The sequence below is a fragment of the Lepidochelys kempii genome, chromosome 13, assembly GCF_965140285.1.
Source record: "Lepidochelys kempii isolate rLepKem1 chromosome 13, rLepKem1.hap1, whole genome shotgun sequence".
NCBI lineage: Eukaryota > Metazoa > Chordata > Testudines > Cheloniidae > Lepidochelys > Lepidochelys kempii.
Genome location: NC_136392.1, coordinates 5,098,183 through 5,240,367, shown reverse-complemented (window position 1 = coordinate 5,240,367; position 142,185 = coordinate 5,098,183). Strand labels below are relative to the sequence as shown.

Below are 142,185 nucleotides of genomic sequence, written 5' to 3'. Positions count from 1 at the left end.
CGCTATGGCTGACTGTCTGGCTAAGCGTTCAAGAAGAAGAAGAGAAGCTTGTAACCCTGTACTGTTCTACTGACATTTTCCCTGTTTTCTTTTTCTCTTCTTTTCATGCTCTGTCAAGAGTAATTAAAAGTCCTAAACCAAACTAATTCTTCTGCTTAGTGTATTATCCACCTTGTGGTTCCTCTGCCTGCATCTTCTCAAGCTCATTTCATTAAAAATCCTTCTACCAATTAATGGATCCACATTTAGGATGTATGACCATTCCAGCGCTGTTGTTTGTACGGACCCATTCATGCATGCATCACACTGACACAGGAAATATGTTCAAAGCAGGAGAGATTCTCGGTGCTTCTAAATATAAACAGGGTCTCTGGTTCAAGATGTGTCATGTGTCCAATTTTGGGGGTTTATTTTTAGTAAAGTTATGACAGGACTGCGAAGAGTCTCAGAAACTTTAGGAGCACAGCTTCCCACCCAAAATCTGCACGTGTCATTCTAAGGTACTTACATAGACCCCATTACCATGACGTCTGAGCACCGGCACACCTAAACTGCACGCACAATCACTATGCTTGTGCAAGCTGATCAGGCAAGTGCTCTTATTCCTGCATTCACTTGCCTAGTGTAGGCCTGCAACCTCAGAACTTGCACTTCCCCATGCAATTGCAAGTCTTCCAATTTTCAAAAATCTGGCTCTTGGTTTTCAGGCAGCACGGTCTAGTGGGTAGGACACTGTAGTAGGAAGAGAGTCAGAGACATAAGGCCTTGTATCAGAGGCCTGGTATGAGGCCTGAGGCCTGGGCTAAAGTAGTGGTCAACGCTTTGCTAATATAAAGCAAGGTCAGGCTGTGAACGAGAGGTGGGCCCTGCCCACAGAACCTGGCAATAACAGGGTTGATATTGCAGAAACACGTATTCCTAAGCAGTGCTCGGCACAAGAGCACACATGCAAACACATTCCAGAAGGATGGTACCAGAACACCTTGATACCAACACATTCCCCAAAGGCAACGAGAACACACTGACCCTAAAGATAAGTTCATGGAGGGTAGATCCATCAATGGCTATTAGCCAGGATGGGCAGGAATGGTGTCCCTACCCTCTGTTTGCCAGAAGCTGGGAATTGGCGACAGGGGATGGATCGCTTGATGATAACCTGTTTTGTTCATTCCCTGTGGTCCTGGCCACTGTCGGAAGACAGGATACTGAGCTAGATGGACCTTTGGTCTGACCCAGTATCGCCGTTCTTATGTTCTTGTCTGTATGCATCTGTTGTCTCTTGTCTTGTAATTAGGTTGTAAGCTCTTTGGGACAGGAATAATCCTTTTGTTCTGTTTTTGTGCAGCACCTAGCAGAATGCGGGCCTGGTCCATGAGGGGGGTTTCTAGGAGCTACGGTGATACAAGTAAATAAAAAATAATAATAATTAATAAAAACAACAACCCTCTGAAAATGGACTGATGCCACAAAACTGATCTGATATAAAGATGATTAGATATAAAGTCACAGCACACAGCAAGCAGGCAATGGCAAAAATTTAACTTCTTAGTCTGACCTCTTATCGGTGATAAGTGTAGAGATAAGAAGGCTCCCTTAAAACTCTTTCCCACCCCCCACCCTGGAAATGGCATTTCATCTCAAGCACAGAGCACATTTGACATTCCCTTTTCTGATCTCTCAAGTGTCAGGCTGCAGGCTTTCCTCGGCACCTTTCTGTCTGTTGCATTCAGATCAAAGTTGGAGGGTGCGGAAGCGGGAGGCGTGTGTGCTTTCCTCAGGAGCATGAGGTGCTTCTCGAGGGAAGATGATGAACCCGCAGGAGCAGAAGCATATAGAAAGGTTGGTCAGAGAACAGTTTTCAATGGAGCGAATGCTTCAAAATAATGAGCAACCAGACAAGTCAGGGTGCCCCAGGGGCCTGGGACTGTGCTAAAGCGAATTTTGCCACAAGGTAACCAGTTCAGATCTGGCCTAGATCATCAGTGAGTGAAGGATGCTGCCAGCTGATGTCTCTTTGGTCCCCTGTATGAAATGGGACATTAGGCTTGGTCCAGTCGCCAGGACACTGTTCCCCCTGGATCTCCTTGCTGGCAGCCTCCACAGAGGCTGGAGTGAACGTGGAGACCTAGCTATCCTCTCGGCTCCAGGGTGGGCAAAGCAGGCGCTGCCCGGGCAGTACATAAAGAGGGAACGTCATGCTCCATGGACGTCAGACTGGGCAAACGTTAGGGCTATGCAAAGGAACGTGCAAGCCCTCGCACACCCCCTGGATGGGAGAGGGGCAATCACAGTCCCTGGGCTTAGAGAGCAACCAGCTGCTCGTGCCAGGTTTCCCAGCACCCACATGGTTCCCATTGCCACAGCAGCTGAGCACCTCACAACCTTTACTGCATTTATCCTCCCAGCACCCTCGTGAGGCAGGGCAGTGCTACTATCCCTAGTATACAGATGGGAAACTGAGGCACAGAGCGGCTAAGTGACTTGTCTGTGGGCACATCAGAAGTCTGGAGCAGAGCAGGGAACTAAACCCAGGATTCTGAAGTCCCAAGCTAGTTCCCTAACCACTGAACCATCCTTTTGCTCTGTCATCTCTAGACACCGAAAATCAAATCTGAATGAGATCACATGTGCTCTGACCATGGTGGTCTCAATTTAATCCCTTTCTCATTCAGAAGAGGCTCGGAAAACTGAGCTGGAAACCAAACTCACTTAGAAAGCGAAGATATTCTTTTCAGCGGGAGAGTTACTGGGACGTAACGAGGGAGGCTAACTGAGCAGTGGGGCCAGGGCATGCTGTCACTGGACCAGGAAGCAAACCCATCTTGTTGATCATTCTGAGCTGGGCTGATGGCTTCTGCAGGGTGGCCCATCCCATCTGCCTGAACTGGGAGCAGAGCAAGGCCCAAAGGAGGGCAGGACTTTAAAGTGGGGGCAGTTTGGTTCTGGGAGAGGCCCCTTGGGAGAGAGAAATCGCTGCTCTGTAGAAGTCTGAGATGCTGACACTTGCCCTGCAATTCTGGCTGCTCTTTTTAAATGCACTTGAGGGGCCGGGGCCCAGACTAAAGGAAGTAGGCAGCCTGCCCCCAGCTAGCCTGTGATAGATATCACAGCTGATTAAAATACAAACGCTGGAGAGCCAAATCAGATTGTGTGAACTGTGTGGGCTAGACTATGATCCTGCTTATCCTAGCGTTAATCCAGAGTAGCTATATTCACTTGTCTGGGGTTATTCTGGATTTACACCAGTGTCTCAAGGAGATCGAGATCTGGCCCTTTGCTCCAGGAACCTGCCACCCCTCCCTCCCTCTCTGTTGAAGCCCTTTGCCCTGAAGAAGAAGCAGCAGCATTCCTGACTTTGCAGCTTCTCTCCTCACTCAGAGGAGCCATCGCGGATCTGCAGCAGCGGAGAGCCGGCTTATGAAATGGGAACATGTTGCCTCCTGCAGACTCCCGGAGGCAGTGCAGGGAAGGGAGCACAGACACAGTCAAGACGCACTCTCTCTACAAATCTGACAATCCTTCTCCTCGTTGGAGCCACACAACAGCCAGAGGCCTGCCAGGAAGCCTCCTGAAGCCTGGTTTAACCCCAGCATCCTGCCCAGACTGGGTGATCCTTAATGGCAGGAATGCTCCCCAGTGCCAAGTGTTCACAGAAGACTGCCACCAGCATGGCAGAGAGCAGCTAATGAACGAGGGATGGTAAAAACCTGGACCCAGATGCCATCCAGTGAATGCTCAGAGAGTCGGGTTTATTCGTCCATCTGTCAGTCCCAATGGTATTTTAGCTAAAGCCCTTAAGGCAAAACACCTGGGGCTGCTTTCTTTACAGAAAACCAAATCTGACAAACAACGATCGATAGATAGATTGATAGATAGATAGATGATCGATAGATAAAACTGCAAGGGCTGACAGCCTGGGAGGCTGGAGTTTTCTATTTATAGAGTCATAGCACTGGAAGGGACCTTGAGAGGTCATCTAGTCCCCTGCACTCATGGCAGCACTAAGTATCATCTAGACCATCCCTGACAGGTGTTTGTCGAACCTGCTCTTAAAAATCCCCAGTGATGGAGATTCCACAACCTCCCTAGGCAATTTATTCCAGTGCTTAACCACCCTGACAGTTAGGAACTTTTTCCTAATGTCCAACCTAAACCGCCCTTGCTCCAATTTAAGCCTGTTGCTTCTTGTCCGATCCTCAGAGGTTAAGAAAAACAATTTTTCTACAGCTACAGAACAGCTAGATAGCTTTCCCCACAGCACACCACCGCTGTGCTCCCTGCAGTCCTAGGTCAGAGGGAAGGTACACTCCAAAAGTGTTTTGCAGAACTGAGCGAGTGACTGTGACTGGAACAGCAGGGATGCAGCAGTCTGCAGTTATTGCGGTGACATGTGTGAAACCTCTTGGGGACATAGATTCTGCTGCAGGTCAGGATTGCAGTCCATTGGCAACGTCGGGTGAGGGCTCAGGACTTAAACAGCAGGGGTGCAGCCAATGACGCTGGAACACTTTTACTAGTGGGGGTGCTGAAAGCCAGCCCCCCTTACCCCTGTCCACCCCCCTCACCCCCCAGAGCTGGGGCCGGGAGCAGGGTCGTGTCTCCGGGAGAGGGGGACCCAGACAAGGGTAAGGGGGCTGGGGGTGGGCACAGGGCCAGCAGCTGGGACCCTGCGTGCGGAGCCAGAAGCAAAGCCCTGGGCTCGGGGCTGGCAGCCGAGACCCCGCGTTGGGGGCCAGAAGTAGAGCCCCAGGCATGGGGCCAGGACCCCGCATGCGGGACTGGGAGCAGAGCCCCATGTAAAACCTGGTAAAGCCTCTAGTTCCCAAGCCAATGGGTGCAGCACCCCATTACAGGGTTGTAATGCCTGGGTAGAGGTGAGTGACAGAAAGATCGTACACTGCAAAAACCAAGCAAACCAAAGGCCAAAGCCGGGACATTGCAGCCTACTGTCTTCTCCTAAAAATCAGAGGAATAGAGTCTCCAGGGGCCAAGAGAGAAACACTCAAGTGCAGCAACTGCTCACTGTTCTCAGTGGATCTGGAGGAAGGCGTGGGAAAGGAGCAGAGGGGAACCAGGGCAGGGAAGGGGGAACCAAGCAATGAAATCTGAAGATTCACCTGTGTTACCTGCAGCTCTCCAAAAACTCACCTGCAGCTCTCCAAAAACACCCAGGCACCACCACTGGTCCATAAACACAAGCCAGCAGCTTTGCTCCATTTGAAGCCAGAAGAGCGTGGCTACCGAGCACATCTCCTTCTGATACACAGTCACGCTTGGTGCGTTGTAATAGCACCGTAGGACACAACCAGAGCAGCCACCAGGCCAGACAAATCTTGACTCCATTCCACCAATCCCCATCACCAGGCTGCGCCTTTCAGACCTCCCTGCTTGTGGACATGTGCACAGATTTGCACTCTGGATTCCTCGACTTTCAGCTGCCCTCGCTCTGCTGCAAGCCAGAAGCCAATGACGTGGCCTGGAAGCAAAGGGAAGATGCTACCCGAGGGACTGAATGAGAGAAACAGTAACTACTCCACGCTCAGCACGTTTTTGCCACACAGCCTTCCTCCTCCCTCAGTTCTGGACCCCTTCCTGGCTGTCCTGTTGCCACTCCTCAGAGTGACCCTGGATTTACAGGGAAATGAACCTATGCAGGCCTCTCTACCCTCACATTCCCCATCTGTCTTACAGCAAATTCCACTCACCCACCCCGCTGGGGAATCCCTGCAACTTGCAGCCATGCACGGTTCAGCCTTTGGCACTTGTCTGTATGAGCACATGGAAGGACACTTCTCTGACCTCCCAAGACCCTCCATATAGACCTGATCTGATGCCCCTCACCGGAGCACTACCATGCACCTTTAAGGAGAGGCTGGTTTGCCTACTTATAGCTCGCATGCTTCAGTAACTTGTTCTCTCTTGGGCCATTTGTTACTTGTTTCTCATCCCACACATTCCTTTCTATTTAGAGCTGTTGTCAGCTAAGCCTTGGCGATCAAATGTTTGTTATTTCTAGGGTATTCCGAGCCAAAATAGAAGGCAGTACTGTTTAGTCTTTTCTTTTTTTCCCTTTCTCGTCATCTCTGAAATATGACAGCTGATTCAGCATATTGCATTACAGAGTGTGTTGCATTCCCCAGGGACAGATGGTAAACTCTAACTCCTGCAGCTCCTAGATATTTTTGCTGTCTATTGAATTTCATTTCTGTTTATTTTTCAAGCAGCAGGAAAGAAGAAATCCTAAAATCTATCACGTTGGAGAATGGATTCCCACAAAAGCTCCCATGCGGAAAATTTTGGTGGAGACTGCAAGGCCTATACTTTCTGCCAGAGTAATATCAGCAGGATTTGAACATGAAAACTACAGTACCACAGCACAGATCCTGTGCTACTTAAGCTAAAGGAATAACTCCATCAGCTGCTATCAAAAGCAAGTTATTATCCTCTAGTAGACCAGCCATTAGGGGTAGACATGACACGCATTGTCATGTTTATTACACCAGCGTAATCTAAACTAGTAGATTCCAGGAGAAAGCATCTCATAAGTGTAGAGACACAGAAGTGGTCTATGTGGCGTGCACTAAAGGGGTTAGATGCAACTGGTGAAAAGCCTAATTTTTTCCTTAGTAATTTGGAATGTGAATTGTGGGAAGTTAATGCCATTGACAAGGAAAAAACTGAAGCTTTTGAAACGTGGTGCTGGTGAAGACTCTTGCATACCTTCTATACAGAAAAACAGATAAATGGCTATGTTAGAAATATTATTGGAGAGAAGCAGACCCTGATGGTGAAAATCAACAAGTGCAAAGTTATGTGCTCTGCTCACATTAGGCAAGAAATGGAAATACCCTTGGGAAAGTTATCATGGAAGGAATAGTAGAGAGTCATCATAGTACAGGATAACCAGAGAGGAGATAGATGATGGTGTGCAGCAGATCACTAGAAGATCAGCTGCTGTGTGCTTGAAGTTGGTGATGGATTGTAAAGGCTTCTAAAAATTTTGCTATGATGTAACTGAAATTTAGACAAGAATAATTGGATTTACTTACTTAATATCTTTCAGGATCTGCTAGATACAGTGTTGTGCCTTCAGTTTATGATGAGCTAGTGTTGGCCCTAAGCATACTTCTTGGGCGGAAGGAGGAGGTTGTACTATCCAACTCAACCCTTTCAACTACTGTGACAAAATTCCTGTTCTACCTTGGTGGGTGGGTCTTGCACATATTGGCGGATTTGCTCACCTTGGAGCTTCATGGCAGCCCTCAGCTTGGCCGTTTTTCTGAATTCACAGTCCAGGTCGACTCCTCCTGTATCTGACCAGGAGTTGGGAGGATTTGGGGGGAACCCGGGCCCACCCTCTACTCCGGGTTCCAGCCCAGGGCCCTGTGGAATGCAGCTGTCTAGAGTGCCTCCTGGAACAGCTGTGCGACAGCTACAACTCCCTGGGCTACTTCCCCATGGCCTCCTCCCAACACCTTCTTTATCCTCACCATAGGACCTTCCTCCTGGTGTCTGATAATGCTTGTACACCTCAGTCCTTCAACAGTCCGTGTTCTCACTCTCAGCTCCTAGTGCCTCTTGCTCCCAGCTCCTCACACGCACACCACAAACTGAAGTGAGCTCCTTTTTAAAACCGAGGTGCCCTGATTAACCTGCCTTAATTGATTCTAGCAGCTTCTTGATTGGCTGCAGGTGTTCTAATCAGCCTGTCTTAACTGTCTCCAGAAGGTTCCTGATTGTTCTGGAACTTTCCTGTTACCTTACCCAGGGAAAAGGGACCTACTTAGCCTGGGGCTAATATATCTGCCTTCTATTACTCTCCTACAGCCATCTAGCCTGACCCTATCATACTACCTATTTATTCTTAAATACCCAACAGTCCCTGTCTGATATGATGAGAAAGGAAGCTATCCTACTAAATGACTGAGTGATTAAACGAATGGCAAAGTTATCCCTTTCCTTTAATACAAGTTTATATTCATGAAAATTACAGAGAAAGATTCTGCTTATAGACTGCAGTATACTTATCTGGAAGATCATGAAATGTTTAATGAGGTACCTAGCATTTTGCTTTTATAAAATTAACTGTCTGTCAGAGCTGTAATGTGTTCTTTTAATAAAAACAGAGTAATAATAATACCTGGCTCTTATTATGATAGAATATGTCTTACACCATGTTTAATTTCTGTCAGTGAAGTGCTAAAGCTGAAAAATAATACCCTGGAGTATTTTGTACGTTAGACAGCATGACAGAACCTTCCTCACTGCCTTATTGGGAGACTAGAGGTCCTGAGAACGAGAAAGCCAGGAATACAACTATCGACTGAAATTGTTCCATACATTGGAATAGAGGTAGCAGGCCACTAAGCTATATCTCCCCATGCCCAAGAAGCCAGCAGGTCAGGGAGTCAGGCCTGCTAGAAAGAGCAGAAGGAGTAGATTATGGGGGGAAGAAACGGGGGGGGTCTAGCAAATTCAGATAATCATTCATACTTCAAGATGCTTTGATCCTCAGGGGAACAGCCAGAAAGCGGTCTCCAGCATAGGCGTCAGATAATTAAGAGAGTCCTATCAAAACCAGACTGGAATTTCCCAGAATGCAGAGCGGATTGTCCTTGGAAATGCTGGGAGCTTTGAAAAGGCAAAGGGTGATTTACTGGCTGGTGCTAAAACCCAGGTGCATTGTCCTTCAGCCTGGCCTCTGCAGCCACAGCCTCGTCCACCTCTGCAGCACAGCAGGGCCAACAAGGCAACGGTGGTTACAACGCTCACATTAACATGGCTAATCCACTGAGCATACTCCCACACCAGCAGGCTCTGGGAACCTCCCTGTAGTGGTGAGCTTAGTCTCTGAAGTGGCACAGATTCACGTGTGGCATAGATATAGAGAACTGGATTGTGGGTCACGGAGCTTTTAGGGGAGCCATTTGCCCTAGAGAATGAAAAATCAACAGCAAGAGTCACGAATGTCACACAGGTCTCCACGTGGAAGCTGATCCAAAGGAAGTGTGATGGGGCATATTGAGAGAGGTCCCCATGCTACTCTCTCTCTCTCTCTGTGTCACTCACACACACACACACACTGAGTTTGCAACAGCTATGGTTACAGAAGCCAGCGGGGATTTCCTGGCTGTCAATGTCAAGCCAGATGTTTACAACAACTGCTGGGGAGCAGCCATGTGACCCATAATCAATTTCTCTAAGATTCTGAATGCAGAATATTACATGTAACAAAGCTTACTGTCCAGCGCAGTTATTATTATTGACCATTATTATTATCCCGATGCGTAGAATGAATTACCAGGAGGGGCTGAGTGGGGACAAACACTTGTCTCTTGCTTTGCTAGCCTGTAGCTTAAAATCACTGAAATAAGTAGGAACCGGGACTACTCTGGAAGTAACAGAACACAAAGCCCTACTTCCAGGAGGACCCACAATCTGAATGGCAATGAAAGGCTGTGACATGAAAGGGTTAGGATTGCTTATTGTTTCCAGCAGAAAATCTGGCATTTAGCACACTGAAGACAAAGAGTGTCAGAGATACCAGATTCTAGAGTGCCGGCTCTTCTTGCTATTTACAGCGAGGTACAGCAATGTAATATCTCACGCACCCAGTGTAAGCCAAACTGGTAACCATCCTGGTGCCCACCAGTGGGATTCCTAGCAAGGGGGAAGCCAGCAATCTGTTGTTATCCTCTTTGTTAAGCTGAAATGCAAAGAGGTTAGGGTCAGTGTTTCCAAAAGCTGGTGAGGATACAAGTGGTCTGTGGCTCAGTGCGTGTTTGAGTACCCAAGCCTGTGTTTTCAGAAGCACAATTACTTTATCCCTAGCAGGAGGAGGATTATGGGGACAAACGAATGGGCGAGCCAGTGAGAGCAGTGTAAGTACCAAGCTGTTTGATTCGTGCTCTAGGGCTGAGTCTCCGCCTCCATGCTCTCTTTGATACGGCACCAGATAATAGTGTATATTTCCCACAGGGGCTCAGAGAGTGGTGATCTCCCAGACGAACTTATATCATTCCAAGGATACAGCATGCTGCAGTTAACCCTTCTCTAATCCACCTCCTTTTTCCGCAATGTGTCCTTTGCACCCAGCTAGAGCAGGCATAAAACTGGTGATGGGAGGATTTGCCATGGCCCATTCAAGTACCTTTGGCATTTCTGATGTCATGTATATTTCCTTGGTCTTTGTTGGTTCTTTCTGTTGCCTACCTCCCTTCTCAGTGACCAGAGCCCAGAGCAATAGAAGGGCACTTTTGCTTTTAACAACAGATTGGTATAGCAGTTACTGGGGATCGTGCACTACTGTGACCGCTGCCTTTGTAAATCCAAGTAGCCGAGAGCTCAGATGGAGTCAGGCTCCTCAGGCGGCTTGGATGACCACATGAGGGGCCACATTTTCAGAACTCCTGCAACAGCTGTCCTCTGCTTTGACAACATTCTAGAGCATCCAAAACCATTGCTCTGCACGAAATAATGCCACCTTTTGCAAAGGGCATTGAGACAGTTGGATGAAAGCTGCTCTGTGAGTGTCATTATTATCTGCAGACTGGATGAAATCCTACCCCATGGCTACCACTGCGTGGGGCTCAATCTGAGCAAATCCAAACAGGAAACTTTAAAATGAAAATATTGCAAGGTGTGCTTTTTATCCTCCATGTCCGGCTTGCCTATGGGATTTGTATAGACACATGAGGTGGGTGCACTGGAAATGTATCATTTAAACAGCTCTGAGAACATTTATTTGAGAACATTTCACCTCCTGCCTGAGCTGCGAACCATGCAGGCAATTCAGCATTGTGGCAGAAAGGCACGGTTGTTCTTTATATGCGAGAAGACACAAAACCAAGGCCGAGAGGATGTTGTAATGGGCGATCACAGAGCTGTCCCATCGCTTGCAGTCCCATTTCTAAGGAGGTATAACTGACCATTGGAAGAGACAGGTAACAGTTTGGCTCTCAGACAGCTGTATTACCTAGACCAAGATGGCTCCATAGCCTTTAAATTAAACTGATTTTTTCCCACTTGGACTAGATTTTCAAAAACTTTCCCAAAAAGGATGCTGTGAGGGCATCCCAACCATACAGGAGTGTTCCACATGAATGAACGAATGGGCAAGATCCAGAAGGGACTGTTGTGATCATCTGGTCTGACCTCCTGTATAACACAGGCCAAAGAACTGCTCCAAAATAATTCCTGAAGCAGATCTTTTAGAAAACAGCCTATCTTGATTTTAAAATGGTCAGTGATGGAGGATCTACCATGACCCTTGGTAAACTGTTCCAGTGGTTAATTACTCTCACCATTAAAAATGTATGCCTTGTTTCCTGTCTGAATTTGTCTAGCTTCGCCTTCAAGCCATTGGATTGTATTGTACCTTTCTCTGATGAAGGCGGTTGCTGGGTTCAGCTACGAATATCCCCATTGCAGATTCTGTCCTGTCACTTAACATAGAGCAGCTGATGAAGACAATGAGAACGCATCAAACCACTGCTCTTCAGCCTTCATCAGCACCCCTGTTTCATGGCCATACAGTAGAGTTGGCAGAACCATGATTCCATAGATCCCCAGCTTCGCCGCAAGGGCCTGATGTCAAGACATCTCCATAGAGGCCATTGAAAGTTCTTGAACACCATGTTCTGCACTGATGGTCTTCCAGGGTATCCTGAAGTAAAGTGCATTGCAATAACCCCACCCTGAGGTGACAGAGGTATGGCTGATGTTAACTCACTGTGCGTTTTTCTCCTAGGCGGACTTCTTGTACCACCACTTATATTGTTACCAGTTACTAATGCCCTGCAAAACTGTAGTCTATGGAAAAATATGAATGTAACAGGATGGAGCCATGGATACTCACCTCTAGTTCCTTGCCAGAGTCCCTATTCTGCATTGGTGCCATTCACTGAGAAAATGCCTTTTCCTCAGTTATCAGGAGCTTGGGAGAAGAACAGTCTATGCCAGACAACCTCTCAATGTAAAAACACTCTGCTGGGGTCAATGGTTTTCTGCTTTTGTTTACTTTGCCATTACAGAACTATTCATGCACCTATTTATATCACCTACTAATGAAATTTCTCCAGCAGGCATGTACTTGACTGCTCCCTAAGTGAATCACAGCCTTGTCTTTTGACGATTCAGGAAAGCACTTAGAGTACGTCTACACTGGAGCTGCAGGTGTCATTTCCAGCTCAGAAAAACGCTGCTTTGACTGCACCAACACGCTAAAAAATAGCAGTGTAGCTGGCGTGGCCCAGGTGGCAGGACAGGTTAGCCACTCTGGATATGCACCTTGGGTCCAGGACAGGATTGTGCTGCTGGGGCAGCGAGCCCAACCCACAGCCTGCCCTCCTATGGTCACACTGCTATTTTAAGCACACTAGCTGCATCAGAACTAGCGCGCCTACGTCTACCCAAGCTGGAAAGTCCATCTCCCAGATGCTGCGTGGAAGCAGCCTTAGGCACATGCTCGACTTTCAGCCCATGTTTAAGTCTCATGGAAACCCATGACACAAGTCCTTTTCTGAACTGGAGCCCTCTGGAGGCAGGGGACAGGCGCAGGAAGCTTGGATGTGATTATTTTTCATCCACACTAAAACCATCTCTTCCATTTCTTCAGCTTGAGGTGGAATCCCAGCTCTTGTGAGTGCCTCTCTAAGGTGTACAACCTTATGTGCACAAACTAAGCAGAGGTGCCACGAGGTAGCTGAGCACATTTTAAAACAATGGTATGTTTAATATGCCACTCACCTTCAGAAGAGTGGATAAATCAGTGTATTTGGTCAAAACAAGATCCTTTACATTTCTCTAAATAAAGCTCTCGTTGACTTTCTCCTGCCTTATTCATGTCAGAAGAGAGAAATGTGCTGCTTTTATCATTCTGGATGAAGGAAATGATGACTTAACATTAACAATAAATTAAAGGATAGAAACTTCTTTTGACTTTGATCAAATTTATTGTAGGTTCTCTCCCCACATCCCCAGATCAGAGCCCTTCATGATTACCAGAAAATAAATAAATCTACTTGGTTCAGAAAAAATTGCAGCAGGGACACTGTTGACTATTTTCCTAGAGCTTGGAAATAAAGCAGAAGCTACTTAACTGGGACATCCAAGTGTGTTTGTTTCTGTGCTGTCCCATTTTAAATTGGTTTATCTGAATGTTACTTTTCAGCACACTTCATTCGGATTGATTCCCCCTGTTATCACCTGTAATTGTAACTGAGGGGGACAATTTCCTGATTGCTCATTGTGTGAGACAAACAGAGCCTGAGCCATCTGTGACCTTTGATTGTTTTATTAACACCTATTGGTAATTAAGTCAAAAATCATCCCATCAAAGCCGCTTGAGCAATGACAATTATCCTGACAAAGTTATAAAATGCTCATTCAGTTCACTAGGGGAAGACTAGCGACCCTGAATCTCATTGAAGCACTGTCCCTCGTTGTTCGCATCCCATTTAGTGACCTTATTTTTCTTTTGTTACAACTTCTATGTGTAAACTGGATTTAGGAATTCAGGCTCTGAGATAGCTGCACCAATGCAAACTTCTAGCATAGGCTATAAATTGTTATCTGTGCGGGAGCAGTTTACCCCTGCTTGCAACCAGGGTATTATTTGTATTACCAGATTGCCAAAGAGAGCAAAAAGATGGTCCCTGCCCCAGAGATTTTATAATCTACGTATAAAACAAGAGATTACAGTTGGGAGTGCAAGGAAACAATGAGACAGTATGGGCCACCATGACAGGCAGTGATCCCAGCACACCAGCCACCTGATGTCAAGTTTTTTGGAGGCATGACAGCAAATGAGAGTTTTAAGGAGGGATTTGAAGGAGGATAATGAGGGAGCTTTGTAGATGTTTACGGGGAGCTCCTCCCAAGCATGAGGGCGCAATGGCATTTGTTTGAAAATTTAACAAGAGGGTGAGGGAAGCTGACAGGCAACAAAAATGATGAGGGGTGTAGAACGGCTTCCCGATGAGGAGAGATTAATAAAACTGGGACTTTTCCGCTTGGAAAAGAGATGACTAAAGGGGGACAGGATAGAGGTCTATAAAATCATGACTGGTGTGGAGAAAGTAAATAAGGAAGTGTTATTTACTCCTTCTCATAACACAAGAACTAGGGGTCACCAAATGAAATTAATAGGCAGCAGGTTTAAAACAAACCAAAGGCAGTATTTCTTCACACAATGCACTGTCAACCTGTGGAACTCTTTGCCAGAGGATGTTGTGAACGCCAAGACTGTAACAGGGTTCAAAAAAGAACTAGATAATATCATGGAGGATAGGTCCATGAATGGCTATTAGCCAGGATGGGCAGGGATGGTGTCCCTAGCCTCTGTTTGCCAGGAGCTGGGAATGAGCGACAGGGGATGGATCACTTGATGATTATCTGTTCTGTTCATTCCCTCTGGGGCACCTGACATTGGCCACTGTCGGAAGACAGGATACTGGGCTAGATGGACCTTTGGTCTGACCCAGTATGGCCATTTTTATGTTCTTATGACATCATGGGCAGATCAGAGGCAGGAGTCAACATCTCAGTGGCGAGTGAGAGATGATAGGTAGTGTGGTTATGCCAGGAGGAAGGGCCTTGAAAGTGAAGACAAAAAACAAACGTTTGATGCAACAGAGAAGGGAAAGCCAGTGAAAGGATCCAAAAAGAGGGGTGACATGGTCAAAGTGACAGGCTAGGAATATGATCTTGAAAGCAGCATTGTGCATGGATTTGAGTGGAGCAAGTTTGTAGTTTTCAAGCCCAGAGAGAGGGATGTTGCAGTGATTGAGATGTGAGATGATGAGAACCTGGACGAGAGTTTTAACTGTGTGGATGGACAGGAAAATCCCTAACTTAGAGATGTGATGCAGAGAGAATCACCAAGGTGTAGACATAGCCTATATCTGCAGACCTAGAGAGAAGTCAGAGCCTAAGAGGACACCCAAGTTCAGAGCCTCACTGACAGGCAGGATGAAATCAATCAAATCCACAGTGATTGAGAAACGAAGTAACAGAAACAGGCCGGGGAAGAAGATTCAGAGCTTTGTTTTAGTCATATTGAGTTTGAGTTGATGACTAGACATCCATGAGGAGATGTCAAAGAGACAGGCTGAGATTTTAGTTTGTACAGGAGGAGACAGGTGATCTGTGACTCATTGGCACAGAGAGAATAGTTGAATTTGTGTTTGCAGGTGAGACTACCCAGAGACAAGGGAGGGAGGGAGACAAGAGTGGGACCAAGCACAGAGCCCTGTGGAACAAACCCCTACATAAAGTTGGAGGTGGATGATGAGGATCCACTGAAAGAGCAATTAGAGAGGTAGAAGGAGAACCAGGAGAGGACCGAATCATGGAAGCCAATGGAGAACAAGATTTCAAGAAGAGAATGATCGACTGTGTTGAAGGTAGCAGACAGGTCACGGAGGATGAGGATGGAGAACAGGTTCAAAGCTTTAGCTTCGAAGAGGTCATTAGAGACTTTGGTGAGAGTGGTTTCAGTGGAGTGCAAGGGGCAGAAGCCAGATTAGAGAGAGTTGAGGATGGAATTGGAGGAGAGGGAACTCCAGCCAGTGATTATAAACAGACCTAAAATGAATTTAGAGATGAAAGGGAGGAGGGAGATGGGGCAGTAGTTGGAGAGGCAAGTGGAGTCAAGGTTGGTTTTTTTTTAAGATGGGGGAGACTGGCACATGTTTGTACTGTGTGGGGAAGGACCCAAAGGAGAGTGAGAGGTTACAGAGAAGAGTAAGGGAGGAGATAAGAGCGGGCACAAGGGAGATCAAAAGATGGCATCACTGTGGCAAGTGGAGGGGTGAGGGAAGGAGAACAGCCAAGAAACTTCTGCATCTGTGATAGAGGGAAGGAGGAAAGAGCTGTAGGAGGGCAAGGGGAGATGCACTGATACAAATGATGGCTTTCAGAAACTCACACTGTCTACACTAGAGGTCTTCATCAGTGCAGCTATACCAGTGGGCCACTGTTGGCTGAAACCAGGGCAAACCTGCAGTGAGGACAAGGCCTTAGACACTAGGAAATAGCAACGTGACTGACGTGTTTGCTTTCCTTGCCAGTGTGCCATGATCAATGAGGAGGGAAGATTCAATGGTTGAGCAGGGTTCAATCCCTTGCTTCACCACAGACTCCCTGGTGGGTCCTGGGCAACTTACTTAGGCCAGATTTTTAAAGGTATTTCAACACCTACCGCTGCAGAAAGATGTCTAAACACCTATAAAGATCTGGCCCTTGGCCTCTCTGTGCTTCAGTTCCCCATCTGTAAAATGGGGATAATAGCACGGCCCTACCCGTGAGGAGAAATACACTGAAGACTGTGAGGTGCTCAGCTACTACAGTGATGCGGTCCAGATAAGAATGAAAGCTCAATAGATCTCAGAGCAGCACTGAGGAGGAGGCAGGGCGGGGAGAGTGGATGTTGGCTAACTGCCTCAGCAGGTGTCGCTTTTGCGTTGCTTTTCAGTGTACCCCTCACAAACAGCAGCTCTGTTTCTCCTTTAATTTTCACCAGTGATGAGGATGGGGAGGGATGGGAAGAGTGGGGAAGGCTCCTCATTGGCCCAGCACTGGTTTATTTTGGCGTACCTGACCACCAGGTGGCACTCGAGACTCATTTATAAATGGCTCTTTCCTTTGAGTGTCTGGCATGGTGAATAAATTCCTGGTACCCTGAATGCTAACCTATCACCTCAAAAGAAAGCCTCTGGAGGACAAAGAGATAATTTGTGCTTCTCTGAAATGCAACCACCATCTTGGAGAGCTGTTTCTGCAACCCAGACCAATGTGTGTCACACACCGGCACACCTGACTCATTGGTTGTGGATGACAGGGCTAGCCTATTTAGAACACTTTTTCACCCAGCTAACCTTCTGAATAAGTAGCAGTGAAGAGAATATACAGAGAGGCACGTACATCTGCATTTTAAATCATCCACTGCGGTGTTCCAGACCCTGAGAGATAGCATTTGCAATTTCCAAAACTACCATTGGAAGTAACGTTTACTTTCCAATAGAGAACTATGCAAAAGGTAAATAAATTGGTTAGTCTCTAAGGTGCCACAAGTACTCCTTTTCTTTATGCAAAAGGTTGACTTCCTATTTAATAATATTTTGCCCCACTTAGTTATATATTTTTAACTCTGCCATGGGAGGCACAGATCAGCATTCACATCGCACTCTCAGTCAGTACCCGGCCCAAGCCGGGGAAGCTAATGATCCAACCAGCGGACCAAACGTGGTGATGAATCCTTGTCATGAGACCGCTGAGATATGTTGCACATACACTAAGAAGAAGAATAACTCTGTCACAGGGCTTTAGTTGTGCAACACCTAATAGGAACGATGAGATTTCTCCTGCTTCAGTGGGAGTTGAAGGTACATGCTACCCTTTAGGATTAGCCCTTATGTATGTATATCCCCAGACACTGAGACGCTCACCTGCTGGATGAAGTGATCCCTGTGTATGAATATTTAGTACAGACAGGATGAAATACTGCACCCGCTTGTGTCAATGGCAAAACTCACATTGATTTCAGGGGGGCCTGGATTTCACCCATATTCTATATAGCTCCTGAGGGGCCTAGTGCTTCTGGATGAAAGGCACTATATAAATGTAAGCTATTATAATTACTATAAACAGAGGCACTAATGGGTGTGTCTAAAGAGTTGGTGGCCATGACCTGGGACCTCCAAGCTGGACAGGGGTGGAAATGGAAATGATTCTTCATATCCCAGGAGCAGGGGGAGGGAGTGGGTGTGGAAACTGGGCAAGCTGGAATGGTCAATCCATTTATGATGGGATGAGGAAGTTCCTACCAACATTGTGCAGATTCTGTGTGGCTTGAATTTCAGTCAGATAGGGAATCGAGTTATGTTCATTATAGACTGTAATAAATGTTTGTCAGTCTTAGACAACTGTTTTCCATGTGGATGTTTTCCCACCTTGCATAAATTGGCTATCAAGAATAAGGAGCATTAATCTAGCTCCTTGGGAAAGCATGCAGAAATTAAAAACCTTGCCATACTGCTGACTCTTTTGACTGGAACAGTTTTCTTTCGGAAACCTTCCTCTGTGCAAGTCACTTTCGCAAGTGACAGGTACTTTATAGCACAGAAAGGGAGTCATTTACAGGGGCACTAATTTGGTTGGGCATCAAAGTAAATCACAGCACTGGAAGGAGAAGTACTGTTCAAGTGGTAGCTTCATGAAATAAAACAACAAATAACATCCCCTTTCATCTGTCAAACAGAGTCAAGTAGCAACTCTGATCACAACACTTCCCCTTTGTGATTAGGTCAAAATGTTAACCTGGAAACCTCAGTGCTCTTTCTTTCACTAATAAACTGTTTGCTTCATTGTTCCTGCTTCATTACTAACGGCTGTATCTCCTTCCTGTGTTTAGGCAGCAGTACACATTTTGGGTTGATTCTCAATGGCCTTGAAAAATGCAAGAACCAGCTTTGGGAGCACCTTGTTTTGCAGGCAAATGCATGGTTTTGCTCATGCAATCGCCTGTGCTCAAAATTGTGCAGGATCCCTTTGAAAATCTGGCACTCCCTGCTTACTATATGGCATAACTGGTACCCTGAGAATCCTGTTATGTCTATTAGAAAGTGCCTCTTGGATAGTTCTGGTTCCAGGTTGTAGGAGGGAGAGAAGCTAACAGCTGAGGGCAGAAATGGATCCAGTGAGGGTCAGACACCACTGGAGTAACTCCAGATTTACCCAAGGGGTAGCTGACAGCAGTGTTTGACCCTGAGCTAGGAACATTCAGGTAGACAAGTGCTTCAATTCACTGAGATTCTACAACCCAATGGTACCTGGCCTTTGTATAGATTCACAGTTATGCGGGAGGACAGAAGAAGGGATAGGCATAACTCCAGGCCCTGCACTCAGCAGAACTCAGGGATTGTACCCAGGGGGTGCAGACTGCCCCAGAGCAGGGAGAAGACTAGGGAGGAGGTTGAGCCATGCCCTCCACCCCTGCTCTGGTTCCCAAAGTGGGGAATAGGGTACAGAGGCTGAAGAGCACCCCTACAAAGGAGTATAGTAGCACTGTGCCCAAAGGACCTGGGAGAGTTCTGCCTCCCTGAAAGTGAATGCCTCTGAGTTCTCCCCCAGAAATGGTGCAGCTCTCTGCTGCCCCTCAGTGATCGATAATATTATTTTCAAACCCTATTTTTGCGTTCTATAATAAAACTGTAATATAGTTAAGTTCAACCTTAATAGATTTTTTTTTCTTTTGTTGCATTTGTCCTTTCCCCCTCTCTAGCAGTATGGACAAAGCAGCAGAAAACTCCCAGGTAGATTTTAGTTAAATGAAATCTGGATATTTCCCCACAAACCTCCCTGTGGCTTTTCAATAGCCTCTAACTAAATCTATCACTGGAGCTACGATGTCCAACACCCCACATCTCTGACATGCATTCTATCAGACTCAAGATATCCTTAGCCCTGCCATTAATTCTGACAGGCTGTATCCAAATGTAGCTCTCCATTGATTAAAGTATGGAAATTTGCACATGGCCCCTACCAGCTTTTCAAAACTTTGTTCTCAGTTAATTGTGCAACATGAATAGTGCACTTATGAGTGCACTTATGTCAAAAAGTAGGATATTTTACCGCCAGCCATCTCTCACTGACAAATAAATGTCAAAATCTCTCTTATTCCTCATTCTCCCTATCCCAAATACACTTTATTAAAATGGCTAAGATAGCCATTAAATCAATAGACACGATTTGTTTGTTTTTAACTGGTGCAAACACACATATTAGCTATTTATAGGAGTGCACAAAAAGGGGAGAGTTCAAAAACAGGCATATAAGAACATAAGAATAGCCACGCTGGGTCAAACCTATTGTCCATCTAGCCCAGTGAACTGTCTTCCAAAAGGCATTCCAACAGACTGAACAGAACAGGGCAATTATCAAGGGATCTACCCGTGTTGTCCACTTCTAGTTTCTGGCAGCTGGAAGTTTAGGGACAATCAGAGCATGGGGGTTGCATCTCTGACCAGCATGGCTAATAGTCCTTGATGTACCTGTTCTCCATAAATTTATATAATTCTTTTTTGAACCCAGTTACACCTTTGGCCTTCACAACATCCCCTGGCAACAAGTTCCACAGGTTGACTGTGTGCTATGGGAAGAAATACTTTCTTATGCTTGTTTTAAACCTGATGCCTATTAATTTCATTGGATGACTCCTAGTTCTTGTGTTATGTGAAGGGGCAAAAAACACTTCCCCATTCACTTTCTCCACACCAGTCATGATTTTATAACCCTCTACACTATCCCCTCTTAGTCATCTCTTTTCTAAGATGAACAGTCAAAATCTTTTTAATATCTCCTCCTATGGAAACTGTTCTACAGCCTTAATTATTTTTCCTGCCCTCTCTGTACTTTTCCCAATTCTAACATATCTTTTCTGAGATGGGGCACTCAGAACTGCACACAGAATTTCAAGGTGTCAGCGTACCATGAATTTATATAATGGCATTATGATATTTTCTGTCTTATCGATCCCTTTCCTAATGTTTCTTAACATTCTGTTCACTTTTTTGACTGCTTCTGTACATTAAGGACGTGTTTTGAGAGAACTATCCATGATGACGCCAAGATCTCTTTCATGAGTGGTAACAGCTAATTTAGACCCCGTCATTTTGTATGCCGTTGGGATTATTTTTCCCGATGTGCATTACTTTGTATTTATCAACATTACATTTCATCTGCCATTTTGTTGCCCGGTCACCCAGGTTTGTGAGATCCATTTTTAACTCTTTGCAGGTATGATTCAGAGTACTCTTATGGTTTTGCACAAGAGCAATCTCCGAAGCACTTTTAGTATAAGACATTCATAAAGGGCAGCCAATCATCTCTAATATCGTAAGAAGAAGCAGAAGCACAGCTACAGGCATGAGCCTTCTCAAGCACAGCACCAGGAAACAGAGGGAAAAGCTGGATTTTAAGGGTTTATTTGATCATTTATGTTCAGATTTTTATTGCACTATTCTATGCACGTGATCAAAATAGTACATATATGTGATGACACACCCTAGGTCTCTTCCCACAGCCACAAGTCACGTTTGTAGCATGCCTCTCACTTCACTGGCTTACATTGCATGTGACCCAAAATGCTACGAGCCCGTACTGCAAGTGTTTCAGTACAGAACACTGTACCTGCTCACTCGAACATTTCAGAGTTTGGAAGCTAGTGTTGAGGGACTGCATTTCTTTGCAGGTCAGAGTCTGTGAAACCCTTAGATCCACAACATTCTGCTGCCCTAAAAATTACAATGCCACAGGCAGCCTTCTCATTATGTACTGTTGGCTCCCCTTTTCGGAGACATTTTTACTAAATGCTGCTCCAAAAAAATCCATCAGGGAACAATAATTCAGATGATGCTTCTTAATAAATGAGAGGGGTTGCTGCTGACAGACATTATGTAGTCCCGCCTTCCCAGAAACTGAATGAACAAGACATGAACCCAGGAATGCATGATAGTTTGAGCTCTACCTTTATCATCAGGGTATCATAAAAGAAAAATTTTGACTGGTGTTAATGTGACACAAGTGGCCAATTCATTAACCTAGAATTAGGGGAACTTTTCATTAAATCTATTCAGTGGGGTATGTGAAAATGGTAAGAATGTTCTTGAAATTATTTGAATAAAGGCAAGATGTTCTCCTATACAGACTCTTTCTTGCTAAAAACTATTAATGAGCATATTATACCACATCAGTCTCAGAAGGTCAAAGCAATCGCTTCACTAATAAGCACTTATAAAGCTCTATAGAACTGCATTTCTCACACAAATGTGCTCCTCTAATGAGTGCAATTTTACATCTGCTCAGGTAAAACTAGTTGTTCTGCATTTGTGGTTTACTATATATAAACTAGAATTTGGGAGAAGAAACCCAGCTGGAAAGGAAAGACAGGTGCTGGGGAATAAAAATGGAGTTCATGAATGTATTTTTCTTTAGAGTAAAAATGAGGGCCTTGTGAAGCAATGTTCTTCATCACTTGTCTTCTGAAGTGTCACAGTATCACTTGTCCTATTATAAAATAGCAATTAGCTGATATAAGAAATGTCATTCCCCTGCTATGCACCTTATTTGTCTGCAATTCTAACATGTACAGGAAAAATACAAGGGTTGGGATTAGTTCAAAGGGGACACAAACGGTGACTATCATAAAGACCATGAGCCAAGTTCATCCCTAATATAACTTCATGGATGTTAATGAAGTGAGATACACCATAGGAACATGGGACCAAATTAATCTATCAGATGACCCGAAATGCTGTACAGAGCCAAATCCTGTAAGTGAGAGCTGCTACGGAAACCTAGAAGACTCTAATACACCGCAAGCTTATCAAGAATAAAATGGACTATCTCTCTATCAGTGGGAAAAAGTAGAATGAATACCCAACAAATGACCAAGAAAACACTGCATCTTTGTGAAAATCACTGTTGTTGCAGCAGTGTCCAGAGGCTCAAGTCAGGAACAGGGTCCCATGGTGGTAGGGATCCCTTCTCCAAGGAGTTAGTCTAATTTAGAACTAGAGGTGAAAACCGTAGACCATCAAGCAGTAGGGCTGGGAGGAGGATGGTGAGGGTAGCAGAGCTAAGATTGCCAAGCTGTATAGGTTAGATATGAATACAATTAGCCTTTATATATAAATTGTAATGTAGTAGTACCTCACAGCCCCAGTCAAGACCCAGGGCTTCATGGTGCTAGGGACTGTACACACACACACACACAACAAAAAGAGCGTCACTGACCCAAAAAACTTACAAGAAACACAAATTAAGGATTCAGAGTAACAGCCGTGTTAGTCTGTATTCGCAAAAAGAAAAGGAGGACTTGTGGCACCTTAGAGACTAACCCATTTATTTGAGCATGAGCTTTCGTGAGCTACAGCTCACTTCATCGGATGCATTAATTTTTACAAATTAAGGAGCTTCTAGCACCGGCTGGAAACACACACATTACGAGCAGAAGCAGTGCAAACTCCTCATGTAGCCCTGCCAAAGCCCCACAGACTGGACCAGCAATACCCCTTATTATTTCAGTCCTGGGCCTCCACTGAGCAACGCCAACACCCCCCCAGGCCTCTGGCCTGCACCCTCCCATAGGGCAATCCCAGATCCCACGCTTCTCTGCACATGCCCCCAGTCCTACTTTGCAAACGCACACACTTGCTACTGTCTCAGGCTCAGGTCCCAGGCGTCTCCGCCTCCATCCCCACGTCCAGCCTGCAGGGATAAACCCCTGCTACTGCAACTCCAGGCCCTGGGTTTCTCTGCCCCCACCCCGACTCTCGCCCTGCAGACCCTGGCCTATTGCACTCCAGGGCCCCAGATTGCTCCGCTCTACCCCCCCCCTTTCTTCGTTTGCTGCCACCCGGGCATGGCAAGCCCACAATGCATTGCGCGGCTCTGCCCCTTGCTGTTGCAGCCCTCGGTCTCCTCCGGCCCCTCCGAGCGCGTGCCCCGGGGAGGCGAGCTGCCCCGCCCCCACCACGCGCCCAGCCCCCGGCCCCTGCGGCGCGCGGAGGCCGTCTGCCTGTCACGTGGTCCCCGCGCCGGGCGCGAGCGGGGCGGAGGGGCGGAGCCGCTTGGCCGGGTTGCCCGGTAGCGCCGTGTCCATGGCAACGCTTGTAGAGCCCGCGAGGGGGGAAGCGGGGCCGGACCTGAAGGGGAAGAGGAGACGCGACGGGAGGAGGCGGGGGAGGGGTAAGAGCGGGCTCCGCGGGGGCCGGGGGGGGGGGGGATTGGATCCGCCTCCCCCCCCGCGGGTCCCCAGGGCTCCCCGCCCCCTCCCATTCCTAGAGCATCTCCACCCCCCACCCCCCCACAGGACCCTGCCCCCAGCCCCAGCCCCATCCCTGCCCTCGATCCCTGCCCCCGGCACCAGCCCAGCCCGCCCCCCATCACTGCCCACCGCGCCGCCCCATCCCGCCCCGATCCCTGCCCCCAGCACCGCCCAGGCCCCCCCATCCCTGCCCCCAGCCTGCCCCCCAGGACCCTGCCCCCCAGCCCCCCTGATCCCTGCCCCCCGATCCCTGCCCCCAGCACCGCTCCATCCCGCCCATTCCTGCCCACCGTGCCACCCCCCCATCCCTTCCCCCTGCCCCGATCCCTGCCACCAGCCCCAACCCCCCCACAGTGCCCCCCATCCCTGCCCCCAGCGCCACCCCCCCATCCCTGCCCCCGATCCCTGCCCCCAGCACTGCCCCCCCACAGGACCCTGCCCCCAGCACCGCCCCGCCGCCCCTGCCCCCAGCACCGCCCCAGCCTGCCCCCCAGGACCCTGCTGCCCAGCACAGCCCCAGACCCCCCCGATCCCTGCCCCCAGTGCTGCCCCAGCCCGCCCCACAAGACCCCCCACAAGCCCAGCCCGCCCCACAGGCCCCCCCCGATCCCTGCCCCCACCACCAACCCCAACTCGCCGCCCCAGCCCCCCCATCCCTGCCCCCAGCCTGCCCCCCAGGACCCTGCCCCCCAGCCCCCCTGATCCCTGCCCACCGATCCCTGCCCCCAGCACAGCCCCAGCCCCCCCATCCCTGCCTCCAGCGCAGCTCCAGCCCCTCCCCAATCCCTGCCCCCAGCGCAACCCCAGGGCACCGTGTTCTCAGAGCTGCACCTTACTCTCCCAGCTCCCCCTCAGGGCACCCCTGCCTCCTCCCCACTGGGCATAGCAAGAACCCCAAGCTGCTCTCCCAGCACAGGCCCCACCCCAATCCCAGGATCTAATGCAGTCCCCCACATGGCCCCAGTTGAACTCGCCCTGCACCCTTCCAGAGCTGCCTGTGGCTCTCCCCTCTCGCTGCTGCTGTGCAGCCCTGGTCCCAGGTGCCCAGATGCCATGGCGATGGGTGTGATACAACTAGGTAGCTAGACAGGCAGGGTATTGCATGGGCCTTAATTCCAGCTGCTATATTTTGCATAGAGACTGCAGATCCCACTCTGCTGTTTCAGCCAACAGGCTACGGGTTGCCACCTGCCAAAAATTCTGATGCGTCTCTGAAGCTTGTCACAACATATCCCAATTCCAAACTGTTGCAGTCTGGAGATCAGGCTACAAATCACACAAGAGAACTGCCTGGGCCCAGTTGGGTCCGATGTCATGCAGATACCTTGGCAGCCTGCTGATTCTATTGATGTGGGAGCAATGTGTAAAATTTAAAAAGAAAAAAATTCCAGACTTCTTTGAATCTCAGATATGGTTTGATTCAGATGCAGTTCAAGTTGTTTATGAGGCTGATTCCTACTGTGTCCACATATCCTATTGTATCCACATATGTCATTGTATCCGCTGGGTCTGCACTTTGTAATGCAAGTCACAACAGAATCACAGTTTTGTAGTTATCGTGGTGAGATGGTGACATTATTTGCAGCATCCTAGCTACCAAAACTAAGACGGCACAACTGAATATTGATGGTTTGGCCAACTCTGTGGTATTTGGTGTTTTTCTTAAAGCCCCAGCTCCTGGACTTATATGATTGCCTGAGAATATCAGCTTTGATTTTTTTAAAAGAGTAAGTTTATAACTCACAGTTGTAGAGAAAAGCTTGAAGATGTAATCTCTAAATATTTTAAACCCCAAAGGCAAATAAAAATAATTCAAATGTTATTTTTTAAAAATCTAATAGAAATCATAAACATTTATGGCTGGAAGGGACCTCCTTAGGTAATGTAGTCCATCCCCCTTCACGGAGGCAGGATTTTTAATTATGTTTAAGTTAATCTTATGTTTTTTTCGGGGGCCTGACTTATGATTTTTGAATGCTTAGATTTGGCAATTTCATATTGAGGCAAAGCAAGCACTCTTAAAGGCAACAACAGGTGAACTCTCCTAAACCTCAGACTGCATCCAATACAGACAACTAAACAGAGCTTTGCAGGATTTTGTGGACAACTATAGAATTGCACAGAACTTTTGCACGAAGTTTGCCACGTTTCATTTAACAGTTGTGCTCGTCCAACAGGTTCCCTGTACTAAAGAGGGTCCTTTTGCTATATGAGTCAGGGGGGTTGTTTCACAAAAATAGAACTTTTACATCTTCTAATTTGTGTTACCATTTTATTAATAATAATTCATTCTGTATTGCAAACAAGTGTGCTAAGCACTTCACAGACGACTAAGATGTGATCTCTGCCCTAAAGAATTTATATTCTAACTTGTGGAAATGACAGAATGAGTGAGGGACACAAACTTTAGAGAGGAGGTGGAGATAAAAAGGATTTATGAGTCAGACACTTTAATGAATACCTGCTAGCCAGCTTCAAGTTTTGCCCAGATCTGTTGTTGAAAAGTTTCCAGAGAAGATACCAGGGTTCGGTATCCAGCAGCTCGCATTGTGACATTTATGTCCATATTTTCACACCCAAAGTGCTGAGTTCTTTTCAAAATCTGGACACTTATTTTGGTGCCTAAATGGGAGCTGAGTTGTTTTGAAAATCTGGCCCTATGTGTTAGGGCTAGAATGTGAGACTTGCTGAGGACACACACCTCCCACTGAACCACACTGCCCAACCCATCTGACTCACATTATAAAAGAGTTTACAAAAATAACCCCAACAGAAGATCTTTCTGTTGCAATTTAATCTGGTGACTGTGAGTGATGCTTTTATACGTCCAGAAAGAGGGACTTGACTTGCTGTCTAATTTTTATGAACAGGAAAACCAGCGTTGTCTTATCTAGGACCACAGAAATACACACCAGTGACCAAGCCTGACCTCCTCTTAAGAAAGTGCCTAAGCATTAAACCACACAGTGCAGCCATTATATAGGTCGAGAAATACGTGTTTTAACCCTCACTAAGCCTATGTCAAAAAAGTAGAAACCTTGAACCCAAAATGAAGAATTGCAATTGATGCTTGTTAGGCTATGTTATCTTTCTTTAGCAGATGTTGCATGTAGTTATATTTTATTAGGTGCCTAGAAGCCTTAGAAAGTAAAATGTATTAATTATTATTTTTATTATTGTTAATATTATTTTATCAATACAATGTTTTTCACCATCTAAGATCTCAAAAGCACATTCTTGCTGTGCTACATACAGGTCACTTCAGTGAAATGCAGACTCTTTGGGATGGAGCGCAGAAACTTGGCAGACAGCTGGCATTCAGCACGCTCCACAACAAAGATGGGAAGGGACATTTTGGGCCAGTGACATTGGGCCAAATGTTATTTTTTTTAAAAGGCTCATGGAGTCTTTGGGGCTACAGCACTGAGCACAGTCATAGTTTATTCTATAGGACCCTGGAAACATCCCTCCAACATGCAGGCATTCTTAGAGGACAGATATAGTTCAGTCTTGTAGCAGAGTTTGAGATTTGTCACATATGTATTATTGTCACTGGAACATTAAAATACATAAACCTATAGATCTGCACCACCTCTAGCTATATTATGTCTTGTGGATTCAGTTTCCTGAATTTCTGTTTGGTGGGTGCCAGTGACATGGAGGTGAAAGTCTCTGTCAGCGGCCATATAAACCATCCAGGCCCACCACCGTAACATTTTAATCAACAGTTTATGCTTGGTGGTTGGATTTTCAGGGTATTTCTGTGATCAAAATGAGTGTGACTTTATTTAAAGGAATTGACAGAAATTAAGTTTTTATACATTTGAATAATTATAGTCAAGAACATTCATATTGTAAACTAAAACTGCTTAAGTTAAATAACCATATACATTAACTAAATATAATTAGAGAGAAATTAGCTAGATAGTAGAACAACTTGGACAATAAAATCTATATTGAGACCTACATTTTTTAATTAAAAAATACATAAGTATGTTTTCTGAAGTCCTTGCACAGGTATATATGTAAATATGCATATGTAAATGCATATGCAAAATATGTGTCTGTATTTGAATTTATCAGTTGTGTGCCCAGTTACTGTGAGCTTACATACAACTATAGTCACTGACCACACAAACAACCATTTATATCTGCATGTGCAGTTACTGCAGTTACACACACAACCATGGTAATTGTGCATGCACTTATGTGCATTGTCTTCTTATAATCTATCTCAAAATATTCTAAAAATTCAGTGCTTTCAAAACAGAGGTTTAGCCATGCTACTTCCACTAAGGTAAATACATGACATACAGCAACCATTGAACCTACCCATCGTACTGATAATGCATGGGAAAGAAATGAGCCAACTATCTCTGTAAAAATAGATAATCTTGTTACATGTTATTGCTTAATAATGGCCAGGGAGATGTTTGGATTCTGAAGAACTTGTGAACTTTGCCCTTTTTTCACAAGAGTTCCTGCCTTCTCTTTATTTTCTGTGTTTCACACATGGAGTATAGTGAGCCAAAGAGAATTCAAAGTGGGTAGGTTCTTCACCAGATTTCTCAGCTAGACTTCAAAAGTTTCAGTTCCTGAACACGGTTTTGTAAGAGCAAAACTCTGAAGTAATATATTACAAGACAGCTTGTCTGGTTTTGGTCATAAGCCATAAAGTCTTCAAACAACAAACAGTTCATCATAATATGTATAGCTCTTCTGGCATCAGAAGATCAAGAAAGCATTGGAAGTAATGATATATTAACAAAGAAAAAGACTTGTATGTGTTTAAAATCCCATTTGCAGAACCATCCTTAAAACCAGTTCCTCTTTCTTGTCAGTAACATCCTGTGTGATTTCCTGCCATGGTTTTGTAAGAGTAATACAAATGAAAGGAATCTTCCTTTTGAGAAGTCAATTTTCTTTTCTTTTCTTTTCTTTTCTCTGACTTCTTATTTTCTAATCTTTTTTTTAAAAAAGACTTTCTGAGCAGTCTCCCATGGAGTCAGACTGGTTTCTTTCTACAGTCTAAATATTTCCCACTAACTTTCTATTCTATAACTAGGTTCAGCATAAACAGGATACAAAAGGTATAGCAAAAATACATTGTTCCTGTTACAGAATATATAGCATATATATACATATGTATGTGTATATATACGATACAGCATAGCTATGTTGTTACTACATGAATAGGAACTAATTTTCAGAGTTAAATAGTTCAATGGTTTTACTGACTGCAAAAGTATTGGCCTTTATCGCACCAAGGAATTCTCTTTCACCTTTTGCTACTAAAAAATTCAAACTACAAAAAAATTCAAATACTACAAAAAAAACCATAGAAAATCACTGCATTTGGTATGATTCTCACCTGGAATCATAAACTGGCCCAGATTAGCTCCAAATTCAACTAGGTTTTATATAAAAATTGAAATTGGAAGAGTTTCATTATAAAACATTTGCATAAATCTAGTGAATTGGGTTTGGTGGTTATGGATTAACTTGCACATATCAGAGCTTCTGTTTGATTCAAATTGTATTCAGAAATTGTTGAAATATCCCAGTTTCTTGAACTTCTTTTTCAATGCATTAAACACGAGAGCTTCTCATTCATGGTAGGTTCTTTGAGAAGTGAAGGGTCTCTAAATCAAGTATTCTAGCAGAGCACCTCTACCTGCTCCTATTAATACCATAGATACATATCAGTGGTAGCTAGTAATTAGAGTAAAGACTTCTGAGTTGTAATCCCAACTCCACTTTTGATTTGTATAATCGTGAGCAAGTCAATTAACCTCTGAGCCCTTTGTAAAATAGGGATAATGATGCTTGCCTACCTCACAGGGTTGTTTGAAGGATCAATCAGTTAATGTTTGTGGAATGGTTTGAATATGTATGGTGTTCGATGCATGATATTATTATTAATTATTATTATTATCATCATCACAGGTAGATATATTGTAAATTTCTTTTCACAACTGTATTTGATGTCTAATGTCTTGTACTTTATTCACTGATTTTAATCTACAGGATTATCTAAATCCTGATTTGTATGGTTTACATGTAATTACAGCCTTTTGAGGCTTTGACTCATGTGTTTGGTTCACACTGCAATCTAGATGGCTGTTGTTTACCTCAGTGCTTGGACTGAAACTGAAGTTCCAGAAATCCTTCTTGGGCCAAATCCTCTGCTGATGTAAATTGGGGTAGCTCCATTACTTCAGTGAAGCTACAATGATTCACATCAGCTGAGGATCTGACACCATGTATCCATCCATAAATACAAACTTGTACAGATTGCAGAGTGCTGATGAAGCAGGGGGGAAATCCATCAGGATGTACCTGATAAGCTGATGCAAGCTATGACATGAACTATTAAAATAAGAATTTAAAACATTTTCTCCTAGGGATCCTTAGATCCTCGACCAGCATCCCATTTTACTGCCCAGTTTACTCACCCAAGTTCAGATATGACCCCATTCTTCCAGCCTAAGAAGGACTCACTTCATAGCTTGAAAACTTCAGTCCTTAGTCAACCAAGGGGATCACTGAGTGACATGAGTTGCAGAGGTTCAGTACATGTCTCTCTAGTGCTGCGAAGCTCAATGTGTCTCCTACATAGCAGTGCAGAAGAGCACAGCCATCGGGCCTTTGGGCTGGTCTAAAATGTTTCTAAGATTGCATTAAAAACTGAACTAAGAATAGTAAATACTGGAAAATAAAAGGGACTGACCTGGCCCCACAATTGGCTGTCTTAGTACAACAGCAATGATGTGCAACTGTCTGAGCATTTCTAAACAACACTCAAGTACAGTTTTTAAGAGCTGCCAAGGAAATTGGAGATGCATGTATAGCTTAGACAGATGTTTTTTTATAGGAGAGAGAAAAGTACCCACCAAAAAGACAGATCAGGCAGTTGGACATTTAATGCATGAGTAGCCATAAATATCTTGTAGTGGCCAACACCGTGTCTGAATCTTCTCATTGAGTAGCAAAGGGTTTGAAGAATTGAAATAATACTGATGAAAGAAAAATGTGCAAAAAGTAGGGCTAGTCCATTATGATGAAGATGTATTTTGTAATAGTGCCTAGAGGCCCCAATTGAGATCAGCACCCCATGGTGCTAGGTACTATACAGACACAGAATAAGAGACAGTCCTTGCCCCCAAGGACCTTGCAATCCTAGTAAAGAAGACGGACATAAGGTGAAAGAGAAGCAAAGTTAACTTACCCAGGGTCAAAGAGCAGGTTAGCCACAGAACCAGGAATAGTACCTAGATCTCCTGGGTCATAATCCAGTGCACTATTTACTGGACCACACTACATAACCTACTGGTACCATTATACAGCACCAACTAAGAAACCTGAGTGTGAATCCTGTCCTCAGCCTGACACTTCTTAAGCCAGATGGGGCATTCAGCAGCTTCCCCACTTGGAGAGTGTAGGATTTCCCAAAGCACCAAGTACTCCTGACCTCACATTGTTACAACTCTGGATTTTTTCTTCTTTTTCAGTCTTAACCTAGAATAAAGATGACTGCAAGAGAAACAGCTACGCGCAAAGGGACAATTATTCCTAAATCCCGGAAGAGTTTACTTTCACTTGATGTAAATGCAGTGTCTCCACAGCAAAGAGAGAGGTATCTGGCATTTGCTGAGCCCACTGAGGAACCAGTGAAATCCATGCTGGCTTCAGACATTCATATGATGGATAAAATGTCACATGAGCACTCCATGTGTGAAAGAGACGCAGAGCAAAAGAAGCAGGCAAGGATCATTGGGCTTCTCAAGGCTGCAGAAGCCCGGAACCGCCTTCGAAACGTGAGACTCCGATTTCAGAACTTGAGAGTAAGTTAACCTCAGAGACCTTTCATCAACAGGCCAGGCTGATAGTGTTGTACGAGATGGGACTGAGGAATTGTATGTAGCAAAGATCATTTCTTTATCATACACTGAAATGTCACTTTTCTAATGCATACAAATTATTATATTTTGAAGTGAGCAAGGGAAAAAACAAAATATTAGTTTTTCTCCTTCATGCTCAAAAGAGAGGAAATTTTTATGCAGTTGCACCTTCAAACCTGTTCCATGAAACATCCTGAAATGTGTGGGGAAAATTCTAACAGTCATCATCCGTTTTTTCAGCTGACAAACTTTTCCTCATCCTAATATAGAGAAGGGGTGAAAATGAAGATTATAATGGAACCTCAGTTGCAATCTTAACAATGGAAATATGGCTATTTCTCCATAGTGCCTTCTCTAAGAGGGTTTGTCTACACTGGGGCTGGAGATTTAACTTCCAGCTCAGGTAGACATACTCCTGCTAGATTGATCAGCAGAAGCAGTGGCATGGGCTAGCCATGCTGAGTACAGTGCCACCTGAGATGCTAAATACACAGTCAGACAGCTGGCCTATCCCACTGCTTGTGCCATTGTGGCTGCACTGCTGATTTTATCGTGCTAGCTCAATTAGAAATTACACCTCCAGCTCCAGTGTAGACATAACCCATATACAGCTTTAACCACTAAAATGAGCCTGTTTTCTCTTCTGTGGTCCCTGTGATGCTCCATTACATTCAAGTGCAGGAGAACATATATTTAGGATCCATTTGCAAAATGAAAACAATCCTTTTGCTGAATTTTTGGCCAGGACCTCTAGAATTGTGCGTGCATGTGTTTGCGTGCCGAGTTTTAAAATAAACCTACCACAGTTGTGTGTGAAGCCATGACAACTGTGAATGCAAATAACCAGCTGTTCTTCTAGCTGATTATTTGCTTGTGTAGTTTCCACTTGTGCATGCAACCATGAAATTTGTCTGCACAATTGTCTTTCTAATTGTCATTAGAAGATTCTAACTCTTAGAAGGAGGAGGTGTTATGTGTTGCTCCATATAGCAAACTGGTGTTGGAAAAGATCATGTCAGCACACTGTCATTCATTAAGGATGGCATTTGCGAAGTGCCCAAGTGATTTAGGAGCACGCACACCATTGAAGGTCTATAAGGCTTTGTGCGCCTAACTCACTTGGGTGCTTTTGAAAATCCTGTCCTAAAAGCTCAGCATACCGGCCAACACATCTCATCTTATCAAGTGCACTAAAGTAACCCTTCCAGTTTACAACTGCAGACTGGAGTTTCTCTGTTTATTCCCTATGAGAAAACCAATTCTGGAAAAGTTGCTTATTTTAGACCCTACAGCCTCAAGGAAGATATTTTCCCCTAATCCCAAACTAAATGATATCATACTTGGCTAGCACTGTAACCATGGTATTAAAGTTATTTATGACTCTGAAATTAATATATGCTATAGTTAGCAACAGTGGAACAGGGTTTCTTCTATACTACTGTCCAACTGCCTCTCTCCCCCAACCCCAGGCTACTCTGGAAAGCAAGACAGACTGTCTCCAGAGGCTCTTTAGTTTGCAGTAACCGATGTAAGTTTTTGCTGATTTCCAAAACTTGGCAACACACAACTGAATATGTGCAAAGATGAATCTTCTAAACATAAGACAGTGCCTGGCCGTCTTTTTATTGATCTTCATTCTGCTGGGAGATTTGTTTGCTTTAGTTTAGATTTTTTTTTAAAGTGAATTTTAGTGTCCATGAATGACCCTGGAATGATGGGACACAACAAGGACTGGCAGCAGCTGGGCATGCTTTCCTACACACTGCTCTTCTACCCTGACCTGGAGGGACCTCCTGCAGGGTGGAAAATGGAGTTCAATCTTTGTGTCTGGGACACTCTGCTAAAGCTGCCTACAAGGGATCCATTGGGAGTGAGGTCATCTGAGAACTGGACCAATATCTCCCAAATTGATTCCTCTGCAGAGGCACCAGACAAGTCCAAATAGAACACAGCAAAGTGGAGAGGAGCAGAGAAAGCTGCACGATCCTAAATCCCCCTCTGGACTTATGCTACTGATGGAGGTCAGGTAGCTCCCTGCTTCCACTGTGACCCCTACAGCAGACAGCCAGGAGAACAGCTCATGTTCAGATCTGCAATATTCAGGCACAGCCCATTGGCCCAAGCCACTTCACTCTGCTCCTATGGCTCTCAGCTCAGCAGGAGTAGCTCATAGGGTGTGCAGCCTTCTCCTGGGGGAGAGAATGAGGAGTGGGGGGTCACAAAATGAGGAGGAATATCAAACAAGAGAAAGAGCAACAGCAACAACAATAGAAGGGAAAGTTAAGGAAAAAGAGAGAAGGAAAACAAGATTAGAGGGAAAAACAAAAGAGAGAGAGAGAGAAAAGTAAAGGGCAGAGAAATTGGGCAGCACAAAGGAGCCATGATGGAACACTTTGCTGGGGTACATTATGTGGGGCACAAGGGCTGCCCAGTTCCTCTGTCCTCTCCTTATGGGGCAGTTTGAGCAGTCTTAGGGGTTACCTGTAACAAAGTGGGCAAGACACCCTCTGTTCTCAAGGACAGTTTTTGGATCATGATCTGATTGGACGTAGCTGATCATTTTTCAATACCCACTCCATGTACACACTTTCATTTGGGGTAGCACTCTCATTTCATTGCAGTTCCATAGCACGATAAACCTTTTAATGCCTTTCATTGTAATTTCTAAAAGCCTGTCTATAGAGCAGTAGGATTCTGCTAGCCAAAGTAAATCCCTTCCCATATTTTGGGGCTTTTCAACCATGCTGGTTTTGGGCCCAGACCTACTTCCACTTGAAGTCAATAGAAAGACTCTCTGAGACTTCAATGGGAGTTAGATCAAGCTTTCTAAAAAAACAGAACCATAAAAAGATTTTTTGAGGGGGGATATGGCAGGTATTGTGAGGTTTATTTGTTTGTTTGTTTAATTTAGATTTGTTTTACAGTCTGAAGATCAGTTTTCTTAACCCCCAGGGCCAGATTCATCCCGTTGACTTCACAGCAATTACCCTACAGATTTATTTGGCCCATTTTGGTCTAACGTGGTTGCTTTCTTTATCCTTTGGTCTTTTGGGGTTTATTTGTTTTTCACCATAGGCTCAGGAAATAAACCATCTGATATCCTGCCAGAAAACTGCCAGAGGCGCTGTGAGACTGGAGGTTTTTCTCCCACCCCGAAAGAACATTCAGAAACTAGCAGATAACTTGGACAGAGTTCAGGTATGTCTGAGCACATACCAGCAGTTAAACTGATTTCTTTCACTATCTTATCTGCCCATTTCTAGTTTTAAAGGAGAGGAGGGCTTAGCAGGCAAGTTACTCTTGGAATGTGCTCAGTAACCCATGGCCAGTTGAACTGTAGATCATAAATAGCAATAGCCAGAGGCATATACATATTATTTAACTAAATTTAGCACCAAATAAATTATATTGGTTAGAGCAGGGAACCTGGAGTCAGGATATCTGGGTTCTGTTCTTAGCTTTAGAAATGTCTTAATATGTGACCCAGGGTAAGTCACTTAACCGCTCTTTGTCTCAGTTTCCCCACATGCAAAATGCCTATTTCACAGCTGTCCCAGGCAAATGAACTGAGTTCCATGGAACTCTCCATCTCAAAGTCTCTTGGATGAAAATTTAAAACTTAGGTCCTGTCTGCTCTCTTTAACACCAATGATCTCTGTGCACGTTTCATAGAACTCAGTAGGCTTTGGTTCGCTGTCCTTGGCCAGAATGCTCTCTCTGATCTCCCACACAACTGTTTTTCAGTGCACTAAGCACCACTTGTTTGCTTGACTACACATTCCACCCTAGGGATGGGTGCAGCTTAGGTGGGTATATATAGGTCATGAAACACTTTGGGATCCCTGGGGAGGCAAGGTGCTATATTAATGTTACTCATGGCAATATATATAATACATTACAGTTCTGCATAAAATTAGCTATCAGACACATTAATGATAAATTATCTTTGCCCAGTTTCCGACTAATAATTGTGGCAAAAGCATTGGAAAACCGAGCAAGTGGATTTGCTGCTTGCTGTCTGTGGCTGTTTATTAAAGACCATTTCCTTTAGAGTGACAGCTAAAATACAGGCTCTTACACTGGATTTGCCTCTGACTTTCCTGCCTGCACTCCCCTCCCCCCTCCGCCAGCATGTGTAAACATGTCTTTCTGCTTTACTCCTGACTGCCTTGAGCAGATTCCTGGGATGTTAATGCCAGATACAGCAGAGGCCTTGGAGTGCTGAGAAGGGCAGATAGTCCCACAGCTGTAGCAAGATGGAACTGGATTACAGCACAGAGAGCATGTGAACCTAATGGAATAGTCTGCTAGAAAAGCCCACCCCAACCTTTCCAGGCAACTGTACCAATTCATTAGGCTGACCTTAGCCATCCCGGATAGTACCTACCACCTCTCATTCAATTAGGAGCAGCAACCTGCAGTAATAAGACTGAGTTTTTTTGAAAAACCCCGGCTCCCTTGCAGGCTGGAGTAGACACAACTGAACGAGAGATTGGTAGCATTGATGCACTGGGGCCAAGTACAAAAGGGAATTAATGCTGGGAGGAGAAACCTGGAGTAACAAACACAAAAGCATGAAGTACTGTACAGAGCTAGAATTTGTATGTGTACCGGGAACCACAGTCTGAGAGCATTCTGGATCAATGTAACTGCTGCACAAAAACAGGAAACTGCCCCTCCCTTCGTCAGAATAGAGGAAGAGGCTGCATGCCCACATCTGTGTCAGAACTGTGTCTGAAACTGGGTTCCAAGCACCAAGCAAAGGGGCTGGGTAAGAGCAAATTAGTCATTTCACCTTCACCTGAAACATGCAGCTGAAGAAGTGATAGTCTGGTTCTGACAGTTTTTACAAGAGCACCATCTCTAGGAACATTTAAAACTAGCCTGGACAAAGCTCTCAAAAAACAGATTGCTAAGAGATTCCTGCACTGGCAGAGGGATGGACCACATCACCTAAAACATTTTTTCCATCTCTAATTTCTGAGTGTGAGGTCCTGACCCCATTGAAGTCAATGGGAATTTTGCCATTGGCTTCAAAGGGGGCCACGATTTCACCCTATGATTCTATGGAATGCAGGCACTTTCACTCTAGGTCAGTGGTCTGAATTCAGCTCAGGCTGGTAGCAACTGACACTAGTTGCCATCTCACAGCCATTTAGTGATCGACAGGAAATGAGTTCCCACACACCTCTCCTCCACTTTCACTCCTTCATTGGCAGTGTCAGCAGGGAAGCCTAGGATTAAAACTGTTGAGATTGAACAACTTTGGGCTAGAAATGGTTCCTCCAGAAAAGGGTTGAGGCACTTTGGTGGGATAGTGAAGGGAGCATTCATTGTTATTGTCTCGATTTGACTTTTTCTGTGGATATAGAGAGGATGTCTACTGACAGAATAAACCCTTCTAAGCATTACATCCATTACAAATAGATAGAAATGAAGTGTCTGTATTTTTCTATTAGCTTCTATCCTCGCCACCCCAATCTGGCATTTCTCTCGCTTGCAGGTGTAACTTTTGAAATAGCATTTGATCACACATTTCTGCAGTGGACAGCTTTATGCTATTGTTCAGTCTTTCAGCTTCTTTTTGTCTTTGTTTTACAGAGGAGTAGAGTTGAAGCAATACTAGAAGATGAAAATGGCGAAATATTCATTAGAAGAACCTGAAACCTTGGAGGAGCTAGTTAGAAAAATGTACCATAGTGACTGAACCGGGAGTGAGCCCCTAGGAGAGCCACAGTTTGACTCAGCTACTGATAATTACTGTTAAATAAACTACTCCAGTTTCTTCTCATGGGCATCCAAAGATGTGCAACAATTTAACCTATGACAGGCAGATCCACAGAACTTACCAAGGAATGGAAGATTCAGCATGGTGGGCCAGATTCTAACTTCTCTTACACAGATATAAATCCAGAATTACTTGATTGACTTCATTCTGCTTACTCTGGATTTACCCCAGCATTTCTGAGGTCAGAATTTGACCCTGCAGCCTTCCTCAGTAAGGTACTCACTTGATTAGTTGGAAATAGGGACCCTTTAGTGTTAAGCCAAATTGTATGTATAACAATGACTTTCAGCCTTTACTATACATGGATGAGAAACATCAGTGCCATTACCAACGTTTTCTTGTGGTCTGTCCTTGGCCTTGTAATATTAAAACTGTGAAGTATTGAAATGCTTGCTTGCTTACATAGTTATGCCTGTAATGTCCTTTAGTCTGATGCCTCCACAACTTATAGACAGCAGGACACCCCTGCATGTTTTGAGGTGTGTCAAATATTACCCTGTAAAAACCCTGCAAAAAAGGTAACAATGGATGCAACAAAGGAGACGTGATTTCATAATTACTGCTGTAGACTGAGATCCATGTGTGAAAAGTAATGCTAGCTTAGAAAAATCCTCATTTCAATACAAGTGAAGGAATGAAAAGACTGCAGTTAGTAACATTCACCATCAAACAGGGATGGATTTTTTTAGAGAAATAAAAGTCATCAGATTGAACGAAGTGACTAAAGATGAGGAAGTGATGGACAGAGATTTTCTTTTCATTGAAGTAGAATAAAAATCAAAGCATATTGCAATAAGTTATGTGTTAGCTGATTTATACAACCAGGCCTTTCTGCTCCCTCCCTGCTTGTGCCGGAGAATTCCTTCTCTTGAAATCTTTGATGGGCTCCTTTCTCTGATTCCTCAGAAGACGTTCACCCAAGATAGATCCCCCCCACACCAATATTTCATGTGATTGCTTCCTCCCACTGAGACCTTTGATACTCTCCTTTTCCCTCCTACATACCCACTGGGGCCATTTCATCTGCAGGGAGACACTAGCTGAAGATACCATACCTTACTTCAGAAACCAAACCAAAAATCCCCTCATCTGTATGAGTGATACAACTCCCAGAGCAGCTTTCCTCTCTTCATCTAGTTGTGGGGGTCAGCAAGGTGATTCTGGGCCAGCAGGGAGCTGTTACAGCTGACATAGGTTAGAGCAGCTGTGAAGTCTCCCCATATTTTGCCAGGGGTTGAACTGGTCCCTATCTGCTTCAAAGATTGGAGAAGCACAAAAAGTGGTCTTTAAGCCACCTCCCCTGGCTGGGGTCCTGCTCAAAGAGCAGATTTGCCACACTCAAAGATCTGGCCCCTGCATTCTATCCCCATCTCTGTGTTTCCCAACCTCATTTATTCCCCATTCCCTGTGTCATCTTGGTTCAATCACTTAAACTCTGTGCTTTGATCGCCCCAGCTGTAAAACCATGCTAAGAACACCTACCTTTGTAAATTCCTTTGAGATCCTCAGGTGAAAGATACTGTGGACGTGCAGACAATTATTCACTACTGCCATTGCTAGCAATAAAATCAATTAAATTCTGAAAAGTAATACTGTGATCTGGAAGAAGGCTTTTGCCCTACTTCTTTTTCTGACTTGCACTGACCAGTGTTATTTCGGTTTGATTTTGTTTTGCAAACAGAATACATTTTGGAAGCTCCCCAACACAGAAAGCAATTCTTAGGCAAGTCACAATATATAAATAATTCTCTTGAGAACATAGCATGGGCTTGATTGTGCTACTGCTCAGCAGAGCCGATAATCTTATTTCTGCCATGCCAAACACAGGACTTTGGGGCCACAGCCCTACAGTCTGTTCTTAACCCCATTCTTGGCACACAATGACCAGCCCTTCCTTCTCTCTGCAACTTTTGCTATACTTATTTTTTGCAAGACTCAGAAAACATCGGAGAAAAAAAATCTTGTCACTGTTTGTAAGTCTCCACTGGACTTATTAGAGGCCCCCAGAGACAAAGCCTTTGGCTACGCAAAGGCCCGCATTTAATCCTCTTTCTTCTATGGCCTATGTGAGATCTGCACTCCAGAGCTCCAAACTGTGGCATTATCTATGTGTTTGAGGTCCTGAGGACAATCTCTGCACCATATTTTAGCTCTGCTCCTAAGATGGCATCCTGGGAAAAGGATGGATTGTCCTGAGCCATATGTTATCTGTGTCTGTGTTGAAAGGAGACAAAAAGGGAGGATGAGGCCTGGCCAAACCTGGGTGCAAACATCCAACACTGAGTCACATCAGAGCATCAGGAAAAGGCAGACAGAAGGAATCCATCTGAGTATGTGTAAGTGTCAACCTTTGCTGGAATAACTCTGCTCCTCAGCATCCACACGAGTAGTCGCCAGGGAGTTGCCTGACTACATACGTTTTTATCCATCAGACGGCTAAATCAGAACCCCAAATGCCCAACATAGCACGCAGAAGCTTTCTGTGGGTTTCTGATACTCCCTAGCGGACACTTGAGCCATAAACAAGGAATGGGTTACAAGGAGACGTACAGATAGTCTCCTCCCAAGAAATGGCTAGTCAGGTAGTCTGCAAAGATGCTCCCCCTGCACCGAGTGGATCTCAGACACAGGGGAGAATCTGACCCTCAATGGCTGTCCCTGAGACCTAATCTACCATTTAATTATTTTAACATGTTATGAAAAACCTATGCACACTTCTCCAGGCCTTTCTATAACTTCCACTATAATTGCATTAACTCAAATGAGGTGCTACCATCAAAGGGCCAAATCCTGAAGCCCTTATTCAATTTGTTTTCTCAGGTCTTATCTCAGGCCAAACTTCCATTGGCTTCCGTCTGAGTAAGGAGTATGCAGACTTTGTCTAAATGAGGGATCTTTCCTCTCAAGGTGATAAGAGCATCCATCCCCCACAGGCATGCAGTCAGCAGGAAAAATCTTACTGGATCATCCGGGTAGGATGTGTAAATGTAAGTGGAGGGATGGTTTTTCAATAAATAGCTTCCGGAGCAGAGCAAAAGCACTCTATGTAATTAACTGTTTAATCCTTGTGGGTGCACTACCTAGAAACAAATGGATAGCAATTTGGAGATGTTTGTTCCTTTAGCATCTCTGGTGACGGTGATATCGCAGTGCTTCTCCTGGAGCTGTATCTGGAGCAACCATTCTAGGGCTTCTTTCTCCATCACACGGTTTGCAGATGACGGGGGGAAAGGATTCAATAGGGAATGGCGCCATGCAATTCAGCCTTGAGACTGGCTGAGTCTGTTCTCAGGTATTCATTGAAAGAGGCTTCCCTTCCCATAGACATTCTGCCTGGAATTACTGGAGTTCTTTCTATATATGGAGAAGTCAAAGGTTCAGATGCTCTTTCTGTGAGTTGTTATTGTTATGATAACATGGTGTGCTTCTCTAGCACGCCTGTCTCTCAGGATCTCAAAGCATCTCAAAGGTCAGGTTCCACCCTCAGTTTAAAAAGACCCAGTGGGATTCTGGAGTAGCTCCAGGAACACTCCACTAAATGAGAGTGACTGAGGCCAAAATTAGACCCTGCTGGAGGCCTCCAACACTCCTGTGGGGGAGATAAGAGATTTCTTTCAATGGCAAGTCCCTCATGGGGCACAGACTGTCCCTTCTTCAATGTCTACAGAGTGCCTAGAACATTGTGGCTACAACACAAATAATAACAGGCTCCCTTCCCCCACCATGGAAATGCAGCTGGCTCTGGGGCGGGTATCTATAGCTATTAACAGGAACAGCAACACTGCTCATCACGTTCGCTTTCCCCAGCTATTCCGTGAAAGCCTTTGTTTCCATTTGCCTTTCCCTAGGCAAGGTCATGGGGGTCTATGGCCCTGGCACAAGGGCCTGCAAGAGGGCAGAATCTAAACAATGCCACCTGCGACCCAGGCTGAGGCTATGTTGTTTTAATGAACACTGAAGTCTTACCAATCGTTATATATTCGAAAGGGCCAGCTAGCCAGCATGGCCTGGAGATGCGATGCAGTGCAGAGCTGTAATCTCCAGTGCCATCGGGGAATCCCTCGCAGGGATCACTCTCTTGGCTGAGACAATGGAAGACGCGTCTCGTGGTGGAGTTGGGCGACACCTACTGGATGAACTCAGTATTACCGCCCACAGCCAACCGAGCCTGGAATGAATGCGTCCCGCGGCGTACATGGTGTGGGGTGTGGACAGCGGTGGGTATTTAATTCCGTGACTGTGCAGTTCCTCACCTGAGCCCCCAGGTAAGCCAAATGCATTGAGAAACTCTGTGGCGGGACGATGACAGACTCGTGGCTAAAAATACTGCGCAGGTAACAAAAGGGGTGCTTGTTTTTAGGTCTTTACACTTGATCTGTGTAAAATTAGCCACCTGAGAAGGTTTGCTGGTTGACCCATCAAAAGCTGGGCAGATGGAGTTGGTCGCTACTTGGAGTCTTTAGATGCGTCTAAACTACAGTAAACTATTATAACCAGTCGCCAAACCTGCCCAGGTGAGATTTCCCGTTCCTTCCTTGACTCCCTTTCAAAACCCTGCCCAGGTGAAGTTTGGCCGCCCCCGAATTTGCTCCCAAATGCTGGAATTGGCGCGGTGCCCTTCTAAGGGGAGGGAAATGCGCGTTCCTCCGTTACAGCTCGGGGCGGGGAGTGGGAAAGGGTTGGCAAAACACCTAAACCGAATCCGCTCCGGGCTCCTGGTTATCCAACGTGGCGCTCGTGACTTAACAAAGACACTTTCCTTCCCCAGACTCTATCTGCGTCTATCTGAGAGGGAGATAAGCGGGGCTCGCTGCCTGGAGCAGAAACGCCTCAGCTCTTCAGACACAGGGCTCCATTGTCCGGAATTTGGGAGCCCGTCCGACCGTCTGTCTAGAGCGAGCGCTTGCCTTTAAAAACATATGATTTTTAAGCCAAATGTTATTGTTCCTTTTACCAATAGGTCAACTGAGGTGGGGGAGGGGGGGGCGTCTAGGGAGGAGCTGCCAATTAAATCCTAAAGCAAATCCAGCGACTGGGAATTGAATGGCAGGGCTGGGGGGCGGGGGGCAGGGGGCAGGCTGACAGCCGCATCATTGAAAGCGGGGGGGGGGTGTGCTTTGTCGATTTGGGAAAGTTTATGCTGGAAGGGCCCGATCCTGCCCCCAATTGAGGTCGGGGGGGGGGAGGGAGGGGCTTTGCGACTGATTGCAGACTCGGGCCCTAAGGGAGCAAAGATTCCCCCGGTGCCATGAGGAGGGGTGCGAGCGGATGGGTGGAAGGGGGACCGTGTCGATTCTGCTGGGAACACTCCGTCGAGAATATCCAGAGGCCTTGTGTTTGGTACATAAGGTCTGAGCGGCTGGTGCCTGCGTCTGACCGGGGGGTCCTGCTCCTCAACCGAGGGGGGGGGGGTGTCGCGTTGGGTTTTCACTGAACCAGGCACATCCCGGCCTATTCGGAACGTGTCCTGGCACAGGCGGAATGTGTACGTAGCTTCTCCCAGGGAAATGGGTTTAAAGCAACCAAAGGGGACCATTTCTCCCGCTGGAGAGGATGCAGTTTTGATGCACGCTTTTTCCCCCAGGAGTTTTATTGTCTCGTTTTTAGTGACAAATACTCCCCCTTAAACGAACAACCCTCCTGATACGGAGAAACCACTCTTCCTCGCCGCCCCCTTCCGCCCCCCGCCCCCCACTTCCAGCCAATGCTGCCCCAAAGACATGCCCGCTGATCACAACCTTTGCACTTGCAAAACGTGCAAGGAAGGAAGGATGCGCTCTCCCGCCCGGACAGCCAAGGCAAACATCAAATTAATGCATCTCTCGCCGAGGGACAGAGGCAGCGTGGTCCAGCTGGAGGTTAGTTGCCAAAGTGGCTTGCAAGGCAACCCTGGAGCAGCGAGGGAGGGAGGGAGGCGCAAACTTCGGGCAGAAGGTGCCCCGGCCCGTGGCTTGGTTTTGCAGAGGAAAAGGCAGTGGTGGAGGCTGGTTCAGGGGCCGGTTGCAGAAGGCGCAGGAGCGGCGCTTGCCCCTGCCCCAGGCAGTGCCCGGGCGGCTGCTTTTTGCCGTGAGGAAGTGCAAAAACGGCATGCAGTTGCTTTAGGAAGTCAATCGCAGGGGCCGGGGGACGCGTGCGCAGTGCAGCCCCTGCCAGCCTCTCCAAGCTCGTCTCTCTAAGGGTGTCGATTCTGGAGCTAAAAAAAAAGGGGGGACGGGGACGGATGTGCCTCAGCAAAGGGAAGGAGGGCTGCGCTGCTGCGGGGGACTCGGATGCACAGCTCGTGAGTAAACCCCCCCCCCTTTGCACCCTGGCTCTGCAGCCAGGCTCCCCCCACCCGCCACGGCCCGCGCTGCTGCTAGAAATGTGTGAGCATTGATGCAAAAATCTTCTTGCTTCCCTTTTGTGTGAGTGGGGAGCGAACGGGCCAGCACCGTTTGTGCAAGAGCCGGGGAAGAAAGGGGTTTCCTCTAAGGAGAAAACACAGCCCAGCTGCAGATGGGGGGGAGGGAGCGACCCCAACCTTGCAATCCCCCCCCCTGCTCGCTCTGAATTGCAAATCCTCCATTCCCAGTGCATTGCTTGGGATTGTATCTCCTGGGAGGTGGACGCTAAACCCGCCCCCCCCCCGTTGGCTCCCAGCCTTGTATTCAGTGGGGTGGGCTCCCCCTGGCTGCCGCCGTCCCTTTTTACCCCCCCCCCCCAATGCATCAAGTGCTGCCGGTAGCCTTGTAAACCGCTGCTGAGGGAGGGAGTGTGGCTGTCTATTGGGGAGGAGAGGCGTAAGCCCCCAAGAGCCGCTCAGCTTCCTGGGCAGCATGAATTCCAGCTGAGCTCCTTTGCATTTGCATCCTTTCTAATGAAACCCATGTGCAATGGATTGCAACTGATTAGAGGGAGCGGGGTGTGTGTGTGCGCGCGGAAGATGCAGATAGGCGATACGGATGCGGGGGTTGTCACTGAATTGCATGCCGACTAATGGGGTGGGGGAAGCCCCAGGGAGGAGGAAGAGCTCGCGGGGGAGGCGCTGCCCCCTCCCTCCCCCACGCCTTTGCCGTCTGTCTGACCCGGGGATTTGCCTTGCATGTCGCGTGGCAGAGCTGTCAGCTCGCACGAGGCGGGGAGAGGCCGGGCCCCTGGCAGCTGCAGCTGGCTCTGCTGGGGGCGTGCAGAGGCTGCCTCGGGAGGAGGCTCTGCTGCCCTGCAGCCACGCAAAGCCAAGGGGGGAGTGGGGAAAAGGATCCTCCTCCCCGCCTTGCTGGTAGGAGGCTTCCCCCTGGAGCAGGCTGTGGCAGCCTCTGGCACTGCTCGGAGGAGGGGAGAGGTCTCCCAGTGACCAACCTCCGACCCACCCCCAAAGGTAACCCCGTGAGTCAGGACTCCTGGGTTCCCTTCCTGCTGATTCCCTGTGTGACCTTTGTGTAAATCACGTACATGCTCTGTGACTCAGTTTCCCCATGTATCAAGCAGGGTAAGGATACCTGGGGAGTGTGTGTGTTGGTGGGGGAATAATAGACTGGGGCCCTGACCTTTGGGGGGGTCTCGGCCCTACAGGAGTGTAAATAACATTTCAAGGAGCTGTGTGGATCTCAGATGGGGTAGAGAAGTGCAGGCTGTTCTTGTGGCTTCATCCCTTTGAGCATCACCTGCGGAGGTGCCTTGGGAATGGGCAGGTTCCTCTGGGAAGCTCGGATGTCTCGGGAAGCTTCCTCGGGCTGTTGGTTTGGCACAGAGCCAGGGCCTTTTTAAAGAAACTAAACAAAAAGTGTTCAAAGTGAGTGGGAGGGATTTCCCAGCTTGTAGGGGAGTTCATTTCCCTCTCTGAATACAAGGCAGTCAGCTCTCTCGGAATGATTCTTAATCACCATCGAATGTGTGAAGAGCCGGATGCCGCTGCTTTCCGCCTTGGGAGTGCGGTGCACCGAATGGCAGGTATTTCCAGGCTGTTTTACTGGGGGCGGATGCCACTTCAGATTCCCCTACACAACGTTTTGCCCACCAGCCCTCCCCGCAAATGACCGGAGCTGCATGCTAATAAAAAAGAGTGCTCTGCAGTAACTGACCAAACTCCTTCTTCCTATAACAGGCGGTGAGCAGGGTGGTCTCTGTAATATAGTTCAGTAAAGGCCTGTCTGTTTCCATATTATGGCACCAAAGCAGGCCTGGAGAGGGTGGGAGTGAAAAATATAATGAAGCAGTCACTTACAATAAGGCCTGTCACAGGTGCAGGGCTAGCGGCGCCTCTCTCCCCCCCTGGTCTCTGAGGGCACCCCCGTAGGTATAAGGCCTTGTGTCTTTGCCTATCCCGGGACGCAGCTGTACCATTCTCCCATACTGAGACCAAGCCTGGGCTAGGGTCCTCTGCGCATCAATTGTGCTTACCCAGCAGATCCAACTGAGTTTGGGTCCCAGTGGTTCTTTCCTGTGGGAGTCTGGGACCAGTGGTATTCAGTGACCAAAACAGACTTCTTAAAACCCCAGCGGTCTTTGTTCCTGTTGTCAAAACAAACCAGTTAGAGAAACAGGATTTTGATACAACGGGTGGTGTACACATGTCTGTCGTACTGAGAGGTGTACTGTCCCTGGTGGCAGCCTAGACAGGCCTAATTTCTTCAGAACCGCCTTTCCCCCTCCTGCCCTGGTGGCTGCTCCCTGAACAACTCCCCCTTCTCTTGAAAGAAACCCATTTTAAACTGCCAGAATTATTCGGTTCGTCTGCATTTCCGGGCTTGGGCCCTTTGGGACAAAACTAGTTTTGCAGGTTGGCTGGGAAGGGGTTAAAATCTTCAAAGCTGACAGTCTGGGCCTTGTTCCTTCACTTTCAGACGTTGGCTGAGGAGCCCTGATCTTGAGTCATTCTCTTACTTCCTGCTTGTTTTTCCTATTAAGCTAAACCAATGTGTGAGTGTCCACATGCCAATAACCAGGTCAACGTACACTATTCATAAATTATTACAGAGCAGCTCCAGATCTGTCACAAGGCCTACGAAGAGGAAAGCGGGAGGCAATTCAGTTTTATTGTTGCCTTTGCACTCAGTTTCCCCTGGGGTTCAGGGCATCTTTCCACCCTGCTGTAACCCTGTATGCTCCAGAGTTTACTCCTGGTCCACAAGGCTTCCTTCTACTTGTTTGGTTCCTTACTTGGCTTTGCATAGGCACTGCATTCTTAGAGTTCACAGGAAATATTTTAAAGCGAGTGATTTAGATACTTCAGTAAACAATTTTTTTAAAAAAAATTTTGGATAGTACCAGTAATTACTGAGAAACAGGGTGAGGAAGAGGATAAACGGGGGTGGGAATCCCCCAAACATTTCATGGTGGTGTAAAATTGGAAGTTGGGTTGTGCACCAGGTAACTTTATAGCAATTCTAGCAAGCTTTCAGAAGTTATTGGTGGCCAGTTACCAGGAAACTTGAAGTGTGAAATATCTTAACCTGCTCAGGATAATTATAATTGTCATCACCCCACCCTTGCCAAAGACTTCTTAAAAATTCTGATCTGCAGAGTGTCCTCTTTAAGCTCAAGCTACATGCACAATTGTAACCATTATGAACGATACCAGGGCCCCTCCTAGTTCTAGATAGGTGCTTAATTTATTCGTCGCAGCCAATCAAATTATTTCCCTGATTGCTTAGTGCTCTCCATCACGGTTTTGTCACTGCTTTGTATTTCATTCCAGTCCATTCTGCTTCCGCCTTTTCTCTTCTGAGTGGTGACCGAAGTATTTTATTCTGCTCATTTTTGTCAGTTCTTTCTTAATTCTTTAAATCCAAGCCAGGCAGGCCCTGGGGAGTTCTTGTGCTTTTGCTAGGGCTCAGTACCAGCGCTGGGTGTCACTAGAAAGCTGGCTGCAGAGTGTGTAATTAAATGCCGAGTTTCTAGAGGCGTCATGCCATGTGCCACGGTTCACCCTGGTAGCTGCTGCATTCTGAAGAATCTTGTACACAAATCTCCGCCACAATGTTTCACAAGCAATAAGTAATGAAGCAGAGTTGCAGGAAAGAGATCTTTATTGAGCATGCAGAGAGGCCACGGTTATATGCTGATGCTCTGGAGTTTGGGAGCTAGCAGTCTGGGCTCTGTTTGTTACTGAGCTCCTGGAGGACACCTAAGTAGGTTCCTCCAGAAACCTGACCTTCTTTCTCCAGTTCTGTTCAACATATGTCTCCACCCAGCCCGGAATTGTCACACTTTTGGGAAGCTAACTTTTGCTGTAAAAACATTGGGAAATGATGATACGGACATCATGGACAAAGCAGTTTTAACATTCAGGGCCCATTTCTCCTTGAAACTGGTACTGACATACTATGAAAACGGGACCATGAAAGTGGGACCAATTGCCAATTAAGAAAGAAAAGCAACAATTCTGAACATTTCAAATTTACTATGAATAACATGCATTTCTACGATGCCATCTTATTGAATCATATAATCATAGGACTGGAAGGGACCTCGAGAGGTCATCTAGTCTAGAGCCCTGCACTCATGGCAGGACTAAGTATTATCTAAACCATCCCTGACAGGTGTTTGTCTAACCTGCTCTTAAAAATCTCCGATGATGGAGATTCCACAACCTCCCTAGGCAATTTATTCTAGTGCTTAACCACCCTGACAGGAAGTTCTTCCTACTGTCCAACCTAAACTGCCCTTGCTGCAATTTAAGCCCTTTGCTTCTTGCCCTATCCTCAGCGGTTAAGAAGAACAATTTTTCTCCCTCCTTCTTGTAACAACCTTTTATGTACTTGAAAACTATTATCATGTCCCCTCTCAGTCTTCTCTTCTCCAGACTAAATGGAAAATGCCCTGACCCTGCAAAGACTTATACATACGCGTAACCTTTTTGCATGCGAGTAATCCCGTTGAAATCAATTATGCATGCGCTTAAATTTTTGCAAGGTCAGGGCATTAATGTGGAAGCCAAACATGCTCATGCCACTCCTAAAGCTATTAGTGAGTCAACACAAGCTGTCAATACTGTGTCAGATTCAGTAGTATGTAGTCAAATGGGACTGGGGATAAAACTATGCTTATGAAAAACGTTTGGTAATTAAAACACTCCACAGCTTGCAGTCAATAAAAAGCCATCTCTGAACTTGGGCTCAGTCTGCTACCTTTCTCGATTCCCACGGAGTGATGGGGGATAGATCTTTTCTCCGCTTGTGTTCAGCTAGAAATTCATAGTTTCCCCTCTTCCTCCTGCTTCAGGAAAGAGAGGTAGAAACACATCAAATGTGGTCGCGGGATTTCGCATCCTCCTGGCTGTATATGGAAAAGAAGGCCTTATTGTTCGATAGATTGTTTATGTGGCTGCAACACACAAATCTGGTTCAAGAAGAGGCGTCTTCCTTCACAGGTGTGTCTGGGAAAGACCGAGCAGCACTGTGATCCTGCTGGCACTGTGAATTGAGAAAGTTGAGCCTTTCTGAAGCTTGTTTTTAGGTGCTTTCTGCCTCCCCCGATCTCTGCAGGAGCTGCCTCCAACTTCTGGGCTTGTATGGTAGGGATGCTTCACAGCTGGACTGTTATTTCAGCACTGACTCTGCCGCTGTCTAAGAGTTACGGGCATTCCGGAGAGTGAAACCTCACTCAGTGTGATTGGCTCATAGTAAACGAGTCCTGTCATGGTTACTGACAGTAATGGGTTTAGCCCTAAATTGCAGGGAACTGTTTGAGTCCTCCCCTGCCCCTGCCAAGCCTGTGCCTTTGGACATTTTGTGAAATCAAGGGATTTCGCTTGAACAAAAAATGTTATTAGGACCATTAGAAATGAAAAAGGGGTTTCCTGACCTTGGGAAACTGTGTATTAGGGGGTTGGGTTATATAACAACTCGCCTGTCCAATTCTCCAGCCATCCTCCTGCTTCTGACAAGAGTTTGAAAGGTGTGGTTTGACCCTTGGAAGGTGCTTCATTAACATACCACGGGCTTTTGTGTGTTTTTAAAAGTTTGTTGCACAGAATATGTCATGCAAAATTTTAAAATACAAACTTTTCTCCTTTGCAACGGTGCTGAAAGTTTGCCGTACTGGTACCGTATTGTGAGTGGGAAGTCAAAGCCTGAGCCCCCCCTTCTTGCTGTGTGGGGCTGCAAAATCTATGTCAATGATGATAGCTCTGAGGAAAGAAAAGCAGCTGGCCGGCTTGTGTTAGCGAGGCTTGTGTAGACAGCCTGCTCTGTGGGAGCTGTGCCTTGCTGTTAACGTGGTGTATCAGAAGGGAAGTCAGATAGCCAACAAGAAGGGTTTCTTTTCCCCTTCTGTGTCTCATGCACAGACACGAGACTGACTAGTTCTTGAACAGTTTCCTCCAGCAGAAAGCAAATGTCCAAGCACTGTTTTGGATATAAGTGCAGAGAGAAGCCAATGGGTATGAAGCAAGGAAAGCTTGAAGCTAGCTCTCCGAAAAAGAACTCTGTGATACGGATGCAGCGTCCAAGGCAGAGAAAGTTCTTTTGCTTGCTGTGAGTGACTTTAGTGCTAGCGAGAGGTATTTTAGTGACAGTCCTGCAAACTGAACTCCTCTATTCTCAGAACTGGTGCAGGCCCAGCTCCTCAAGACCACTCTCTGCCAGCCAGCCTCCAGCCTGACCTAGCCCTTCTTAGTTCTTTGTGAAGAGCCCTTCGCGGCCTGTCAAATCCTGGGCCTCTACTGAGGCTGCCAGCAAGGGCTGCAACTGTAGTGTGAACTCCCGGGAACATGGGCTGAGACCTATGCAATTCGTTGTGTTGACTGTTGGTGATACTGACCCCATTTCCCCCCCATCGTCTTGCTCAGGCCTGTAGCAAGTAACAACTTCCAGATGTTATCGACATGAGGTAGAGCGCGACAGATGACGCTCCGGGTCGAAAGCTCTCTGTGCCGTTAGTCCCCTGTCCCCCGAGCCATCCACTTTCACATTTGCAAAAAGAGTCAAGATCCGGGGAAAGGGAGTGACCAGAGGCCATTTCTCACCCACCTGCACTGCTTTTTCATGGCCTTCGAGTAGACTTTTGAGCGACATGACCGGAGCAGCATTCCTCTTCCAGAGTCTGGTGCCTTTGTAGCACTCCCAACTCCTGCTACCGGGGCAGCAGCAGCAGAACCGCGGTGCCTCTTCCCATGACAGTACTAGCCTTTTAAACGCAGTGTCATGTCTGATGACCTGCCTAGCTCAGAGGTGCAAGCGGAGGGCAGGGCTCTCAGTTACCCATGGGTATGTGTTTGTGGGCTAAGCAGGAGGAGGCAGAGATGGTCTAGCTCACTCTCAGTACTTGGGAGGGGCTCAGAAACCATGGTGATATGGAGGGCATGTGATCAGTCTGGATAGATGGTCTTGTGTGGAGAGACTGGCACCATAAAACATGAGGAAGAATGGTCTTGTTGTTTTCTGGCTCTGCCACAGCTCCTGTGGGAGTATGGGCAAGTCACCGGGGCTCTGTACCTTGCTTTCCTCACCTGTAAAATGTGAATAATCCTTCCCTACCTCATGTGCTCTGGTGGTAGGCGCCCCCCCCGTACATGTCTAGGTAAAAATGAACGAGGATAGAGATGGAGTGGGGAGCTGGGTGTTGGGTTAATTGGCTTGCTGTTTCATTGGTTTCTAGGGGTTGTGGTTTACAGGAGGTTAACTCTCACATCCTCATGACACACGTGTGTTAAACTCCTGTGTGCAGCCTTCAGAGAACCAAGAGACTCCCCCATAGCAAATAACTCATTAAGCCAGTTGACAGGTTTCAGAGTAACAGCCGTGTTAGTCTGTATTCGCAAAAAGAAAAGGAGGACTTGTGGCACCTTAGAGACTAACCAATTTATTTGAGCATAAGCTTTCGTGAGCTACAGCTCACTGAGCTTTTCTTTCTAGGAATGTAGCAATTGCCGGGCTGGATCAGACCCAAGTTCCGTCTTGCTCAGTGTCCTTTCTCTGATAGTGGCTAGCACCAGCTGCTTCGGAGGAAGAAGCCTTGCAGATGAGATGACCCTAGGAGATAATCTTCCTCTGAATCCCAGGAGCTAGAAGTTGGTTTATGCCCTGAGTGTGGGGTTTTATAGAACTTCGAAAACTCTTGCTTGTTTCATTAGTATTTGCTATGAACTCTGGGTACTCTTGCTATGCATATAAATGTCTAGTCTTTTCCTGAAGTCTGTTGAGCTCTTGGCCTCAGACAACTTGTGACAGGGAGTTTCACAGGCTAATTTTGTGTTGATTGGGAAACTGTCTCCTTTTATCAGTTATGAATTTGCCACCTTTTAATGAACAATCTACCGTCTCTAAACCATTTGTTACATTGTGATTGGACTGATTATCATTGAGAACTGTTTTTTTTCCTGGTGTGCATTCTGACACTTACAAGTTCAATTCACTTTGCTTGTATTCACTTTAAACTTGTTCTGCCTGTGAATGTTCCTAACGGTTCGTTTGCTAGAAAATGCACAGACATCAATCACAAGAGGAAAAGGTGTGGTGTGCTGGGGACTAATGAGCTGGGCATTAATTTAGAACAAGATTTGGGATGGAGGATGGCCCAACAGTCACATGCTCTATTTAAAACTTGACCTCCCTTGTAGAGAGAGCTTTTTCTCCAGCCAGTGCTCAAAGCTTTTCATGAGACCTGATTCCTTCTCCTTTGCAAGGCGTTTGGGGTTGCCACCTGGTCCGTTTTGTCTTGTTTTTTTTCAAACTGGCTCAGTGGTTTGCTTAGGTTTTTTTTTTTGTTATCAGAAAGCCTTTGAAATGCTAAACAGACCCAAGTGTTTTTAACTAGGTTACTCCTCATATGATTAAACATGGAGGATGCTTTCCTGGATGTTTACAGAAAGTTTCCAGAACAGTTGCCATGTGTTAGTCAAAGGGAACGTAACTAGAATTTTCCATGGAAAGCACCATGTCCGCAGAGGAGGTTGGGTTTAATAACATGTTGCACGGCAGTGTACAAAGAGTGGCTGCCCAGGAGTCCTCCTTCCATCCCACCCAGGGCTCGAACTTCTTACAAGAGGAGAAGTGGCATAAGATTGCTTCCCCCACCTTCAGTTCAGCACAGAGGGATGTTGCGTGATGCTAGAAAGGTTCTTATTTCATCCTTGCCCTTGGGAGTTGGACTGATACCTGCGTGTGCTGGTGATAGTGAAGAGGACCTGGTGCTGCGATCGGTGAGCCTAGCAGTGGCTTGCATCCAGGCCTTTGAGTTAATTGAGAGAGGTACGAGCATAGGCCACGCATTTCCAACTGTGTGTGAAAGAAGGAAAGGCCATTTGGACGGCTTGGGGTGCCTTTTGAAGGGGTGGTCCTTAAGCCTGTGGCTGACAGTTCTAATTTCTCTTCATCCTTGTGCTGATTGTAAGGGAACCACTCTGAGCCTCATCTCCTGAGATGAAGTCTTGAGGCTGAAAGGTGTTGCAGGTTGCCTTCGCTTTCTCAGCATATGGGTCCAGGTCTTACCTTTCTGTTACACCTCTGCACCCCCTTTGAAGACTGGAGGGCAGATCCTCAGAGTCTGCAGGCATGGCCAGGTGTAAACGGAAGCCAGAATTCCCCCCAGGGTATTGACTGGTGCTAGTGTTGCCAGGACTCAGATGGGGAAGAGATGCAGAAGGGCCTGCTGATGCTAACTGCTGTGGAAACTCTCACTTAGTCTTGGAATGGTGGTGTTGCAAGGGCTGCTGGATGCAGCAGTGGCTCACAGGGAGTCGACTTGGAGTATTTTGTGTAGTTTATTCCCATAAGTGAGAGGGTTGGATTCGCTTAACACCACTAGTGAATTGAAAGGCAGACTCTGAGTGGAGAGCAATGGAGAAAAAAGGCAAATGATGGAGATTGGACCTGTTGATTCAGGTTCAGCAAGGTTCTCTGGAGCATGGGTATAGTATTAGGCTCTTGCAAATTTGGTGCTAACCACAACCCTGTAACAGAGTAGCTGATATCTCCTGGGAAAGAATGCTGTGGAGTCCAGAGCCGTTATGCCCGTGCAGGGCATGGTCTCATCTTCTGTGCTTTGCTTTGCTTGTTCCTAGTTATGAAGAATTAGTTAATCGGTTTCCGCTGCTCAAAGTTATAATCCCCTTGTTTCAGACATTGCTGCTGCTTTCTGTGGAGGTCACAGTGATGGCAAAAGCAGAGACTTAGACTTCAGGTAGGGAATGAGCAGATGAACTTCTCTCCACCATTCCTATTTGTATGCACCTCCCCTGAGCAGCACATGCTGAGAGACGAGAAGAGAAAAAACAAAAATAATCTGCCTCTTCCCACGGGATAAAATCGCCTCCATTCTTCTTTCTGCCCCACCGGTATGGAATCATAGCAATGCAGGGCTGGAAGGGACCTTGAGAGGCCACGTAGCTCAGCCTCCAGCACTGAGGCAGGACCAAGTAAATCTAGACCATCCCTGACAGGTGTCTGTCCAACTTGTTCTTAAAACCCTCCAGGACAGGGATTCCCACAACCTCCCTTGGAAGCCAGTTCCAGAGCTGAACTGTCCTTAATAGTTAGAAAGATTTTCCCAATATCTAACTTAAATCTCCCTGCCTGCAGATGAAGCCCATTGCTTCTTGTCCTATCCTCAGTGGACATGGAGAACAATCGAACACCATTCTCTTTATAACAGCCCTTAAAGTATTTTAAGACTGTTATCAGGTCCCTCCTCAGTCATCTTTTCTCAAGACTGAACGTGCCCAGGTTTTAAAACCTGCCCTCCCAGGTCAGGCTTTCCAAACGGTTTGTTTTTTGTAGCTCTCCTCTGGATTCTTCCCAGTGTGTCCAGTATTGGACACAGGACTCCAGCTGAGGCCTCCCCAGTAGAGGAGGACAGTTACCTCCCGTGTCTGACATATGACACTCCTGTTAATACACCCCAGGATGATGTTCGCCATCTATAGTCCTGAACTGTTTGTACATCTGTAAGCTATGAGCATAAGGTAACTGTAAATAACCCATTTACCCTGCATCTTTCTTGGAAGTTTCCAAGCGTCTCTTGCTTCTGGAGAGAGTTTGGCTTGACCGCTCCTTCCCGACCTGAGCGGCCCCCGGGCCTCTTTTTTTTTTTAAACAGTCAGGGAAACCCTCTCTTGGAGACTTCCACTGTCTGACCACAGAGGGGAGAGCTCTGATGCCTGCAGCAAAAATACACCTTGTGGAGTACGAGGGCACCTGGGAAAAACCGGTCTGTCAGTTCTCCCTCTGACTTCCCCTGCTGAAAACTGAGCAAGTGCCGAGGTTAGGAAACACGGGCTCAGGGAATAAGGATGGGTGCTGGCAGGTGAAAACATCAGTGACAAAAGAGGAGACTTGAGATGTTAGGGCAAAAGATCTCCTGTGCCAGGCTACAGTAGCTTGAAGCTAAGCAGATAGCTTTAACCATATGTGTTAGGAGCTGATGGGGGAGATTTTATTTGGTTATTATGTGTGTTACCATAGCACCTAGGAGCCCCATATGTGGACCAGAACCCCATTGTGCTAGGTGCTGTATAAACACAGAACCAAATGACAGTTCGTGCCCCAAAGAGCTGACAATTGAAGTTCAGGTTCTCATTGGTCTGGAGAGAATAATGGGATAGCCTTGTTTAGTCGGAGATTTGGGGCAGTGTTCTTCAGTTAAGTTTTAAGAGTTCCCGTTTGTCTGCTGTTGGGATGTGTTTGTTTTTGTGGTTGTTTTTTTCATTTCAGCCTATTAAATGAAATCTTCCTATGCTTAGACACAGTCACTGATTGCATGCCTGTGCAATGCCCCTCTGTGATGGGTTGTCCCCCTGGGGTGCAGTCTGGGAGCCGGGAGAAACCACTGCCCCCCTCTAAAACACACAGCTGGGTTGGAGATTCATCCAGCCTCACCCAGTTGTGTGTCTTAGAGCTTCCAGACTGCATCCCAGGGCGTGACAATGCGTTACACCCTCCTTTCGGTCCCCTGTGTTCTGCATGCATTCAGTGTCCCCTTGCTTTCATTGCTGAGAATTCCTTACTGCCGCAGTGAAGAGTCATGGCAGTGGGGCTGCAGAGTCACCTACACAAATCCCACAGCTTTTCCAGCTTCCCTGCAGGATTAATTTATTGCATGTCCCCCAGGGTGGGTGTGTCACACACCGGCCATGCTTGGGCTCTAGCAGGCTGAGGAGTGTAGTTATCAGAGACACACTGGGCAAAGGAGCTTTGTCACCTCAGGCTAATCCCATTCCCTGTACTGCCCAAGGGTGGGGCATACAAGTTATGTTTTATATATTGCTGCCTTCTGCATGAAGCAAGTGCGAGTGGTGTCAGGGACTGGGCTGCCTAACGTAACCCCTGGAATGCACCTGTAAACCCAGTTAAAATACATTAAAAACCACACGCCCCTCTGTGTTTAGGGCCAGTGCTTTGCGTCTCTGCCACCTCCTACTGACGGCAGCTGGAGAAAGTGCACTTGACTCCCCTTGTGAGGGGAGGGAGCACCTCTTTGCTCAACAGCGACCTCTCTGGCTGATCAAGGTAGGGAAGACAGGCTTCCACCCACTGCAAAGCCAGCAACCTGCCGAGCCACGTGGGGAGAAGAGGGAAATGAAGGGCTGGTCAGGGCTGTGCTAGGGATGCGGTGCGTGGGGGGCATGCCATTACGGAAGCCTCTGGGGGCATGGACAGGCTTTAAAACAACTGAATGTGTTCAAACCAAAGAGTCCCTGAAGAAATGACCGCATCCGCTAATGTGTTCAGAGAAGGGGGAATTGCCGTACTGTTTCAATAACACACAGCATCATTTGCTAACCTGCTTTGCAAGCTGCTTAGAGCAGGCGTTCCAAGCAGCAAGCAGGGCTGAATTCTGCTGTCTGGCCCATGGCACTGACATATTGGGTGTATTCCATGTTTCTTCCTCTTGCGGAGCACCCAATAGTGACGGCTGGGAATTCTGCCTCTTGGAAAGGGGGCAGAGTGGAGAGGGGCGGCGTGGCTCTGAGGGCAGACAGTTGTGCTCGCTAGGTACTGGAAGCGTTGTATAAGGCGCACCCTCCGGAGCGAGTGCTCACTGCATACGGTTTTGAATTTGCGCTGCCCTCCTTGGAGGAGGGATTAGGGTTCCAGGAGGCTCTTCATTAAGCGTTTTTCATCGTTGTGTGACTTCCTTCTAAAGGCCAGACTGGCGCTGTTTTGTGCATGTTTAAAAAATAAAAGACCCTCTTAGAATTAATAAGAGCAGGCCCCTGTTCAAAGCCCCTTGCCCCTCCCCAACCTATAGGTAGACCAGAAAGGACCATTAGGTCATCTCATCTGACTTCCTGTAGAACACAGGCCACAGGATTTCTTCCAGTTATTCCTGTCTTGAGCCCAGTAACAAGCATTTGACGAAAGCATATCTTCCCAAAAGGCATCCAGTGTTGCTATGAAGACTTCAAGTATGCTTTCTTGGGTGCTACAAATCCTGGGTTAAAGTGGATGGGAAACCTCTTTAATTGGCAAAAGCATCTAAAGGAGTTGGGCCCTCAAACACCCCTGGGCAATTCAATGAAAATCAGGTGTCTCAACCCCTTAGGCTCCTTTGACTATCCCAGCTGAGACAACCAGCACGTTTTCCAAGGAAATAATCATCTAAAAGGGACTCAGCCCCAAATACATGTTGAAAGAAAGAAAATGAATGTTGCTTATCTCAGAGAGAGTGCAAGCCCACTGTTATTCCAGCAAAAAAAGACTTGATCAAACTCGCTTACTTGGATAACAGCAGCTTAGCCAAAATGTCAGTGGTTTCTGGCGTTCTTGCCTGATATCAGCATTGCTCAGTTGCATGTGAGGTTTGTTTTTCTAAACATTCATATGGGTTGAGTCTCCCTGTCACTGGTGGCTCATTTCCTTGGAAGATGCGCTTAGTCACCTTCTTCTTGTCTTTAACTCTGAGTTCAGATGACAAAAACCGTTCTTAATGATTTGTTCCCCCTCCTGGTTGTTGTGATCAGGGGGTGTATTTAAAGTGGCAATGTCAGATCCATTTCTTGCCCCGAATAATAATAATTGTAACCAACATTGAGAATGTTATCATTTGGCAATGTGTGTCTGGGTCCACCCCCAAAATATTAATTCCAGGACTGGAAGAATTGAATAAAAACATGGGTCTCCTTCATTTTTCAAAGAGATGCCCAGGATTTAACAGGCCAATTGGGGCTGCGGGAAGAGCGGCCAGCACGTCCCTTGGCCCGCGCCTCTTCCCACAGCCCCCATTGGCCTGGAGCAGCGAACCGTGGCCAGTGGGAGCTGCGATCGGCCGAACCTGCGGACACGGCAGGTAAACAAACCAGTCCGGTGCGCCAGGGGCTTTCCCTGAACAAGGGGCAGACCAGCTCTGAGAACCACTGTCCTAACTGGATCCACATTTATCTGTTTTTTTTTTTTTTTCATTTTTTCTCCCTTCTCTCTTTCTGTGCAGGCTGGTTGATGCGTGTTGGTTGATGGTGCCATGCCTTTCAAAGAGAGTTCAAGTATGCCTTCAGTTCAGTTGTAAGCAGATGCTAAACAAATAATTATTGATTGTTAGACATCTTTTATGGAGCATCAACGATTGTTTAATAGCTGCCTGTCTGTCACAGTGGTATTAATCCTCCAATAAATATGCTCTTTAACCTCCACTACTTGTCTTTTAAAATTTTCAGTCAGGGTTGGTTATTGTGTGTGCTGCTTTTACTCTACTTAGTAATTACTTACGTTTTTATGGAAGTGTGAGACTAAGGCAAGGTGCTGTAACAGCCATGTATGGATTGTATTGTTAGACTGCAGTACAGGTTTTTCTAATGAACGCTGAACACACTGCAACTCCGTTAGGAGACTCCCATTAGATATGTGTAGGGAAATGAATTTATAACATAACCTACTTCTTTGGGTGACTGTGTTGTCTTCACTTCCCATCTGTGCCCTGAGTTGGCTGGAGCTCATCAAACTCTAGGGATGTCACAGCTTTCTTGACAGTGTTAAGCAGGGGTATCAAAATACCTTTGGAGACCCTGTGCAATTAATAAATATATAACCTAATATGTGCGTGCCTCCTAGAATTTCACTGCTGCTGAGGAAACTCAACAGGTCCCTAGAGGAAAACAAATTCCGCAGTGCTGAGACATGTTTATGGCTGAGACCTTTCAGCTAAGACAGATCTTTTGATTCGGAAGTTCTGTATGCCTCCTCTTGTTTGATCAATCTTCGCTGGTTCAGGGGACAGGATCGCGGTGAAATTTGGCTCCCCCAGCTGAAACAGTTTTGCAAGACATTAGCCACACTTGTTGCTTTTCACCCCTTACAAGATTCTGCTAGATTTTAACGAGAGCCATTCCCTTTCCCTGCCTGCTACCCTTAGAAGTTTAGTGCTTCTGTTCTGTTGCTACTGTAGCTAAAAAGGGCTCAGATACGTGGCATTTTATATAACCCTGTATGGCTGTGGACAGATTTAGGACAAGACAGTCAAGTACAACTTGGTCCCCCCCCCCCATTTCGTTCATACAGAGGTACGGTCGCATGCTGATTGTTCACAAGCTGTTTTTACAAGTTGCTGATGAGCAGACTGCGGCTAATTCTGTTCCTTTTTATTCTGAAGGAGTTCAAAGTGGGATGAGTAAAACATGCTACTGGATTCCCACCACTCCAGTGGATACAAAATATATTTGGACCTCCTCAGCTGGCGTAGATTGTCACAGCTCTGGTAAAGTCAATGGAGTTGTGGCAATGAACACTAGCTGAGAATATGCCCCCTTATGTGGTTTGAAATATACTCCATTATCCTGTGCTTTTGATCAGCGTAGGTGGAATCTCAGGGACAGTTGCTACAGATTATGGTGAGAGTTGGGTTTTGCCCTCACATCAGAACACAAGCTAGGCAAATCGGTTTCAGGCTTTTAACCATTTAAGTGCTGCCTATTGTGGGATGTGGGGTAAAGCACCCCACGTAGGTATATCGGCTTTGCAGCACTCTGCGTGGTGGAGCTATGAACATAGGGAAGAGTTGTCATGCTGCACTATCGTCATACAGAGACTGTGCTAGCAAACAGCAAGGGAAGGGTTAACAGAGGCCAGGTTAGGGTTAGTGTGTTGGACTGTTCCCACAGCCATGTGCCCTCTACAAATCCAGTGGGTGAAAATGGCTGGGAACCCTGGAGCAATCTGATCGTTATCAGCAGACCAAACGTAGAAATTAGGGTTGGGAAAGATGGATCCAATGATAGAGCGCTGTCCCCTCCCCGCCCCCTGCGGCATGAGGGTTCCGAATGGTGAACGGCTGGAAGGAAGACGCATTTCTCGCTCCTGTGTAAAATCATTGGCCACTGGCAGTTGAGCTACATTGTTGATAAGGAGATACCTGAGTAGGAAGAGAGGAGCTTTTAACAGCTCTGCTGGGATCTGTCTGCTGCCGGCACAAAGGAGAGGCCTGATTTTCCAGCAGGCAGGTAGACTGGCAGCAGTTGTACACCCTACCCCAGTGAGCCTGTGCGTGTCTCTCTCTCCATAGGTTTTGTTGGTTTTAACACAGATCCGGTTGCCTGAGCCCCTGGGCTCATATTCCTTCTGGATCCAGTCATCCCTATGGTTTTTGTGCTGAGGAAGAGGCCTGCAGCAATTCTTAGGGCTGCCTAGTTACAGGATGAGTCTGCAGTTGAGTCCTACGGGTTGCCCCGGCCTATGGTGTTCCCCGCTGCCATCTCTTAATTTCTCATATTCCATTGTGCTGAAGCCTTGATCCAACAACGAACAGGAACACACATCAGTAAGAACTAAACCCGGGGGGGAAACTGTGCTGAAAACTGAAAATCTGATGTAGAGATGGCAGCCACAGAAGAAGTGGAGCTGCGAGTAATGCTGCCAGGTCCGGGGAATGACTAGGGCTAGTGAGAAGATGGTCACTGAAGGTGCAAAAGTTCTCTACCTGATTCAGCCAGGGCAGAATGCTGCAAACTCAGTTACCTGGCTAGAATCACTGAACAAGTAGGAGATGTCTTGGCTTTCAGGTGAACTAACAAGTCAGGAGGGTGTTTAGACAGGTGGAAGGGAGGTGAACAAATAACTTGCAACATGTAACCTCTTGGACAGACTGTTGAGCATCAATCTCTACTGCCTTGCAATTTGGTTAGTCGCTTAAACCTGTGCAAAGCAGGTATTGAACATTGCCTGTGGTATAGAATCCTGATCTGATAGTGTTTGATGTCCCTTTTCACAGGCTTGTATGACAATGCTTGGTGTGGTGGAAAATTGAGACCTCTCCCTGCTTATTTCTGTTCACAAGGAGGTGTCCGAATTCTTGAATATTTTGCGGGCTTTACCTTGTGCAGATTCACAGTCTGCAGGTCACTTATGGGCAGTCTGTTGTGAAATATAAAAATGTAGGGCTGGAAGGGACCTTGTGAGGTCATCATGTCCAGCCCCCTGCACTGAAGCAGGATCAAATAAACCTAGACCATCCCTGACAGGTGCTGTCCAACCTGTTCTTAAAAACCTTCAATGATGGAGATTCCACAACCTCCCTTGGAAGCCAACTCCAGAGTGTAACTACCCTTGTAATTAGAAAGGTTTTCCTAATATCTAACCTAATATCTCCCTTGCTGTAGATTAAGCTCATTATTTTTTGTCCTACCTTTAAATGAACGTGGAAAACAATTGATCACCGTCCTCAGCCCTTAACAGATTTGAAGACTGTTATCAGGTCCCCACTCGGTCTTCTTTTCTCAAGACTGAACATGCTTTTTCTCATAGGTCAGGTTCTCTAAACCTTGTATTACTTTTGTTGCTCTCCTCTGGATGTTCGCAGTCCCTATTGTGTTGATTAGTTACGTAGTTTTGACCAGTATTCTTGCTTAAATTGCGTTTAACACAAGTGTTCACCTCTGAGAAAGCTCTAGTGCTGATGAGAAAGTGAAAGGGTTTTAGAGTCGTGACCCAATCAAAATTTACTCTCAGATGTGAGTGAATATTCATGGGGAAACATGTTCCTCTGTTGGCTCAGCTCTGATGCCACGTGCCCGTTTTGGGTGGGATTGGCCTTCTTGGCTCCCCCTTCTCCTAAAGCAAGCTCTGTCCGAGTGTCTGGTTCATTGGGTGAAAAGAGGGGGCAGCAAGAGAGGCTGGAGGTACAGTGGGAAATAACACCCATTCTTTATCACCAGCCTTGACTGGAAATAACTTGGTTCGCTCCTTCTTTTCTGGTTAAGGCCTAGGCCTCCCTCCCAACCCTGAGTCTAAAATAAGTGTCTGGCTTTTAGTTTCTGTTCTGGGATGCCAGCACAATTGTTGGATGGTAAAAAGATCCCATAAAAGTGTCTCTCCTCTCCCACCAGCTGCACAGACTCATCTGCATTTGTTGCTGGAAGCTGAATTTATAAAAGTGATGAAATGCAGAGGGGAAATTAACAATACTTTGCTTTGCACTCCAATAGCACTGGTCATCCGGGGATCTCAAAGGACCTCACAGACCCTAAGGAGCCAGGCCTCGCTGCCCAACTTGTGAGGTAGGGATGCATTACTCCCCCCTAAGAAATGGGGGAAGGTGGAGGCTCGGAGAATTTACATGATCGCGAAGGGTCAGAAACTTGAGCAAGGCTTCATGAGGCAGGGGGCAGAATGGTGGTTGGGGGCTTGCATGGCTCACTGACAAGCTACTATTGACTTTGCTCCCAAGGAATTTATGGTGTAGGTAGCTGGAAAATGAGGTTTTGTTCTGAGGAAAACTTTCCTTTTTGGGGGGGCCGAGATGAAAACCAAAATATTTTGGTTTTCTGAAACGCTGCTGTGGTGCCTCCTGGGAGCTGTAGTTCAGATACCTCATACTCCCTATTGTGTCTGTCGGCCAGGTTTGACTGCATCTTGCATGACGCGCCATGGGCTCCCCTCTTGGTGAGGGGAGGTGGTGTATTATGGCAGGTGCGTGGTTGTGGTGCATCCTGGGAGATGTAATCCAGCTGGGGAGCCTGGCCCAGAGAGGAGAATGGGAGCATGCGGCACCTGAATGGCAACTCTCATGAGACAGTATGGTGGCATTTCAGAATTGAAATGTTTTCATTTCTAGGCATTGATTTTAGACCAAAAAATCAGTTGTTTTCCCCATGTAAAGTAGATGCTTTGAGAGAGAAAATGTTCAACCGCCCCTAGTTAATTGATCCAGGAAATCATATGTTAGCAGCAAGTGAAGTAAATGGCCCTGCCTCTATCCAGGGTGAGGACACCTCCCCCCCCCCACACCCCTCTTTTGCCAGCAGTGACAGATTTCCCCACTGGCGAGTGCCTGCTGCTCCCCACAGAGAGAGGGGCTTTCGGCTGGGACTGCTGGTTTTACCACAGAGAGCTCTCCTGAGCTGCTGTCGCTTCCACTGGTTTGATCCCTGCCTCCCATTTGCTCCCTGAAGAGGTGGAGAACAAGTAGAGGGCCACTGAGTGTTTAGCTGATGAGGGGGAAAGGAAAGCACTAGCTGGCACCTGCCAGCCAAGGCCAGCATTAAAGTTTAGTCTGTTTCCCTTGTCACCTTGCGGTGATGGATTCTCGGCATTATCTCAGTGTTGGGTGTTGATGGGCTTGGATTTGGATGGAGCAAGTTTCGAAGTCCTTGCACTCGTCTCTGGGAGGGCTCGCGTCCCTGAGAGACTCCACATGGGTAGCTCCATTGTTCTTGAGGTGCACGGCTGTCATGGCTGTGGAGGGAGAGACAGCCCCTTGAGTAGCTTGGTCCCCATTCATGGTGGGCTTTGAAGATCAGGGCCTGGCCCTTGGACTGGTTCAGGTATTAGTTGGGGAACCCTTGCAACGACAGTAGCGTGGCAATGATCGGTTCCTATTCTGGGCTGTTAGTTGGAGCTCCTGTTTGCTAAGGATTGGAGGAGAACAGCGAGACCTAATGGCAGCACCGTTGCCCCAAGCAGCCAAGATGGTGGAGCACTCTGGGTTTCTCTCTTGGGGGCTGGCGTCCATGGCTTGTAACTGTCTGATATGTTTTCAAGCTCCACCTTCTTTTCTTTTTTTAAACTACATTGCTAAAGAAAAATATGAACCCTAATAATAGCTCGTACAACTTCCTGTACCGCTGCCAGGTAGCAAGTGCAGGCTGCCGAGGCTGTGAGACAGCCATCGCGGTGCGGGGTGCCGTCATCTGCGTAGGCAGAGTGTTGCTCACTGCACTGAGACATGCCAGGTGTTTCGGAGAGCAGCTTTGGGAGTCCCTCTGGAGCAGTGGTTCTCAATCTATTTACCACTGTGGGGCGCATATGCAGCTCTCTGTGTGTTATGTGGGCCTCATCCACACAATGTGTACACTACTTGTATGTCTCCGAGGATGTCACGTGGGCCGCACGTGTGCTGATTGGGCCGCAGGTTGAGAACCACTGCTCTAGAGCCTGGAGCATTCGAACTGCTGCATCCTGTCCCGCAGCAAACGGGCGTCACCAGCATGAATTTTGTCATCAGATGGGATTTCTTCTCCATCCCCATCCCTTATATTGACTCACTCAGTTTCCAAGCACTGTGACTTCTCTGTCTCTAAAGCATCAAGTCCAGTCCCAATGTAGTGTTACAAAATAACCTAGGGCTGAGTCCGCAAACTTCTGCCTGCTCCATTAATTTCACAGTGGGACCGCTCTCTGAGCGCCTGGAAGATCGGCCCTTGTAGTGTTGCTGAGCTCCTAGTAATCTGACTGCTGCGAGGGGAACGGGCAGGGGATCAGAGGAGCGGTACAATTCCTGTGCAAACGGCAAGAGCACACGGGGCTGATCTGAAGAGCGAATGCTGCGTTTTCCTGCCTATAGGGGCAGGGTGGGGGAACTGAATAAAGCTGTCCTGAGTGCACATGGGGTGCAGAAATGTCTCTGAGCCTGGTTATGTTACCTGATGCCATGAGTTAGCGAGTAAGCAAACAGACATTCTGACTGGAGTGTCGAGAACTCTTCTCCCTAAGGGATGGCATAACACACACCCCCCCGCACACACACACCCTTGATTGTACAGTGCAAATTGGTGTGAAGAGCATAGCTGAATGTCGTTGAAATCCTGCGTGGGAGGCTGTTCAGTGGTCAGAGTAGAGAAGTCTTGGGGAAACCCTGCTACTAACTTGTGTGACTTGGGGCCTGTCTATGAGCCTCTGTTGCCCAGTCTGTGTGCTGGGGACATTTCCAGCCCCTTTGGCAAAGTGCACTGAGATCCTTGGATTGAGAGCCCTGGATTGCAAGAATGCACTCTGCTTGGGGACTGCATTTCAGTCCCATTCAAAAACATGAGCCAGTAACATAGAATCATTGGGTTAGACGGGACCACCAGGGTCATCTGGCTAGTCTAACCCCCCTGCCAAGATGCAGGATTTGTTGTGTCTAAAAATATATAGACTGCAGCTGCCCAGCTTACATAGCAATTTAATGGTGGTGCATAATACACCTGTGCTTTGTAATCTGCAAGGGCTTCCCACTCAGTTCTGGGTGAAATTCAAGAAGCTGATTTTGCCTTATAAAGGTCTAAACTGTTTGGGTCCGGGTTGCCATAGAAACTGGTGGTTCCCCTCGTGTTCCGGCCCCACACGCAGTGGGGGAAGACCCTCTGTTCTAGAATTTCCCCTGACTTGATCTAAAAGAGTCCGGATTTGCTGATGTTCCAGGCACCTCGAGAAGCTTATTCGCTCAGGCTCTTCCTAGGGGCCATCTGGTAAGAGGAAGGTTTTTTTTGTTGTTGTTGCAGGGAGGACGGAGGACGAATCTTCTAGTGGTATTGGCATTTTGTCAGCATGATGTTTGTTTCTCCCTCCTCTGTTAGTGTGTGTTCAGAACGCACTTAGCAAGAGCCCTAGGTGCAATATGTAAAACTGAAAACATTTCAGAGTGGTCGTCCGGGCTCTTCAGTGTAACAGTCCTTGGAACTGTTGTGAGTTGCTGTTTCTTTCATGTGACTGCAAGGGTTTGCGGATTGCCACAGTGTGAACTTGTGAAGTCTGACTGTCCAGCTGTTTGCCACTTATGGTGTTTCCTTTGTTAGCACTGAAGGTGTCAGTGTTTTGAATCAGAGTCTCCCACCCACGCGTGTAGTTTCAACTTTTCCTGCATCCTGCAGTGAGTCTGGTGTTGACCTCAGTCCTTTCTAGCTCTGTAAAAGGTCATGACAGACCAAGGCTTCCTCCCTTTGTGGGGGGAGCCAATAAATGCTTATTTGGACCACCTTAAGACTGAAGGAGGTTATAGAACCATACAGCTTCAATTGCTTTTATGTAGTAACTGACTTCAGATGGAGTTAGAACTAGACTTCAGATTGGGCTGTAATGGGTGGAAAGGAAAGGCTGTGTCCTGCGTGGATCCTGTTGGCAGAGATAATAATCTGGGATAGTTGGGGGCGGTGCCTGTGAGCGAGAGCCGCGCAGAGCTGCTTGCATGCCTCTGCCTAGGAGCCAGACCTGCTTGCCACTTCTGGGGTGCAGTGCGGTCCGCAGTGCTAGGACAGGAGGGAAGCCTGTCTCTGCACCCCGGCTGTGCTGCTGACCGGGAGCCGCCGGAGGTAAACCCATGTCCTAATCCCACGCCCCAATCCCCTGCCCCAATCCTGAGCCCCCCCAACCCTCCAACGCCCCTTCTTGCACCCCAACCCCCTCATGCCTGCACCCCCAGCCCAGAGCCCTGCCCCCCCCCGTACACCTCAATCCCCTGCCCCAGCCCTGCGCCCCCCACAAATCCAGAGCCCCCTCATCCTTGGCCTCATCCCAGAGCCTGCACCCCCAGCCCAGAGCCCTGACTCCTTCCTGCACCCCAACCCTCTGCCCTAGCCCAGAGCCCCCTCCCACACCCTGAACCCCTCATTCCCAGCCCCACCCCGCAGCCCTTACCCCCGCACCCCAACCCTCTGCTCCAGCCCTGAGGCCCCTCCCACACCCCAAGCCACTCATCCCCAGCTCCACTGGGTTGCGGGTACCAACAATTTTCTTCAATTGGGTCACCAGAAAAAAAGTTTGAAAACTACTACACTAAATGGATGTCTCTGATGATTAGCAGAAACAGCCAGGGAAGTCCTGGAAACCCACATGAAAGGCCAATTAGATTCATGCTTATGATACACTGGCAAAAAGATAGGTGTCCTCTAGGAGAAGTCCTTCTTTAAACACTGCCGCTTTCCTCTGCTGGGGGACAGCGGTTCACCTGGTCCCTCCTCCTGTGTAAACAGCAGCTGGTGATCTATGAAGTGGTGTCTGCTGGTTTGATTTGGGGGAGCCACTGTTACAACTTCCCAGGCACATTCTCTGGAGCTCCGCTCCCCTGTGTTGTGTCTCATCCATTGTTCCTGTGTTTTACACCATGTGGTCTGTGTGACTGGGCTGGGAAATTCAGTTACCTCCTCCCCCCCCCCCCCCCCGACCCTTGTAGACACAGCTAAGTTGACGGACGAATGCTTCTGTCAGCCTAGCTACCGTTGCTCAGGGAGGTAAAGTTCCTACACTGACGGAAAAACCCCTTCTGTGTACATTACGTCTACATGATGGAGTTAAGCCAGCATAACCACGGCGATGTAGCAATGCTGGTGTAGTCTCTGTACCGTAGACAAGTCTCCATACTGTAGACATACGCTGAGTGGCATCTCTTTGGGAAGAGAGGCAGGAGCATGCTTGCCTTAAGGGGCAAGGACAGGCAGTGCCCTCCTGGGGGATGGGTGCGGTGCTTCATGACCATGGGAAGGGAGGTGCCTTCTTGGCAAATTGAGAAGCGGGTGGGCCTAACCAGAAAGCTGTCACACTGAAAAGGGGAACCCCTGGTTTTCCGGCACAGTGAAAGAGAATGACTTTGCAAAAGGAACCCTTTCTCTGAACCGCTTGCCTGGGCTGAGCCATGGGATGGCTGCTGTCAAGCTGGTTTGGGTTTTAAGTGTGTGGGTGTGTCATGGAGTAGAAGGGAGATAACTGGTCATTGTGCCCCCTCGCCCCCTTTCGAAGCTGAAGAAAACAGCTGGTGTTGGGCCTTGCACTTGACTGATAACCCAATGCTTCAGCTGGGGGAAGTGCTCTCCAAGCACAGGCACCTGGAGATCTGGAAAATCAGCTCAGTTTTTCTTTGGCTATTCAGATCAGGACACCCACCCCACGGCACACTCCCCACCCTGTTGATCTCATCGCTCAGGGGCCCCTACCCCAGCGAAGCTGTAGAAATAACATGTCCCATGCGCTTTCCTGCTCACAAACCTCTGTGTCATTCACTTTAATTTGAATCCCGTTTTTGCCCGTCATGCTATGGGATTGCTTCTTTCCAGTATTAACTGAAAATTGGGATTTGATTGGTGCTGGCATTTCAGGGTCTCCCTCTGGCTATGCCTCCCCCTCTGGAAAATGCTGGAATTGGTGACATCAGCAGAGTAGGGGAAGCCCAAGCATGGCAATCTCAAATCAGTTTTCACTTTACTTCAGTCTTGGGTTAACACTCCAGGTGCAGAGCTCTCAGCCGGTGACAGTGCGTGGAGCATTTCATTGAAAAAAGGAAACTGAGGTTGCATTTCTGATTGTGTTTTTCTTTGAGTAACTTGTGGCCAGAAAACTCAAAAGAACCACCCTTACTTTGTGTGTAAAGCGGGAACGGCTCCTCCTTGGTTATGCACCGGTAACAATTTGTAACTCAGCACTCAGATCCGTATGGGATGAATCAGAAAGTGAAGGCCCTTTGCGTAGGCTGAGAACAAACTTCTTTCACTCTTGTTGGTAACCGGTGCTTTATGTGAAAGGCCCTTGATTCCTGACTGCGGCTTTGAGTGATGGAAAGTTAGAAGCAGTATTGCACGCCTAGCATCATAGGCGTGCTGCTCGTGGAAGGGACAAGCAATGTATACGTAATGTATGAGGTATGTTCGGGCTGAAAATTTGGCTCTTATGAGTTACCCTGGCTTGTTACTGGGAAAGTGGCCATGGGACTACTAGAGACCTGTGCGGATCATTCAATAATGCCCGTTCCAGGTATTTCCAGCAAGCACTAAACTCGTGCGTCTGTGGGTCAGATCAGGTGGGGGCAGCTTCTTGGTTTCCAGTTGTTGGGGGCGTTAAGCTCTCAGGCATAATGCCTTGCTTTTAGCTTAATGGCGGAAACTCTTGGGAAGTTGCTTGTGTCTCACAGGATGTTGTTATCTCAGAGTGTCTGTCTTTGTAGCTATGCCCATAGCTGGCTGTGTGGGGACAGTCTGTATTGTACATGGGAGCACAATACAGCCTTCCGAGGCACTTGAAGTGGGCAGAAAAGATGATTGTGAAGTAAGTGGAGTAAGTTTTGCACCATTCCTGTCCTTGACTTTGATCAGCGCTGTTTTTTTTTTGTTTGTTTGTTTGTTTGTTTTTTAAACATCATCCTTCCTAGGAAAAGCAAAAACTCAGGCAGTAATTCCATCGGGGTATATATCTTTCCACTCCCCAGTAAAACATTGGTCTAGTAAATGTGCGAAACACAAGCTCTGAGTTTCCTGGACCACGTCAACACAGATGGGAGCAATCCGGGGACGGGCCTGTCAGCTTTCGCTCTGCACAGGAAGGCACACCGGAGAGGAGAACTCATTGATGGTGCTTTCCCAAAAAAGGTCTGAACTCTTCATTTGATTCTGCCACTTCCCTTGCCACTCCCTTTCCTGTTAGAGGAGGTACTCAGTTTTTTATTCCTTTCTTCAGATCTGCACGTCTGTTTAAATGCTTCACGTAAACTGAGATGCCGTATCAAGAGCTATAGCTGGGTTGCTGCTGGAGGGGCACGCAGAATGGCTAGATTGAAGGTTTCCAGCCACAGAACAGGTACAGCAGTGGTACAGGCGTCTCCTTTGCTGCTTTGCTGAATTGACTCAAAACACCCGCCCAGAATCTCTGGTCTGGGCGAGCTGTGATCAGCACAGGATCCAAGAGGAGCGGGGGAAGGTAGCTTTGTGTCCTCTTTGAAGCTCCCCACTCCTGGCTAACATAATTTAGAACAGTGACAGGCCTGCTCTCATGTTCTTAGCTGTAGGTGATGTGTGTGTGTGTGTGTGTTGTTTAATAAGACTGGGACTTTCTTTTCCAAGCTGAAGACCACTAAGCAGGGATAGGATTGAGGTCTATAAAATCATGCCTGGTATGGAGAAAGTAAATAAGGAAGTGTTATTTACTCCTTCTCATAACACAAGAACTAGGGGTCACCAAATGAAATTAATAGGCAGCAGGTTTAAAACAAACCAAAGGCAGTATTTCTTCACACAGCGCACTGTCAGCCTTTGGAACTCTTTGCCAGAGAATGTTGTGAAGGCCAAGACTGTAACAGGGTTTGAAAAAGAGCTAGAGAAGTTCATGGAGCAGCAGAGCTGCTTTAGCATGTATGCTAAAGGCCACGGGTATACCTAGTGTCCTAGGTTCCCAGCTGGGGTCAGGGCAGCCGGCTGGCCCCCGGGGGCAGCGGCCCAGGCAGCGGGGGTCTGGGGTCCAGGGTCGGGGTCCGGGCTGCCCCTGCCCTGCCACCGGGCCCCCGTGGCCCAGGTTACACATTGTGGACCGCATATGTGGCCCACAATGTGTAATATGTTGAGAACCACTGTCATGGAGGATAGGTCCGTCAATGGCTATCAGCCAGGATGGACTGGGATGGTGTCCCTCTGTTTGCCAGAGCCTGGGAATGAGCAACAGGGGATGGATCACTTGATGATTACCTGTTCTGTTCATTCCCTCTGGGGCACCTGGCATTGGCCACTGTTGGAAAACAGGATACTGGGTTAGATGGACCTTTGGGTCTGACCCAATATGGCTGCTGTTATGTCATGACTGTGTTGGGAGGTGGCCCTAGATCACAGCGATTTAAAGGGGCAGCCCTCAAGAAGCCAACTTCCCAGCTGCTTTGCACAAAGAGTGCACAAAGAGACTGAGAATCAGACCTAACCACCTCTAGCAACAAGGAGGGTACAAATCACTCTCTGCCCATCCAAATCTTGGTGCCTTCAAAGATGCCAAGCTTATTTCAGACAGAGCACGGAGCAGCTAGCAGCTTGTAATGATTTGCACTCAGAACTCAACAGGGGCTGAGGTTTGAACCAGCAACCTGGGGGGCGGGGAAAGGGCTGTTTGATTTCATGACTGCTCTTTGGAAGCACCCAGTCCCTCCTCTAGATCGTTTAGAATTAAGTGTGCTCCCTCTCTTGTCTCGTGCAGTACTGCAGGAGCCCGGGATGTGCAGGACTCTCTCTTAAAATGTCACTTTATTAGAGATTTCGCATGTGATAACTCCCCGTATGGCCTGTGCTCATGTGAGATCCCTGCCTAGCAGATAAAGTCAGTCCAAAACTTTTCAAGTCCGCTGCCTCTTGGTTCCCTCTTGCTCACACCCTAAGTTCTCATACTCTGTTCATGTGACAGCTTTAAAGTGATACTTCGTTCCACTTCTGTTCTAATTGTAGTTTCTCCCTTCCTACTTAACTTGGTGGACTGATTGTTAGTCTCTATCAATCCAGGATTGTGAACGTTGTAGATAGTAACTCTGTGCTCTTTGGTACCAATGTAGGAGTCTACTCCAAGTCATAAAATATAGATGGAGGGTGTGTGGGTGCCAATATTAAGTGTATTTCAGTCTATAGTTATCACCTTTGTCATTTTCTCTGGGGCAAAGGGATGTCATGATTGCACTGACACCTTACAGAGTGGTGTTTCAGTGTATCAAAACATCTGTGTGTTGTAAAATAATGGTGACTTTGAAGGAAAATTTGCATCCTGCCAATGGTGTTTGTAGCTATATCCTGTTAAACAGGACAAACAGATCGTCGAACTGACATACTCCCCACTTGGGACACCTGACTTAGCGGTAGTCTGCTATGTGAATTTACAGGAAAACGCTCTATGAGAGGGAAGAACTCTGTTCTCGTTTATCTGCTTCTCGTTAAAAAAAAACCACAACTTTTCTATACAGTTTTTTTTTTCTTTGTATTGTTCAAAAGTACAATTTTCTCTCCTGATGAAATTGAAATTTTGTCTGTCTGTGTCTGTACCCCAGACTCTTCTGTGTTAGAGATAGGAATGCGCACACATGTGGCATCAGTGTTAATTGCTGGGGAAGCTCACACATTGTATTTGTATTCCAGGGAAAACTGTGGCCCTTGGAGAGGAATAGTATTTCTCAATGGTAGCAGTCGACTTTGAATTTTTAAATTGTAAAGACCTGCCCTCTCCAGGCTTTAAAAATGGTGAGGAGTCAATGTCAAGGTCCTGTGTGCACCCAGAGTTTATTAAAAACATTTTCCACCTATGACCCCTTTATTCCCTTTTATTACTGATGACCAAGACACACACATTTTGACATACAGACCCAGATGTCCCAGTTCAGGTGCATAGTTGCTGTGACTGCCAGTGCAGGATGTGTAGTTGTTCATACAAAATGTATGTAACTAGCCACTTGGCTGCACACTAATGTGTGTGTGGTAACAGCTCACCAATTCAGCATGCAATTGTATGCGGGACTTGCAAAGACAGTTACATGCCTAAGTCCCATGCTGTTATGTTTTAAATGTACTTTGTACACCCAGAGCTGTGGGTGGGGGCACGCTTCAGTGTAGACTTTTGAAGACCAAACCCGAAATTCATAATCTCCTGAAAATCTATCCCAGAAACGTGAATATATGCACGCTGTCCTCCTCCTCTTCACACTCCAGAATTTCTGGCATCAGAACTGGGCCCTCAGCAGTGAATTCTGATGCTCACAGTCACTAGATTCTGACATCGCTGAGGCAAGGGGAGCATGGCAAAGCAAGGGTAAGGGCAGAAGTGGTGCTTTACAAACACACAGCTGGGTAGTTAGCACTGCTAGGAAAAGGCTAGTTACGTTGGGCTTTGGGAAGCTTTGTCAGAAATGAACAAGGGCCCCTTTAAGGGAGATTTTATTCTGGCTGCTTGGGAAATCTCCCCTGTTCAAGTCTTCCTCTTTTTCAGAATTATCTCTCTTTGTCTCTTGCATACAGTCTTCCCTCTCCTAGGCTCTTGAGACAAAGTATTTCAACTCCAACCGCTGGTATCCGCTATCCTAGCTGAACTTCCTTCTGTGTGCTGCACTGCGGCCTCTCTCTATGAATTGCACTAGTGTCTCTAGGCACTGCCTAATATTCTGCTTTTTGCCAGCTATGTGTAATACGTCCATAAACACCCTATAAAATATATGCCGGCAATTGCTGTGAGAGGAGTTAACTCTCCGGCTGCATTGCAAAGCAAGGTCCCTCTCTTTCCCTCCGACCCCCCACCAGTCAGGAGCTAGCCAGGTACACCAGGGTGCACCGATCAACATCACAGCCTGCTCCGTGTGATTCCAGATGCTACACCGCTACCCTTTCTAGTTCCATGTGATGGGGACAGGAGAGAATCTGGTTTGTTACGATGTGAACTGACATCTGTAGTGCGCTTTTTTCCTCCTCCAGGCCTTATACGTACCTGCATTTTCTCCTGTCTTTATGCCCCATGCCACTGAGGCCCTTCCTAGCAGCCATTATTCTTCCGCCCCGGGGTGGGACTGTAGCAGGGCTCCTCTGAGAGCAGGTCAGTGCTGCCTCTGCAGTTGGCTTGAGGGGTTTCTTCTGAGCTGCCTAATGAAAGCAAATGGTCTTCTGCCCTCCGTGTGCAGCACGGCGTGACACAGGTCTGGAAAGAGTCTTCCGTGGGCGTGAGCATTGCACAGGGCCACCAAACGAACCCTGTAACCCTGCCTCGTTGTACAAGTGTATGGGCTCCCTGATGCCCACAGAGGGGTTCCCAAAGACTTGTGCTCCCTTGCGGATTACTCCATTACAAACTGACCCGTTCACTCCTGCACCTGCTTTGACTTTCTAGGCAGGTGAACATACTGCCAACAGCCTACCCTGTTGGCGCACGGGAGTAAAGCTAGTCCAAAACCCCCCACCAAACCCTACAGTCGCCCCGCCTTTGTTCATGAAAGAACGTTGAAATCTTTTGGATGAAGGCATCCAGCAAGAACCACATGTTTGTAGCTGGTGGGGGCTTGGAACCAGGGTGGACCAGCAGCCCCCCTATCAGCTTCCCGATGGTCATGGCAGTCCAGCATTAGTCTGTCTCTTGTTGCGACTCGACATTTTTAGCCAATGCACGTTCTAATCTGACTTCTTCCAGAGTAACAAAGTCCAGAGTCCTTCCTGATTTTTTCCTGACTCTGGGCCCTATGGTTCCTTCATCCTCTCATCCCAGGGCTTTCAAAAGTCCTTATCCCCGTATATCAGGGGAGTTCATGCCACATTCCCCCGTGGCTGGCTGGGGAACCAGGCCCTCCCACTACTCTGGGAGGCCAAAGACCCTTTACTGAGCAGCTATGGTCTGCACCGCCAGACTCCTTGCTGCTGCCTCCTTTGACCCCCTCTTCCTACCAGCCATATCCCCCACCTGAGGGCTGCATTCCACCCCAGTCCTTCCACCTGGGAGTCCTACTTTTGCTCGGCTCCCGCCAGGGTCTCCCCCTGCTCCTGGGCTCGGTCTCTCCCTGCTTCTCCCAGACCCTCCCTCCAGGCCTGATGCAGGAGCCTGACCTGCTTTCTGTAATCCCCGGAGAAACTGCCACCACAGCTTCCCCTCAAGCTTCAGTTCAAATGCCCCTTAGGCGCAGGCTTCTTTCTGCCTTTCACCCAAGAGATGCTTCTCCCCTGGCTCTTCTCAGCTTTCCTGCCCACTGCCTGGTGCTCCTCCCCAGCCAGGTCTGATCATCATTTATACTCACCACCCTTGGACTCAGATTCTGGTTAACCAGTGCAGGGTTTCTACAGCTCCCCCCGCACACATACACACCTGCGTGCCTCTCTGGTTCTACGTGACTCATCTCATTCACAAGCCCGAGAAGAGGGATCTCATGAGTGCCCTGAATCCGAGAAGGGGGAGCCGATGAAGGAATGGCATGAGATTGCCCAGAGTTCAGTTCATTGGTAAGCTTCGGTTATTGCAAGTGTAAACAGAGGCCTACACTAAAAACCACTGGCCTGAGTTAGCACAGGAGCACCTGCCCAGAAGGCTCAAATGCTGTCTTCCCCTCACTCTTCTTCCCAGCAGCTTTCCCCTTCATATGCTCTCCAGCTACGGCGCTCCCCTCTCTACGCCCTGCTCTCTGACACACCCACACACCTCTGGGCCCACTGCGGAGTGGAGCTGGGCAGAGACGTAGCTGAGTAAACCCTTTTTAGGATTAAAGGGGAAGCTTTCCAAGCACCTGGGCTAGCCGGGTTTCCTGGTGTTTACACTGTTCCTGTGCATCATCCCGTTTTGCTGTAATTAGAGGCTCTGAGCGCTGCATTCCTGCTGGGAGCTGCTACCCTGTTGGGAAGCAAGGATTTGTATTAGTGGATAATTACTTTTCTACATCGTGTTGAAACCTTGGTTTAGTTAGCGCATGTACCAAGGACAGGAGACCTGAGCAAGGCTGTCTATAAGGCCGTACCCTATTTCCATTTGTTCGTGGTAAGCCACTTCCCTTTCCTTGGAACAAGCAGGTTTCAAGAGTAGGGTCAGGGAGCTGTTCTTGGTAAAGCTTGGAGAGTGATTGAGGCTGGGTTGCTGCTTGGATTTAGGTGTTTGCAGCTCGAGTTCACTGTAAAATGAAACAGCAGCCAATGCAGTGGGAAAGGTTCAGTCGATAAGAAGCAAACCAAAAAGAGAACGGCTTTCAAAGGTTGCCTGACTGCAAAGCCCCCTTAAAGAGAAGCCAAGATTACTGCAAAGCAGGTTAACAAGGTCACAGGCACTCTGCCAGCATTTGAAAACTAAAAATAGGGACATTTGAGGAGAGAAATAGAGACTCCCTTTTAGCTCCAGTGAGATGTATCGGACAGTAGAGTTTCTTCAAAGGGCCGGGAGAGAAATGTGTAAATATTGCTGCTAAAAATCAAATCAAACAAAATTTGTGACTGAACCTTGTAAAGAAGGATTGCTGCATTGTGTTTCCTGGGGCATACAGAGTGCCTCGCACAATTTGTCTAGATGTACGTGAACACACAAATTACACTCCGTATTAACGCCCTGCTAGAACATTTAGCTGGGGCATGTACACAGGGTAACAGTCCAGTGCAGCCGGCTGCAGTAAAGCACCGTAACAGTGACAGGTCTGAAAAAATGGCCTCATGTAACATCCCAATTCACAAGCAATTCTCATTATAACGGGGTGTCTCCCAAAGTGCAAAAGAGTGGACACCCCTCCAAGCTCACTGTCCACCTCCCATTCTTGCAGTCATCTTCCTGCCTTTCCACGTGGTCCACAGTCATCAGCGATGAGACAATTTCTCTGTCCAGTCCTTTCTGAATCCTGGAGGCAGCCTTGCGTGAAGTAGAGTGAAGGGAGTATAGAGAGACAACCTAGACTAGTGGATAGCATGCACTGGGCTGGGAGTCAGGAGATCTGGATTCTATTCCCAGCGTTCTCACTATGTCATGTGATATGGGCAAGTAACTTTGGCTCTCTGCTCCTGTTTCTCATCCCTCCCTTTGCCTATCTCGTCAGACTGTTAAGATCTTTGTGGCAGGAACTGTCACTTGCTATTTGTTTGTACAGCTCCTAGCACAATGGTTCCTGATCTCTGTGGCATCCTCCTTGAATTATGCAGCAGCCTGACAGGTTTGTGGCAAGCACCAAATGATTTTAAAAGTGTGGTTATTGACTAGGAAATTGACTAACCAAACCAAACTATTTTCTGCTGCCTCCCAGTGTTCAGTTCACCATGCTGCGGATTTTGTACGGGCAGCACAGAACTGTGTTGTAGGAGTTATCAGGGGGGTGGGGAACTGGAGGCTTCGACACACAAGTGGTGAAAACATGGGGCATTGGTGCCCAGCGAATCTGCTGGTTTGAGCACTAAGCAGCAGAGTTGAGGGTTTTCCTTTTGGGGAGAAGTTTTTGCTTTTACCTTCATGTAATAGGCAGTGGCAGAAGTGATGTGTAATTTTGGGTGAAGGGCATCAACACTTAGTTCCTCATCCTTGACAGCAACCACCCTCCTCACTGCCGCAATATCCACTGTTGCATCCAAAAATGATGGTTTAAGCATGCTAGCTGTATGTTTCTGCTAAAATGCTCAGCAGTGAAAAAATTCATTATTGTGACATTTTAATTGTTGTCATTATGATCCAGAGTCAACAGGGATGTGTTACAGCTCTTGGAACTATTGTTTCAGCTGTCTTATTTGCAAATGCAGGCAGCCAGGCATGGCTGAATTGAGTCCCGTGTGGTTTACATTATGAAGATTCTTTTTGCAATCATGGTGTTTAATTTTTATTAAAGCTTAAATTTTGGAGCATAATTGTGCCGTAAACTTTTCAGTTGGGAAGTTGTGGAAGACATAAGTCTGGATGGACCGTGGCCCTAAAATGAGGTACCATGATACAAAGTTGAAGTAAAAGCAGCAACAGCCGTAAATAAGCATTGAACAGCTGGTGTCTTGATCATCAAGGTAACAAGGTCAGAGTAGCCATAACAGTGAGATGACCCAAGGATAGTTGTTTAACCAGCGTTACCGTTCAGGATTGACTGTACAGCGTGGGATGGGGTTGCCGTGCAGCCTTTGAACGATGCTGTGGGTAAGCAGGGGTGGGGGTAAATGTAGCCTTATAAGATAATAGTCTTTGAGTTAGAGCAGGGCTGCCTGGCTAGAAGGTGTCAGGTAAATTTTGCCTGGAAAAATTCCAGCCCCAGAGTAGGTTGGATTTATTTAAACATGATTTAAATCCCCAAATTGAAAGCCTTGATTTCAACTTTTTTCCATTTGTACTTCTGTAATTGCTACCCAGGAGGATATGCTATTCTAGCTATATACATCTATTTAAGCAGTTATGTAGCGTAATAGTTTCAGATTTCTATTAACTGTACCATTTTAGTATGATAGAACATGGTGAAGGATCTATTGCTTTTTTACTAGCTAATTAATTTTTTGTTCATGATTTGTGTCAAGTTGCATTAGGATGGTAACTGAAATTTAATTAAACACACAAACAGCATATACAATTTATTTTTATTAAACAAAACGAGCCATTAATACAATACGTGACCTAGTGTGCCATATTTATAAAGCTTGACCTCAAAAACTAAATGTTTTTCCCCAGATTCTTTCTTTATATAGAAAAGCAGCCTTTAACTCAAAGTTTTGCTAGAGACTCAGGGATTCAGCATATTTTCAAATTTTGTTTTAAAAGAGCCTAATAAGTTTAGGCCTTAACATATTTTGTATTAAATTCAAATTGCACTTTAAGCTGGTTTATTTTTAAAAAGAAAAACTTATTATAATTTAAATAACAGAAAAAAATCTCATTTCCCCTGCCACTCCTCCAAAAAACCCATCAGTTTTTATCCACCCTGGCCCAAGGGCTTGTACTGAGCCCAGAAATGACCTGGGAGCCTATGGAAGGTGCGTTCTCTGTGACTTTTCCTGCTAAAGAAGTGGGCTGCAAAATTCTTCCCACATTGAAGTTTCCGTGTTGCCCCATCATCAGCCCAAGATACAGTGACTCCAGTAAGGAGATGCTCAGTGCGTGAATCATTGTGGCTAGATTCCCATCTGAGAGGATGGGGCATTGTTCTCTGCCATGCTGAAGCTGCTTCTCACCATTCTTCCTATTGAGGAAGACTGCCTCCCGCCCCAACTTGAGGCTGTTTTGATAAATGGAGGGGAAAGGTTGATGTCGTGGCTGGATCCACTTCAGTCTTGCTTCAGCTCCCTTTGACCCAGCTGTTCTCTTCATTGAGGGGCTAACCTTAGGCAGACATTGTTCTTGTTTATGATTTGTATTGCATTAGTGCTTAGAGACCCCCATCATGGCCCCAGGATGCTGGGCATTGTACAAACACGCAGCAAAGAGACAGTCCCCGTGCCAAACTGGTTGCCATCCAAGTTGGTTATTGTGCTCTCTTGGTTGCTGAGAAGGAGCTGTGCAGCTGGGTGCTGTCAGTGTGTTGTAGCTTCTCCCAGCCTCTCTGGTGGAGTTACTGGTAGATTTTAAAGAGGAGGGAGGATTGTATGGATTCCTGCAGAACTCAGGCCTCTTGGGGATGCAGGGCAGCTGCTTAATCACATCGTTACCTAGGTCTGGTGTGAGCTGCTGTAGGGCTGCTCCATCCACTCCAGCAGTAAAATGGGGGTAACAGCACTGCTTACCTCCCAGTAGTGTTGTGAGGATAAATACATATGTTAAAGATTGTGGGGGGATCAGGTACTAGGATGTTGGGGGTATAAAAGTACCAACGCTCACAAGGTTTGGTAAGTGGGTGGGCAGCACCTCTGGGAGCGGCTGAGTAGTATAAACGTGACAGGCCTCCGTCGCCATCCATTTAGAACTGTGGTCACGGCCTGGTAATTGTCTTCTGTTCTGCCAGGGGGGTCCTTCCCCCAGCCAACGAAACGTCTTCCAAACAGGCTGAGAGCTCTTTGCCACGCCGGGGGCTTGGGCGGGCCCTCTGGCTTGCGCAGCCCAGATCAATGAGCCACTTTGCTGTCTGGCACGGTTCTTTCTGCTCTGATTCTGCCGCGGCTTTGGTGGAAGAGGAAGAGGAGGTGTGTTTGCCTCCATCACCTCATGAGTGTATTGTGTCTTCAGAGCCCCTCCGGCCTTTAGAGCAGCCATCCGAAATGCTTCTCTGTACCTGTGCCGTTGACTCGCGCCTCTTAGCAAATGAAAACTGTAAGAAGACGTCCCTTTCCCATCTCCCTGTGCTCAGATGGCACTATTTAACTCTCCCTTGGCCTCTCTAGTGCAGTCCCATCCTGCATCTCTGGACTTGCCTCTGGCTCCTGAGTCTGTTGACTCCCCTTACACATACTGGGCTTCCCAGGAGGGAAGTAGATGCAGCTGTGTCTTAATGTCACGATGGAGCTCACCCGGGGAGGCAGTAAATTCCATGGCTGCGGAGAGCACGGATTGCGCAACAGAATTCCAAGCAGAGCCTTGGATCATAATATTTGGTATAACATGCCTGTTTCTCCTGCCTGTGAGGCTCTCGCATCCAAACAAGAGGCCCTCCCCAGGAAGACTGTTCGGGGCTCTTGCCTCATAGATAAGGACGGGTTTAATGGGATGTTTGGGGGATTTGTTTGATCTGCCTTCCAGGTGGAAGTCAGAGATCTCCCAGCCAGAAATCCCTCTCTCAACAAAGCACTTTGTGGGAGGTATTTCTGAGCATGTCCTAGGGGCTGTGTTTCACTTAGTGAGGTGACTATGCACCAGGGCCTGCTTCCCTGCTTGGTGAAATGCTGTGCAGGTGTTTGGGGTACCGGGGGCCAGAGCTGTCCCTTGGGTACGGTGAATCGGGGCGACTACCGCGGGCAGAGAGGTGAGGAGGGAGAACGGGGTGAGAAGGCGAACGGGGAGGCGAGCAGGGGGCGTACGAGGAGGAGCCCCCCTACCAGAACCTTCCCCTCTCCCCAGCTCCTGCCTGCCGGCGCACCCCACCAATCAGTGCCTCCCCCTCCCTCCCAGCACCGACCACACAGCGCACTTGGGGAGGGGGCAGAACTGGGTGGGAAAGAAGCGTGGCAGGGGTGGGGCCTTGGGGGAAGGGGTGGAGTGAGGGCGGGGCCTGGGTGGAGCCAGGGGGAGCAACCACCGGCAGATTAGAAACTCGGCGCCTATGCCCCGGGCTCTGCCTCCCCCCCTTAGGGATGGCCCTGCCAGAGGCTCTCAATAAAACTCAACTCTCTACTATGAAGATGGCTCTGTGGGGGGCTTGAACCGTGCCCTGTCCCCTCCCATGTGAGCGGAGGCGCAAACTGCTTCGACTGCAAAGCTGGTCTTCGCATAGCGCTTGCCACGCGCCCGTGGTTCTGGGTGACTGTAGGGCACAGGTTCTCTCCATCCTGTCCATAGCAGGACAAGACACTTTCCAGGGTAGCTCCTATCCATCCATCCGCATTGGCCATTCCTACCCTCTCTTGTCCCTCTGGCTGAGGAGGGGTTAGAACCTCCCCAGGACAGGGTGTGCCTCTGTTAATCAAATCCATGTTCCTCCTGGATCATTACCAAGGAGCCTGTAACAGTTTTTTATTTGGCCGGGCCCAAGTAGTACATACAGGCAGAAGCTCGGCTCTTGCCTTATCCAGTTCCAGAGAAATCTAAAGGAAAATTACCACCAGTGAGAGTTGTCGAGTAGGCAGGGCAGGGCTGGACGACCCCAGGGCCTTGTCTACAGTAGGGCTCCCACCAGAGCACATGAATCCCTGGCAGATGTAGTGTGGGTAAACACCTGTAATGCGGTGATGGCGCGCTGAGCTGGGGAGCAGAACACAGGGCGCAGTGATGCATTAGCAATGAGCACTGCAGAAGGGGCTGCTTGGATAGACACTCCCAAATGAGCAGCACTTTCTCGCTCCCACTTTATTTCCTTCCTTGCATCCTTTGTTTTCGTGCCCCTCTCCCGCTGTCAGGAGTGCTCCGTTGGCTCCAGTCCTGGAGATGAGCCCTTGCTAACTTTGAGCGCCGCCCTTCTCAGTAGCTCTTTCCTGCCTAAATGTCCCCCGCCTGCAGGAGAGGGGGGGATCCCTGTTTTGGCCTGCCGGTGGATTTAGCTTAAGGAATGCTTCTCTGTTCTCATAGGCACCATCCAGTAGGCTGCAAAGGCCCTAGGGGGGCGTGTTGACAGTACAGGCCACCCGCACCTGGGAGGACAGGCAAGCAGAGGTGGGCCAGCAGGGAACATACAAGCTGCCCATGCCGACTGTCTATGAAGCTGGGAAGCAGGTGAGCTGGAGACCTGACCTGTTGGGGGACAGGAGATGAAATAAGCGTCGTAAAGGGAAATCTTTGGACGGCCTGGCCGGGGGAGAGCCTTAAAGAAATCCCAGTGAGCCACTGGGTGAGTGAGCAGGTAGCAGGGTATGTGTAGCAACTACCAGCCGAGGCTTGGCATTCTGTGCAGCCAGATTCCTCTCTGTGCTTTTGCATTCTGGGGGCAGAAAGAGCCCTCGCCCCAGTAAGTAAGAGGGCGAGGGGTTTTCCTCAATTGCCCAGCTGCTAACTGCCCAGATTGTACGGGTGCCTGGTTGTTACATGGCAGAGACTCCTAACCGTCCCTCATTCTGTCCAGCGGGTGTCTGAGCGCTCTGGTGCTGCTGGCCACCAGTGCTAAGCAGAGTGTGGGGGATCTGGGTTCCAGGAAGTGGGACGGAGTGGGGTGGGGGCAGGAGGGAGTTGAGCTGGGAGCGGCTCGTTTATCTCTCTGTGCTCTTCTCTTCCAGTACACGGGACCTGAGTCCACAGAGAGACCCCTTTCGATGTCCCGGCATGAGACCTCTCCGACGACGGTGCAGCCGGCTGGCAACGGCCGCCCCAACGCCTGCTGCTTCTGCTGGTGCTGCTGCTGCAGCTGCTCGTGGTACGTCCTGTGCCCGGCTCAGCACCCGAGGCGTTAAAGAAGCCCCCGCCCCCTCCCGCTCACCTGCCGCTACCGGCTACCGATGTGCCCGTGTCTCGGGGCCGAGGCCCGGCACCCGTGCCACCATTCTGGCACCGTTGTTGGATCCCTGCGTGTGTCCTGTTCCCAAATCTCCCCCATCGGCTCCATATTGCTCAAACGCCTGGCGCATTGTGCGTGGCGGGGGGGGACCCCTTCGGTTCCCGTTGGCATGGGGGTGAATTTAGCAGCAACCATGAGAAACGGAAGGCGCGAGCACCAGTTGATTTTTGTCCTTTGCTTAGATTGTGAGATCTCTGAGGCAGGGACCATCTTGCGGCTTGTGTCTGTGCAGCGCGGTCCTGGCCCATGATGATACAGCCAAGCTAGCACAGGATGCTGGTTCGTCTGCACAGCTCTGCCAAGGCCCCACGGCGCTGAGCTCACTAGTCCCCCTTTGGGGGAGACGTCTGCAGGCTCTTCCCGCTGGTCCAGGCCTCCGAAAACGCAGAGCTGCCTTTTCTTAACCTGCCACTAGACGCTTGTTGAGTATGTGTGGGAACAGCCTCCCCCACCCGCCTCCAGGGCATTTGTGTATTTGCGCTTGGTTTATAGTTGAAGGCTAATTGGCGCAGTGTTTAAAAACTGACTGTAAACACCATTTTGAGCAGATGGCCCCAGTGTTTGTGCTGCGGGTTGATCTGAGCCCCGTGGAGCACGCTCTGCATGCGTGTGTTTTCACTCTCCTCCACGCAAGGAATTTGTAGATTTTTTTGTCCTGATTCTGAACATAGTAAATGGACAAAAGGGCCGAGTTTTCTGAAATGAACGGAGTGTAAAGCAACTTACGGTCGGGGAATCTTTGAGGCAGGGCCTATTAATTGCTCTTTGGAAACTCATTAAATCCAGCACAGCACAGAGAAGTGTGAGTAACACTTTTGGGGCAAAACCTGGTTCCTGTTTCAGGGGGGCACAGAAATCCCATGCAGGTGATAAGGCTCTCGGACCCCCAGATCTAGTGCTGATAATCTATTTCAAATGGACCTAAAATAGTCCACAATCTTCTTGTGATTCAGAGGCCAGAGCCCCTGCCTGGCTAGTACCAGCACAGATTCATGAGGTGATGTATTTGCTTCTCTGGTGCTTGTCACACTAAATACCCAGGCCTGGATTTCTGAGCCATCAGGTGGGGAGTCTTGTTGTTTGGTTATTCCCATGTCTGCACACAACCTGCTTGGGATTAGGATGCCCAGCGCAGGTTATTGTATTTTACTTAGCCTGGTCAAGGGGGCAGAAGTGGTTCTTCCTGGTTAGAATCTCTCTCGCTTCCGTGCTGGGAACTGCTTAAAACCATGTAAACACATCTGTAAGAGCAGCTGGCAGCAGCTGCCGCACAGTTCAGTGGTACAGTGTCCCTGCCCAAGCAAGATGCCCCGAGTTTTCAGTGTCAAACAGCATTTGCGCTCTGAACAGCTAGCACAGAATCAGTCCCTCTCCCAAGGAGGCTGTAGGATGCTGGTGGGGTGTAGGAAACCATTCCGGTGGGCTGGACACATTTGTTCTGTGACCTGTATTATGGGAGGGGGAATTAATGGCGGGGGGGGTGCGTCTGTGACCTTTGGAAGCCCAGCCTCTCACGAAGGAGGAGCCCACAAATACCCAGCGGGCAGTGGTTGCATGGGAACTTGTGTGTGCAAATGGGCACTTCGCTGCACGGTTCCCCCCTGTGCCTCCTTTGACAGCTTGCCCCTCACTGTGTCTCCTGTCCATGTCTGCCATGCATCTGGGAGGGATTCATAGAACCCATTGTGCTGTTTGAGGATCTGTCTAGCGTGATTTGGCCGACGTTCTCGCTTCTGCTGGCCCTGGCTGCATCTGAGCCTTCGCTGGCTCCCCAGACTCTGCACTGTTACTCTCCAGCTCATCAGAGCAAAATCGCCCCTGCTGCGAGATCAGTGCAGCTGGCGGCTAATTCCAGGGATGAGTCTGGCCTGCTGTGGTCTAGGGATGTCGTGGCTAGCAAGATGCTGAGTAAACCCACAATTGGTTGTATCAGCCCCTCCCCATACAGGCAGACACGAGGTGCTATCTCAGGTACTGTCTCCTCTCCGGGCCTCACTGTCTGATGGTCCCTGTACTGTGCTTGGTCCCCTTCTGCACAGCCAGGGGTGGAGAATGAAGTACTCCCACAAAGCCACCTTCCGCACAAGGGAGAGTCCACAGATCCATTGCAGCAGGTCTCTCCCATCTGTGCAGCTTCCTGCAGGCAGAAACCAGACCTGTTGATCCAGGCAGACTGGCTGTGGGTGGACCCTCGAAGACCCCTTTGCAGAGCAGCTGTCCCCACACCTCACCCCCAGGGTTGCAGAGGAATCTGATCCTGGGTGAGGAGGCGGAGGCAATGTGACTACTGCTGTCCAGTTGTTACCTTCTGCTGGAAATCCCTGCTCAGCCCCCGTCCCCAGTGTGTACCCACACAGACACGCACGTTTTCCAGAACCTGGGTAACCATGCTGAGACGGCCCGAACTCGCTACACAGACCCTTGCTTTATCCCCTGGCACTTTTGGCCTTGTTGATTTGTACAGCTAATAGTTTTTTCTTGCAATAATCTTCCCAGCTGAAAACAGCAACAGCACAGCGTACGCTTCCCCCAGCCACAGAAACTTTCTGCTGTGGCCTTTGCAGACCTTGCAAGCGAAGCAATATTGGGCTGTGACCGTGCATGCACGGGGGACTTTTAAGGAACATGTCGTAAGTGCAGGAGAGGGTATCTGTGACTCAGTAGGTGACACTCTTCCCTCCGAGTCAGGACCGGAGCAGCACTCCTGCATAGTGCTAGAAGTGCTCTCGTCCGGATGAGACCCTGTGGAGCTATCTCTACAAGTAAGGGGGTTATGGCCAGAGTCCACTCGGGCTGATCACATTGTGCTGCTTTGAATTTCCCCTTCACGTTTTGCTTTGCCATCTGTCCTAAACAGCTGCAGGGTACTTATGCAACAGCTAAGCTTCACCCCAGAAGTGGTTACATTTCAGAAGTAGGAAGCGGGGCCCTGAACTACCTCGCTGAAAGGTTGTGAGAATTAACGAATGGCTGTAAAGCCCTCGGCAATCCACCCATGGGACGAGCACTTTGAAGCACAAACCATTTGTTATGTGTCCAAAAAAAAGGAAAACCCAGTACAAAATAACTTAAAAGAGAGTGGGGAGCAACCTCTGCTAAGCTGTGAATGTCACAGGGGTGGCAGGCTCACTGGGCTACAGAAAGTACGGGTCTGAGCAGTACGTAGGAGAGCAGGTAGCTGTAAACCAGGTGACAGCCACCCCCATGGCAGAGCTGCCAGAGCCCGTCCTGGCTCTCACGCCGCCTTGGCGCCCTTCTACAAAGGGACCCTGGAGGAAGTGAGAGGTTGCCCTTGTTCTTTTCTCAGCCCCTCCCTGCTGTGCAGACTTTGCCTTGCAAAGGAAGACGTTTCTGTCTTAATCTGGTAAAAGCAGAGAAGGGACAATGTCGCAAACAGGAAGTGCTGCTCCTGTTGCGGTTTTCCACGCATGCGAAATTCAAGAGGCCCAAGGGAAGTTGCCTGCCTGCGTGCTGCTTTCCGATTGCACGGCACCCTTCCTGGCGAGAGAGGGGAGACAAGGGTTTCACTTGGGGGGCTTTAAAAAAAAAAACCCAACCTAACCCCTTGGAGCAAAACCTCCCAGGGGAATGAGGCCCTGCTCCTGCCATCTCAGCGGCATGGATTCCACAGGTAGTAGCTTCCAGAGAGCAGGCCCCTTGCAGCTCTCAGTGGCAAAGACTGGCCTGCAAATTCCCAGCCAGGGGTAGGACCTACGCTCTCCTAGCTCTCGCGTAGCGCTTTGCATCCATAGATCTCATGGCTGTAGCTTTAAGCTTCTCTTCATATGGCTGTTGCTAGGGCGGGGCTTCCACAGTATTCAGATTTGGGTAGTGTTCATTTTAGTGTGGGGAAGCTGATCGTCCTGTGGAGAAGTAAAAGGGTGTAGCGGTTAAAGTGCAGAACTAGGAGTCAGGAGTCCAGGCTTCAGTCCTAGCTCAGCTTCCTGTGTGATCTAGGGCAAGCCATAGAGCATTTGTGCCTCAGTTTCTCCATCTGCAAAATGGAGATGATCCTGCCGTACTAACTCCCAAGAAGTTTTAAGAGTTAATTCATCAGTGTTAGCTGCTGTCCTTAGCACTATGGACGTGCAAAGCATTACCATGAAATCTGCCCAAGAAGCTCCTTTTCATTAGCCAGCCCCCTGTTTTCGAGGCCATTCCAAAGGAGCCCCGTGCAGACAGAATCAATTCTGCTCCAGTTTCATTCGCCCAGCTCAGCTAAGGAGTGATTTTTGTCCCTCCTGTTGTCGTTTCCGGATGGAAGTTGTTGCCTTTCCTACGAGCTCGAAGGGCTAGGAGAACCTGTGATGCCTCCTGCCCCGGCTGCCGGATGCTACAGCAGATGTCTGCCGGCTGGTTGTGCTCGAGGTGTGAGTGCTCATCCCAACCCCCTTCATGGAGGGCAGCCAGGACTTCTCAGCACCGGATCTAGGGAGTAGGCCTTTGAAAGGCATCGCAGTACCTACAGCCCCCACGGCACCCCCTTTCTCACTCAGACCAGTTTGGCTCGCTCCAGTGAAAATTTGGGGGGTCACGAGACAGCAGAAAATCCAAGCGTGGTTTTCCCTGCAGCAGCCGTCAGACGTTGATGCAGGCCTTTGCTTCTCTCTCTGACTCTGTCTATGGCAATATACCCTCTCCCACCAGGGTCTCGGGGCAGTTATTAAATAGGAGACTGCACTGGCTGCCGTCGGAGGATACCCCGCTCTCCGTTCGCTTGGGGCTTCCAGGAAGTAGATTCATCGGAAATTAGGTAACTGCAAAGCAGTCCCTTCTAAGGAGCTCCCTTTGCCCGAGCCACTGACTGCAGAGCCGAGCCAGCCTGGAAACAGGGCACCGGCCGGCCGCTCAGCTCCCTTCACAGCGAGGTCTGGATTCATTTTTTAGTTATTATTGTAAGTGGTTCCTGCTGCCTTCATGTCGCCTCTGTTGCTGTTGGCCTGGGGCAGCAGCGGCCTCCACTGGCTGGTTCCAGTAATTGCCACTTTGGATTTTCCATCTGTTGGCGTGGGAACTTCAGGTCAAGAAGAGCTCTGGGTAGCCCAAAAGCTTGGGTCTCACCAACAGGAGTTGGGTGCAGTCAAAGCTATTCCCTCACCCACTTGGTCTCTCTAATAGCCCGGGACCAACATGGCTACAACAATACTGCATGCCTCGATCTTAGCATTTATACTGCTCTCGCCCGTGAGCTGAACTCCAAGTTGAGTGCTATCCTGTATCTCCGAGGCTTGGATTTTAGAGTTGGGGAGACAGTGGGGTCTAATAGCTCGGGCGCTGTGTGACTGAGGGCAGGTCTCTGTGCCTCTGTCTCATCTGGTCAAGGGGTAAGTTCTCTGGGGCAGGGACCATCTCTCATTGTGTGTGTGCGTTTGCGTCTATAGCCTCTAGCGGAATGGGGCCCCTACCGTAGAATAATAATAATAACAATCCGAACCAGGCGTCGAAAAAAGGTTCTTCTCAGTTAAAAACACAGCAGGACACCCAGTGCTGTTGGTGCAGGACTTCGAAGCAGGGAGGGAAGAGCCCAGCAAGAGCGCTGAAGTGTTTCTGTTTGTTGAGCTGCCGTGCTCATGGCTGGCAGAGAGCAAAGTGATCATGGGCCGCTGGCAGGAGAGCGTGGCAGGGGCTGACTTTGCCCCCTAGCAGCTGTCTCGCATAGCACGGGGTAATGGTGTTTGGAATTAACCTGACCAATAGATGATGCAGCAATTAATGTTTCTGTATTTGGGGCGGGGGGGAGGGAGGGAACAGAGACCGACATGGCTCTGCAACTCCCCCAAAACAGAGACCTCTTGCAGCCCTCGTTACTGTCTGACTGCCCGCAGTCCGCTCTGCCTGGCACGAAGGGGTGGAAGCAGGGGACGTGCACTCGCCTTTCTCCACGGGACACCATCCCGTCGAGGGGGCACAATCAGGAAGTGGGTTTGGAGGGTGCCTTCCAGTCCTGGTTAGTGCTCGCAGCCACCAGAAACGGGATTCGCTGGAGCTACTCTGGAGAGCCGTGCCTGGGGCCAGAACAGCCGCAGTGCTGCAAGTCGGGACTGAAGCAGCTGGCTGAACTGTGGTGGGAGTTCTCCCATGGCTCGGCTCTGCTCCAGGCTGTGCTAGGACTTGCGGTCTCTCCCGATTCACGTTAAACTCACTCAAAGTCCACAAGAAAAAAGAACCCCAGCTGGGCATGCAGTGTTATGTGAACGCATAAATCCCCCTCCAGTCTGTGTCACTGCCCATCTATAATCTGCTACCTGCACGGAGTTATAACGTAAGGGAGAGGCACTTGAAAACAGATGGTGTTCCAGCAACTTGCTTTCATCCTGATTTGCATCTGCCATCAAGGGTCTCCATCCTTGTTAGCTGCTTACCAGAAACGGGACCACAGAAAGCAGGAATGCATCTTGAGCCAGCCTCCACCAGTCCGACGCAGTGGAACCTCTTGTCAAGGAGGCCCAAGTATAAAGACTTGGCTTAAAAACACACAGCATTCAATACCATGCGCAGTCCGTAGAGCGAGGGAGAGGGGCTGGAGAAATCCAAATACGCCAGGGGCTTCAGTTTTGCACTGGGGCCAGGCTGGAGCAGAGGTGGGGGCAGCTTAGGGTTCTGATGCTTTGGGGGAGCTGGGTGAGGAAGCAGCCAGGTACACGATAGGTAGCTGCTGGCTCTGGAGGGTTGCGCATGTGTAACGTAGCAAGAAGCGATTCAGAAGCCTGAACTAATTGGGGCTGAGTCGCACCTGTTGGGATGAAGTGACCTTTTCCCCAGGGGCTTTGTTGAAAAGCGAATGCTAAGTGGGGGTGGTAGGTAAATGGTTTACGGACTAATCAAGGTGACTCCTGAGGATTTGAGTATTCTGTAAAGCCAGGTAGTGGCCGGACAAGGATGTGAACTGAGGAAGGGCTGCAGCATCTGTGCAAAAGATCCAGAGAGAGTGAGAGACCCAATCAGTTGCACAAGCGTTCAGGATCATTTTAAAAGGCCAGCCTGACCCTTGCTGCACAGGGTGGATCTGTCTGGGTGCACTGCTCGCATCAAGCCTGGCTCTCTAGTGCCGTTGTGGAAAGGTGCAGCAGCGGCTTGGCCACTGGGCCACAAGCGCGTGGGCCTCTGCAGGCAGCTGTTCCCTCTGAGCGCCATTTACTACCTTTCCATCTCCTTGTTAGGAACGAAGATCGGGAGCGAGCGTGGCGGGCGTCCCGAGACACCCAACTGGAGACCGTTCCAAACTGTGAAGCTTGGTGAGTGGCTCTGACCCTTTATGTGAATGGCTAGTGGGCTGGCAGCTGCCTGCAGCCATAGGTGGGGCTGCTCGATAGGCCCTGAGCAGCCAGCAGAGTGTGTTGGATACGGACTCTGCCCCATCCCCCGACGCATCGCACACGCTGCCTTTGCACTGGCTCGCACACCCCCCGTATGCTCTTGCTGATCTGCACTGGTTCAAGCGCAGGGGCGTAGCAGCTAGAACTGGGAACAGGGAGTCAGGACTCCGGGCTTCTGTTTCCCTGCCCTGCCACTGGCTTGCACCTTTCACAGCTGCTCCTTTCTGTGCCTCAGTTTCCCCCAAATGGGGACATCGGAATACGTCCTTAACTTGAGACGGTGCTCGGGAGACTGGATGTGAAGGTTGGACGGTGCCAAGGGGTGTTTAAATGCCGGGCTGGGGGAAGTGCCACCGGCAGCAGGTGGAATGTATTGTTTCATACCCAGCTGTGGGTGTGTTCCCCTCGCCCCACCTTTGCTGCGCGTCGTGTGCTGTCTCTCTTGCACTGGCTGGGCTTTGGCTTATTTGCTCCCCCTTCTCGCGTTTTGTTTGAAGCTTTCCCGTTGCCGCTGCGCAGTCCGTCCGGTCTGAAGAGGCTGCCCGCCGCAATGGACTGAAACGTCCCCGTGGCAAGGCGCACCCCCCTTCCCTTGCCGCGTGCGGCTCAGGTGTCAGGGCTTGAGGGGCAGGTCAGAGGGGCAGTTTGTGAACAAAAATTGAAAAAGGGGGGGAAGGAATAACGATTGGCGCGGCCAGTGCTCCCTGGCCCTGCCTCCCAGCCTCAGACACCAGCACCACTTGCTGCTTGGGCTTTACCCAGCCCCGCCTGCTGAAGTAAGCATCCTTTTCTAGTACCTACCACCCGAGGATCTGGGTGCTTTACACACACGTGTGCTGCTGCTGGTGATCATTCCCCTTTAACCAGAGAAACAGAGGCACAGAGAGAGGCTAAGTGGCCTGTCAGGGACTGTTGCCTGTGGCCACAAGCCAAGTGGCTGTCAGAGGCAGGGATCAGACCCCATTCCTCCTGGTTCCCAGGCCTGTGCTTCAAGCACTAGCTAATACTTTCCCTGCTACAGGAGACCAAGTCAACAGGAGTCCTGTTATCATGGGAGGAGAGGTTATAAGGGGGAAGGTACCAGCTGACCTAGGCCCTGGCTGTGCCCTTCCCCACTAGATTGGCACGCTCACCGCAATGGAACCCTACTGCTATTCCAGGCCTGTTTTTCCCACACTGAAACTAACAGTTAAACGTAGCCAGCAGTGATCTAAATATACCTCGGGCCGTAAGGTCACAGAATACCGAGGCTGAAGGGGGGTGGCCGGCCCGGCTGCTGTGGGAGCCTTTGCCATATAAGGCTTTTATAATTAGTCAAGGGACTGCTCTGTTCCGTTGGCAAAACGAGGCTCTGTTTGCCTCGGGAACCCCAGCGGGTGGGTGAGGCATGGACCTGCTGTCTGCCGGCTCCTGCTTCTCTCTATCTCCCCCCTCCCAAGGCCAGGAATCAGACCTGTCTAGAGGGGCAGGCATCCCTTTGCAGCATGCTTGGCTATGGAGTTTGCATGAAAACCCCAGTGCTTCCTCCAGGCAGCATGAGAGAGCCAGGCTTTATAGTCTCCCATTGTCTTGCTCCTGCTGGAAGAACAGACCAAGCTCCTGGAGATAGTCCAATGACTTGAACTAATAACAACTGAAATCTGGGAGCTAAAATTAGGAATTTGCTAAACCTGCATCTGCTTGTCGCTCAGTGTGCTCCAGTCCTGGGTTTGTACAGCACCAAGCACAGTGGGGTCCTGGCCCATGACTGGGGAGTCAAGGGGCTAATGCAATGGAAACACAATAATAAGTGGCTTTCTCGCGCTGCCCTTTAGAAGGTGTCAAGGAACACGTGGTGATATCGTAGACCCACTTCTTTTCTCGAGCTCTGGGGCTTTGATTGTTTCCATGTCTCCAAAACAAATCCCTAAGCCCACCACCATAGAGGCTGTAGAGGAGATAGGGAGTAGAACAGAAGGGGTGCTGTGGTTACAGCTCAGAGGTGCTGAGCTGACAGTCTCACACACACAGGGGATTCGCTCCAAAGTCGTCCATCTTGCAGTCCGAAAAGGAAACCAATAATAAATGCAGCTTTCCGTTTTTGTGCTAAACTGACATTCTGCAGAAGCAGCTCTGTGTGTTTTTTTTTTTTCCCCCAGAGCTTACAAAACAGAGTAGCACTCAGGGCCAGGAGATTTTGCTCTCTTCAAAATCCTTTTGTTGCAACAGTAAAATAAGGATGGAGGGTGGGAGGGGGCATTTGTGGTGGTTCTTTCGTTCCCTTTTTGACTGCTTGCTGGAATGCTGCGAAGTTGCTGCCCTGCAGTGAAATGATGTGTCTCAAACTGAAATTCAGTTGAGATCAAGAACAGCCTCTCGACTGGTCAAATGGACGGTTAAACAAACCGAAAACGCCTGTGTGAGCATTTCAGAAAAGCTACCAAAGGTGCAACTAGTATTAATAGTACATTATAGCACTACCAGGAAAGCGTTAGACTCCTCAAGGTCCAGATCCTACAAAGTATTTAGGAAAATCATTGAAATCAGTGGAAGTTGGGAGCCTAAATACCTCTGAGGACCTGGCCAGAGCACCTTAGTCTATATTACCCTTTCTTTTCTACCGTGCTTCTCGTGTCAGTCAATTCCAGAATGCTGGGCAGATTGAAGAGCTGATCAAGCTGGAGAATTAAATGCAACAATTGCAGTATGGTTTGGAATTCCTAAATTCTATAGTCCAAGTGCATGAGGGAGAGCTGTGGGCAGGCTTTCTAACAGGTGCAGACGAGCCGCTGGTAGATGGGTCACAGGGTAAGAGTTTCAAGCCTCTCCCAGCCTGCCATGACTGCATACCGGAGGGTGCTGGCTTGGAGCAGGCAGGTGGCTCAGGCTCACAATAATCCTGTTTTGTTCCCTCCTGTCCCTTTCTTTCTTGTGACTCCCTTTGTATTTTGGTGACGCTGGGGCCCGACCAGCCTCAAGCCAACTCCCGACGAAGTGCAGGGCTGGGCCCAGTCATTCGACAAGCTGATGAAGAACCCAGCGGGCAGGAACGTGTTCCGGGAATTCTTACGGACTGAGTACAGCGAGGAGAACATGCTCTTTTGGTTAGCATGTGAGGAACTCAAAAACGAGTGCAACAAGCACACCATCGACGAGAAGGCCAGAATGATCTACGAGGACTACATCTCCATCCTCTCACCCAAGGAGGTACTGGGCCCCCTCCCCGCATGCTGGCAGGCCAGGCTGGGGTGATTCCCAAGCCCCTGTGCTCTTGGGAACTCCAGGCTGCTCGGTAGCCATGCTCCAACTGGGGCGGGCTTCCCTGTCGAGGCAGTGAGGGAAAGCGAGTCCGCCCGCTCACATAATTCAGCCTTGGCTGGCCCCACTGGGGCAAAGGTGGTGATAGGTCCAAAAAAAAATAGCTGCTTCCCCATTTGCAACTCAGAACAGAACAACCTCGGCCATCACTGAAGCAGTGTCCCTGCTGAAATCCATTCAGGACCCGTTGTCCTCACGTACAGCCTCAAACCTCCGGTGGGAGCTGGAACGGGGACTAGTTGGAGAGTGAATGCACCCAAAGGATGGAAGTTGTTTGACATCCTTCCTCCCTGACTTTGTAATGCCATCTTGAGCCTAGAGGAGATTAAGGGGCAATCTCTGTCAGGCTAGAAGCACCTACATGAGAGCAAATACTTGAGAGTGGGCTCTCCGCTCTGTCAGACAACTGTATAGCAAGAGCCAGTGGCTGGAAGTTGAAGCTAGACAAATTCAGACTGGAAATAAGGTGTAGGTTTTTAAGAGGGAAGATAGTTAACCCTTGTGGATTTTCCATCACTGGCCATTTTTAAATCAAGGTTGGGTCTTTTTCTGGAAGCTCTGTGCTATTTCACACAGGAATTGTTCCAGGGAAGTTCTATGGCCTGTGTGATACAGGAGGTCAGACTAGGAGTATGTCTACACTGCAATGAGACACCTGTGACTGACGCAGGCTTGCGGGACTCGGACTGATAGCAGGGTAGATGTTTGGGATCAGCTGGGAGCTGGGCTCTAGGACCCTGTGAGGTGGGGCTCCTAGAGCTCTGGCTCCCGCCCAAAACATCTACGCCAGTTAAACAGCCCCATAGTCCAAGCCCTGCGAGCCTGAATCAGCAGGCATGGGCCAGCCATGGGTTTTTAATGGCAGTGTAGACATGACCATAGAGGTGCTTCTGGCCTTGAAATCCATGAATCTGTTAAAAGAGAGGGTAGGTTAAAATGTTCTGAGGGTTGGACTGGGAGCCAGGAATCTCCACTTTCTCAGCCTGCCTTTGACACTGATTTCCTCTGGGATTTTAGGTAGGTCACTCAAACCATTATTTTTTAAAATTTGATGCTTAAAATAAGGACTCTAACTCCACATCTGGGCATCTAATGCAGAAGCCTGATAATTCAGAGGTGCTAAGCACCTTCAGCTCCAGAAAGGTACAATCCAATCCAATGGCTAGAAGTTGAAGCTAGACTAGGGGTTGGCAACCTTTCAGAAGTGGTGTGCCGAGTCTTCATTTATTCACTCTAATTTAAGGTTTCGCGGGCCAGGAATACATTTTAACATTTTTAGAAGGTCTCTTTCTATAAGTCTATAATATATAACTAAACTGTTGTTGTATGTAAAGTAAATAAGGTTTTTAAAATGTTTAAGAAGCTTCATTTAAAATTAAATTAAAATGCAGAGCCCCCCGGACCGGTGGCCAGAACCCGGGCAGTGTGAGTGCCACTGAGAAATCAGCAAGGCGGCACGCGTGCCATAGGTTGCCTACCCCTGAGCTAGACTCATTCAGACTGGAAATAAGACTTGACAGTGAGAGTAATTAACCACTGGAACAATTTACCAAGGGTTGTGGTGGATTCTCCATCACTGGCAACTGTTTAATCAAGATTGGCGGAGTTTCTAAAAGTTCTGCTCCAGGAATTGCTCTGGGGCAGTTCTCTGGCCTGTGTGATACTGGAGGTCAAACTGGATGATCACAATGGTCCCTTCTGGCCTTGGAATCTATGAATAGTTGCAGTGAGCTTCGACATCAGGGGGAGTTGCAGGCTTGCACCCCTGAAAACTGGGCTTCTTAATTAGCGGCCTAAATGTGGAGTTAGCCCCACATCCTGCTAGCACTTGTGTGCTTAAGTGTCTGCAGGATCAGGCCTTCCAAGGCCTCCCTCTAGGTGGCCAGATTGGAGGACACTGGTCTCCATCTTCCCCACCGGTAAAACGTGGCTGGCGATAAAATGGAGGACACTGGTCTCCATCTTCCCCACCGGTAAAACGTGGCTGGCGATAAAATGGGGATGCCAAGAGTGCCCCCGTAAGGCAGAGGCATGCTGAGCACTAACAGATGCCTGTTTTCAAAGTGCTGGTCGAACGTGAAGTATCAATTTTCAGTCAGTTGTCCGTAGCTGCTCTCACTCATTTGGGGTGAAACTATCTTGTAGCAGAGTTGCTATGCCTTCTCCCACCCCGTCCTTAGTCCCAGCCGCAGTTGGCTATAGTGCTGTTGTCACTAGGGCCCGGGTAGCATGGCAAGTCCACACCTTGTGTTTCTGGTCATTAGACTCCTCCGACCTCTAAAACACTCTCTGCAGGCTGGAGCTGGGCTTGGCCCAGATCGTCGTCTTCACTCTTCAGCCCGCCCTGTGTTTGTTCCTGGTGTTGGCTTTTAAAGCTCAGGGCACAAGAGACATTTATCACCCAAACCCTGCAGCCAGCTAGTGTGTATAGTGGGTGCTGTGGAAAGTAGGTGTAATTCAAGCCTTTGTTCCTTGGGTCAGGGAGACACAAAAGCCAGAGAGTAAAGGTAAAGGACAGATCTCTGGTATGCCTGACTTGGGATACTCAGATACTGGGGCTGCTGCCCAATAAAGCAGAAGCCATGTATCTAGGGGGCGTGTGGAACTTGCCCAGAGACAATACTGAATACAGCACGGCTGTGTCAGGCTTTGGCTTGTGACCTTCTTGAGGTGAGGAGAGAAACATGCCGAGTGCATGGATGAGAGATGGGATGTGTTACTGGCTTAACCCTCAAGAGGGCACCAGAAAGCCACAAAAGCTGCCTACTCCCCTCAGGAGTTGCAGGAGCATCTGCCCAGGCAGCCGGAGGGTTTTGTGGCGTCTCTGCTCTGCTTCCCCCCAGCTGGTTTCCCAGAGGCCTGTGGGCCCCTTGGATCGGCACACAGCTGATCCCAGAGCCCCACACGACAGCACAGAGCCACAGGGGCAGGAATCCTCCTGTTACCGGCCCAGTCGTGCTCACGGCCCTCAGCAGGGGCTAGTCACTTACGGTACATCTGCACTGCGAGTCAAAGCCCAGGGCTGGGCCGGGCCAGCTGACTTTGGCTAAGGGGCTCAGGGGCTGTTTAACTGCAGTGCAGACGTTCTGGCTTAGCTCTGGGACCCTCCCACCTCATGTTTTGAGATCCCAGGCACTGCAGTTAAACAGTCTATGGGCCCAAATCAGCTGGCACGGGCCAGCTGCGGGTTTTGAACTGCAGTGTAAACAGACCCATTTTAGAGCCGCTAACTCTGCCAGCCTAGGAGAAGGCCCCACCTCTGGGGAGAGCAGGGCTTTCCCCAGAGCACTCTCCCAGCAGGCAGAGCAGCCAGGCCTGGCAAATGCAGCCACGGGTCCAGTTGTTTCCTGCTCCCTTTGCCCCATCCTCTTGGCCACCCCCACTGCACTTCACCCACCAGACTCTGTGAGCTCAGATTTGGGCTGAGGCCAAAGGGTCAGATCCAGTTCAGCCCTGACCTCGGCAGGGGCTGCTCCCTTTGGCACTCCGTCAGTGGGGTTATCCCAGGGCTCGAGTCTGCCCATCATGCATCCAGCCTCTGGCGGTGCTGCACATCTCACCCTCTTCTTCGGCCAGCGCAGCCTTGTGCCCGGAGCCCAGGAGGGCCGCGGCATGGTGCAGCCCACAGTGAGGCTCCATTGGCTCCTGGAGCACCCCATTGGCTCCCTGTGCCTGTCGAAGCCTCATCTGGGGAAGCACCTTCTCCTTCTCAGCCAAGACTGGCCTGTGCAGTCTGGGGGCCGGGGGCAAGGGGGGCTGTTCTGAAAACCTCACGGCCTCTCTCTTGTGCCCGTTGCAAGCCTGGGCCTGCACCATGCAGGGGAGTCTGGCAGAAGGGGGGAGAGAGGCTGGGCCTTGCCGCTCTGGGTGCGGGGCCCCAGCACTGTCCTTTCCCTCCCCTAACGGCCTTGTCTCCTCCCCTCCTCCTCCTCAGGTGAGCCTGGATTCCCGGGTGCGCGAAGTCATCAACAAGAAGATGCAGGAGCCCTCGACACACACCTTCGACGACGCGCAGCTACAGATCTACACCCTCATGCACAGAGACTCCTATCCCCGCTTCCTGAACTCTGCCATATACAAGGCGCTGCTGCAGAGCATCTCGCGGTCGTCCTCGGAGTCCTAAGCGCCTGCCAGCCTCGGCCCGTGGCAATGCCACAAACCGTTCTTTTTGTACACCGGTGTCGGGAGCGATCCCCGAGCTCTGGCTCTGTCTGGGGCAGGTGGGGAGGCCTCTGGGGCCAGGGGGCTGGAGCTCCCCCCCCGCCACCACCATCCACCTCCACTTTTTAGCTTTAGCAATGAGCGTCAGCCAGGTTCCCTGGCCACTGGAAAACACTGTCACCCCTCAGCCCTGCACCATGTCCCCCCTGCTGCTCCCCCACCACCGCCGGTGCCCCCTGTGGGCGCTGCTGAATCAGACCGGGCTGGCGCTGCCGTTCGATCGTCAAACTCAGGCCTCTCTTACTACTGAACCCCATCGCCGTCAGGAACAAGTGGGGGGGGATTGCTGGGGGGGAAGGGGAGCCCCATGTGGCTGGACTTTGCTCCCCTACCCCCTTTTGAAGAGGTCACTTTATCCCCTCCCTGCTGCGCCCAGGGTCACAGCCAGGTCCTGTCTCTCTGTCTCCCAGCAGTCTTTCTGACGTTTTTATTTTAAATGCTTTTTGTTGGCTTGCGGGGGGGGGGACGGATTTCACAAAGCTCGTGCATCCGTGTAAACACAGCCCAGGGTAAGGGTTACATTGCCCTGCCTGTTAAACAGCCCGAGGGTTCGACCAGGGCCAGGCCCTCTGTTTGCAGCCATTCGATATTAGCACCTGAATCAGCCTGCAGGAACCAGAGCTGGCAGCCTCCTGTCAGCGCACTGGGCAGGGAATGTCCTGAGAGGGAGCAGGGGCTCTGCGCCCGTCCCGGTCTCCCTCCCCCCCGACCTAGTCATGTTCATGACTTGTTCCTGGGTAGGGTGACCAGACAGCAAGTGTGAAAAATCAGGATAGGGGATGGGGGGGGAGGGGTCATAGGAGCCTATATAAGAAAAAGACCCCAAAATCGGGACTGTCCTTATAAAATTGGGACATCTGGTCACCCTATTCCTGAGGCTGCCACCAGGCCCTGAGAGCAGAGCAGGCCACCTGGCCCCTGCCCCGCCAAGCCGCCTCCTGAGGTCACAACCCAACACGGTGGTTCCCAGCCAGCGGGGGCGCCTCGTTTTCAGCCCCCGCTGGAAACCAGGGCTTGCCTGCCTGTGGGCCGAGGCTCAGGGCAGCTCGGGAGCCTGGGGAAATGGCCCGGTGGAATGTCGGCTCAGTCTTTGCAGAACAAAATGTCTGAGGTTTGAAGTTTTTCTGGAAATTTTAAAATGTTGATTTCCCCCCCACACCCCATTCAGAACAAACTTTTTTTTTTTTAATTTTGTATTTTCCCAGGGCACGGGAATTGCAGGAGCCGAGTGGCTCTACGGGGGATACGGAAAATGATGTGGGGAAGCCCCACCCCTTTTCCTCTCATCCCCCGGGGGCCTGGGCTCAAGCTACAGGAGGAGAACGGTGCACTGCGGGGGGGGGGGGGGGGTAAAAGGAGATGAGAAGTGGACAGGAGGGAGCTGAGATGTCCTAGCCCCAAAGAAGCCAGCACAGCTTACTAGAACTAGGTTCAACTGGCTTCTCCTTTGGGCTTGGATCTCTTCTCCCTCCCTTCTCCTCCCGCCATCCTGGCTCTGCGTGGCCCCTCTGCTTCCTGGCTCAGAGGGCCTGAGGCAGGCGAGGGGGAAAGGGGAAGAGAAATGCAGCGCTGTGTAGAAGCGAGACACACAGGCGGCTCCCTTGGGACACTGGACAAGCCGGGCCTGGGGCACGTGCACTGATCTTGCCAGAAGAGGCTGTCGGTGTTTGGGGCATTGGCCAGAGAACAGTTTTGTGTCCCTGGGCCCAAAAGAGCCTGTCTGGGGGAAACTGTTATCTCCTCCATAGGCTCCTTCAAGGCTGGCCCTAGAGTTCCAGGCTGTCTCCAGGGCACGCAGTACTGAGCTTGGGCGGCAAGGGTGAGCAATGGGTAAATGAGGGAAGAAGACCACTGTGCCTTGGAGACCTAGCCTGAAGAGCTTGGGTGCCATCTCAGCTGTGGCCTATCGCGTGATCATGGAAGATGCAGATGGAAACATCACCTGAGGGGTGGGGATCTGGCTGCAGCCCCCTGTTCCAGCATCATCCCAGCTCTCCACTGGTCAGGGCCAGATATTTCCAAGGGCAAAAAGTAGCCGGAGAGTCTTTATACAACATAAAGGAGCAGCCAGCAGGGCAAACACAGTTCTTGCCCCACAAGAGATGGCTGCTTGTAGGGGACTCTGCCAACATCTGTTCCTCGCTCTAGTAGCCCTGCTCTCTGACACACCCATCCCCCTGACCCAGGGGCCATTCACTTCTCGGCTCACGTGGTTAAGTTCTCATGAAACGATTGATTTTTAGGGCTCATGAAAGCACTGGCTGGGGTTGATGCTTAGTGAGACCGCCCAGTATGAGCATCCTCCAGGTAGCTTTGCCAGTGCACTTTGCTCCCCTCCCCAGCATCAGCTGCTGTGTGGGGCCTTTCTCATGGGAACCACTGCAAGTGTCACGGTGGAGCTGTGAGGCGGCCAAGTCCTCGAAGGATGAGGCTGCATGTTGTCGCTGTTGTTTGTCTGCTGATCCAGATTCAAACAGATCTGAGGCCTTGGTCTGCAGTTCTACCCATGCCCTGTGCCAGGGCTTGGGGGTACATTTCTCTTCTTGCCTTATGCAGTCCCTGGGCCCGGAGCAGAGCCAGTTGTAAAGAATGAGACACGGGGTCTAGTAGGTATCTGGTAGCCAGGCATCCCCACTGTATCCACTGTACTCCGTTTCCCTGGGCCACTTCCAAACCAACAGCAATTCCTGATGCTGTACCTTACTGCCTCTGAACGTGCTCTTGCAGCTGTATGCCAGGAGCCTGGCTACTTGATCCATGCTGCAAATCAGAGGTCACTGCAGTGAAATCCAATCTCTGCCCTGCCCTGCCCTGGGGAATCACGGCTCTGGACTGAACACCAGACAGAACAAACAAACCGATCCACCTGTTTGGATGCTCCCTTGGATTAATTTGTAAGGAAATTTGCAGGCATCCCTTATGAAAAGATACTCCAGTACGCTGGCCCCATGCACACCTTGGGCGTGGACCGCACAGTAGCGTATCTTTGTAAATAAAGGGATTTCCTTCCAGAGAGGAATGATTCAGTGTTGCGTGTACGACAGCGATCTTTCTCCAGGGGGCTGCTTGCTTGGGATGGGCAATGCCTTTGGTGGAGCGTATATCTGTGTATTTTTGTAACGCATGAGGAATGGTGTGTTTGAGCTGCCAGCTGTGGCTCCCAGATTTAGAATAGTGTGCTGACAGCCCTTGCCCCTCAGTATGAAATGAACCAGACAACACACCACAGCCAGCTGTGTAGCCCACACACACACCCACACCCCCGGCTTTTGTATCTTCAGATCATTTTGAAACTCTGTGTCCCAGTGTAAAAGGATGCTGATTAGTCTTGACTGTCTGTATGTTTGACCAAAAACAGCCCACGGTTTTAATATTTATCCCCCCACCCTCCCGAAAGAAAAAATTTAGAAACGGTTCTTTTTATTGAAGATATTTTTTAAACAAACAAAAAAATTCTCTTGTATTTTTTTGTTTCCTTGCAGGCGGTTGCAGTTGTGTGGAAAATCATGTTTCAGTAGCTGGAAATTTGGTTGTATTTGCCAAATGGGAAATTCAATCTTCTGTCTCCCACTGCTGCCCCCCTCCCCCCCCAAGGTGAGAGAAACTAGAGAGTGCTCATTTATTAAGGCATGGGCTTATCTTAATTAGCTGGTTGCTCATGCACCTGTGTTTACTGCCTCCTAGCAATGGATTGATTGCATCTTCTTTGGAAGGAGGTACAGAACTGCAACATGTAGAGAGAGAGAACCTTTAAGGACAGGGCCAAATCCAGCAGTTCTAGCCAAGCTGACCTTTGTAGTCTGCAGGATTGGTCCAGTAAAAAAAAACTTACCGGGAGGTAACTTGTGCCATCAGACCTGCGCCTCTGCCTGACTCCAGTGTGAGTTGCCTGCAGGCAGCATGGTGCATGTGTCAATCAATACACATCCGGCCTTCCGCCTTCAGGTGGGGGGGGGGGGTTTGAAAGGTGTTTGTATGCACCAGATTTTCACGTGCAGATTTGCATTGCTTAGCTCACACCCAGGCACATGGACGTGGAAGTGGGGGTTGTGTGTGCAAACCCCAGCTTGCACACACACGCACAAGCGAGTTGGGAGTGCACAGACCAAGCCGATTAAAATTGCATACCATAACATAACAATGCTCTCATTTTTCAAGGCCAGGCCAGTCACTCACAGGTGTCTCCGAAGACAACTCTAATGATTGCGAAATACAATTCAGCACTTACAGGGGTGCTTGGTTCTCACTGTGAGCGCTTTGCCTGAGCGAAATGGAGGCAGCTTTCTTTTAACTCGGGATGAGCTCAAGCTGCAAAATTCAGATCCCTCCCCTAAATTTAGGAGGTTTTTTTCAGCACTGGGGTTTTGGTTTGGCCTGTTGTTATGGCCCCAAATTTAGGGATGGTTTGCACAATCCCAAGCCAGCGCTTGGATTCTGGGCACCCCCTAAGCTGCAGGATGGTGAGATGCAGTCTTGGTTGGGCCCCTCTCAAGCACCCATCTGTCTGACGTGTAGCAGGGGGTGTATGAAAAGGGTGCTCAGGTGATTTGTGCAGGAATGAGGAGGCTATGTACCTTGTAAGTGGAGTGTGCAATTGCTGCTAAGCGAATGATAGAACGGTTGAGAATGACGATCCAGGAAGCTCAGTGACTTTCATTACCAGAGACTCCCCATAAAGTAACAGTGGAATTAATTACGTCTTGACCCACCAACCACTTCTGCACATGCTTTGCTCTAAATGTGCTGTCAGTGGGGCTACTTGTGAGCTTAACATCAAACGTGCATAAGTGCGTGCAAGACCAGAGCCAGTATGACCGAGTAATGATATACACGATGCAAAAGCGGCATCTTCCCCCAGCCTGAATTCTGCCCTAAGAGCGGGGTCTGTTGGTAAACTGAGCCGAGACTATCCTGCTTTCACTCCCTCCTGGAGGTTCTGGGCCAAAGCTATGCCCGTGAAATCCCAGGAAGTCTAAAACAAAGCCCCCCAGAGCTGTTGGAGACAGTAAAAGCGCTGCAGAGATGGCATTTTGGGGCATGGCCGTGTAAGCGCCGTATGGGGCAGCATGACTGGAGGGGAGCTGAGAACATACATGGCTTCCCTGAGCCCCGCCTGTTGGGCGGGATTAGAGCATGTCAGGATATTCTGGAACCAGGGGTGGCTTTCGAGTCTGAATTCAGAGGCAGGAGCCTTAGATGGCAACTGAGCTGGCTGCCCTAATCCGCCAGTTTCTAGATGTCTCCAAAAACACTTCGCGAATTGGAATTCTACTGTGCAGTGAAGATTGTGATTGTAGGGCTTCAGAAAGCACAGAGGCCCAAGCAGTCACTGTCCGGGTTGTGCTCCGGACTGACATGCTTACTGCAGCAGTTCTGGTCCACTTGTCGCCTACTGGTACAGCCCCCATTACAACCAGGTAACTTCTTTCCCTCTCATGCTCATGAATTTATTATCATGCATTCAAGCATCCGAAGAATGACTCTCAGGCTCCTCCTGGCCACAGGAGTGCTTAGTTGATGGGTTTCCCCTCATTCAGACCTAAGGGTTGGTTCTAGATAATAAGCCAGAGGTTAAAGGAAAATGCCAGGAGGCAGGGGTTTTTTCGGCATAAGATTAAAAGACACCTGGATGAGGTGTGGGGGAGGGTGCCCATGCACCCAGCTCTGTGGATTTTCAAGTTACTAAAGCCACCCCCCTGGGAAGAAACACCCATGCAGAAGCACCTTGTCAGCTCAGTCATGAATCTTTGTTGCATTCCTAGTGTGGTGGTGCTGGCTAGCTAACCAGGGAGCACAACTCCCTCCGAGCAGCACATCCCTGGAGACGCACCACAGGAAAAGCAACAGTGGCTGCTTATTGGCTAGCTTTCTATTTCTTCAGTACCTAGAATGCCCCCATGCTGTGTTGTTTAAACACATGTGCCTCGTTTAAACTTTACTGCCAGGAACATGTTTCCACCACTGCTCTGCTTTGAGAGAATCTCTAGTCAGCAGCAAGTGGCATGGAGTTCCACAAGTCATCAGCCTCCTAGGATCTGCTCGTTCTCTGTAAATCCAGCTGCCTCCTGTGAAGCGAGAGCCTTGGGCTAACCAGCCTCATGGAACCATTTCCTCATGAGCTGGGTGTTATTTAAAGAACCTGAAGCACATGTTGTGGGAAACCATTCGAGTCCGATCTCTAACAGGTCTCACGTGCACCCCCCACTTTGGAGGTCTCCAAGGAGCATGGAATGTTCTGCAGCCTGGGCTCTGCTCCGCCTGCTGACGGGAGAACGACGCAGTGGCTCATTTTTCGTGCAGAGGTGTCGCTCTTGGAGCAGAGGAGCAATGCGATAGAAAGGGTGACTGCAAGCACCTTGGTAAATAGTGCGTGCCAAATCGGGAATAACTCCCTGGAATGCACTGGAGACCGCCCTGGACTCGCAACCAAATGCAGCCCTTTCAATGCTAATTGATGTTCCTACCATCTTTCCTTTACATTCCTGCCTCCCCAGTGTAAGGCTAAGCATCCTGCAAGAGAAGCAGGCTGAGTCCCGCATGGGTCTCAGTCTGGCTTCTTTGTTCTGCTGAAGGAAAACAATGGTCCATCAGGTTCTAATTATCTTGCTGATTAACTCTCTGAATGCTCACTTATGCTGCCATCATATTTGCACCAGGCCTCAGAAGTTAAGATCTAAGGATTATTAGTTACCCTGGCAACCCATGTTCCTCCCAGGCTAGGATCTCCCTTGCAGCCAATGAAGTGAGCTGTAGCTCACGAAAGCTTATGCTCAAATAAATTGGTTAGTCTCTAAGGTGCCACTAGAACTCCTTGTCTTTTTGATCTCCCCAAACTTTAACAGGACTTGGAGTACTTGCCCCACACCTGTTTCCATTGAACTTCTCCAGCACAAACTGTTAAATGCAAACTGTCCCCACCCTGCTGTAGCAGCGAGGCGTGTCTGTTTATTGGGTGGAGAGGCAAGAGCTCACCCAGTCCTATTAAGAGCATTCTGCTGATGACCCAAGGCTCAGAGCTCTGCTAGAAACATACTGTCCAAACAACTGACCCGACCCAAAGGGTTGATTCTATAGCTGGGCTGGGAGAGGGAAGCAATAAATAATGAAAAGGAAATGGCCAGGTAACCAAAGGAGATCAACCCCCAGCAGCTGTCCCTGTTCTCACGTGGGCTAGGGGTAGAAGTCCTCATTGTTCTCAATAGCAGCTGTTGGGTACTGAGCTCTTTTGAAAATCTGACCCTCGGTGTGTGTGGCCATATTCTGCCCCACACCGGCAGTGAAATAAAGGGGAGCTGCATACATATATTGTAGGGCAAAATACTGAGAGGCCAGAAGATACCTATGGAAATCTCAGTGTATGGAGATGAAGGAGTTCATCAATTACAGACTCAGTCACAAATGGATTCCCTTCACCAGTTGTTAGAACTGGCCTCCCAGTTACATCAAGGCTGCCCGGGCTTGCTCTAACTATTGCAGGCAGGAGCCTACGGCCAGATGGGAGCTCCCAGCCAATTGAGTGGCATTTAGTAGCATGAGCCAGCTGAATCAGTACGAACAGATACAACCCCTTTGTTTTTCACAATGTTCTGAATCAGCTAAAGCAGTGCTGAACTTCCAGGCCTGTAACATGGGGCCTGGTGTTAGGGGAACCTTCGCCAGCTGCCAGGTTTTCTGTATTGTATTACAATTGGGAGGAATCTGTCTCTATGATGTGGATTCAATCTGGAGACTGCCAGCCCCTCTGGCAGAGGGTATTCCTGTAGGTTCCCAGCACTCTTCCTCCCACCCTCCATCAGGAATTAAACGTCTGTATTCAGAGCTGCTGTGTTATTTTATGATCAGTGACTTTACAGACAATCTGTCCTTGATTTTCTTTACAAAACCCTCCTTTACATCAGCCTTCCACAGCTGGTGTTAAAAGGTTTGTGACAACAGCAAGCTGTGGATAGGGCTTCTGATTTTAGCTTTTAGAACATTCCCGCTACAAAAAAAAATTGAAATTGGTGTTTATCCAATAATACTTGTATCTAAGGGCTAGTCTACACTGAGCAGTAATGTGGACTATGGGGGTGTGATTTCTAACGCTGTGTTGCACATTACTTGGTCTGGACATCTAAAGGTGGTACACTAAATGTTCCCTAGTGTGTGTTAATGCAACGCTGTTTGAACAGTACGACGTTAAAGTGCACTAGGGAACATTACAGAGGTTGCAGTATATACTACTGTAATGAATAATGTACATTAAAAATATACACTGCAAAGATAACAGACATTATTCATTAGAGTATACAAAGAGAAAGCCCCTCCCAAAAAACAATTTTTGGACACTTCCATAAAACTCAAAAATTGCTAAAAATAACACCCCCAAAATGAAACGAACAAACCCCCCAAAACCAGAAGCCCTAGATCTGTACTAACGCAGGCGCTGTTCTCAGTTATGCTGCTGTAAATTCAGAGTAACTCGACTGCCTTCCAGCAGTACCCTGAGATCAGAATCTAGCCCTTGCTCTGCCCCACCACCCCAGTTAATGGGCCGTGTCCTGCACTGGATATCTGAGCAAAGCTTCCACTAACTCAGCTGGAATGTGGCCTATGTCATGGGTGCAGGATTTGGCTCAGGGCTTTTTGGTTCATGAGCTGATTAAAAACAAAGTGTCATATGTTTAGGACTAGGAAGCATCCCAAGGAAAACTGCAGTGTCAGGAAAATTGCCAGGGCATTTTTCACAGCCAGGATTCAGACAGCTGAGGTTTGAAGGCCGACCCCTCTTCTGATGGCACAGTGGGCTAACACACAACCCTATTGCCTAACAGACCAAATGTCAGGGTATCTAACTAGATCTAGGGAAAGCGGTGTGGTTTCTGGCTGGATGCTATCTCAGGCTGTGCCCATCCACCGAGTCCACACGACATTTGGGCAGGAAATGCAAAGTGCTGTAAGCAGCAAGTTCAAATAAAAGTCAGAAACTGGCCAAAAAAAAAAAAAAAAGAAGTAGTTTAATACTGTTATGAAAAAATGACAATACTTATCTGGATGAGAAAATACAGCCAAAATGCATGGAGTGAACTCTCCTGCCAGTCTGTCTGCCCCCTGGATTCCAATCACAGCTGCTTCTCTCCACAGGTGCACAACCCGAGAGCCAGGTCTCCCCCCAAGATGATGCACTTAGTGTGTGACACAACGGAAACTCACTTGGGATACGGTACACAATGGCTGGAGAAGTCAGAGAATATAGGTTGTGGTCTGTCCAGGTTCGGCCGCTGCCATCGGGCTCACGGACATCTCAACAGAACTGCAAGAGATTGAAGTTTATACCCAGATTAGAAAACCCCATTGTAAACAAGGGCCGCGGGCAGCACTTGTGGCCACGAAGGAACCAGGGATCTGGCTGACAGTCTTCCTCCTCATGGGGCTGGGGAATCTTGCTCCTCCTGGAGTAGGGGGAACCTTCTCCTCTAAAGATGGGCGATCTTGCTAACCTCCAGCGCCACCATTCAGCTCCCATTGCAGGGGAAGCGACAGGCACCACCCTGTGTAAATGAGGGTGAATAATATAAAGGCGGGGTAGAGAGCTGGGCATAAGGACGTGCCACTCTCATCAAGGGGCTGGGGCCAGGGCCGTTGCCGTTCACCATTCACTCTATGGCTAAGGTTTCTGCTCCGATCCAAGACTGGGCACAGCACAAAGGGGCAAAAATGTGAGAGCTTTAAAAGCCTGAATAATTGTCACTGTTGCCTCCCTTCTGTCGGGTGCGTGGCAGGAGGGGAGCAGCCTAGTGAACGCGCTCCGGAGAAGTGTTCCGTGTCCACGGGCGGCATGGAAAGCCGTGCTGATTCATTGTGACTGTTACGGGTGAATGGGGCCATGGAGGCTGAGCTTGTTCTACGAACTCCTGCACCACTGATCTCCCACCAATGCCAGCATGTACATCTGGCCAGGCCTGCAAAGTGACTGGCTGCAAAGGCATCATCCCACTGTATCCCAGAAGATCATGAGCCAGCAGCCGAGTCCACCCTAACAGTGATCAGAGCAGAAGTTCTGAGTGTCCCATCCCTACAGACTCGCTGGACATGTTATGCTCTATCTCTCCCTCTAGCCTGGGTGTGACAGCAGTTGCTAGAGTCAGTTGGGGCTTGGAAGGGGGCTAAGGATTTATTCCTAAAATGACAAACTACAGCTGTCAACACCACTTATCTTAATACATTTCCCACCCTCATTCAAACAAGTGTCATTCACGCTCTACCTTCCAGCGGTTCCCACACTCGTTGCATGCGACGAAGGTGGTCATGGGCTCGTCGGAGCTGCGGGTCTGCACCTGTGGGAAGGAGACAAGAAGGGAAATGGGAAGGAAAAGCCCCCACTTGGACCTTTCAAAGAGATTCATAATGGGCTTTCCATGGTAGTCCTCAAATATCCTCTGGGTTCATCAGTCAGAACCAGGGAGCAGACCCCTGAGAGTCACTATGTTGCTGACATGTACAAGGAACACTCTGGCTGTGTCTCCACCCCAGATGCTTCTCAGCCATGACCTCCCATTGCACTAGCCCCATCTGACAGCAGGGACAGTGGAAGCTGTCATGGAGGTAGGGCACTGGGATTGTCAGCATTGTGTTGGATAATTGCCAACAGCAGGCATAGACAGGATGGTGGTGAAAATGCCATTTTACACTACATCAGTGTGCCCACCGTTGCTACAGACAAGGCCTAAGGGCTTCCAGGTTTGAACTGTCAGTGCCCAGCACTAGCCTGGCTCGGTCACACCTGGGGCTGGGCTAGTCAAAGAGTGCATTTTCTTTCTAGTCATCACCATGGCAGCACTCTGCAGATGAGTCCCCAATGGTCTTTATGTGGCTGATAACTAGTGCCATGGGGGACGGTCCATCTATCTGTCACCATTTGCCATGACACCCGCGGAAACTGATTCGTGTTGAAGCAGCAGGGCCTCAAAGCAGCAAGGGCTTCTGTTTTAGTGGTTAAAACACCAGCCTAACGAAGTCCGTTCCGATAGCAGGTCGCGCTCTGTGTGCTGTAGCTAGGGTGACCAGACAGCATGTGTGAAAAATTGGGAGGGGGGTGGGGGGTAATAGGGGACAAAACCCCAAATATCGGGACTATCCCTACAAAATCGGGACATCTGGTCACCCTAGCTCGAGCTCACAGCTGATCCATTCCCATTCTGAAATCTGGAAAGAATATAGCTCACAGGATCCATGATATTCATGCTTTCGGTGTAGGTAAGTGCCTAAGGAAATTGTCTCTGCATCTCCCAAGTCTCCAGCCACAGGTTTAAGAGTAAAACATAAAAAAGCACTCAACCCATTCTCTTTTACAGGCTAGTCCTAACTTCGGCTTTACAGTCTGCCAGGCCCATATGCTGTCATTGCTGCCTGCAAACTACCAATCTGCTTTATATTTAAGCCTATAGGGGATCCTGGTATGTGACCGCGGCCTCTGAACAGGCTTGTCAGACACAGGAACTTTACTAAACTCTAGAAACCAGATTTTCAAAGCTTGCAGGTGATCCTGGGTGCCTCCTTGCATGTCAAATCACTGCAACTACCTGCATATCGCAGGTCACAGCACATGCTCAGGGATAATTAGGGTGCTCTGCATGTGCAGTGACCCAGCTGGCAGTCATGGTAACTACACACGCAAATTAAGTGAGCACATTTTGCAAATACCTTGTGGACCTAAACGACCCTGAAAAATCTGGCTCTTGTGGTTCTCCTGGTGAGCTGCAGGATTCGTGCCACCTAACAGTGCCCAATCCCATGATGTGCCAAGGACAGCTGGGGAGATGCTGAACATCAACTTCCACTAGTCTGACAGGAGATGGCTCAGAACCTGGCAGGAGGGTACCCTTTATAAGCGAAGGTGGTGGCTAACCTGAGTGTAAGTGCAGTTCTTCTTCTTGCACTTCCCACAGGTAAAGAGGTCGGTCTGGGTCCCTCCCGTCCTAGCTATCTGGTGCTCCCGGATCGCTTCCTTCGTCATGGCTTTCCTGATCTCCTTCAGCTCGTTACTGGCCATTTCCTTTAGGAAACAAACAAAGGCACATCAGCTCAACTTTCCCACCACACTGCTGACGGTCCCACTGAAGCAGAGGGAGAACACAGCCAGCAGGGCTGGATGGCTGAAGGGACAGATAATGGGCTATAGAGCCTCTCAACTATAGGTTACCAGTTCAAATCCAGCCCATGTCACCTATGGCCAATGGGAAGTGACTGGGATGCTCAGTCTAGCTTCCAGTAGACAAATGTCCCCACCACTAACTGGCCCCATTGTGTGGGATTCTCAGCTGAGAGGCCAAGTACAGAACTGCCCACTGAATTGTAGCAGTGCTTTCTCCAGCCAGCATTGAGACAATGCAGGGAAGGGTGTCCTGTAGTGCTCTGTGGATACGCAGGGGGCTTCAGTTTCCAGAGCTGTCCAGGACCAGTCTCTGGCTCCAAACTCCGTTGAGTACCTAAAAAGCCCCCCGACACATGGTTGATCCTGACATGCACATCACTGGCTGCTGCTGGTCTGAACCTTAACGGAGCTGCCATCTTGAGAGCAGACCAGCTACTACCTTGAAGTTAATCAACGGGACACGATCCCTTAAGGTAACACCTATGAAAGTTTCCTCTCCTCACCTCTGAGGTCATCACCGCGATCTGCTCCGGGGTGATTGCTCCACACAGCACATTCTTTCTCAGCTCAGGGTTTTTGGAGTCCTTCAGGTTGGAGATGCGGCTCCTCACGCGGTTTTTGTACTTCATGTCGGTGTTCTTGACATCTTGGTATATACGTACGAGGACAGTTAAGGAGCTACAAGGGAAATAATTAGCCCTGCCACCTCTGTTGCTCGGATCCAAGGATCGCAAAGCACTTTCCAAGTGTTAAGGAATTTCGCCTCAGTCTCCTGTGAGATAGGGGTGTCACTGCAGCCAGTGGACAGATGAGGACACAGGCACTGAAGGGTTAAAGTGACAGGCCCAGAGGCATACAGCAAGTCAGTAGCAGAGCTTTGAGTAGAAGCCGGAATCAGGCCTCCCAGGCCCACACATTGACCAGCAGGCCACATATACTTGCCAGGCCATGGTTTTATTGAATTTAACCGAACTCAAGCACTCATAAAGGCCGGGGATTAATACTGGGAGATGCTGGGCTCTTTCCCTGCCTGCACGGCAGGAGCTGTCAAATGTGTGCCAGGACCAGAGCTGAGCTGCCGCCATCCCCAGAAATAAATTGCAAAGGGGTTCCCCCAAAGCCAATTTAGGTCAGGGAGGAGAGGAGAGGTCCCAGTGCTGCAGCTAATTCCCTTCTAACGAATGACTCCTCCCCAGCGCTGGAATGGCAGCATGGTGGAATTAATCTCTGATTTCCACGATCCTCAAGTACCTCCACATGCTGTTGTTATCTACTAGAGCAGCTAGAAAGCTGTGCAACCCTACACTAATAGCATGTAACTAACACCCCCCCCACACACACACACTCTATCTTATCTGAAATTAGCAGGCTACCTGACATCAACTGCTATATCTTGCCTGGCCCCTGCCCCATGGCCTGGTGGCAATGAGTGCCATCAAGGAGGTAAGTGTGGGAAAGTTGCCAGGGACTGTCTGTTCCCCAGGAGGATGGGGCAATCGGAGTAGTACAAACAGGCAGCCATGCACAATCACACCAGTGAGAGGGTCAGTTCTGAGTCAACAACAAATCCATCCAGGGGCTTCCTCTTTAACCTGCAGCTCTGCTAATCCAGAACAACGCTGCGACCCCGCCCAGAGCCCAGGCTGCACAAACAACGCCATTCGCCCCTATTTTCCTGCTGGCCTGTTAACGTCACCCCCCCCCCCCCCCGGGGTGCTGCTCACGGAATCCTCAATGGCGCAAGGATATATTCTTCAATCTGGCCAGAGAGGTGCTCACAGTCAGCATCAATGGCAACGTAGTCATCTGCAAAAGAACAACCCACACAATTACTGATCGTTTTCGAACACCAAGAGAGTCCTAAGGGAGACCCTGGGGTATAGTGTCCTAAGGGGACCAATATCAAGCTCTCTGCCTATCTCGACTCACACACTGTCTCTGTCACTGGCAGTGCCTCGGCACCCTTGACACATTTTAAAATACAACGACAAAATTTGATGACCCCCAGCTGACTTGCCCTCTGGTGCTCCACTGGCTCCAACAGGGGTATCCAGAGAGAAGGCAATGATTGGCACCCAGGTGCAGTAACATGCATTGTTTGCCCGTAACCAACACAATACCGGGAACTTATAGCTTAGCCAAAGGTATATACGTAGGGCCTGATTCTGATCTCACATTGATGTAACCTGGAGATAACTCCACTCCAATCCATGGAGTTACACAGCAGTAAAGCTGGTGTAATCAGAATCAGGCCTTCACTTTACTTATTCTTGGCCAAATGTCCAGCAACCTCCCTCCGCCCACACCCTTATCTCCCCCCACTTCCTACTCACTCTAATTGGAGCAAAGAGCTGGTGAAATCCAGTAAACAACCTTTATTGTATAAGGAACAGCCTGAGTGATGTAATGATTGTGTGTTTGGAGCCTGGACATGGCAAATGACTGATGAGCAGGAAGGGGATGGACAGCCACAGGCTGGGATTCCTTAAAGCAGACAAGGGATGGGGTGAGGTGACGATACAATGAAATTCTTGCCATTAACACTCTCTGACATGTCAGACATACAGAAGCGATTTGAACAAAGCTTTGTGACTTGTGCATTTCTCCATCTGTCATTTACACTCTATCATTCCAAGTTCATGCAGAGCCTCAGCATGCAGCCAGGCCCGCATTTTCAAAGGTGACCTCCCCTTTTGGACAGCCCAAGTATTAGGGGCCCGACTTGGGACACTCAGGGACTGCTTTTCCAAGGGGCCGAGCAGCCACAGCTCCCATTGGCTTCAACCCGGGCAGCACAGGTGTAACTGAGGGACAAACTTCACCCCAAGCTATTAGTGACATACGACCTTCCAGGGGATCCGTTCTAATAGCTAGGTTCCCTAAGAGTCCAGCCCTAGCTGCAGAACACAATGGGCAGCAGTGTGGTTACTAGCATATCCAGCCCATTGCATTCCAGCTCCACTTTCTCCCAGTGGGGAAATGAGGATGTCAGCTGAGTTTCAAAGCTATCAGACAAGACCGGGCGATGGGGAGTGAACCCAATGCCTATGGGACTCCCCTGGCTTGAGGTCACCCCAACTAGATACCCAGCGGAATACTCCCAACAGGAGTGTCAGGTAGAAGTTGGCCACCCCCACTCTCATCCCTTCTACGGCACAGAGAGGTCGATCCTCAGATCTCCTGGGTGAAATAAGCTTTATCCAAGGGATTAAGGGCTACAGTCCTCTTGTTTGTGGGCCTGGAACTCCTTCCTACTGCAGCACTGACCTCTACTCACAGACGGTTCTGACACTCACTAGGAATGCATGGCAAAGGGGCCCCTGCAGGAGTTTGTAGCCAGCCCAGTGGAGCCCATTGCCATAGGCGAGGCTCCTGGTTACTTACTGTCGGTCTGCAGAGCAGAAGTCAGCATTTCTCTGCATTTGTTACGGACAGCGTCACAGGTGATGGGCACCGGCGGAAAGGTGGTGATTTTGGGCGTGGTCGGAGTCTTCGGCGGGTCCTGCCTTTTGTTGGAGCTAAAAGAGAAACTTCACCTGTCAGAATGATTCAGTTCATGTCACTGAGAGCAGCACGGGGCTCAACGACAATGTGGTCAAGTATCCTGTTCATTATGATGACGTAAAACCAATCAGGAAAAAGCAGAGCAAAGACCTTGGCCAATAGCCCACCCCCCAAATTCACACTGATGACAATATGCCAACCAATAAGGCTATCCCTGGATATGAACACAGAGCTCCTAGGAGCTGGGGTGGCTCTGCACACATATGGATGCTGACAAGTCCTTATAACCTATCAATGAAGCCTAATACTATAGATGGAGAGATTCCAGAAGACTGGAAAAGGGCAAATCTAGTGCCCACCTATAAAAAGGGAAATAAGGACAATCCGGGGAATTACAGACCAGTCAGCTTAACTTGTGTACCTGGAAAGATAAGGGAGCAAGTAATTAAGCAATCAAGTTGCAAACATCTAGAAAATAATAAGGTGATAAACAGTCAGCATGGATTTGCCAAAAACGAATTGTGTCAAACCAACCTGATAGTTTTCTTTGACAGGGTAACAAGCCTTGTGGATAGGGAGGAAGTGGTAGACATGGTATATCTTGACTTTAGTAAGGCTTTTGATACTGTCTCGCATGACCTTCTCATAAACAAACTAGGGAAATGCAACCTAGATGGAGCGACTATAAGGTGGGTACAAAACTGGTTGGAAAACTTTTCCCAGAGAGTAGTTATCCGTGGTTCACAGTCATGCTGGCAGGGCATAACGACTGGGGTCCCGCAGGGATCGGTTGTGGGTCTGGTTCTGTTCGAAATCTTCATCAATGATTTAGATAATGGCATAGAGAGTTCACTTGTAAAGTCTGCGGACGATACCAAGCTGGGAGGGGTTGCAAGTTCTTTGGAGGATAGGATTAAAATTCAAAATGATCTGGACAAACTGGAGAAATGGTCTGAAGCAAATAGGATGAAATTCAATAAGGACAAATGCAAAGTACACCACTTAGGAAGGAATAATCAGTAGCACACATACAAAATGGGAAATGACTGCCTAGGAAGGAGTACTGCGGAAAGGGATCTGGGAGTCATAGTGGACCACAAGCTAAATATGAGTCAACAGTGTAACACTGTTGCAAAAAAAAGTGTGCATCATTCTGGGATGTATTAGCAGGAGTGTTGTAAGCAAGACAAGAAAAGTAATTCTTCCGCTCCACTCTGTGCTGATTAGGCCTCAACTAGAGTATTGTGTCCAGTTCTGGGTGCCACATTTCAGGAAAGATGTGGAGAAAGTCCAGAGAAGAGCAACAAAAATGATTAAAGATCTAGAAAACATGACCTAAGAGGGAAGATTGAAAAAATTGGGTTTGTTTAGTCTGGAGAAGAGAAGACTGAGAGGAGACATGATAACAGTTTTCAAGTACATAAAAGGTTGTTACAAGGAAGAGGGAGAAAAATTGTTTTTCTTAAGCTCTGAGGATAAGATAAGAAGCAATAGGCTTAAATTGCAGCAAGGGAAGTTTAGGCTGGACATCAGGAGAAACTTCCTAACTGTCAGGGTGGTTAAGCACTGGAATAAATTGCCTAGGGAGGCTGTGGAATCTCCATCATTGGGAATTTTTAAAAGCACGTTGGACAAACACCTGTCAGGGATGGTCTAGATAATACTTAGTCCTGCCATGAGTGCAGGGGACTGGACTAGATGACCTCTCGAGGTCCCTTCCAGTTCTATGATTCTATGATATTGTCTATGCAAACTGATTTACTCCACTGAACAAAAAGAAAATGGTCATATCCTTGCAGGTCAACGAGAAGGGCTATTACACAGATATTGGACACTGCCAATGCCCCATGCTTGGGTTTTGACTTTCTGTTACCTGCCAACATGAAGCCTAGGGTGTTTGGCGCTGGTATTTTGGTACACAGCCATACAAGAATCCACAACTCCAAGTAAGAGCTCCCTGGAACGTGGAACCTCCTGGAATGACATGCCGAGACCCATAGAAGAGCTCCGTGGAGCTCGAAAGCTTTTCTCTCTCACCAACAGAAGTTGGTCCAATAAAAGAGATTACCGTGCCTGCCTTGTCCTTACATTGAACAATCAGCACTGGAGCATTCAGTGAATCCACTTTGCAAAAAGACTGCCTTACAGAGATGGTGCTCTGTATGGGGCATTTCCGGGCTGGTGCAGAACTATCCCAGGTCACCCCTCTATCAGCAGAACAAGGAGGTGACTTGGAGCTTCCCCTAACACAGCTTGACCCAAGAATACTGCCACAGAACCTAGAGTTTCCCATTTAAAATCTCCTAACAGGCCCAATGAGAAGGGCTATTACACAGCTATTGGACACTGCCAATACTCCATGCTTGGGTTTCGACTTTCTGTTACCTGCCAACATGGGGCCTGGGGAGTTTGGCACTGGTATTTTGGCACACAGCCATATGGGAATTCTCAACTCCAAGTAAGAGCTCTCTGGATCGTGGAACCTCCTGGAATGACATGCCGAGACCCAAGGAAGAACCTTACTCAAGCAAAAATCCCAGTCACGTCAATGCCAGTTAGCGACGATGGGATCCTCAGGGATTGCCCAACTCATTTCACAGATGCCCGCTTTATGGGGAGTTTAAAATTAATTGTGCTCAGGAGTGAATTCTGTTAGAACTGGGCTGGAGTGAGAGGGCCTGGGCTAGGATTGTGGGAGTAGGGTCAATTTTATTCCTGGAGTGTTTGTGTATTTTGTTTCCTTGGTGTAACAAAGAAAAGAAAAAAAGAGACGTTTTTATCTGAAGCACTATACGCACCACACAATGCATTGCAAGGCACTTCAGCGAGCAATTAGAATATCCAGTCAAATAAAGGAGTTTGTTCAAATAAACACTGTGTGCTCCTCTGCACATTCTTAAAATGCAACAAGATCAAGGATGGTCCATTCCACACAATGAACTCCCACCTTATGTGAAATGCTAGGGTCAGGCATGTCTAGCCATTCTAGTGAGCTGGTCCATCATGACCCAGTACTTTATCGTTCTATGCATCACTTCCCCCAAATTATGCCCTTTTTTACCCCTTCAAAATGCAATAAATGTAAACATCACCCCTTCTGCTCCCCCTGTGAATCTGGTATTTGTTGAATGAGTCAGGTGATCGCAGTCCAGTTCCTAAGTGACCACATCAGAAACTGCTCCTCTAACTAGCACCCTGGGAGGTAGATTCATCAGAGAGCCCCAGAAGCAAATGGGCCATGGAGACTCATGTCCCCAGAGGCAGTTCCTCTAGCTCAAGATTGAGGCACATTGGCAGGGTAACAAGGAGAAGTTTGCTCAGCTACTGACTGCACTGCAGATTCTCCAGAGATAAAGATCTCTAATCTCCAGGGCTGGCAGGCCCACACCTTTCACCGGGGCTATGGTCTCATGGCCAAAAACACTGTATCGAAAACAAGGCTCTCGGCTGAGCTAAGTGCCTGAAATTCAGTCTTCTAGAGCGAAATGCAGGCCAGAGGGGAAGATCAGATCAAGGCCCTTCACCCCATGTCTGCACTGTGGTGGGGCTGTCTATGGGACCTCTTGAGGGAAGGGGTGCAGCAGGGCTGCTACGCCCCCTGGACACGGCAAAGGGAGGCCAGCACGAAGGACTATTAGGAAGTAGACCAGGAAAGAAGTAACGGGATCCATAACTATGCGGACCCAGTCACCAAAAAAACCCCATACAGGAGAGCAGTCCTTCCGCGTTGTAATCTCACTTCCTGCTTAGAGGTAGAGGGGTCTGAATTCTATGTCTCCAGCCCCCTACTCAGTTCCCTGCTACCCCGGCTTTAAATGGAAAAAGGTGAATTCCACCCACAATTAGCGTGACTTGATTTCTGAGCGTTGGTAATGGTGTGCTGTTTAGCAAATTCCCGACTGGTGAGGGGGTTTTCAGTGAAGATTATTAGAATCCAGCTGAAGATGTTCCCTGTTTATGACACCCTAGGAAGCCTGGCCCTGACCGAGAGTACTACCTAAAGGTAGGATAAAGGCAGAGAACCCCCTCTCTGTCCCATGGCACAGTTTCTCTCAGCACAGATTGTAACCTCTTTGGTTTCTATGTAAAGCCTCATCTCTTCAACACAGCAACTCCTACCACCAAAACAGTTCAAAGGAGTCCCATGGGGAGGGAGGGATAGCTCAGTGGTTTGAGCATTGGCCTGCTAAACTCAGGGTTGTGAGTTCAATCCTTGAGGGGGCCATTTAGGGATTGGGGGCAAAAATTGGGATTGGCCCTGCTTTGAGCAGAGGGTTGGACTAGATGACCTCCTGAGGTCCCTTCTAACCCTGATATTCTATGACACTATGATTTGAGTTGAAATATAGCTGTAAAACCTGTAGAAAAGGTCAGCAGTTAACGAGAAGTAGAGGGTGAGAGACGTGGGCTTTGTCTGTACTGCAGTATTAAGTGACAATCACAATGGGTCTTGCAACCAGAACTCCCCCACTCTGAACCTTTCCTTAGAGCACACTGGTTAGGAGAGACACATCAAGGCTTCTAACTTGGAGTCATTCAAGGCCCAAATTTCCAGAGGTGTTGGGAGCATGGACAACAGCTGTGAATTAACACGCTAATTGAGTAACTGCACCTGTAATGGTGAATCAGGGTCATTCTCATGGGCAGGCACAGCCAGTCATTTGCATGCACAATTGCACACAGGTTTTCTAAAGTCAGGCCCCATAGCATTCACAGGTTTTATTTACAGATGCACTTACAGCTGCTTGGACATCCCTGGAGACTGGTGGAGCAGGTACAGCCCAGACAGGGACCGTGCAAGGTTCTCTAGCCACGTAGCTTAACCCTGCGGTGGGAAGGCCCACTACTAGGGCTGAAAGGGCAGATGAGTGTCCATGCCCTCTCAGGCTTAGCCCTCACCAACTGAGCTGCTAAGAGCGAGTGTAACGTGGACAAACCACCACTAGGAAACAGCCTGGAAACACCTACTCACTCCCTCTAGGCCACTTAACAAGAAGGGAATATTTTCAGCTCCTCCTGACCTAGGCTGAACTTCAGCTAGTGACCTGGAGCTGAAAGCCTCTGTATCACACGCTCAGCCTTGCAAGGTATTTGGTTCCCTGCGTATACAGACAGGTTCTCTGTCCTGTTCTCTTCTCTTTGCACATTCAGGCAACACCAAGGGAGCAGAAACCATAGGCCTGCTGCTGAGGTTTCCCCCAGCACTGGGGAGCCCCAGCAGACTTCCCTTTCCACAGCCCCCTTGGCAGAGGACATGTCAGCAGCAGAGAGGGGGAATGGCTAAAGCCCATGCACTCCAGCTAGCCTCCGCTGATATCTGATCCCTAGGGAAAACATCCAGCTGTTTAACCTATTTGGGGGCAGGGGCACAGAATCAAGGGGTCTATAACCAGCTCCCCACCAGTGGGGGAGCCACAGAGAACCCGACCCGTTTTCTGTCCATTCTATGGAAAAGGGAGAGAATGACTCCTTTAGAGTTGACATTTATAGCCACAGAAACAGACACCACTCTACTGTTCTTGGTCTGTTGGTTTACTCGCAAGGCGATGAAGCTGCCCTAGAACCTTGTGCGTTTATCTTCTAATCGTAAAGCTGCTGCTGTAGGACAATGGGACTTGGACAGCTCAAGGCATTGACCCTGGAATAGTTCAGCAGGGCTAGCTCCAACCCAGCCTAGCATATCAGTGCCCAAAAATCTTAAACTGTCATGAGAGGAGGAAGTGGTTTGACGCTAGTTCTGGACGTACCCTACCCCAAATGGCACCCTGCAGGCTCAGACAGTAACGTAGCCAAGGATGAAATGGGAAGGGAAGCTGAACTACCTGCTCAGGCCTACTGGTGTTCCCTGCAGGGCAATGTTATAAGGGTTAGGGTACAGTGATGCAGAGGGAGCTTGGACCCTGGCGCTTGTGGAGGGGTTGAACTAAAGCCTTTAGGTCCAGGTCCTCAAAGGCTTTTAGGCACCTAACTCCCTTTGAGCTCTTTCAATGGGATCTGGGCAGGTAACTGGTTTAGGCATATTTGCCAAATCCACTAGGGGTTCATCTGCATCTTCAGGTGTCTAAACATCTCTGTAGTAATTGAATGTGCAAAGGGGGCCTGCAGGGCCCATTTTTGCAAAAAAGTAAGTCTTAGGGCCAGATTTACAATGGCCCAAATAGTCACTGAGATGTACAATAGTTTAAAAGCACAAGTGAATTTGTGTGTGCATTTTTCTGAAAATGTAGACTAAAAAACTAGTGACATAAAGCTGAGTATATACAGTGTCACTTGCAAGAGATGCTGCAAATGGTGGCTTGCAAGGAAACAGCTGCTGTTTTGAAGGGAGCAAGTTCCATCGTTTACTGCAGTACATATGAATCTATGCCTCTCTGTACAGACTACCCATACATGGCTGAATGTATATTTCCATGGATCACATGGGGCTCTAAGGGGTCCTGGCAAAAAAGAAAGCACAGTGCTGCCAGAGATGATGACATTCTATATGCAACCTATTAAAAATACTGTAGTAACAGTCCACAATACTACACCATCCAGAGTGCTTTGAATCATAACAATACAGAACTGCAGGATATAATTTTATAAGGGATACCATATACTAGTGTATCACGTAAATATCTCACCTACCAGAACAAGCTCCACCTCCACATTGGATACAGCTCTACTGATGTTAGTTCCCCAAGACATTGCCAAAGAAACTCCCCATCTGCACCGCAGAAATCGAGAAAAGTTATGGGCCAAGAGGTATCCCAAATTTCTTCTCTGACACAAGGGTAAAGGCTCAGCCAAAATCTGTCAGACTATATGGCTGAAGTATGTACATTTCAACACTGGCTGGCCTCTCTCTACAGCTTTGATAGCAGCCTCATCAAACCAGCCTAGTAGTGCACTCATCGCCCATAGATCAGCCATACTGTCTGACTAATTTAGTCTCAGCCTGTCCTTCACAAGGGGCAATTCTTGGCCAATAAGCTCTCTGAGTTTGTCAGGGCACATTGGGAGTCTCTTTCATTACCATCAGAGGAACATATGCTCTTCTCTCTGTAATGAGACAGCATGATGTACAGGACTGGCTACGGGCTAGGAGCTAAATATCTCTAACCCCTAACTTCTGCCTCAGTTTCCCCCCTGTAAAAGGAAGAGGGTACTTCTACCTGACAGGGGTGTTGGAGGTTTAATGTCTGCACCACACTTTGAAATGAAAAAGAAGTACCAGCTGCACAGTGTCTCCTAAAGCCTTAGTGGCGGAGGACAAAGCGTTCAGTGGGACAGATGGGAAATCCATTGGTCCTTGGTTGCTGAAAAAGCAGGTAGCACCATATTTCTACCTCCATAACCACAACTGGTGTGTTATTTGGGCTGCAACAACTCCAGGCCGCTTCCTCCAAACTGCGAGTGTCCTCACAGACTGGGTTTGTTTTACTCACACAATTCTCACCCTACTCACTCTCCCAGGGGCTCTGGGGACAGCTGAGGAACTCTGGGCAACGTGCTGGGAAAAGCCCCTTACTTTAGGCTCACAAGCATTTCCTGAGGAAAGTCTATCAGAGGCTAAGCCAGAGGTTTCTCTGAGATGTTATTTCCTGACTCTAGTATACCATCAGCCTAACACAAACACACTTTCCCCTTTGCCAACACAAATGAACTAAGATTCACCAGATTCCTATATGGCTGGCAAGTATCATTCTCCATTTACAGATTGAGAAATGGGGGTAAGAACTGAAGACGCTTGCCCAAGGGCACAGAAGGATCCAGTGTCAGAAGCAGGATTTAGATGGCGGGTGGTCCTGGGTCCCAATCCTGTGCTCACACCACTCCTCTCCCAGCTTACAAAAGCACGCCTTTCACTGAAAATACACGAAGCTCTGCCACCTCCATCCCAGAGAAATCCTTGCCTTTGCACAGTGCAAAGGGAAAATTTCAGCTGGGAGATTCCAGATTAATGTTATTTGTAGAATTAGTACCTAGGAACACCAGTCATGGACCAGGACCTCATTGTGCTAGGCACTGGACAAACACAGAACAAGAGACAGTCCCTGCTCCAATTTTACACTGCATTGCAGCTGGGTTTATGGCCTCAAAATCAGAGGGATCCATTGTTATTAAAAACATTGCAATGCACATGCCAGATCATGATCTTTTGGAACATTTAATTCAAGTTTATACACAAGTGGAGGAGGATATATATGTAGCAAGTTAAACTGCTGTAGCTCAGCCATGATGTCAGTAACTTTTACTGTACCAGCCCTGCACAAAGTTGCAGGGGTTTGAAAATAACTAAGCTGCATCAGCAGTCACGTGACAGTTCTGAAACAAAAAGGAGACACGGTAAAGAGGCTAGGGACTGACTGACTGGTACACACTTTAATGAGCATGGGAAAACTCGCAAACCAGAGAGACAAATACAGACCAAAGAGAGTTACCAATAAACAGAAACTAGAATATGGCTATTAGCCAAGATGGTCAGGGATGGAACCCCATGTTCCGGGTGTCCCTAAACTTCTTACTACCAGAAGTTAGGACCAGGCAACAGGGGGTGGATTACTTGAAATTGCCTTGTTCTATTCATTCCTTCTGAAGCATCTGGCACAAGCCACTGTCGGAAGACAGGATCCTGGGCTAGACGGACCCTTGGTCTGACCCAGTGTGGCCATTCTTACATTCTTAATATTAATCCTTAAGAAACTGACTAATCCACAGGTGTTTTACACCTTATGAAATGGCCAGGTTCCTGGAGTCTGTGCGGGATTTTTGGGAGTGCTCTGGCTAAAAGGAAAGATCAGTCTCTTGCTTCTGGGAGGCACAGCTGGGACTCTGGTGAAGCTGGTCCCACCCCAGAACCTCCCTGTCCTCCATCTGAGCCCCACTTCCCCTTGCTGACTGTTCTAACTACACTTTTCAGATGGGGAACAGGCTGGGGAGCACCCACGCCATGAAGAGGGGCGAGCCAGCAGCAGACCAGCTAGACGCATGGGCATGGCAGGCGGGTGGACTTCTTCCACCGCTTGTGGAGGGGAGATCATTGTGCAGGGAATGGGGGCGGGGGGGGGTGAAGCTCCTGCTAGGAGCATCTGTGAATACTTGGCTCCCATGCATCAGCTTAGAATGCTAAGGCTGAGCATAGTCACAGCCCTTCTAAAGGACTCCAAGGGTTTACAACAAGCAAAGGGAAAAAAAATATAAAAATGCAACACAAACAAAATCAAACCCAAAGGAATGTTTTATTAACAGAGAAAGAAACCAGCATGAAACAGAAGGAAATGGAAACGTGAAGGTAAAACAAATCATGTATAACAGAAAGCAAAAAAAACTCACTAAAGCCACTGTCTTTTGTAGATGTTTATTCTTCCATTACAGTTGTAGTTTCTCTTTATTATGGAGCACAGATCTACAGGCAGCCTGTCACCTTTGCTGGATAGGCTGAACTCCTGGCAGGTCTGACCAGAATGAGGCATCTGAGCAGACCAATTGCACAGCCCAACAGACACATTAAAGATCAAATGTTAACACAGAAAACCCCAAGTGATGGAACAACATGTACAACAGCATCATCTTGGGCTAAAGGGAAGCGTTACCTTTGGTCTCTCGAGTCACCGCTCTCCTTTGAGGAGGATGCCGACAAGGAAGAATTCCTCCTCTTCTCCTCACTTTTGTCCTCTGAAGCATCTGCACCCAGTGAGAAGAGGGAAAAACAAACACTTTAGACACTACAGAGGGTTCAGGGTTGATCTTCACACCACAATCCTGACTACACTAGGCAGAGCACAAAGGACGGTTAAGAGCCTGGATATTTGGTCGGAGGTAAGTGACTAGCTCCAGAAGAGCAGCATGGAGGAATAGGTCTATACAGCCCTAACTACTCTGTAATGCACCCGTGGTAATCCTTCTACTTGCCTTTGAGTGGCAAGGAGTCAGGCAACTGGCAAACGTACCACAAACCTTTCCCTAGCTAGCCAGTGTGAAAGGACCCGTCCTTCATTCCCTGAGGAGATTAGCTTCTTCATGAGGGAAGACCTATCCCAGCCAAAGTTTCTTTTCTAGTGAGGCCCCTGCCGCTAAATACAGACAATAAAATTTTCAAAAATCACTTTTGAAAATGGGACTTAAACCCAATCCAATTTTCAAAAGTGACTATGAGGGCCAGCCCCTCTCTCAAGGTAGGTGTTTGGAAGGCCAGGGATACACTTCTTAAAAGAATAAATTGTATTTCTTTTCCAGGTAGTTCGGTGCTGTTGGAAGGTGATGGCTTCACAGTCCTGGAGACAGAAGTTCTGGTTAAACGCAGAACATATACAGGCCAGGAACAGGCACTGAAGACTTCCCTTTATGGTCCCACCATTAAATATCCACCCTGATGTAGAAGGACCAGCCCCAGCAGCAAGTGGGAGGAAAAGATAGTCCAGTCTCCAACACCCGTTTTGTCTTTGGCTTCTTTGCCAAGTTATTTGTAGGAGGTTTCTTTGAGATGCAGACTGGAACTAGCAGTTCATTTCACATACACTTTGAACAGCCCCTGATGGTATTAAATATGGAAGATATTTGTTTCTACTGACTCAAACAGACTTGTTAGTTTTGATGAAAGGACATTCTACCCTGAGCTTCACCACACACAGGTACTGTCATATGGCTCAGAAGCATGCTTTATGCTAAAAACAATTACATCAGTTACCAATGACACAAATAACCCACTCAAGACATATCCTCTCTTCTGATTTGAAATTAAAAGGGCTTAGGACTTCATGTTCTGTAGTCAGAAAAAAAAAAAAAAAAAAAACAATTCCGTGGCTCCAGAAGCCTGATAAAGTGTCTTTATTAGTACTCAGGTGGAGTATTTCCATTTATTCTTGGAAATTCCACAGGAAAGGTTGCTTATAAAACACTTATTTCCAGGGTGGTCTAGAGGAATGAACAAAGAAGTGTGAGACAAACTCCTGAGCTCTAACCCCCGCGTGCTTATGACTCACTAAGCTGACAAGTTGACTGACTTTTAGAAAAAATGAGGATCATGCTAATTAGCTATTCTGAGAGGGGGTTGAATGGGTTAATGCTTTTGAGCAAGCAAAAGGCAAAATACCATCTTCAAAGAGCTTTATGAACATTTGCTCATTAAGCATTACAATATTCCATTCCGGGAAGTATAGTCAAGCAATAAGATTTTAAATAAGACCTCTTGATCCAACCCATCGCAACTGGAAATGCTTTCTAGCAGGTTTCTTACGATGTTACACTAGTTGGCTTTTTATCGGTTGTGCTAGTTTATTGATATTTTAATATTACATTTAGGTAAATTGCAGCACCTCAGTCAGCAAATGGAGAACTTTATAAATAAGATCAGAGTATTACTATCATTGTCACGCTAACTATTGTTATTTCAAACCTCGCAAGCCTGGGCAAGTACCCATTAAATACATGCAGTCCTGGCCCTTAATTCCACTTCTTCTGCAGGGACCATTTTCTTTTAAAATAGGAACTCAATGTTATTAAATGGAATTCACTGAAACCCTCCAGATGAGGAGTCTAATTTTAAGGTTCTAAGTTCTGTGGCCTGCTAGAATTTCCTATTTCTACTGATGCAGACAGAAGCTTGAAGGAGTAACGCAGCCTACAGGATAGCAAAGCAGCTAGAGCTGGCTATTTGGTAAACTGAATTCAACAAACCCTGCTTATTTTCTTACCGAGAAGCTTTTTCCAGGACTTGATAAGTGATTTGGAAAGCGATATCACTTCATCGTCAGTGCTCTGCTTCCTCAGCGCATTCACCGACATCCCAATCCGGGTGGACTGCAAACCAACATTCAAGAAGTGAACCACTCAAGAACTGACTACTTAGCCAATGGCGCTAAAATTAGAGAAAAACAGGTCTCCACCACAAGACACAGCAGCATTGACCAAGGTGTACAAATCCCTGGAGACAGGGCCAGCTGCTTGATGCTTCTACAGAAGAGCAGCTACCAACAAGCTGGCTTCTTCGGTGAGTCCTGAATATCTGGCTTACATAGCATATGGCTCTCTCTTGGTGGACTCCATCTCCCATGACACCTTTTCCCCTTCCTAACCACCTAGAAGCAGTACATATGTTACTCAAAACTGAACATGATTTGAAAGAAAATCCCTCAGAGAGTCCTAGAAATCTAAAAACAGGGCCAAAATTATAAACAGATGCATAGCTGTAATGCACAATACTTCAAGCCTTTAAACCACAACCATTCTTCGAACAGGATTTTCTTTTAAAAGGACGTTCAGCACCTTAATTGTAACCGAAGCCCGTAAGGAATGTTTTGAAGTTTCAGCATATTACTAAAGCCCTTAACTTTTATTAACTATTTAACCTAGTTCTAAAAACCAGACTGGAGTTACCCCCCGGCCCGAGAGTTTTCCCTAGAATCTCATCCCGATGGAACATGCCCCCCAACTTTTATGGACTCCATCAGCTTCATGAGTTTGGTGGGCCCTAGGTTGTGCTTCCCCTCAAGCTCTGCTTCAGTCCCTGTCCCCCCACTTAAAACACACCTTGATGCTCTCGTTTGTTAGTAGTTTTACAAAAGCTTTTTAAAAAATATGGTTGCTCCTGGCCACACATTTGCTGCTTCCCCAATCTGTTTTCTCTTTCTTTAATCCGATCCCTCCATTGGTTTTGTGCAGCGTGGCCTTTTCACTTCATGTTTACAAATGGAATTTTTAATTTCTTCCGATTACGGTGATGAATAGTACCCCAAGCCCCTCTGTTGGTGAGGCTTTATAAATATAACATTGCATAGAGTTGTTTGATGTTTTTGGGGAGAGGGGACAAATGGCAGGGGAGACTGGCTTAATCTCATTCCAAAAAATCAGCATTTATTCCACCTCCATCTAGATTTTAGTTTTCCTTGCCTTAGTTGCATGATTTACCTGCAAGAGGTCCAGAGTTATAGGCATACTTTTCAATTCCTTCAGCAAATCCATCGCACCATCCTGTGAAAGAAGGGGGGAGGGGAGGAAATCTACTAGTTACTAAAAAAAAAAGTTATTATGGGCCACTTCTACCATATCACCGAAGGAAGAACAGCTACTTAAACTCAGCCTACACAGGCCAATGAAGCAATAATTGTTCCTAGAGCATGAGGGAGCCAACCAACCAATCTTGGGACTGATATTTGAGATGACACTAGAAACAATCCCCATTATATTCCTGAACTAACAGTATATAATGAGGCCTTAGCTAAGGTACAGGAACCAAGCAAAACAGAGAAGCATTGTTATGTACAGGACTGGCTCTAGGATTTTTGCCGCCCCAAGCAAAAAAATTTTTGGCCGCCCCCGCTTTTTTTTCCATTCCCCACCCCCCACCCTGCACCAACTCCGCTCCTTCCCAATCCCTTCCCCACCCCATTGCTTCCTGCGGCTCCCCCCCACCCGCAACCCCTCACCCTAGCTCACTTCCACTCCACCTGCTCCCCCCTCCCTCTCAGGTGAGGGAGAGGCAGTGTGTTCAGGGGAGCAAGCGGAGCAGAGGTAAGCGAGGGTTCAGGAGAGCACAGGAAGTAACCGGGGGTTAAGAGGAACCGCTGCCTGCCCCAGCTCACCTCCGCCTCCCCCGAGCGCACCGCCCCTCGGCTTCTCCTCCCTCGCCCCCAGGCTTGCCGCGCAAACAACTGTTTCGCACGCAGCAAGCCAGGGAGGGAGGGGGGAGAAGCGGAGCGGCGGTCGCGCTCAGGGGAGCAGGCGGAGGCGAGCTAGGGCGGCAGGGGCACACTGCTAGGGGCGGCATGGCCGGCGCCAGAATGCCTCCCTAGAAACGTGCCACCCCAAGCACCTGCTTGTTTTGCTGGTGCCTAGAACTGGCCCTGGTTATGTAACAGATCTGTCCTGGCACACAGCACAATTCTATTATGCTGCTACTTACACAGTTTACTATTATCCTTATCCAGATGGTTTAATTAGAACTCCTAAGCAATGAACCTCAGACAAAAACTGCCATCTAAAAAACTACCCTCCCACGACATTTTTCCTTTAGGAATAATCCTGTTAGCAAATCACCATTTTAGGCAACCTGCTTGATGATGCGGATACCTTTGCCAAGGTATTGCATCAGAGGCTCTTAGAGCACTTCACAGGCAGCCCTGGGGGTAGTGATTATTGTGCCTATGGTAGGAGAGAGCTGCTGGCATTGCGTCCCTGGAAGGATTTGTGGCTAGAAGGAAAACTTGCTTTGCAAAAGTACTCAGGATGTCCACCCACTGCCGTTTAGGAAAGCTTTGACCACTGAATCAAAATTGATAAGAAGCAAGGAAGTTAGGAAGCAGGTCACCTGGAACATGGTATGTAAAATGTTCATTCATCAGCTTCATTGTCCAGAAAATTCAGCTGCTGCATGGCTCTAACTACACCATGTGCACATTTTAAAATGTCAGGTACAATTGCAAACTCTATGGACAGATGTTAGCAAAGCCTCACTTCCGCAGTACTCTCCGTGAAAACTACAGCCTGGAATCTGTCAGCCTCCATTCAGACTGCAGTTTCTTCCCCTCCTCTCCTAACAGACAAGGCCTTCTAGTGTTCACATTTAACAGCTCATTTAAAATACTAACCACTCCAGGCCCATTTGGAACACAAAACCTACAGAGACTATAATTGCAATGGTGTGAAGCAGCCTGAACTGACAAGACATTTCAGCTTCAGATCCCTCCCCCTCCATGCAGAAAGGCTGTTTCCGATTCAGCTCAGAAAGAGATCCAGCTGCCAGCATCATCCTGCAGGACAGAGGCTGAGAGAGCTAAATCAAAGTGAAGTTGAAGGTTTCAATATGCACACACACAGGCAATTCACTCCCTCAGGAGCCTTACAGCAACTTACCCAGAATGAATGACTTGCCCAATTTCTTCCTGACATTCTGAGATCAAGAGTCAAATAAATCCAGCCTTTACGGTGCACATAATGGCCCAATTCCTGTTCCCGTCAAAGGAAGTTTTGCCACTTACTTCAATGAAAGCAGGATTGGGACCACTGTGTGTTAAAGTTAACTTCCTCATTTGACAAGGTGGGGCCAGAGTGGGGCACAAGCACTCAAAATGAGGATCCAGTGGCGAAGGACTATGACTGCAGTAACCAAAGGTTTGGATGCTGGTTCATGAGTTGTAAATTGCACATGGTTTAGTAGCCAAAAATCACAGGATATAGTGACCCACCTGTTAAACTACCAACTGGACAGTCCATTACCTTACACTCCAATGCCAACTAGGTCAAATCACTGCTTCTCCTTGCTCATCACTGACACTTGGAAGCCAATTCAACAATAATGATTCTTTCATGCTTCCTGTTCTGAAGAACACCCCACCACTTTGAGGCTGAGGACCTCTTCAGTGATGTGATTTTAGGGGAAAGCAGAGATTGTCATTTTATCTTCACAGTGAAGGGACAGAAGAGAATTAGGGAGGAAGAGTACCGGGGAGCAGGCCTGCATGGCAGAGAAAGCGTATTGGGGGGCAGTCCAGGGGAAGAAGATTGGAGAAATAGCTATTGTATAAAGGGAAGGTTAAGAGGAGATATGGATCCACCTCTGAGGAAGGAAGTTGGGGACTGAAGTGGGAGAACTAGGGCAATCACAGAAGTTGGGGAGAACTGCTAGGTGAGGAGGAAGCAAGAAAGGGTCAGTCCCCAGGAAGGAGATGCAGAAGGAGCTGGGAGGAGAAAGGAAATGAAGGAATTCCCTCATGTCAGCTGTGAAGACTGATTATGAGTTCTCCCACCAAAGCTTTCTAGGTTGGGAGGCAAATGGAATCCACAAGTAGGTAGGAGACAGCAGAAAGCTTCCTATCATACTAGGAGACGATGGGAGTGCTTCCCCTGTCTCTGGCCATTTGAGAGGAAGAAAGGAGCTCTTCACACCTCTGGCTACAGAGAGATGATGGGAGCTTCCTCCTTATCTCACTACTGCAGCGGAATAGGATAGGGAAGCAAGGGAAGGTGATGGTGCTCCCCTTCTGAGGCAAGGCAGTGATGACCGAGTGATAGGAAATAATGGAGACCTCAGAGGGCTGAGGGAGCTGCAAGGTCTACCCTTCCTTGTACTGCAGGGGGCTGAGAGGAAGTGATGGTGGCTGCAGCTATACTGATGGGAGGGGGCTGCAGGAGTCAGCGAAGTTGCAATGGGAAGGTACAAGGAAGCTGAGGGGAGGATTTGGGAACAGCAAGAGGGGCTCCCCCAGACTCATCATGCTTTCCTGCGGACGTCTGATGGTAAACGATAAGGCCACCAAAAGGCAAAGGAGGGTTCCATGTGCTTTTCAGCAGGGCACTGGTGAGGGGACTATAGGGACAGAAAGGCACAGATGAGGGCCCACCATGCATTTCTGCAAGGAAAGCACCAAGGAGGGGGGCTAACAGGGCTGGAGCAGAAAGCAACAGGTGGCTCGCCTACCACAATGTTGTAGATGGCTAACCCAGAATTACAATGCTTTGCTGCAAAATGGTTGATAGGTAGGGCCCTACCAAATTCATAGTCCATTTTAGTCAATGTCACAGTCATAGGATTTTAAAAATCGTAAATTTCATGATTTCAGCTATTTAAATCTGAAATTTCAAGGTGCTGTAATTGTAGGGTTCCTACCCAAAAAGGAGTTGGGGGGGGGGTTTGCAGTACTTCTGCGCTGCTGTAGGAGGCAGGCTGCCTTCAGAGTTGGGCAGCTGGAGAGTGGTGGCTGCTGGCTGGGGGCCCAGATTTGAAGACAGAACCATCTCCTGCAGGTTAAGGGTGGCATGGTATGGTATTGCCACCCTTACTTCTGCACTTCTGTCTGCAGAGCTGGGCCTCAGTCAGCACCACCACGCTCCAGCCACCCAGCTCCAAAGGCAGTGCAGAAGTAAAGGTGGCAATACTGTGATCCCCTCCTAAAATAACCTTGCAACCCCCCTGCAACTCCCTTTTGGGTCAGGACTCCCAATTTGAGAAACCCTGATCTCTCCCTTGAAATCTGTATAGCATAGGGTAAAAGCGCACAAAAGACCAGATTTCAGGGGGGGAGACCAGATTTTATGGTCCAGGACATGTTTTTCATGACCGTGAATTTGGTAGGGCCCTACTGATAGGGAACATGAGGGCACTGGAGCTAGATCCACTTGACAGTAGGTGAAGGGGTGCTATGGGCACACACATAGTGAAGGACAGCAGAAGATAGAGGGCTGTATGGGACAATGCACTGGGGGCAGCAGCAGGCTTTGGGGGGCTGTGTTGGGGAATACTAGATGTTCTGGGGAGATACCGGGGGACGCAGTGGTGGGGACATAACTGAGAACAAAGGAAGGGGTGTGGCAAACACTCCACGAAGGCAGCAGGGAGAGGGGACCTCAGGGCTCAGAAGGGGACAGAGGGACACCCCAGGATAGGGCTGTAGGGAGAGGGGCATGGGGGAGGGAAAGGGGGTCGCACACACCAGGTCGTGAGAGGGATGGAGGCACACTCAGGAGAGAAGGGGATAACCAGGGACATTGCAGGGGCATCCCTGAGTACACATACTGAGGGGAGACACACAATTGGAGATGGGGGAGGCCACAGACTGGGAGGGGGCACCCCAGGGGACATGACTGGAGTGCTAGTGGGGCTCTCTTCAGGGAGGGGGCAACCCGGTGGCAGGGAGCTGAGGAAGGAAGAGGGGTGCTCGGGGGGAGACACCCCAGGAGCTGAGGAGGGAAGAGGGGCATGCCAAGGGGGGCACCCCAGGGAGAAGAGGGGGCACAGATGGTGCTGGGGGGCAGGGCACTCCGGATAGACCCAGGGGGCGGGCACAGGGAGTTGAGGAGGGAAGAGGGGCACGCAGGGGGAGACACCCCAGGAGCTGAGGAGGGAAGAGGAGTGCACCAAGGGGGGCACCCCAGGGAGAAGAAGGGGCACAGATGGTGCTGGGGGGTGGGGCACTCCGGGGGGCGGACACAGGGAGCTGAGGAGGAGAGAGGGGCGCTCGGGGGGACACCTCGGGAGCTGAGGAGGGGAGAGGGGCGCTCGGGGGGGACACCCCAGGGAGAAGGGGGGCACAGACGGCGCTGGGGGGCTGGGCACTCCGGGGGGCGGGCGCAGGGAGCTGAGGAGGGGAGAGGGGCGCTCGGGGGGACACCTCGGGAGCTGAGGAGGGGAGAGGGGCGCTCGAGGGGGCACCCCAGGGAGAAGGGGGGCACAGACGGCGCTAGGGGGCGGGGCACTCCGGGGGGCGGGCGCAGGAGCTGAGGAGGGGAGAGGGGCGCTCGGGGGGACACCTCGGGAGCTGAGGAGGGGAGAGGGGCGCTCGGGGGGGACACCCCAGGGAGAAGGGGGGCACAGACGGCACTAGGGGGCGGGGCACTCCGGGGGGCGGGCGCAGGGAGCTGAGGAGGGGAGAGGGGCGCTCGGGGGGGACACCCCGGGAGCTGAGGAAGGGAGAGGGGCGCTCCAAGGGGGCACCCCAGGGAGAAGGGGGGCACAGACGGCGCTAGGGGGCGGGGCACTCCGGGGGGCGGGCGCAGGGAGCTGAGGAAGGGAGAGGGGCGCTCGGGGGGGCACCCCAGGGAGAAGGGGGGCACAGACGGCGCTAGGGGGCGGGGCACTCCGGGGGGCGGGCGCAGGGAGCTGAGGAGGGGAGAGGGGCGCTCGGGGGGGACACCCCGGGAGCTGAGGAGGGGAGAGGGGCGCTCCAAGGGGGCACCCCAGGGAGAAGGGGGGCACAGACGGCGCTAGGGGGCGGGGCACTCCGGGGGGCGGGCGCAGGAGCTGAGGAGGGGAGAGGGGCGCTCGGGGGGGCACCCCAGGGAGAAGGGGGGCACAGACGGCGCTGGGGGGCGGGGCACTCCGGGGGGCGGGCGCAGGAGCTGAGGAGGGGAGAGGGGCGCTCGGGGGGGGCACCCCAGGGAGAAGGGGGGCACAGACGGCGCTGGGGGGCGGGGCACTCCGGGGGGCGGGCGCAGGGAGGGGAGAGGGGCGCTCGGGGGGGACACCCCGGGAGCTGAGGAGGGGAGAGGGGCGCTCCAAGGGGCACGCCAGGCGCCTGGGGGGCGGGGTGGGGCGCTCCGGGGCGGGAGCTGGGGGGCACCCCTGGGTCTCCCCGCCCACCGGACTCACCGCGCTTTTCTTGGACACCATCTTGTCCAGCCGCTTGGCGATGCGCACGATCTCGTCCTCCCCGCCCATGGCTCCGCTCCCCGCAGCCGGGGGACGCGGCGGGGCCGAAGCGGGGGGGCGGCCGATGCACTCAGCCACCCCAGTGTCCGCAGTCCGCCCAACCCGCCAGCCCTGCGGAGCGCGGGGCACGCCGGGACTCGTAGTTCTTTCGCGCAGCCTCCCGCGGCGGGGCGACGCGCTGGGACTACAGCCCGGCAGAGGGCGGTGCGGCGGCACGCTCCCCCGCCCCCTCCGCGGGGCATTGTGGGATTTGTAGTCCACGTTGGCCCTTGTCCCCGTGCGCTTCTGGCGAGGCGAGGACTACAAGCCCCAGCAGTCACCGCAGAGCCAGGCTGAGAACGGACCGGCATGGGTGGCTGGGGCTACAGCTGTTTTCGGGGGGGGGGGGGGCAGTTTGGAGGTGGGAGGGAGTGCAGGGGGAGGGGGCCTGAGTGATGGGGGAGGGGAGGAAAAAAGGGGGAGAGGGAGGGAACAAACGAGAGAACAGGGCAGAAGGAAGAAGGCTCAAGAGAGAAAATCAAATGGGAGTGGAAAAGGAAGGGAAAGACAGGAGGAGGGGAAACAAAGGGAAGGCGGTAAACTGAGCCGGAGGCCCGGCCTCTACTACAGGCGTAGGTCGCCGTAAGCTGCCGCGGGAGGGTCTTCACTTAAATTCGTCTCCTGCTGGCGTGAGTGCCTCTCTGCGCCGACGTAGTAACACCGCCTCCCCGATTGGCGCGGCCTCCCGGGCCGTGCAGTTAGGTCCATGCAGTGTCAGAGGAGGCGCTGCATTGCTTACGCCAGCCATTGCGGGCCTCCAGGAGCCCGTCCCACAGTGCCGCACGCCCCCGGGACGACCGATACGCGCGCTCCTGGTGGGGATGCGTGCCGCCGACACACCGAGCCAGCTGTGCACCCACACGAGCGATTTAATAACTGCGGTGGCTGCATGCCAGCTAGGGTGACCAGATGTCCCGACTATCAGGATAAAGTATTATCCCTGACAGGTGTTTGTCTAACCCGCTCTTAAAAATCTCCAATGACAGAGATTCCACAGCCTCCAGTCCTTAATTTAGCAAGTTTTTTCTAGCGTCCAGCCTAAATCTCCCTTGCTGCATTTTAAACCCATTATTTCTTCTCCTGACCTCAGTGAATAAGGAGAACAATCTATCACTCTCCTCTTTATAATAACCTTTTACATCTTTGAAAACGGTTATCATGTCCCCCCTCAGTCCCCTCTTCTCTGGACTAAACAAACCCAATATTTCCAATCTTTCCCCACAGGTCATGTTTTCTAGATCTTTAATCATTTTTATTGCTTTCCTCTGGGTTTTCTCCAGTTTGTCCACATCTTTTGCAACATGTGGTGCCAAGAACTGGACATTGTACTCCACTTGAGGCCTCATCAATGCTGAGTAGAATGGAAGAATTACTTCTTATGTCTTGCTTACAGCACTTTCTGCTAATATGGCCCAGAATGATGTTTGCTTCTTTTTTTTTTTTTGCAACCATATAATTTAGATTTCAGAGTAACAGCCGTGTTAGTCTGTATTTGCAAAAAGAAAAGGAGTACTTGTGGCACCTTAGAGACTAACCAATTTATTTGAGCATGAGCTTTCGTGAGCTATTATTTAGATTGACTCATATTAGGTTTGTGATCCTCTATAACCCTGAGTGTAGACAGGGGCACTTCTCAGGCCTTGCTTGTATTCAGAAATGCCCTGATTTAACTAAAGATGTGTTTTTAATTGCTTTAGTAAAACTGCTGCAAAACCCATCAGTGTGGATGGTCTTAATTCAATTTAACCCTAGTTTATGTTGATTACACTTAATTCGAACGTTACTATTCTCTAGGCTTTAATCGGTGTAAGAGTGACCATGCTGGGTGTTGCACAATTTTAACTAAATTGATTTAGAAACAAAACAATTTAGCTAAACCTGTGTGACTTTAGTATAGACAAGGACTCAGGCAATCAAGCCTTGCTGCAGAAACACCATACAACAAGTGCATGCTGGAAGTGGCCTTTTAAAGTGTGTGATTGGATGGTGCGCAGACCTTAGGCGGGACAAAGGAACCAGCAGGCTGAGTAAGAAAAGGAGCTTGGTTAGCTCTTATGTTGTCTCCTTCCTCCACAGCTCAGCAGCGCCACAGGAGGGGGTGTTGTGGCAATGGACCAACCAACCTGGCCTCCCTCCAGGAGAGTGACTGTAGCAGATTTATGAAACAGGGAGCCTAGAACTTTGGGGGAAAAGCTGAAAATCGTTTAGTCAAAGCCATGTTAATAACCACGGTTCATGCTGGGACCTTGATAGAGCTTTGTTTAAAAAACGGGATTTGTGATGATATGCTTTGAGACTGCTCAAGGTTTTCTTGTTGAGCGAAGATTGTTTGGGTTAGAAAAGCTACTAGAAACATTGGCAGGATGGCTGTGAACAGCCTGGTCATTTTCTATGGATTGAGAAGTAGGAGACCCAGTGTAAACCAAAAGGGGTTTCACTGGCTGGGCTTTGGCTTTGTTTGGTGTCCCTTCTTTTCTCTTTGTGCTCCAAGTTATGGGTGTCATGCTTAGAGAATCTCATGCCATGCGGCTTCTTGAATTTCAACAGCCTGGTCCTAGATTTGATTTTGTCTGTTCATCTGATGCTGCCTCCTGCTACTGGGAGAGACGGGGGAATGTCACCCAACAGTGGGAGCATGCCTCCAATCCAGCCTTCCCATCCTGACCTCTAAGGGATCAGGGATTCTGCCTGCACAAGGAAAGAGTAACGACTCTCACCTGAAACTGACAACTCGTCTTCCACCAGAAAAAGACCATCTCCGATTCCCCCCTTCTCCCCCCGCCCCGCCTGCATATTTACAGCCTAGACATGACTTAGCCAAGCTGCTCTGTAGGAATTGATATGGCACAGTCAGTTGATGGCACTAGTGAGGCAGCAGGAGCTGCTGCTGTGTTTTTATAGGTAGGTTGACCCCATGGCTGCTGCTTCACTCACCCCCTTTATAGTACAACCAGTATCCATCCTAGTCCACTGAAGGCAATGAAGCGTTAAGGTCTATCCACTATGTGTAGCCGTCTATGTGCAGCGGTGCGGGTGTTCTAACCGGCATGTTCAGCAGCGTTCAGGTGGTTAACACAGATAGCGTTGCTGTCATTCCCAAACCTTGTCCTGCCATCTGTGTAACGACGGGGTAGGCTCTTTGATGTGGTTCGGAGGATACAGCCGTGTTTCTGAGCAACAGATCAACAGAAAAGATTCCGGGTGCCAGCGTGCATGTAATATCGCACGGTAACAAAGCACTGCTGCAGCTTCTCATTGATATTCTACACCTGGAGCGTGTCTAAAACCTCTCCTTTCTGCCTCACAGGCTGGCAGCGTGACTGCGTTGCCTTTACCAAAAACTGAAGCAGTTCTGGCTAAGTGGTTCTACAAGGAAAACATGATTTGTTGCCCCAGAAATGTCCCTATGGAGGTGAACAGAGACACAGGCAACCTTGATTTATTCATGACATCATCTATAGGAATAACAACAAATGCTGCCGCGGCTTATCAGACCACGGAGGTCTTCTGAGCTATAAAAATAGAAAAAGCTGATGCCAATGGCTTCTGCTAAACCAAAATGGCAATGAAAAGTCCATGGCGCCGAGCGCTGACGAAATAAAAACCGACTAATGACTCCAGAGTTTGGCCTCATCGGTTCTCGTCTTCTTGTCATGTACGATATGTGAACCCTTTACTTGCTATTTCTGGGCATATATATTTTCCTTACCTTGGCTATATTCTTTTTCCTTTCTTCTTTGCAAGTGTTAGTGAAATGGATGCAGGTCAAGTTAAAAATGCTCTCTCGGAAACAGGAGTTGTCATGAAGGAAGGGTCCCAGACATATGGTTGGGGCAGATTGCTTCTTTCTCACATGGTCACACAGATGTTCATTTCCTTTGGATCTCTTCATTAGTTTTTTTCCCCGGACAGAACTGATAAATTTAGTTTCAGATATACAGGGCTTCATTGACAGAGCCTGTTTACCTGCAGAGCAATTGCATGCTTGGTTTGCATGCAGTTACTATGACTGTGCACACAAATTGGATGATTGCACCCTCAAATGTCCTTCATGGGCCTTTTGCACGAGCAATCTCCCAGTTTCCACACAACTGCAATAAATACACACATCAGCTAGGTGTATGATTGCACACACATTTTGCGTGTATCTTTTGTGCAACTAATTTTGGTGAAAAATCTGCTCCTTGTTAAAAAAAACTACCTACTTGCTTTTTTAAAAATAATAAAAAGAATTTGGTAAACTGATAAAGCAACAAAACATACTCGGGTTCATTTTTGTCCCATCAGATGCATGCCGCAATGTGTGCACTATTGCACACTTAGTTTGAATATGTATTTATGACATCTGCAAGGACAAATGAGGTGTTTGTGGATGCAAATAGTGTGATAGGCTACTAAGTGGACTTTTGCATATGCCAATACCGGATTTGCTTTGCATATGCATTAATTGCACCCACCTTATTTTTTCCTCTGGCTCTAATCTTGTGGCGCTTTGAAAATTAGGCTCAAGATGTCTGGAAGCAAAGGGTCTTTATGTACACTAATGTGTTAGGTTAGAGTGTTAAGGCCATCCATATAAGGCAAATTCCCCTATGCATGCAGCAGCACTTGGTTTTCAAATAGCAAGCACAGAAGCACCCGAACCTCTAACAGTCAAGGCAATCGGATGGGCAGGATTTTTTCTGGTAGAATAATGCATCAAATGTACCTTCCAGAATTAGTTAATGGCAAGGCCAGCTTAAAATAAACCCAGAGTTGACCCTTGGGTAAATCTGGGCAGGAAACGTTTTCCTGTCTCATGAAGATGTTCAAGATTTTGAAAATTATTCCTGCTCTGCATCAGGACGAACCTGAGATCTTTCAGAGGTTTTTGCAAAAAGAATGTGGCGGGGACAGGCTCTCTCCCTCTTTCCGATTTTGCCTGGAACTCTGTCCTGGACTCGAGAAACCATTTCCCCACCAAAGGTTTTTCAAAACTGATCCAGTCCCATGAAAAGTTTCTGTTTCTACAAATGGACATTTTCCAATGAAAAAACACTGTCAAACAATTCCCAACCAGCAGTCATGGGCCTGCCACTCTGGGGTCTGCCACTATGTGAGTGTAAAAAGAAAAGGAGGACTTGTGGCACCTTAGAGACTAACCAATTTATTTGAGCATAAGCTCACGAAAGCTCATGCTCAAATAAAAGTGTTAGTCTCTAAGGTGCCACAAGTCCTCCTTTTCTTTTTGCGGATACAGACTGACACGGCTGCTATTCTGAAACCTGTCATTATGTGAGTGTAGTGTCAATGTCTCCGAAATTCCTCTAGATGGGAGTCTTGAGCCATATAAAGACTGTGTCCGGATGCATATTCACTAGTAAGTTGGTCCAGTGGGGTCTACTCATTAAGTGTAAAGCTCCTATTTATGGGGCTTATTTTAGAAATGCTGCTTTCTTCAGCTGATCCCCAAGAGGAGGAGAGCTTTACATTGCCTCTGCAGTTAAACAGGGCCAGCTGCATTGCTCTCCTTAAGGGTTGTGTTGGGCCATTGTGTGCTGCTAGGCTGCTACTGCATTCTGCCCTAGAGGTGGTGGTGCTTCAGTGGGTGTTAAAGTAAAACCTGCAGAGAGTTGGTACTATAGGCTGCTGCTCTGAGCTCTGGACCACAAGTCAGGAACCAGTGAGTTCTGACCTCACCGTGACACTGAATTCTGTGGCTTTGAATGAAGTCAGGCCAACAGCTCTGAACGTGGGTGTTTCAAGGTAGCTGTTTACATTCATATCAAGGGCACCTAAATCTGTGATTTAGAATTGCCGGGCGCCTGCAGCTCCCACTGAAGTCAATGATCAACACTTTGGGATCATTTGGTAACGAATACTGTGTATTGTTACTAAAGGGACAATCTTGAAAGTTCATAGATGAGCAGAGATGGGCCAAACCCAAAAGCCTCGCTCCAAATACTCTCATCCCTGGGGAAATGTAGATCCACCTTGGAACATCATGGCGCAGACCCATCTTTACATATTAGGGCTCTGCCCAAACCAGGGTTTGGAGATTTCACAGGATCTGGAAAGCTTCCATTATTTCACAGGATCTGGGCTTGAAATGGGGACGGTCATTGCAGAGGGAGACTGTCTCTGAAAGGGAGGAGAAGACATCTCAAAGCAGGCAGAACCCAGTGGGAGTGGGATGGAGTCCCTCCAGGCAGGAGACCCTGAAAATGGGGAGTGGGTGGGGAAATTGGGATACCCCAGTACTCTGCTTCAGAGGCGCACACAAGAGGCTCTGTTGACACTGGAAATATGGTTTGTATCATCTCAATTCAAACATGATTCATAACCACAAATATGGACTGTGGCGTTTCTTAGATTCCAGAGAGCTCAGTCACTCGGAGCTGTTGTGGAGCACTGTTACCCCCTTCGTCCCGTACATGGAGCTACCTTCCAAGCTTCAGCAAGTCTCCGCTGACGCGCGCTATAATCTGCTTCTCCACTGTCTCCATACACTGGTGCACCATGATGCTGCCCAGTAGTGTTGGCTCCAGCACCTTCCTCCTCACCTCCAGTGCCCAATGGGGGAGGGATCCAAGAGGGGCATGACCCAGGTAAAAAAATGACACACTCTACCCCTGCAATCCCTTCACTGGCTGCATCTAGCCTGGTGTGGGCTGAAAACCTTCATCCCCGATCTCTCCCTAGCAGAGACAGGGATTTTGATCAGGTCCTGAGCCTGGATTTCTGATCTCACCCAGTGCACAGTCCCCTCCGCCCACAAGCTTCCTTTTCAGAAAGACAGGGAGGCTTGCAGAGTTTGCTGGTTTCTTGGACGACCTCAGCTGGGAAGCAGCGGTGGTGGCGTTGCTCAGCCCAGCCCCCTGAGTCCAGAGTTGATCGCCAGCATATTCTCCCCGAGCCTGGGTGGAGAACTGGAGGAAACTCCACCTCTGCAGGAGCCAACCTGCTGCAGCAGGAACTCCCAGAGAGATTCCCGCTTGGGCTGATCTGTCAACAGATCCATGAACTTTCTCTTACCTCTTGCAAAACCAGCCCATGAATGTGCTAAAAACAGACCCAGGTTGCTTCTACCTCTAGAGCAGAGTCTGGGGGCTTTGGCTAAACACTGCATGCTGATAGCCACCCTTTTACATCTGTGTACACATGGAGCCTGGCTTCTCATCCGCCCCTTGTGAAGGGGAAGCAGTGGAGCCATGAAAACTGTTCACCACAAAACCTGAAACTCAGCTGGTCTCATGCCAAGCCCGGAGCTTGACTCAGGTTTGTTGGAAAGTTGTGAACCTCTGATGACTTCCGGCTTGGCAGGTGGGCCAGGTGAAAATGGGCAGAGTCAGGGGAGTTTCTCTGAGCTTTTGGATTTGTTTGAGCCCAGAACTTAAAAGCCTACATCCAGGGTGCCGATGCCACACAGATCTGAATCTGAAAAATCCTAAGAGAGTCCCATGAATGAATGAACTCAGGAAATCTATGCTGCTCTCAGCACATGGGCAATCTCTGAAATGCATCTCTCAGATTAACCAACAGATGGGCAAGAGCCACAAAGCTAGTCTGATCAGCACCTGAACTCACCTAGCGTTTGGGAATGTGGGGGTTGGATCCAGGCCATTATTAAGGGGGACAGGTAGCTGCAAAATTCTGATTTCTATTTGAGATTGGGGTTATGTCTATCTGCTGCATGGATCCAGATACTGTGCGGGGCCGATGTAACTAGGCCACTGCACCACTGATTCCAAACATGGAGTCTGATTCTCCTCTGCCTTACACCAGCTGAGGAACCAGTTTGGTAACGATATAATGGATGAAATCTCTGGCTCAGACACCCTGACCTTTGTGGTGTTTTGGCTCTAGATCTCATAGGCCATCCAGCCAAAACTCTTGATTTAAGCACCCCTGCAACTCTGGGAAAGCTTGGACCCAAATTCAAACTTGAATTCTGCAGCCTGGGCTGGGCTCATCATCTGGGATCATCTCACTGTTGTAAGAGAGTCTAAACTCTCAGTGCACCAACACTTGTGAAAGACCCTGCAGAATTTAACAGGATCTTCAACAGAAGTCAATAGGGTTCTATAGAAATTTCACAAAATTCCATAAAAATGACTCTGCAGTTAATAGACAGTGGCATCTTTCTGTAGGTTTGGTTGACGAGGAGGCACATAATTGAGGCTGGAGCTAGGCTGCTCTCAGTGGTGGCAGATGATAGAACAAGAAGCAATGGTCTCAAGTTGCAGTGGAGGAGGTCTAGGTTGGATATCAGGAAACACTATTTCACTAGGAGGGTGGTGAAGCACTGGAATGGGTTACCTAGGGCGGTGGTGGAATCTCCTTCCTTTGAGGTTTTTAAGGCCCGGCTTGACAAAGCCCTGGCTGGGATGATTTAGTTGGTGTTGGTCCTGCTTTGAGCAGGGGGTTGGACTAGATAACCTCCTGAGGTCTCTTCGAACCCTGATATCCTATGTTTCTATGATAATTCTCCATTAATTCCATAGAATAGTTCAAAAAAGCAATAGGAAGTTGATTGTTTTCTGTTCGGTTCCAAAAGGGAAATAAATGCAGCATTTGCCCTATCACAGCTCCCATTAACACTGGTGAGAGTTCTACATGAGTGAGGACCGCCTGCTTTGGCTGTGGCTGGAGGATTTATAGTCCAAGCGTCCCCTTGTGATCAGAATAGCTACCTAAAGCCTACCCCTGCTGCATCGAGGTGAGGTTAGGGATGAGATTATAAATCCCCACGGGCTAGACGCTGGGTTTACGCCAGGGTGGCATTTGGCCCGCTAGCTCTGCAGGTGCTTTTCTGAGACACTGGGGCTGCTTCTTATATCTCTTCCCTTTCACTATGTTAATTATTTTGGCTGCTGCTCAAAATAGCAACAGCATAATGAGGAAGAAGTGCTAAGTAACCGCCTTTAACTCTGAACAAGGCACTCTTTGGGGACGGCGGAGCAGATCCTCAGCCAGCGTAAAACAGCCTCGCTCCACTGACGCCAACGAAGTGATACCTGTTGACACCAGCTGAGGATCTGGCACTCTGGGTTGGGGTCTGGGTGGACGGGTGGCGTGTCACTCTATTTGCCTGCATGAAGCATAGGAAGTCAAAGTCATTCATTTTGCTATTTACATTCCCCCTCTGGCCTCCCACAGCCTTTCTCCTCTCGGCCTGCCCTGCATCCTTGACCTTGAGAAGTCCGGTGTTAATACACTTTCCGTTTGGCCCATGGAAAGCGCCGATCTGAAATGGGGCCTCGATAAAGGCTGCTGTGGGAAGGCAGGGGCTCCCGAACTCTCACACAGGGCTTTCCCATTGAGCACTTCCTATATTGTCTCCACTCACTGGCGCAAGCTGCCAAGCAAGGATGGCAAGGAGGCTTTCCAGAACAGCTTTGCCCCTACCATGCCGCAGGGCTGTCTCTGCTGGGGTCACATGGCTTCCTCCACCCAGAGGCCAGCTCCAAGCCTGGAGAGCAATGTGCTCTGGAGATGAGGGAGCTGTTTAGCTTACTTGGCAGAGCTGCTGCAGGGGAAAGCACTGCATTCTCTTTTGCCAACACCAGCAGCTCCAGGCTCATCTGTGCTAAAGGGCTGAAGGCAAAGCCCTGGCTTCGGGTTGCAATCCATTCACAGCCCGGAGCTGCACCATTCCTTTGTAATCAGGACGCTGGTGTTTTCTCCCCCACCAATGTGATTCATGGGGCGGTGGGACCAAGAGGACGGTCTGTAAGAGGGCAGTGCCTGACAGGGCAGCAGGGGGCTGGGAAAAGGCTGGAGGACCCAGGACTGAATTAGCAGGGACGTTGGAGGGCAGAATTGCCATGGGTCCGCGGCTGGGGAGGAGGTATGCAGATGCAGAATGGTAGGGACACTGCTGGTCACAATGAATGTGCATTGGCAAGGCTGTGTGTGGGACATGTCCATAACATTGGGTCGTAATGTCTTGTTCTAGCCAGCACCATCCACCCGCACAGTTCAGGACTGTGATAGCAGAGGTGTTGCTCGCCAGGAGCGACGGGAGCTGGCAGAGCTGGATGAGCGAAGCTTGCTCTTGACTATGGTTTGTGCTAATAGTCGCAGCTCGGGAGAGGTCACCGAGAGGGATGGTGGCAGTGACAACTAGGGAGTACTGGTGGGCAGAATTGTGGGGGTCCGAGGCAGAAATAAAAACGGTGTTGCAAATCAGTGTTGAGGGGCATCTGCAGAGTTATATGGAAGTTGAGCATGGGGATACCAAGAACAGAGATGCACTGGCAGAGTTGTGTGTGTGTGGTGGGCCTCTAGACTGGCCTCTCAGGGCTGGTGCAGTTCGGGACTGGCCCAGTAGGGGGCGGGATGGTCTGGTGTATTTGGAGATATTCAGGTCTGGATGGAGGAATGCTGGCAGAGGTGTGGGGCTGCAGGGTTGGACTATCAGGAGCGTGGCTTGTCTGCATCGAGGAGCAGTGGCAGAGTCATATGTTACCTGGGCATATTCCCTTCCACACTGCTTCTGGCTTTGCCCAGGTCTTTTGATTACTTTCTTAAAAGGGAGCGGGGCAGGAGAGTGGAGTTGGGGACATCTGGTTTTTAGGAGCCTGCATTCTGCTCCTCCGCTCTCATTGTACCAATGTGACTGGATCTGCCCCAGATAAAATCCATCTCCAGCTTATCACTTCATCAGCCACGGTGCAGACAGCTCCGCCGCTCCACTACCGAGCAC

The 142,185-nt window shown here is 48.8% G+C and overlaps 3 protein-coding genes across 5 annotated transcripts; 2 read left to right on the top strand and 1 right to left on the bottom strand.

Annotated features, from left to right (window-relative positions):
* Positions 1 to 23,558: 23,558 nt before the first annotated feature.
* LKAAEAR1 (LKAAEAR motif containing 1) lies at positions 23,559 to 38,312 on the top strand. Its single transcript, XM_073309193.1, has 4 exons — positions 23,559 to 23,748; positions 31,339 to 31,671; positions 34,804 to 34,926; positions 37,330 to 38,312. The coding sequence occupies exons 2-4, from the start codon at positions 31,357 to 31,359 to the stop codon at positions 37,390 to 37,392; spliced, it is 501 nt and encodes a 166-aa protein (XP_073165294.1). The 5' UTR covers positions 23,559 to 23,748; positions 31,339 to 31,356; the 3' UTR covers positions 37,393 to 38,312.
* A 4,936-nt stretch (positions 38,313 to 43,248) lies between these two features.
* Positions 43,249 to 96,701, top strand: RGS19 (regulator of G protein signaling 19). 2 transcript variants are annotated; one of them, XM_073308996.2, is made up of 9 exons: positions 43,397 to 43,796; positions 61,845 to 61,916; positions 68,753 to 68,969; positions 69,058 to 69,177; positions 80,947 to 81,090; positions 81,588 to 81,724; positions 89,026 to 89,100; positions 92,133 to 92,367; positions 96,413 to 96,701. In XM_073308996.2, exons 5-9 carry the CDS (start codon positions 81,061 to 81,063, stop codon positions 96,599 to 96,601), a joined length of 666 nt encoding a protein of 221 aa, XP_073165097.1. In that variant the 5' UTR covers positions 43,397 to 43,796; positions 61,845 to 61,916; positions 68,753 to 68,969; positions 69,058 to 69,177; positions 80,947 to 81,060; the 3' UTR covers positions 96,602 to 96,701. The 2 variants fall into 2 exon arrangements, with proteins under 2 accessions (XP_073165095.1, XP_073165097.1); XM_073308994.1 differs by lacking the exons at positions 43,397 to 43,796; positions 61,845 to 61,916; positions 68,753 to 68,969; positions 69,058 to 69,177; positions 80,947 to 81,090 and adding an exon at positions 43,249 to 43,374.
* An 8,973-nt stretch (positions 96,702 to 105,674) lies between these two features.
* Positions 105,675 to 131,639, bottom strand: TCEA2 (transcription elongation factor A2). Of its 2 annotated transcripts, none has more exons than XM_073308993.1 (10): positions 131,400 to 131,636; positions 125,225 to 125,287; positions 124,012 to 124,117; positions 121,912 to 122,002; positions 112,217 to 112,350; positions 110,582 to 110,638; positions 109,336 to 109,490; positions 108,587 to 108,733; positions 106,944 to 107,015; positions 105,675 to 105,991 (listed from the first exon to the last, which is right to left on the bottom strand). In XM_073308993.1, the coding sequence occupies exons 1-10, from the start codon at positions 131,466 to 131,468 to the stop codon at positions 105,983 to 105,985; spliced, it is 903 nt and encodes a 300-aa protein (XP_073165094.1). In that variant the 5' UTR covers positions 131,469 to 131,636; the 3' UTR covers positions 105,675 to 105,982. The 2 variants fall into 2 exon arrangements, with proteins under 2 accessions (XP_073165094.1, XP_073165093.1); XM_073308992.2 differs by lacking the exon at positions 105,675 to 105,991 and adding an exon at positions 106,017 to 106,229 and having other exon boundaries at positions 131,400 to 131,639.
* Between the last annotated feature and the right edge of the window lie 10,546 nt (positions 131,640 to 142,185).

Excerpts from the sequence above, each read along its gene's own strand:
- LKAAEAR1 (XM_073309193.1), top strand. The coding sequence starts at position 31,357 with ATGACTGCAAGAGAAACAGCTACGCGCAAAGGGACAATTATTCCTAAA. Across the intron at positions 31,672-34,803 it reads TCCGATTTCAGAACTTGAGA|GCTCAGGAAATAAACCATCT; the intron begins GTAAGTTAACCT and ends TTTTCACCATAG. Across the intron at positions 34,927-37,329 it reads ATAACTTGGACAGAGTTCAG|AGGAGTAGAGTTGAAGCAAT; the intron begins GTATGTCTGAGC and ends TTTGTTTTACAG.
- RGS19 (XM_073308994.1), top strand. The coding sequence starts at position 43,288 with ATGCGCTCTCCCGCCCGGACAGCCAAGGCAAACATCAAATTAATGCAT. Across the intron at positions 43,375-81,587 it reads GCAGCGTGGTCCAGCTGGAG|TACACGGGACCTGAGTCCAC; the intron begins GTTAGTTGCCAA and ends CTTCTCTTCCAG. Across the intron at positions 92,368-96,412 it reads CCATCCTCTCACCCAAGGAG|GTGAGCCTGGATTCCCGGGT; the intron begins GTACTGGGCCCC and ends CCTCCTCCTCAG.
- TCEA2 (XM_073308992.2), bottom strand. The coding sequence starts at position 131,468 with ATGGGCGGGGAGGACGAGATCGTGCGCATCGCCAAGCGGCTGGACAAG. Across the intron at positions 112,351-121,911 it reads GGTGACTCGAGAGACCAAAG|CTCCAACAAAAGGCAGGACC; the intron begins GTAACGCTTCCC and ends TTTCTCTTTTAG. Across the intron at positions 109,491-110,581 it reads CTCTGGCCAGATTGAAGAAT|GTATATACCAAGATGTCAAG; the intron begins ATATCCTTGCGC and ends CTGTCCTCGTAC.